This window comes from Aquarana catesbeiana, linkage group LG13 (genome assembly GCF_042186555.1).
Source record: "Aquarana catesbeiana isolate 2022-GZ linkage group LG13, ASM4218655v1, whole genome shotgun sequence".
NCBI classification, from domain to species: Eukaryota; Metazoa; Chordata; class Amphibia; order Anura; family Ranidae; genus Aquarana; species Aquarana catesbeiana.
The window spans coordinates 119427486-119549381 of NC_133336.1; the positions used below are offsets into that span (position 1 = coordinate 119427486).

General features: G+C 42.4%; 1 protein-coding gene across 2 annotated transcripts; it reads left to right on the plus strand.

Moving 5' to 3' along the window:
- Positions 1-2567: 2567 nt before the first annotated feature.
- On the plus strand, positions 2568-116012 carry ARHGAP5 (Rho GTPase activating protein 5). Of its 2 annotated transcripts, none has more exons than XR_012237193.1 (7): positions 2568-2845; positions 40726-44610; positions 64238-64382; positions 97273-97350; positions 100474-100605; positions 105642-105794; positions 114607-116012. XR_012237193.1 is itself a non-coding variant. In XM_073610624.1 (7 exons), the coding sequence occupies exons 2-7, from the start codon at positions 40900-40902 to the stop codon at positions 114938-114940; spliced, it is 4506 nt and encodes a 1501-aa protein (XP_073466725.1). In that variant the 5' UTR covers positions 2569-2845; positions 40726-40899; the 3' UTR covers positions 114941-116012. The 2 variants fall into 2 exon arrangements, 1 of the variants encoding a protein (XP_073466725.1); XM_073610624.1 differs by having other exon boundaries at positions 2569-2845; positions 105689-105794.
- The last annotated feature ends 5884 nt before the right edge of the window (positions 116013-121896 follow it).

A 121896-nucleotide genomic window follows, 5' to 3' on the forward strand; every position in this document is an offset into this window, starting at 1 on the left:
TAGAAATAGCGCCTGAAAACCGCCTCCTATGCCGCCAAAATGTGAAAGCCCGAGCGCTTTCACACTGGAGTGGTGCACTTGCGGGACGTTAGAAAAAGTCCTGCAAGCAGCATCTTTGGGGTGGTTTGGGAGCGCTGTGTACAGCGCTCCCAAAACCCCCTTGCCCATTGCAATGAATAGGCAGCGATTCTGAAGGGCCTGAAAAGCGCTTCGGAAGCGCAGCAACCTGGGTGTTTTTAACCCCTTCTTCGGCCACTAGCGGGGGTTAAAAGCACCCCGCTAGCGGCCAAAAAGCTTCACTTAAACAGCGGTAAAGCGCTGCTAGAATGAGCAGCTCTTTACTGCTAACGCACGGGCGGCCCCAGTGTGAAAGGGGTCTCAGAGCTGGCAAAGGGCTTTCTGATAAGGCCCCATTCATGTGGACGACTACCTCTGTGTGCCGTGCAGGGCCGTGTTTGCTGACATGGGATTGGATGGGTTTTGTGTGCATCCCCGAGCCCCATAGATGTCTATTGGGAAACGGGGCTGCACAGACACAGTCGCTGTTTCGCAATGAGACATCTGTGCAGGTGTATCTCTCCTAACCCACCCTGGGTGCATCCAGGGCTGTGTGCCTGCACCCGCACAGGTGTCACATTGGGACACAGTGGCTGTGTCCGTGCAGCTGCATGTCTCAATAGACACCTATGGGGCTGGCGGTGTTCTGTCAATTACTGCAGATCGTCAGGCAATGGTTCTGACAATCTGCGCATGCACAGTAGTGACGTCATGCCAGCTGGACGTCAATACTGCACATACGCAGATTGTCTGAGGCATCATCCGATGATCAGCAGAGCGCAGGGGCAGAATCTGATGTGACAGTTTCAGAGGTGACCGCAGAGGTTTTCTCCCCCCTCTTCCTATACATACAGGTGTATTCCTCCTCCATGCAGCCTGTATAGAGTATTACACTATACCCCTTGCACAGAGTGTCCATACTCCATACCCATCTCCCTCCTCATCCTGGTCCTCTCCCGAGTCCCATCCAGGATGTTACTGATGGTCTCTGGGTTGAAGGAGGCGGTGGCCCTCTCTCTGTGTAGGTCTGGGTTCATCTTTCCGCAGTCACCTCTGCAACTTTCACATCAAATTCTGCCTCCACGCTTTGCAGATCATCAGATAATGCCTCAGACGATCTGCACATGCGCAGTGTTGACATCATGCCAGTTGATCGGCAGAGGCATTATCCGATGATCTGCAGTAATGGACAGAACATCAGCATGAGGGTGCATGCAACACCTGTGCATCCCTGTGCTGGTAGAACATGGCCCTGTACAACACTCAGAGCTAATTGGCCATGTGATTTGGTCCCAAAAGTGATCAGGTGGCTCTAGAGCATCACTTTTATGGGGCTCACAGTGCGCCCCAGCCTTTCCCCCCTGGCACTGGTGGCAGTCGTGCCCTGGACCACAGGAAATGACTTCCCCAGTGAGTGCAGGAGGATGTTCCTCAATCCCTCTTGCGACTAGTGACCCCAGGAGCAGTGTGTATTAAATCACTTCTGGGGTCACAGCCGACATTTCTCGAGGATGCAGCTATTCAAACATGATCTGTGCTGGAATAGCTGCATTGGAGGGCAGGGGAGACTTTGGGGAAATGATAAACCCCCATTGCCTCAATAAAGAGGACCTGCCCCCTGCCCATGCTATCACATAGGGGCCTGTTAGCCCCTTGTGATAGCAATAAAGTTAATAAAATAATAAAATATAAAGTGTATGTACCATCACTTGTGCCAGGTATCATGCGGGGTATCTTCGTGATCGTTGGAAGGAGAACAATAATTCTAGGGCCATAGTTCACACTTAACTCTAAACTAGTAACCTGTAAAGGCGTTTAGTGTCTCCTATGGACAATTTTGGGTGCTGTTTTTTGCGATTTCATGGACATGCGCAATTTGAAATATTTGCATGTTTGGTATCTATTTATTCAATGTAAGCCCGTCTTTTATATTTTACTAAAAAATTGGGTGTTGTGTTACTTAAATTTATTTTAGTGTATTTTTCTCCTGAAATATATGTTTGATTAGCTGTGCAAATAAAACACCACCATGTTTTTGTGCAGGAGGTGTGCTGGCAGGAAGTATCCACCTCTGAGGGGTTTAGTGAATACAGATGTGTGCGGACAGGTAGGTGTTACTTTTTGGGTGTATTCTACTTTATATGGACGGCTGTGAATTTTGGAATAATGAAGCACAACAGCTTGCTGCTCTGTGAACTACTACGATGGAGTACAGGAGGCTCATTCTACTTCCCACTTTCTTTATTTGGAGACTAAAGAAAAGTCAGCCAGAGGCTGCGGTCACAAGCGTTTTGCGCTAATGACCAAAAGACTACACATCCCAGAATGCCTCGGGAGCTGAGCCAGCAGAGTGGGCGGACGATCCGAAAAAAACGTGTTCGGGGCGGGGCTCCACAGATGATTCAGGAGGGGTGAGGTCGGGAGAGGGCTGCAGAGAGAGGCGTGTCAAGGGTACGGCCTTGGGTGTGGTCTAGCAAGGAAGGGCGGGAATACACTTGCGATGGCAATGACGTCTACTGACTGGAGGATTCTCTGGGAATGCGCGTGCACGGGTCCGCGCGAACGGGGTTTGCTTCGGGCTTGGAAGGTCGGTGTCGCGAGCGAATGCGCGCTCCCTCTGCCGCCGCCATTACTGAATTGAGGAAAAGCTGTGGAGAGAGAGCGGCGGCGGGAGAAGGGACGAGGAGCGGAGGAGAGGGCACCGGATCCCGGGACCGACACTGACAGGGAGCGGCGGAGGCTGCTGGAGATGTGGGCCGTGTGAGGGCGGGATGTGTCCCCGAGACAGGTGAGGAGAAAGCGGGGCCCCGAGGGGAGGAGACAGGCCGAGGATGGCAGGACCTATCGGGGGGAGGAGGAGGAGGAGAGGGGCGCAGTGCCGGACTCCTCCGACCTTCATCCCAGGAGGCCCCCCTATAGGAACACCTCCTCTCCCAACTTCATCCAGACCCTTCTCACCCCATCCATCCCCGCATAGTCCTATGTCATCTGATCCCTCCACTCCCAACTTCATCCTTCTCCAGACCCTTCTCACCCCATCCATCCCTGCAGAGTCCAGAATGGGGGGGGATGTGACCTCATCCAGATCTCTGATCTCCATATACCGGTTATGTCACACTCCTCCCAGACATGATCACCACATGAGGAACACTGGCAACAGGAACTTCACAATAATATGTAATGTCTGTCCCTGGATCCCCCCCCCTCCCCCCAATCATTTCTCTCTGGATCTGTCTGGAGGATTCACATATTTTTTTTTGATTAGATGGTGATGGAGATCTGGGGGGTGTAGAGTGACCCATCGCCACCTCTGATATCCAGGAGAAAAGATATATACACTGCGTGGGGGAGCCGTGTGGGACTGCTTGACTGGCCACATATAGTCCTAGGCACGGATCAGACGCGCGGACCGGTCTCCCGAGCGCGCCCCCCCCCCAGGCGCGGACCGGTCCTCCGAGCGCGCCCCCCCGGGCGCGGACCGGTCTCCCGAGCGCACCCCTCCAGGCGCGGACCGGTCTCCCGAGCGCGCCCCCCCAGGCGCGGACCGGTCTCCCGAGCGCTCCCCCCCAGGCGCGGACCGGTCTCCCGAGCGCGCCCCCCCAGGCGCGGACCGGTCTCCCGAGCGCGCCCCCCCAGGCGCGGACCAGTCCCGATCGCCCCGGTCTATTAGTGTCACAGATCCGTGCATCAGAGTATTAGCGCACCCAAAGGTTAGGTAGGTACCAGATTTGGTACTGATATACTGCGGTAGGTTACAACCTCCACTCTTTCTAACCTACCAGTACATTGTCAGGATCACTTACTGCTGTTTAGTTGCTGTAGAATTGGTGCAGCGAGGACAGAAATAACGCACACCTTGGAGGGCACCAGTTTTAGGGATGAGACTAAACGAAAGGCTTGTTAATCCCCTTTGCTGCCAGATGGCTCAGCAACTCATTGTGCTGCAATTCATTGCGGGGTTGTCTGACAGTAAAGGAATTAAACAGAATTTAACCTTTGTTGGATAGTAACCTTTTCCTGGCTGTATTTTACAAATGTATACAGAGAGAGTGCAGTTTATGTAGAATGTTACATTTGCATTTTGTTTCAGCCGGAACAAACTGAAACATTCTACGTGACTTTCTGCTTTTCAGGTTTTTGTTTTGTGTTTTTTTTAGACAGTGATGAATCTTATAGGGAAGTCCGTTCATCTGTTAACATTGTTCCTGTATATGTTGTTGGTTTTTATGTTTGTTTTATGTGTTCATTTATCACATAGTTAAAGTAGACCGACAGTTTACTAAAACTTGGTGAAGTTCACCTTTGTCACTGGGCTTAGGTGTTGTCAGTGGCATCAGAGACACTTCTCAGACCACTGACATGTACATTTCACTTCCTTGTGACCTGCATTGGACCAGCCCATAGCGGGGTTTGCCTTCCTGTAGACTTGTATGGGAATGTAAAACTCATTTTGATGTGTACAAAAGTCTATTGGCACAAGCCCTAAAGTGTGGCTAATGTCAATCTAAAATGAAGTAGCCAGTCTAATATTCTAGGGGCCATACTGAGGGCCATCCTTTACTACTGATCCTGTCACTGGTAGCAGATTGCTAGTCACAGTGCACTGGTCTGTGTGTGTCTGTGATCCTAAAGCTGGCAGGTTACTATCAGTGGCAGGATCACTGCATGTTAACACATTGCTACACCTGCAATCTTACCCAAAACTGGGAGCCAGCTTTAAAAAAAAAACAGAGAAAGCCAGCACTACAAAACCTGCACCAGACTTCTCTTAGACCCCTTTCACACTGGGGCATTTTTCAGGCACTTTAGCGTTAAAAAAAGCGCCTGAAAGAAGCCTCATCTGCAATCCCAATGTGAAAGTTCAAGCCCTTTCACACTGCCAGCTCCCCAAAAAACACAGGTGAAGCGCCGCTTAAGACCCCTTTCACACTGGGGTGTTTTTCGGGCGCTGGCTGTGTGAAAGAGCTCGGGCCATCGGCACACCCAGCCCGGTGGCAAAAACACGAAAGCGCTGCAAAGAAGCTGCTTGCAGGACTTTTTTTGACGCCCTGCCAGCGCAGCGCCCCAGTGTGAAAGCATTCAGGCTTTCACATTGGGATTGCAGATGAGGCTTCTTTCAGACGCTTTTTTTTAACACTAAAGCCCCTGAAAAACGCCCCAGTGTGAAATGGGTCTTATGTGGACTGATAAAGCTAGTCGCCATGGCAACCTGACGCCTGTGCTTAGTCGAGAACCTTGCTGTATATAAATGGATCATTATACAAAACCTGGATTAAATTATACATTCTAGATCAACCTTATTCAACCAGGGTGCCTTTAGTTTTTTTTTTTTTTCAGGGGCGCTTTGGCAAAATACCTGCAAACTACCCAAAAATTGTATACAAACCAGCAGGTGGATGAAACCTGCCCTCTAGTTGCACAAAGCCATAGGTTTTCATTTTGCATCAATACAACCTTCCAGCCGCCAGCGTCCTAACAACCAATGACATCATCTGTTAAGGAGGGCCCCGGACACCTGCAGAGCATCCTTGTTTGCCCCTCCCCATCAGTACTGGGGTCACATTAGGTGAATGAGGGAGAAGAGAAACCTAGGAATACTAGTCATTACCAGTGTGCAAAAGTGTATTTGCTTTGGAAGAATAAATCGCCTCTAACGTTGGGTATCCTACATGTGCGGATGTTGCTGCTTCATGTAAAACTAAGGCTCCATGCACACTGGAGCTCATAAACGGCCATTTTATTTTTATTTTTATTTTTTTAACAGCCCATAAACTCCACTCTATGTTATCCTATGTGTCCATGCACACATGGACATTTTTGAACTTTTATCAGCAGTGGATTTTATGGGCTGTTTTCTGAACGCCATAAAAACTCGTTCAGGAGTCGTTTTTCTGACCGCCAATAAACGCTCAAAAATGTGGCTCACCGGCATTTTCTAACGTTTTTTTGATCCATTGAAAAAAACAATGCTATTGCAAAAAACGTTGAAAGACTCGCTGCAAAGTTACTGGCAATTTTCTAATGTTATTTTAACGTCCACTGTGCATGGAGCCTAATGCCCCGTACACATGATCCAATTATTGGACGAATGATCGTCTGTTTTTTTGCTAATCTCACATTGAATCTGATGAGTTTGCTAAAGTCATGAAAATTCCCGTATGACAGAATAAAAATTCGGAAGTGATGTCATGTGTTGTAATACATTTGTATTGCATTTTCGAACGACAGCTGTACTGCTCAAACGAAAATCGTATGATCTGGCATCGTATGAAAAAAATTTCCATGCATGTCCGATAGAATAATATCGGATGAACTGTCCTGATCGGCTCTCGAAAGCCCTGTACTAACGATCCGATTATCGTACGATCGATTCGAATGTGGCATTTTTCGTACAATTTTTTGGATCGTGTGCACGAGGCCTAACTTTAGTTTTTTTACATATTTGAATGGGGTGCCTTAACTAAAAAAAAGTTGAGAAACACTGTTGCAGATTCTGTGTATATTGTGTTTGTCCTCTGGGGTTACGTAGTACAGATCTGTCAGTGCTCTTCATTCAGTCTCTGCTACATTACCCCTGGGTTTGTGGCTCACACTCTACCCAGATCACCAGACTAGTATGGAGTGTACTGCCTTACTGTCCTCACTCACCACCTCCACTGCAGGCTGGATAAGCTCTGAGAACATCCTCCTTCTCTGCTGGGCCTACTGTTCTGCCTCCCTGCCAGCCTGACACAGACTGGAGCAGTACCAACATCTCACACTGACCAACAGCCAACCATACACACACACAACGCCCCCTGCCAGAGAGATCTGTACACTGAACTCTGACATACACACAGCACCCTCTACAGGACAGACCAACACACTGGATTCTGACATAAATGGTCGCTCAAGAGGTTTTTTTTTTTTTTTTTTTTTCAGGCCCCAATAGCGATCTGTCAACTGGGCATTGTCCAGCCCTGGCTTAATGTTTTAGCAGTAATTAAAATTTACAAAGTTTTATCCCAGTGACAGACATTAAAAAGTATTTCTTAAGTATGAACTGCAAAATTACGTTTGATCAACTGGTAACTGGCTAAGGCCTTATTCAGGCTAATTTATTAAACCACTAAAGACTGCATAGAATGAATGCAAGAGCCACATACCAAACAAATACCAATTTGACAGCCTATTATAGAGGGTGATTAAAGTGCATCTGCTATCAGATATAGTTTTACATACAGGTACATATTACGTAACACTTATAGGATTATTATTATTTTTTTTTTTTTTTTATAGCACACAATTCTTCCCTTAACAATACCTTTATCTGCTTTTCTGTCCTGGTCAGAGACATCTTCGTTAAAACTCAACTCCAGGAATTCAACCACTTTGTAAAATGTGTAGGTATAGTATACGTTTAGTCTAAGGGGGTGCATGCCGCTTCCTGGACGTATCTCTTATTTACATCAGACAGTATTATGGAGCTCCGGGCTCTGAGAGGAGAGATGCTTGACTTGTTTTCTGAATGGGGGGGGGGGGGGAACCAGAGGGTCTGGCATCAGACCTATGACAATGTAGCAATTACTATCCTTCTGCTGCATCAGATGTAGATTAGATTTAAGTTCACACAATGTGAGATTGCAGGTGTGGGCACCCGGCTGTAACCAATTGCGGCTTCACAGCTGGATGTGTACTGCGCAATGCGTGAGTTGTGCTATGCTCTTAGTGGTCAGGCAGTCTTCTGGGACCTGTGACATGTCCCAGAAGATTGCAGAGGGGGATTGGAGGAGTTGGCGAGGCGATGAGAGCAGGAAGTGGGAGCTGGATACCTGTCAAAACTAGGTACCTGCTCCCCCCCCCAATAAAAAAAAAAAAAAAATTACATGCCAGATGGGGCATGTAAGGGGGCAAATAGTGCTTAAAGCGGAAGTTCCACTTTTGGGTGGAACTCCACTTTAACGCATTGAGTTCAGCTTTAAGGTATCTTCAAGAGTCAGTATCTAGTTCCTGGACTGAAATGCTGTGTTAGAGATGGCAGTCATGTAATTCCTGATGCCTGTGCAGTTCTTGGCTTTTGTTTACAAATGTCTGGCACAGATCAGCCCCTGCTGCAGCATGGCTAGGCATGAGCTGGGTTTTGGCTGAACTCGATTCAGCATTACCCATGGGAAGCTGTCAAACGATCACATCCTTACTAGTCCATTTCGGTGTGGCGGCTTTCCCCACCCCATGTATACAAAGCTGTACATGGAAATGCTCGTAACGTCACTGATATGACCACAGGTCAATGATGTCATGGTCAGATCATTGAACAAATTGACCAGTGGTCATATCGACACTGCTCTCTCCACTTTGTCCAATCAGAACACTTTGCATTCCTTAAGAAATGCAAAGTGTATCTAAATGGCGCTGTTCCAAGCAAACAACCTCTTGTATTCACTAAGCAGCAGGGACGCCTCTCGACATTGGACCTGGAAGCCTGTGGCAATTGTAGTAGCGGTGCCTAAGGCTGGATTCACACCTATGCATTTTTAGTGCTTTTTACATTTTGCAGATCTGCACTACAGAACATGTTCCATAGGAAACCATGTTAAATGGACTGTATCTGCAAAATGCAAAAAGCCCCAAAAATGCATAGGTGTGAATCCAGCCTTATACAGTGATTTCTTGCTTCCACTGGATCTTACAGGTATGACATGTGCTGGACTAATGTTACTATGTGAAAATATGCATACCTACACTTAGCTATGGGAGCGCTTTCACACTGCTGTGGTTTGGTGCCCCCCTGTGTTTCTCATGTGGGTTAACTGTGGTTTCCCATAAACTTCTATTAGATTGGGTGTTTTTGTTGCGTTTTCTGAAAGCACACTGACAGTCCTGCATGCTCCATCTTTGGTGTTTTATCACATTACACAAAACAATCCTTCCAGAACTGACGTTCAGTTCTTGCAAGAATATTCAGATCTCTGCTTTTGCCAAACATTTGTTCTGTAACTGCACCTCTCTCCTTGCATCTGCTTTACTTTAGCTATAGTGAACGATGGTTAGTCTGCAAATGGGTGATTGAAACTGAATTCCTTTTACTAAAAAAAAACTTGGAAGGAAGTGGTGATGTACTGTACAGGCAAGTCAGCAACTTGTGCTGAATGAGTCGTACTGAATGTAAGCGCTCTGTTTTAAATCATCCATATTTAACTCTAAGTATATAGGTTTTTATATACTTTTGTCACTCCCACTCAAGCAGTTTGGTCATTGTATTTACCCAGTGAATTGATTTTTCAGTAGAAGTGAAAGTAAAGGGAATGTAGGGGAATTCCAAGGCAACACGTGACTTGTATTATACGGATAAACCAAGGCATTTCTTTTTCTTGAAGACGGGTGGATTTGATTTACATCGTCGATTTTAAATCATAATTTTTAAAGAGCAACTGTTATCTTTGTCCCACAGCGGCTCCTCCTCTGACCCACTGTTGATGCACCAACAGTCCTATTCACTTTAACCTCCCTGGCGGTATGATTATTTCGGATTTTAGGTGCTGAAAGCGGTACCATTATTTTGCATGGAAATTTGGCGTTTTATATTGTAGGTCTGTAAATCTTAACAATAACACACTTAAATCTGTCCAAACCAGGGTCTAGTAGATATCCCGGGTATGATAAAGTTTGAAACACAAAAACATAAATTATAATATAATAAATAAAAATAAATAATTAAAAAAAAATTTAAAAAATAGTAATAAAATAAATTTCCCCACAATTCACTATCGCTCAATTCTGCAAGTGTTCTAATTTACTATCGCTGTTTTCTAGCTGGTCTAAAGCCACTTTTGACGTAAAGGGACACTTTTTGGTTGCTATGGACAATCTCCAGTTTCCAGGCAGAAAGAACAGTGTATATCATGTAAAACTGCATGCAGGGCATGGGCCAGAGCACTGGGGACAAAAGGGATGTGAAATCATTTCATACAGTACTGTAATCTGTAAGATTACAGTACTGTATGTGTTATGATTTTGACAGTTTTTTGAATTTGCCGCCAGGCTCCGCCCCCGTGCGTCGCGCCGCTCGCAGGGAACGGAGCCTGGCACGGAGAGGCTTCGGAGGAGGACGGAGCCCTCGGACACTGCGGGTGACATCGCAGGATCCCGGGGACAAGGTAAGTAACGCCGCCCCAGGATCCTGCAATGCGATCCCGAGTGTGGCTCGGGGTTACCGCTAATGGTACTGAATTTTAACCCCGAGCCACACTCGGGAATACCGCCAGGGAGGTTAATGGACGGCTGGTGATGAGGCAAGTGACACAACAAGGTGAGGGACGTGGCAGCAGCAGGTGAGTGGATTCCCGCTAACAGGCGCTGCTATGATGGATCTGAAATGACAGGTGCTCTTTAAATGTAAGGACTTACTTTTGCTGGTAGTTGGGTAACCTTTATTTTGTTTGCAAATATTAAAGATTCATTTTAGAACAATTAAACTTTCCGGTTAGTAAAACAGCGATAACAGAAAGGATTGTCATACAGATTGTAGTGTACATAGATTTGAAAAACAACGGGATAAAGGGATATTCCTGAACTTTGTTTTATCTCATGGTTCCTGTGAAATTGTGTGAATGCATTAATGGAGTGCAGAGCTTGGATTCATTTAACCAAAATATAAATATTGCAGAATATACAGCCTCATGCTACATAACGAAGCTCCATTTCATGCTGAATAAACTAAATTATTAATGTATCTTAAATAGAAAACTATCTTTAGATCGATTTATATCCACCCTGCCTGGAGATGCCTTTTACCTGCCTATCAGTTGATATACTGTAACCAAACTTTTAAGTGGTTCTGAAGCCTAAACATTTTGTACCTTTAATGTATAAGAAAATTACTAATGCGCAAACCACACAAAACAAATGCTAAATAAATATAAATAAATAGATGAGTAGCTGCCAACAAGAAACAGTGTTCACACACTAAACAGAAATGAAAACTAAAGAAATGTGGCGCTTACTAAAGCCTCAAAATAGGCAAACCTAAATGAGTAACAATGACTAAATAAATAAATAGTCCTTAAAAATATTAAATGGATCTGTGCAAAGATAGTGCAAAAATTATGGGCAAGCTGGTATAAAATTAATAACAATAATTGCAGTGAATGTATAATGATATCCAAATACAGTGCAAAGTGACGACAAACATGTGCAAAGTGAAATCCTATGCGAATAAAGTCTTAAATAAATATGTGACACCACAGTCTTTATGAGTGTAATAAATCCAAAAAACGGTGCTGGATCCCAATAATCAGGACAGTCCATCCAATATAAAGTGCATCCGAAATATAAAGTGCATGTGCCACACTCTAGAAAAGGTACTCCATCCGATGTGAGTGATACTGTTTCCCCCAGCCTCTCACCTCCATATAGAAGTAACTCAAGCTTGAATATTCCACACTGGCTGATCAATTTCCTGGCAGGATCGATTCCCCAGACGGTCAGGAACAGTCAGGCTCTCAAATTGGCAACAATAGCATGGAAAGACAAAGGCAAGAGGAGGACTCCATTGTGTAGTAATTTTAAGAAATAGTTTTTAATAATAAAGTAGCAACTCGCAGGTAAAAAACGAATGAACAGCATATACAGAGGAGACTTCCGGTCTCAGCCGCGACCTGAAGTGATGTCACCACGGCTCCTTACCCTCACGTGTATCGTCGCTGACCACGTGACTTTGTCAAAGGGTTACCTTAATACCTTCCCTGGTATACTTGCCTGAGCCCTCAATCATTCCAGCACTGTGCCCATCTTTAGTGACATTTCCTGCTCTCATGCGCTTTGCTGAGCTAGCGAGAGCCATTGGCTCCACTTCCTGCTGCTGCTGCCAGTCAAACCCTATTGCCGGCCCAAGCTGTGCTGTCTGTGTTTATGGATGCGGGCAACACTACCAGAATTGAGCTCACAGGTGTGCTGCCATAGGAAGCATCTTCCTATGGTGGCACACTGAGAAGAGGAGGAGCCAGGAGCTCTAGTGGGGGTCCCGAGAAGTGAAGGTTTGGGGCCACTCTGTGCAATTTCATCGCACAGTGCAGGTAAGGATATAACGTTATTTACAGTATAACTAAAAGCAAAACTTTTTTTTATTTTTGCATAGAGTGGACAGTGATTAGAACCCCCCTCAGTTTTTATTGCTGTCTGTGCCCCTATTAAAGAGATCCCCCCTCTATTTGTCCTGTTTTACAATTATCAGTGAAAGTATGTGAAATCCCACACTTTGGGTTGTTCCTTAAAATTAATAGAGGGGAAATCTTTCAATGGAGACACTAGTTCTGGGGACCCCAAGGGATTCCCTTAAATTGGAGGGATTTCCTCTAATTTCCTGTTTGGCTATGGGACAGGAAGCGAAGGGAAATCTCCAAAATGGATCACTTGGGGGGGGTTGGGGATGGGACCTGACAGGGGTTATAACCCTCACCTACTCTGTCCAAAATGAAGAAAAATTTTTGCCTATAGCCTTACTTTATAATCACTTGAATCAAATCTATTTTGCAGGATTTCATCGTGGCCTGGCTGAATAAGGTTTTCTAGATTAATACAGAACATATAAAACCACATTCTGGCCCTTTTCAACGGTGTAGTATAAAGAGAACTTATTGTTTGTGCGTCTCCTCCTTTCTGAACCTGTCCCTTCCAGTGTAAATATTTAGTAGTTTGTTGTGATTCTGTATTTTGCAATCAGAAATACTGATTTTGCTGAATAAAACAACAAAACATTTTTCTTGCATGAAATAAATAAATTTAAAATAAGTAGACCTTTTGGTAAGCCTACCGCAGAGTACGTCTAAGGGATTTTTGTGATACTTTCTGTTCCTGTCCTTGTTTCCGTTTGGCAGCCAGGCTGTTCTTTGCAGCTGTGGCCTGATGGGAATGACAGATTGTAGTCTCCATATACAGTGATCATATCTTTTTAGGTTGCTGTTGCTGGCATTATTTTAGTCCAAGACCTAAACCTTATGTCTGCAGTCCAGTGCTGACCCTACTACTCAGCTGCTATGTGATCAGCAGTTTTAGGCGCCTTTCACACAGACGGCTATTCTGCCGCAGTTAAAAGCATGTTTTTTTCCTGTGAAATTCAAGACTCCAGGCACTGCGATCAGCTGCGTTTGTACTGCATCTGTACAGTGCGATTAGCTGCGGTTTGCCATTTCCATAGCAACCCGACAGGGTAGCAACCCGACAGGGTACCAACTCGTATTGAACGGGGATCCGCCTTGGATCCCCGCCAATGCCCGGCACTGTTTGGTATGAATCTTGAGGGGAACGCCACGCCAAATTTTAAATAAAAAAACGGCATGGGTTCCCCCTCCAAGAGCATACCAGGCCCTTCGGTCTGGTATGGATTTTAAGGGGAACCTCCTAAGCCGAAAAAAACGGCGTGGGGTCCTCCCCCAAAATCTATACCAGACCCTTATCCGAGCACGCAGCCCGGTCGGTCAGGAAAGGAGGTGGGGACGGGTGAACCGCCCCCCCCTCCTGAACCGTACCAGGCGGCATGCCCTCAACATGGGGGGGGAGGTGCTTTGGGGCAAGGGGGGTGCCCTGCGGCCCCCCCACCCCAAAGCACGTCGTCCCCATGTTGATGAGGACAAGGACCTCTTCTTGACAACCCTGGCCGTTGGTTGTCGGGGTCTGCGGGCGGGGGGCTTATCGGAATCCGGGAGCCCCCTTTAATAAGGGGGCCCCCACCCTATGTGAATGAGTATGGGGTACATGGTACCCCTACCCATTCACCTAGGAAAAAAGTGTCAATTAAAAAAACACAGTAGACAGGTTTTTAAAGTGATTTATTAAGCAGCTCCGGGGGGTCTTCTTCTGACTTCGGGGGTCTTCTCCCTCTCTCCGGTGTCGTCTCCGTGCTCTCTGGTTCTTCTCCGGTGCCTTCTTCCTTCTGCCAGCAGAGGAGCCCGGTCTCCCGAGAGGTCTTTCCTCTTCTCTTCCTGAGATGTTGACACGACGCTCCCTCACGCTATAATGCCGTGAGTGAGGTACGCTACCAATTATATAGGCATGGGGCGTGGCCACCGGGTGATGTCACCCGGTGACCCCGCCCCTTATATCGTCACAGTCCCATCATGCCCCGGACTGTGATGACATAAGGGGTCAGAGAGCCCCTTAAGATTCGAACCAAACAGTCCTGGGCATTGGCAGGGATCCAAGTCGGATACCAGTGCTTGTCGCTAATCGAGAAAGGAAAAAAACATTTTTCTTTTTCCGATGAGCAGCTCGGCGCTGTTATCCATAGCTGACACAGTGCACTGCGATTACCTGTGCTTATGTGCAGATAGCTGCGCTAAATCGCTCCTGGACGCAGTCAATTCTATTTTTTCTATCCGCACGGAACCGCATGTCACTAAATCGCAGCTAAACGCAGTGTGTGAATGGGGCCATAGGAAAGCATTGTGTGCTTTTAGCTGCGGTAGAAAATGAGAAAATCCGCAGCTAAAAGCACCAGTCTATCCGTCTGTGTGAAAGGGGCCTTAAAATGTGTTTTCAGAAGAAGATATTGGGGGTTATTTACGAAAGGCAAATCCACTTTGCACTACAAGTGCACTTGGAAATGCAGTCGCTGTAGATCCGAGGGGGACATGCAAGGAAAATGAAAAACAGCATTTTAGCTTGCACATGATTGGATAGTAATATCAGCAGAGCTTCCCCTCATTTCAGATCTACCCCTCAGATTTACAGTGACTGCACTTCCAAGTGCAATTTCAAGTGCACTTTGCACTTGTAGTTTGCACTTGTAGTGCAAAGTGGATTTGCCTTTTGTAAATAACCCCCATTGTGTCTTAACTATAATTCTAACCACTCACAGTCGTTGGAACACCAATGCTCAAATGATGTAGTTTTTGCATGTAGTTGCTTTATAACTACTCAAGTTAACACGTTTTCTTGGTTTTGTTTCATGCTGTATGATCAAATGTCTGATCAGGTTAATTGGTGACTACTCATACAAAATAACAGTGTATGTATGACTACATAACATACTTACCTCCACTGTGCAGCTTGTTTTGCACAGAGTGGCCCTGAAGCCTCGTCTTCTGGGATCCCCGGCGGCTCTGGTGGCGCCTCCCCTCATCTGATAACCCCCTAGGAGAAGCGCTTCCCCGAGGGGGGTTACCTTGCGGGCTCACTTCCGAGTCCAGCATTTGGCGTCCATAGAGGCCGAATGCAGGACTCGCCCCCGATGCTAGCATCATTGGATTTGATTGACAGCAGCGGGAGCCAATGGCTGTGCTGCTATCAATCTATTCAATCAAGAGCCGAGAACCCCGGGCAGAGAGACAGCGCGTGCCTGCCAGGTCAAGTTCCAGGATTCAGGTAAGTAAAACGGGGGAGCTGGTCACTGACAGGTGTTTTTTATGCATTATAAAAACACGAACCTTTACAACCCTTTTAAAGCGTTTAACCCCCAAGAAAAAAATATAAAACCTGCTCCTTTAAAGCATGTTATACAGCCCAGCCGGTCACGTGATCGCTGGGAATCGTTTAGACATAAGGTATATACTGCTTTATTCTATAAATTGCACATAGGGGCACATGCCATTAGGAGACAGCGCTGATATTAACAGGTTAGAGTGGCTTAACAACCACTTTAACATATTCAGATTTTCTGCCTGGTTGTATTCAGTTTTTTTTTTTTTTTTTTTTTTTTTGCTATTCAGATATCAAGTGCAGTACATAAGTATGAAGTGACACAACTTGTGGTGTGTCAGAGCATTTCATGTATGGCAAAGCAACATGTTAACCTAAGGCCCCTTTCACATGGGTGCCTCCGTTTTTGTGGGTTCCGGTTTCTCTTCTATAGGGAAATCTGGTGGAAATGGACCACCTGTTTAGGTTTATTTTAATTCTGAAAACATGTTAGAGTAGCTCCAGGCTCCCCCCCGCCTCCCTAAAAACAAAAAAAAACAAATACTGTAGCTGCTGACTTTTAATATTAGGGCACTTACCTGCCCAGGAATCCTGCGGTGCTCTCGCCCCGTGCCTATTTTATAATCAGGTGCTGGCGCCACCATCTTAACTAAGGGAAACTGGCAGTGAAGCCTTGCGGATTCATAGCCGGTTTCCTACTGTGTATGCATGAAGTGCGCTGTGCTTTGTGAATGGGCCATCTGCTGGGGAAGGAGGGGGGCTGTACTTGTCCAAAGCAGGTACCCGCCCCTATGGCAATATGATATATATTTTTTTCTTTTTTTTTTTTTTTTTTTTTTGCGTTCAGCCAGCGGGTTGAATGAAAAAAATTGGGCCTATTCCCCCATCCACACGCTCTGTGGATGGGAGAATTGCTGCAGCTGAATTGTATTCTGACAGGGAGAATAGGGAGATTAATACTATAGCCAGCGGCACTGATCTTTCGGGAACAGCCCAACAGGCTGGTTGTACACAAGTTGATCAATAGACTGACTTGTGTGCAACCAGCCTGCCCATACATGCTCACAATTGAATTCCGATCCGTGTATGGTTGGCTTTAAAAACTTCCTGTGAATTTTTCTTTTCATACTTTAGCAGATCTTTTGCTGTTGACCAGTCTGCACAATAACACTGATTACGTGATCAAGTTAAGTGCTTCCTTTATAGCTGGAGGGCGTATGAGAAGTGGATGTGCATACCAAGTGCTGAATAGCAAAACTGACAAAGGCAAAGACTGTAGCTTTGGGTTGGTAAAGGGCTGACTGAGGTAACATATTTTATTTATTTTTTTTGTATAGAAACCTAGTAAGTTACAGAAAAACAAACCACATTAAAGCGTAAATGTATGTGTGGTAAATGCATATGTAGTGTAGTTTAGTTAAATAATTGTACGCAAGAGATTAGACATCATGAAACATTTTTGTTTTTGTGGAAAGTATTCAGCTTTTTGTAGTAATTTTTTTTATCAAATGATCAAAATCCAAACTTAAAGCGGTTTAAACCAAAAATTGTAATATATTGCAGCATCAATCAGTGGTGGCTGCATTTAGTTTTTTTTTCTTTGGCTTTTTTATTCCCTCTGTTTTTACCTGGTGATCTGGCCAGTAGCACATCTGTATTATACAGACACCACTCTGGATGTCGGAGCACAGGGGGGCAACTTTGAACAACAGCATTGTCATTCAGAGGGAAGGGGAGTGTTAGAAGTACCTGCAGATTTAAATACACTAAAGAATTGAAGCCAAACTCAAGCTAACACTTTATAAACATGTTTTTCCTTTTTGGATTAAAGTTTTACACAAACAAATAAAAGCTGATCGTTCTAATCACCCCGCTGACAGTGGTAAGAGGTTTGTCTTATGCCTGTAAACTGATACATTCTGCTGGAGAGCACGCACTTTTGAAAAATCGCAGATTTGCATGCTGGATCACCAGATATAATCAAAGACAGAAAATTTAAAAAGGGAAACTAATAAGGCCATCACATCTAGGAATTGGAAAACTTCAATATAATGTTTTATTTTCGGGTTTAATGTGACTTTAAAGTGGATGTAAGCCCTCACATATACCCAGTGAAGTGAACAGCCTCAGGTGATACACAGAGATGAAACAAATCTCCCTACATAAGTTTTACTTATATATCTGCTGTCTTCATCATTATTTACTGTTTAGAAAGTGAACGTTGTGTTACAGATTCTCTCTTCCTGTTCAGCACAGCAGTGAAGTCTGGGCACACAGCCAAGACAGCTGATTGGAGGAAAGACACACAACCCCTCTCCACATAGGCATAGACTTTCAGGCCCGGTTCACACTGATGCGAGTTCATGACTAATGTGATGCGTCAAAAACACTTTAAATTCGCATGTCATCCCTAAAGTCATTGTTTTCAATGACTGTCGTTCACATACATGCGTTGCGATTCCTCTACGAAAGCGAGGCGATTAAAAAAAGGGTCTTGTGCGAGTTTACTGCGTTTGCGAATTTAGTCTCCATAGACATCGATGTAAATCGTTTTTGAATCGCATTGAGGGTTCACATATGTGTGAATTCCACCACACTACTCTCCACAAAAACCAGGAAGTACACAGGAAGTTAACACCCTTTTTTTTTTTTTTTTTTTTTTTTTTTTTTTTTTACATTATGATTTCATTGGCTAGAATATCAATCGCAGCTACTGTATGTCCAACTCCTGAAATTCCAACACCATATTGGGTAAGGATTTCTTTCTTTTTATGTGGTGTTTCCATAATTTTGCCCAACCCCTGTAAGGTGAGCATAGACTGAGAGGGGTTTGGTCAGATAAGAGGCTCTCAACATAGGTTGTAAGGGATACTGTTAAAGAGTACGTGATTGAGGGAATTGGGCCCTAATGGCATGCCTAAAGTTGACAATGTCAGTGGAAAAGGTTATCTTCCTTTTTTTAATGAGTCAAAGATACAGAGAGCACCCATCTGAAAGATATGATTGAGAGTCTGAATGCCTGCTCTCTGCCAAACAGCTGGTCAGGAATAGTAAGTGAAGGGAGCACAGGGTTGTCCCAGAGAGGGGTATTGGGGGTCCATGTCTCAGGAGTACTTGACCATTTAACTATTGTCAGCTAAGCTTTGTTTTCATTGGCAGAGTTTTATAGCCAGGGGTGATAGTGGCCCTCTAAAGACGAATGATTGAAGAAATTGGGGGTAGTCGACTATCGTTGCCCCAAATCTATAGAGTCATCTGGGGTAGCTTTGGAATGACCGCCATTCAGTTTGGTGAAAGCAAAACCGTTAATTTATTTGAATGGCGGATAAACAAAAAGACAGCTTACAATAAACAGTCCAAATCCTGGTATCACAAACAGCAGGCTCGTCGCTAATCTTCGGTCCCTTACAGGGGTTGGGCTCCTCCATAGTAAGGATGTCTGACAAGACCACGCGGGGGTTAGCAGCCCTGTGTCTCAGCTTGTCTGAGAGCTTACACTTGCCACACAGCTTGTGAGTCTCTATTCACTCACTTCCCTGACACAGGAGCTGATTTCCCTCTGCTGCCTTTCAAGCTTCCCTCACCTGGGCCTTAACCCCTTCGGCTTCAAAATCCTGGTAGTCAGGGTTTGGAGGCTCTTCCCGCCCAAGTTTCTTGGAACCTTCGAAATCCCGGGTCCCTAATACAAATCTAGCAATCCAGAGAGTCCTGGAAATCAGTGTTCTTCAACCAAACTTAACCCGGGACACCTCACCATGCATGGGGGAGAATCCTTGAATACCTCAATGCCTCTACAACTCTCCGCCTTAAAGGAGCCACAACCCAAATATCAGGGAAATGTACCTGCCATCCAGGGCACATTCCCGGTGTCCTATACAACCCTGCATAATCCCCAAAGGTCTGCAGAAAGCATGCAAAAGAGGACAGAGCATCACATCGGTCTACAATGATAACTTGTCCTCCAGTGCCCCCTCCCCCCTTTTAGATTGTAAGCAGTGCCCTCTGATTCTTCTTTTATTGAATTTTAACACTACTGTCTGCCCTCATGTTATAAAGTGCTGCGCAAACTGTTGGCGCTATATAAATCCTGTATAATATTTATAGCAACTATATGTGTCTCAACCCAGAGAACGAAGTGTCGTTTCTATCTGCATTTGTAACTTCTGACAAGTTTCCTGGCACCACAAGGTGAAAATGTGACCGGGGAGAGAGCTCTTACACACAGCCTATGATTGACAGCCTCAGCTCTGTTCCTGTGTGCTGTGCCTTTCCCTCCAATTAGCTCTCCTCACTGAGTGTAACTTCAGCTCCTGCTGCTCCTGTAAATTTTGTACTTGGAACAACTGTAGAGGATTTATTTCATCTATCACATGAGGCCAGTCACTTCACTGGGTATATGATAGAGTTTATAACCACTTTTAAAATACCTCTTTGTGAAAACACTGATTCCCTCTGCTCACATCCCATTGTTTTGTGCTGGCATTGCTTACAAGTAAACATATTATTTAAACTCACTTGGGGGGGGGGGGCGCGTTTACTTTCTGCCAAATTGCTCCAATTTTTATCTGGACATTGATTGACTGTACCTGGCATTCCTGCTAGCCAAGACTGTGTAGTTGATGCCTGTATTTCTGGAATGGCCCGGGATTTTGGCCTGTGAAAATACAGGCCAGTGTATTTTCTTCTCATACATACAATAAAAATACAGGACATCTTTTATTTATTTTTAAAAGATCTCTATATCTCAGCAGATTTTTTTTTTCAATGTGCTTTGGTTTACATGAGGTGAAGGGGCACGTTTGGAAACTGCACAGGTGTAAACGAAAGCTAAAGATTTCAATAAAGGCTATTAGAATTCACCAACACTATCAAAGTATTTAAGCCAACTTGATCGCTCCCTTTTTTAAATTGGTTAAATATATTCCTTGTTTGTTAAAATAAAAGGTACTTAAGGCTTACATTTTTTTTCTGTTGGCCACATGCAGTAAGGAAAGGTCTGATCTTTGTCAGCATGCTGCAAGAGAGGACTGCTGCTATCTGTGAGAAGGAAGTAGTCTCTCCACTGCTAGAACTCTTCAGTCTGTACTTTTTAGGGATTGATTTATAAAAAATAAAAATCACAATTGTGGCGAACTTGTCCATTGTAATGAGTCAGGTTTTCAGCTTGTCTCTCTTTGAAAATAAAATTCGGACTTTCATCACTATGGACAGCTTCTTCAAAAAATGCAGAAGTTGCTCTTCTCTGCTTATTACTATGTCTTAGGCCGGCCATCCACTGATCAAATTTCAGCCGATTCAGCAGGAACCGGCCGAGATTCGAACCATTAATAGGCAGGCTGAATGTACCAAGTTGATCGGTCAACTTGGGTACAACCAGCCTGCCGTATGCATACATTTAACGCTAGCAGCTGCTAGTGATGATCGCTGTCTTCTCCCATCAAGGGCAACAAACCCTACCATGGAACCATTGTATACTCTATATGAAATCTGCTACTTGTACCTATATGTTAAGTTCGTATTTTTGTTACATTATTTCCTACTCCTGAAATTTTTGATATTGTAATCTGAAAATGTTTTAATAAAAAAGAGATTATACAGAATTGAACAAGCCATTGGCTCCTGTTTCTCTATCTGAGCTAATCAGGTGCGAGAGACTCTACTCTCATGCACATTACTGGGTCAAGATCAGGCTCTGGTATTTATTTAGGGGGGCTGTGGGGAAAGCTGCATGCAGAAGGTTTTTTACCTTACAACTAAGCGGAAGTGACATCACCATAAGACCTGCTCTGTGTTTCCTCATTTAGAGTGCCCCTAAAGAAAAGTCTGCCTTTAGAATCACTCTAAATCCATTTTGTTCTCCTGCCTAGGACTACATGTCCCACGAGGCATTCCTTCTCACACATTCACAAGTTCTCAGGCACTTACATGCATGGACCTTGTACTGAGCTGTACGAGTGCTACACTGTATTTCCTAAAATGTAAACAAATAATGCATTCTGCAGGTCAATAATTTACTAATGAAAATAATTGACAGGTATTATTATTGTCGATTAGTTGTTTCAGCCCTAGACCAGAGAACTAGAGATGCTGGAGGTCTGTGTTTAAAGTGGAAGTAAACCCATCCATAAAACTGTTTCGTTTTTGGTACCTGCCAGAAATGTAACACTCCCATTGGTTGTGCTCTCAACCAAACTGTCACCATGGCAAACTCACCATGACAACTGACACCATGGCTGGTGTCATAACTGATCACATGTGTAGCATTGTGGAAGTTGTAAACAGAGGCAAAGATAGTGGCCTTTCTTGGCTGAAAACGTTAGGAGGGTTTACTTACACTTTTTAAAGTCAGTATTTCAGGACCTCAGCATCACACCTGTGCAATAACTTGATTTGCTAATGAGATGATTGGCCCTTCAGTCCTCAGACTGTTGACACCTAATACTGCTCCTAATATCTACAAACCAGACAAAGGCCCTTCATCTTGCAAGGGAGAGATAAGAGTAAACTTCTGACTGCCCTGAAGTAGAGAACTAACTTTATTTAACCACTTAAATACAGGGTACTTTCAGCCCTTTCCTGCCCAGGCCAATTTTTAGCTTTCAATGCTGTCGCTCTTTGAATGAAAATTACGTAGTCATGCAACAATGTACCCAAATTACATTTTTATCTTTTTTTTTTTTTTATAGACAGACAGGGCTTTCTTTTGCTAAACAGAGACTGAAAATTTTGAAAAAAAAAAAAAAAGTTCTTCTTAGCCTGTTATAAAATTTTGTAAATAAATAATTTTTCTCCTCACTGATAGTGCAGCATGATGGGCACTGATGATTAGTGCCCTGGGTATCAGTGTAAATGTCCCCTGTAACTGGAAAGCCGGTTATCGGCTTTCCTTTTCCTCAGACACTGCTGATCACAGGGTAAAAAGCTTACGTCATCGTCTGTGCCCTAATCAGTGATGTGCCGAAGGACATAGTTTACCACCGATTGGCACACACGTGAAGGACGTCATATGTCCAGTCAGGATTGTAAAGCCACTGCCTGGCCATCATTCTGCTATAGGCTGGGAAAGAAGGTGTTAAAAGATTAAAGGATTTTCCTAGATTGTCAGACAGACATGATCAGAGATCATAGTTACTGAGTGATGATCTTCTTTAGCTTGAAATCACCAAGGAAGACCCAGGGATTTGCCTAAATACAGCAAGGTATGAGGGGGAGCATGAAGTATCCTTTTCCACCTTTCTTTTCTACTTGAATTTTATCAAAGACCGGAATCTATCTCACTCAACACTGATCTGAGGAATGACATGATGGGAACCTAATACCGTCTATATCACTAGGTGTACACTATATGATTTGACTATGGATACCTAGTTCCATTTACATAGGAACTAACGACTATCTTGGAAAATGAGGAGGATCGTTCTGTGGCATTATATGGGTGATAATGATTATGTGTAGGACGACCATTCAATGTGTTTCTATTTTGATGTTTTTGACTATTAACAGTGAGTGTTCTTGCTGAAACTGTTCCTGAAGAAACTGGTTATGTGAAATGCAAACTGCGTCCATATTAGATCAACTCGCTGTGCTCTACCATAAGGGAGCCACCAAGAACTTTTATTCAAGGAGTACTGTGTTTGTTTTTTGTTTTTTTTTATTATCTATACATGTGCAATTGTTGTTGTTATATAGTATATTTGTTGATACTTTTTACAAAAATTGGGTACTGCCATAGTCCTTATTTAGTTTGTTAGGGTCCATATTTTGTATATCATTGATTAGGATGAGGTACCAGACCTAAATGGTCTACTCCAAATGAGGGTCTCTTATTGAGGCCTTTCTCCCAATTTCCTATTTTCATATCAAACACTTAGCTACAGCTAAGGATGATCAAGTATTCTCGATGATCAACTTGTACATTCCTATCTTCCAACTCCAAGAAGACTAAATACTTAGACTCTAGATCTTTACTAGAAACACCCAATGGCAACAGCAAAGAAAGGTGTAAGGACACAAACTTCCACTCTCTCATTCATGATAAACAACATCCTCGTGAAATTCAAGAAAGCCCTTTAACCATTTCCATACTGGGTCTATTCTGGCACTCCTCGCCTACATGTAAAAATCCAAATTTTTTTTGCTAGAAAATTACTCAGAACCCCCCAAATAATATATATATGTTTTTTTTTTAGCAGAGACTCTAGGGAATAAAATGGCGTTCGTTGCAACTTTTTACATTAGGTGGTATTTGTACAAGAATTTTTCAAACGTTTCAAAAAAAATAAAATTGTTTCTTGAATTTAAAAAAAAAACAGTGTAAGATGTTATGTCGAGTAAGTAGATACCTAGCTTGTCACGCTTTAAAATTGCGCACACTTGTGGAATGGTGCCAAACATTGGTACTTAAAAATCTCCATAGGCAACACTTTTTTTTTTTTTTTTTTTTTTTTTTTTTACAGGTAACCAGTTTAGTATATATATATTTTTTTCATCACTATTACAAGGAATGTAAACATCCCTTGTAATAGGAATAGTGCGCGACAGGTCCTCGAGTCTCAGCCTTTCCAGCCGCGTCCCTGCCAATGTTTACTACCGCGCCCGGGCCTCCGAGGGTCAAAGAGATGATCTCTATGATCAACTTCCGGCGGCGACTATTCCATTCTCCAGTTCCCAGATCGCACGGGCGAGCCCGGAGAAGCACCGGAGGGCGGCCGTCTGTAAGAATGATCAAGCAGCTGAACTGCTGCTATGATTTTTCCCTCTTTCGTCTTTCAGGATAGCACACTTGAGACCTCGGCTCCTCCCCTCTTAGGAAACACCGCCTCCACTAGACTTTTAAGTCTCCCCTTCCCTTTAGCCCGTCAGTTTTGGTGTTTCCTCCAGAAGGGAGACATCGCTAGGAACCTGGGCCATATCAGCTGGCGAGGCTGAGGCCGGTATGATCGTTGGAAAGGAGAGACAGAGGTCTCTCATTCACAGCAGTTTGGATGGGGAGTCTGGTTACCTGCTGTGGCATTGCGCTCCCTGTCCTTCCTTGGGGAATGCGAAGGCCTGGGAGTTCGTTTTTTCCGGTGCCTGGGGAAGGCGATACGAAGGTGTCCAGATTCCCCTCATCTTGAGAGTCAGCATGGAGCAACGCTGAGTCGGATGACGGGCGACGTCATTTCTGACAGGAAGGGCACTTCCGTTCGGACCACGGCTTCCAGTTCCGGCCGCAGGATGGATAAACGAACGGCGCAAGGGCTGGTGCAGGCTCCATTAAAGCTGAAGTGTCAGACAGAGGAGCATTTTGAGGCAGACCACTCCCCTGGCCAGAGGGATGTCAGAGACGGATGGTTCCCGTTCTGTGCCGGGTGACGCCAGCACCAGCCACACTAAGGTAAGTGGAACCCTGGGGTGGTGTTCCCTTACCTTATTCCCACTTAGCTCCACGGGATAAACCCCCCTCTTAGTGGTCAGAGGGGAGGAGAGGCACGTCTGGGACCCTGGTGGTGGTTGGTCCTGGGGGGGTGCACTCCTGGTGTTGGTCACTTGGTTGTTTGTTTTTAAAGACTGTTGCTGATGCAGACGCTTGTTTTGTCATTCCAGGACAAACCTGCGGAAAAGACCAAGCCCTTACATGTGTCCAGAAGAAAGTGCCCATCATGTAGAAGTACTTTGGGAGTGTCTTGGGGGAAGGTTTTGTGCAAGAAATGCATTGAAGACTTAGTTAAGGAACACTCTATGGAACAGAGCTCTGACCTGGCAGCTTCTGTTAAGGAGCTTTCCAGCACGTTTCAATCTTTCAAAACATTGTTTGAAAATTTTCAGCCTATACAGCCCCCAGCAGGTCCTCTGCCAGCACAGCAGGATGTCGCACCTGGTCCTTCAGGTCCCTCAGTCAGTGAGGAGTTACCGTGGGTTTCCAGAGAGGCTTTAGAGGATGAATCGGATGGTGCATCCTCACATTCCTCAGGCAAATCGGATGGAGAGAAGGTGGATGGCGAGTCCCCCAGAACCTCCCGATATAAACTCTCCTTGGAGGAGGTGGAGGAGCTCTTGGGAGCAGTCCACACCACCCTAGGTATCCAGGAGGAGAGAAAATCTCTGTCTCTACATGACCGAATGTACGTGGGTCTTGGAAAGCAGAAGAAAAGGGTCTTTCCGGTGCATGAGGTCCTAGTAGATACCATTAAAAGGGAATGGCAGGACCCAGAAAGGAAACCTTTCTTTTCCAGAGCATTAAAACGCAGATTCCCTTTTTCAGAGGATGAAGCTGCTGTATGAAACAAGTCACCTAGACTGGATGCAGCCTTCTCTCAGGTATCCAGAAAAACAGACTTGGCGTTTGAAGATATGGGGGTGCTAACAGATCCCATTGACAAACGGATGGATTCTCTACTTAGAAAATCCTGGGATTCCTCTTTAGGCAACCTTAAGCCGGCCATGGCCGTCACAGTGGTGGCACGTAACATGGAGCACTGGCTAACACATATAAAAGCTCATATTGAAGCTGGAACCGCTAAGGAGACGATTCTCTCCTCCTTCCCAATGCTCTTGAAGGGAATCGCATACATTGCCGACGCCTCGGCGGAGTCGGTCCGCATGTCTGTTAGATCTTCTGCCTTGGCCAACTCAGCCAGGAGAGCCCTTTGGTTAAAGACCTGGCAGGGGGACAACGCTTCAAAAATAAAACTTTGCGGGGTCCCTTTCACTGGGGACTTGCTGTTCGGTCCGGATCTGGAGGTGGTTCTTGATCGAACGGCCGATAAAAAGAAGGCCTTCCCCTTGAAGAAAAAGTTGGGGGAACAGCTCGTTCGCAAAGGAGGTTTAATTTTTCTAGAGCAGAGTCTCAGAAAAAAGTCTGGACCAACAAAGGCAGAGGGCGCGGGGGAGCGATTTTTCGCCCTCCTGAACAGCCCCGAAAGCCCCAATGATGGGCTAACCCCAGTGGGAGGAAGACTGGGGGCCTTCCTCCCACAGTGGGAGTCAGTTACCTCCAATCAGTTTATTCTGGGGATCGTAAGGAGGGGTTACAGATTAGAATTCTCAAGTCCCCCCCCCCCCCCACACAGGCTGCTGGTTACGGACTTGCCAAAGTGTGCGGAGAAGGCAGCGGCATTAATAGCCTCACTGGAGGATCTAGAGCGGCAGGATGTGATATCACGTGTCCCATCCGGAGAAATGGGCAGGGGTTGCTACTCCCACATCTTTGGGGTTCGGAAGCCTTCAGGGAAATTCAGGCTCATCCTGAACTTAAAGCCTCTGAACCTATCAATATCCTACAAGAAGTTTCGGATGGATTCAATTTTTTTCTGTAAAAACACTACTCCCTCCGAATTGCTACATGGCGTCCATAGATCTAAGGGACGCCTATCTGCACATTACGATTGCAAAGGACAGTCAGAAGTTCCTCAGGCTGGCGGTAAGGTCCGGGGAGGAGGTAGTGCATCTTCAGTTCCAGGCCCTCCCCTTTGGGCTCTCCTCTTCACCTCGGATATTCACCAAAGTTTTGGCGGAAGTTCTGGCGTTTATGTGCCTTCGGGGAATTTCGGTAGTCGCATACCTGGACGACCTGCTCCTTTTTGCTCCCTCCCCAGAGCAGCTGGTCCAGGATCTGCAAGTAGCGAGAGGTATACTGGAACATCTGGGTTGGGTCCAGCCTGGTTCCATCCCAGAGGATTACATTCCTAGGTTACATCCTGGACTCAATCCAACGGAGAGTTTTTCTTCCCGAAGAGAAAATTGCCAAAATAGACAGAGCCTTGGCAGTTCTGCAGGGCTATCACCAAATTACTATAAGAAGGGCCATGTCAGCCTTGGGATTGCTGACAGCTGCCCTCCCAGCAGTAAGGTGGGCAGGAGTGCACTTCCGCCCTTTACAGTGGTTCATTCTGAAAGTTTGGGACCACACTCAGAAGTCCTTGGACTCGGCAGTCTTCATTCCTGTACGAGTGAAGAGATCCCTGTGGTGGTGGAGAAAGGCAGCAAACCTATCACCGGGTCTGGAGTGGGTTCTGCCTGTGTCCAAAGTTGTGACAACGGATGCAAGTGGCACCGGTTGGGGCGCACACCTGGGGACGAGTCTGGCACAAGGTTCCTGGGGGGTCGAGGACGCAGTACAGTCCTCGAACTGGAGAGAACTAAGGGCCATTTTTCTGGCTCTCAGAGCCTTCCAACAGGATCTCCGGGGACATCATGTACAGATCCGTTCAGACAATTCCTCAGCGGTTGCTTATGTAAACCGACAGGGGGGCACCAGGAGCAGTTCCCTTTGGGGTCTGACTGAGATAATTTTCAGTTGGGCCGAGGTCACGGTACTCTCACTATCGGCGGTTCACCTGAAAGGGGAGTTAAACCAGAGAGCAGACTTCCTCAGCTGGAGGAAGTTGAAGGAAGGCGATTGGGTCCTCAATCAGGTAATTTACAAGATGATTATCGAAAAATGGGGGATCCCATGTGTGGACCTTTTCGCTTCAGGGGAAAACACGAAGGCCCCCCTCTTTTTCTCCCTGAACTGCTGGGACGGGGCGATAGGGGTGGATGCTCTGTCTCAGAGCTGGCATTTTGCCAAATGCTATGCCCCCCCCCCCCCCCCCCCCCCTCCGGTTCTGTTGCCTGCGGTCTTGAGAAAATTCCAGTTAGAGGACACGACCCTGATCCTGATAGCTCCACACTGGCCCAGGAGGCCATGGTTCTCGGTCCTAAGGAAACTGGCGGTGGAACCACCCTGGATTCTACCAGTCAGGGAGGATCTGCTCTATCAAGGCCCAGTCTGCTGCCCTCAGGTGGAGAGGTGGAATCTGGCTGCCTGGCTACTGAAGAGGACTTGCTGAGAAGTAAGGGGTTTTCCGAAGGACTGATAACTTCTGAATTCTAGAAAAGAGGAGACGCGCAGAATCTATTTGAAGGTCTGGAAGAAATTCAGTTCTTGGTGCACAGGGAGCTCCTTTAAGGTTCGCAGTCCAGTAGCAGTGCTAGAGTTCCTACAGAGTGGGGCAGATAAGGGATTGGCACTTAGTACCCTTAAGAGTCAGGTGTCGGCTTTAAGTGTATTCCTTGAGCAACAGCTAGCAGTGAATCCCTGGATATCCAGGTTCTTTAGAGCTTTAAGAAGGCAGAGACCAGTCAGGTCTCGCCCTTTTCCGGTATGGGACTTATACTTAGTACTACAGGCCCTTACAGAGGGTCCTTTTGAACCCATTGAGTCTTGTAAGGTGAAGTTTTTAACCCTCAAGACGGTTTACTTAGTAGCCATCACTACTGCAAGGAGGGTTAGTGAGCTACAAGCCCTCTCTAGGAGGGCACCTTTCTTTCAAGTTTTTCCGGATAGGATTATTTTTAAGACTGATCCGGCCTTTTTTCCAAAGGTGGTTTCGGAATTTCATAGAAGCCAGGAAATTTGTTTACCCACCTTTTGTTAAAATTCTGTGACGGAAGAGGAGCAAGTCTTCCACAAGTTAGATGTCAGAAGATGTGCATTAAGGTACCTGGAGGTTACGGAGCAGTTTAAGAAATCTGACTCCTTTTTTGTTTCTTTTTCAGGGGCAAGGATGGGTTCCAAAGCCTCTAGACACACTATAGCCAGATGGCTAAGATTGGCTATTGGTCAGGCCTATATAGCAAAGGGGGTGGAAGTCCCGGAAGGTATTAGGGCTCATTCCACTAGGGCTATGGCAACGTCACAAGCAGAGTGGGCTGGTGCTACACCCGATCAGATCTGCAGAGCAGCAACGTGGTCAAGTTTTAAGGCTTTCGTTAAGCACTACAGACTGGACCTATTGTCTGCCCAGGACCAGGCTTTTGGGCGAAAGGTTCTGCAGGCAGTAGTCCCACCCTAGGGTAAGTGCTCGCTTATCCTCTCAAGTGTTCTGTCCTGAAAGACGAAAGAGGGAAAATCGAAGTTACTTACCGGTAACGTTTTTTCCAGGAGTCTTTCAGGACAGCACCGGTACCCACCCAGATATTGTCTTGCCACTAGGACGTGAGAGCATCAGGAATATAAATGTTATGATGTATTCTTATGTCTCCCTAGACTGGCCGGAGGTTCTCGTGCAAAAACTGACGGGCTAAAGGGAAGGGGCGACTTAAAGTCTGGTGGAGGCGGTGTTTCTTAAGAGGGGAGGAGCCGAGGTCTCAAGTGTGCTGTCCTGAAAGACTCCTGGAAAAAACGTTACCGGTAAGTAACTTCAATTTTTTTTTTTTTTATTTTACGGTGCACAGAACCGCTGGCCGAAAAAGATGACATCTAAATAATGGCTGTAGCTTCAGGCATCTTTCAGATATCCCCACTCCAAGTCCAGGACATCACATGACATCCTTGGGCTGGAAGTGGTTAAAGAAAGCAAATACTTTCTAAGGAACCGTGCCATTTGCTTCAGATGTTGCAGAACCGGTAACGCTTTGCTAGAGACTGCTAAGCTGTATTGAAATGGTTGTAAACCCTCACCCTTCACCCCCAGGGAGCAGAGAGAAATGACACTCAGAGCTTCAGAGAGAGATGTGCGAGAGGATGTGCTTTTTTTCATGTTTCATGTCTTAGGTTTACAACCACTTTAAGTGCTCAGAATGTGATATTAGTCCCATATCGGCCTTAAAAGTGGATGTAAACCCTCACATATACCCAGTGAAGTGAACATCCCCAGATGATGCACAGAGATGAAACAAATCTCCCTACATAAGTTTTACTTGCATAACTGCTGTTTTCAGATTGCCGTATTCTATAGAAAGTGCACATCGTGTTAGAGATTTTTTTCATCCTGTTCTGCACTGGGTGTTGATTCTTGGCATACACTGTGTGGAGGAAAGGCACCCCCCCCCCCCCCCCCCCATAGGCAGAGGAAGGAAGGAATGTGCTGTGAATAGACCAGCTCTCAGCTAATCTAATTAAAGCACCCACCCTGATCTAAATTTCAGGCTGGTTTTATCTTGGTTGTTGAACTTGTCAGAAGTTCTCATGCTGGTAACAGAAGAACAGAGCAGCAGAAAGACATGCGACTTAGGGCTTTAGAGAGAGAGATAAGAAAACACTGAAGGTATGTATGATATATTGGGTGGTATCAGCCAGTTCAGTAGAAACCGGTCGACATTTGGCCTGTGTGTGCGGTGGCCGAACATCTGGCTGCTCAGCGATGTGTACTGGGGCTCATTTAAACAGGAGATCTACCGAACATCTTGCATCGGCGTTAGATCATAATGGGGAGATCCATGAACTGTCACCTTCAATGATTGTCCGTGCCAAAGTGTGTTTGGTCAAGGTGTTTCTTTAACCTCCCGGGGGTCTGATTTATGTCGGTATTTTTGAATGTCAATGCGGTACATTGTTTTGCATGGAAACTTGATTTGTATTGTAGGCCTGTAATTCTTAGGAATAACTCGCTTAAATCTGTCCAAACAAGAGTCTAGTAGACATCCCGGGTATGATAAAGTTTGAAACACAAAATCATAAATTATAATATAATAATACAATAATACAATAATACATTTAATTCAATAATGTAATCAAACAAAAAAACCACTGAAATTTGTCCAAACGAATCACTATCGCTCAATTCTGCAAGTGAGTCTAATTTACTCTCGCTGTTTTCTAGCTGGTCTAAAACCGCTTTTGACCTCAAGGGACGCTTTTTGGATGCCATGGACGTTCTCAAGTTTCCAGGCAGAAAAAACAGTAAAAGTGCAGGCAGGGCCCTGGAAAAAACTAAGGTGAAATGGTTTGATACAGTAATGTAATCCTAACAGATTACAATGTATTGTGTGTATGTCATGTTTTGTTTACTTTTTTGAATTTCTCTCCTCTCCTCTCTGCTCCTCCATGCTCATTTGAGCGCTGAGCTGTGGAGTGGCGGGGAGCTGCCGTCTCAGGCTGCTGAGATGGCCATCAGTCCAGGCACCTGGCGGATCCAGGCTTCATTGTTGTGATGACACGGTGCCTAGACTGATTCCAGTGACGTCAGCAGAGAGCGGACTTCAGACCGCACTCTGCTGTTATCGGGTCACAGGAGTGCAAAATGAATTGCAGTCCTGTAAACCCATAGGAGAAGCCCAGCTAAATGAACTCAGGCTGGACTTCTCCTTTTTAAAGAATAATTAAAAAAAAAAAAAACAGTAAAGTTAGCTTTTTTTTTTTTTTTTTTTGTATAATGTAAAAGATGATGCTGCAAGAATCGTGAGAGAATCGTGATCTTTATTCTAAACAAAAAAATTGTAATTCTCATTTTAGCCAGAATTGTGCAGCTCTATTGTGAACACTTATTTTCATTCCTCAACTCATGGTATGGGAACTTAAAGCAAATACCAACTGTGATTACAAAACTTACGTGAGAGAATCCTCTTGCAATAGAGTCAAACACACAAACTACTACTGACAGCAGCAAGACTGAACCTTCAACAGCAGACAAGGAATATGCAGATACCAAGATCCTGCACAACTACTTGTGTTTCACACAAAGGATCAGCTGCAACCTCAGGCCAGTCCTGTCCTCTCTAAAATATACACCTAACAAGTAAAAAATGTAATGTCCACTTAGAAAATTGTGATGAGACCTCCAGAGACATTTATTCTACAGTCCTGCAACTATTTCTTGACCTAAACTGCAGTTTAGCGCAGATTCATCCATCAAACGTCGCATCAAGAACCCTGCGAAACGGTAAAAAGTTTAATAGAAAAACCCATTGGAGTCTTTTGCTCCGATCATGTTCTGCAATTTATTAAGCTGGAATCTAAGTCTCCTAAGGGATGGACTTCATCATTTCCCATAAACCACTAAAGAGAGTGAGCGAAATTCAGAATATCTGCCGTGCCACTTTTCTGGCATTAATCCCACTTGTTAATGTATTGTGCCAAATTCATGCTACATAAGCGTCAGTTTTTGCTTCTGACAGTGACTGCTGTATCAAAATCAGGTAGTTCTAAAATGTGGCACTTTTACCTTGTGCTGCAATGAATGCGCCAAATTCAAAATAAAATACCGATCGTTTATATCTGACAAAAGTGAACAGCTGGTCTTTGTTGTATTTGGTATGTTCCTCTGCCTCCCCTCTTGTTTTGATGCCAACTAGTACAGTTTTTGGTTAGACATTCCCTGCCTCTTTCTGTTGGTCAGTTGGAAGATACACTTTCCAAGCCGAGACCATGCTTATGAAAGTCATTCTTAGAGTTCATTCACACTAGCTTTGATCTATGAATAGTGATCCCTGTGCAGATTGCTCCTCAAAGGGAATTTAATAGGTGGTGAGAGGGTGGTGTTTTGCTCTTCTCCACCTGCTTTAACCCCTTAAACCCACCATTAACAAAGCACAACTGTGCCTGCGGAAAGCAACAGGGGGTATAATTCTTGCTGCAAAGCATCGTGACCATGGCATGTGTTAGAGCTGCACGATTCTGGCTAAAATGAAAATCACAATTTCTTTGCTTAGAAGATAGGTCACGATTCTTGCGGCGTAACATCATCTTTCACATTAAAACAAAACAAAAAAAATTTGGGCTAACTTTACTGTTTCGTTTTTTTTTTCTTTATTCATTGAAGTGTATTTTTTCACAAAAAATTGCATTTGAAAGACTGCTGAGCAAATAGAGTGTGACATAGAATATTGCAGCAATTGACATTTTATTCCCTAGGGTCTCTGCTAAAATATATATTTTGGGGGTTTCAAGTAATTTTCTAGCAAAAAATATTGATTTTTAACTTAAACAAGTGTCACAAAAAGATTTAGACTTTAAGTGGTTAAACTTCCTGCATTTACATGTTGTTAAAAACTTGGCAGACTGCCTGGATTTTTTTTTCACACAGAAGTTTATCCCTTTGATCTAAGAAGGAAGAGTTAGTTACAATGTTTCATGTTAAAAACTTGGCAGATATTTGGCAGCTGGGTGAGCAGACAAGTCTCTCCACTTGTTATATGAAAGAATCTCTGCAGTAGAGATTGTGGGGGGGGTTGAATCGAGATCACAATTTTTTAACCATTAATTGTGCAGCTCTAGCATGTGTACACCCCCGGCTGCTGCCTCTGCAGCTGAAGGAGCTATCAGTTGGGGTTTAGTAAAAGTACAACTCCAACTGCTGGTTTTTACTGGTGCTCGATCACTAGTGCAATTTGAGCTCTTACACTTCAAAAGACATGGAAAAACATCCTGTGTACTGCACTTGTCTGAAATAAAATTTGCTCTGAAATCAACTTCTGTAGTGCTATTTCTGCCAAGTCACTAATTCACCATACTGCCTGCATGCACTGGGTGGTATGCAATTGCATATCAGCTTTTAAAACCATACAAGCAGAGCAGGATGCGGAACCTGCATAAGCAATGAATAAACTGAATTCATTTTTGTTTACATTAAACCAGGGCTGTCAAAACTTTTTTCAGAGGGCCAGATTTGATGAAGTGAACATGCGTGAGGGCCGACCATGACTAAGGATGAGCTCGGGTGTGTTATTTGGATATACCGTATTTATCACTTTAAGAGGAAAGTTTCAGGGAAAAACTTAAATTTTAAATAAAGAACTGTGAAGCAAAATTGGGGTCAGTGCCCATCAATGCAGCCTCACCATTGCCTGAGTGCAGCCTCGGAGGGGACAGAGAGGGGGCGGGACGAGCACCGACAGATTACATACAGGAGAATCTCCTGTTTACTTGGCGGCCTCTTTAACTACTTAAAGACCAGCCTCATTTTGGAATTAAGGTGTTTACATGTTTAAAACCTTTTTTTTTGCTAGAAAATTACGTAGAACCCCCAAACATTATATATTGTTTTTTTTCTAACACCCTAGAGAATAAAATGGCGGTCCTTGCAATACTTTTTTTCACACCGTATTTGCGCAGCGGTCTTACGAGCGCACTTTTTTTGGGAAAAAAAATCACTTTTTTGAATAAAAAAATAAGACAACAGTAAAGTTGGCCCAATTCTTTTTTTATATTGTGAAAGATAATGTTACGCCGAGTAAATTGATACCCAACATGTCACGCTTCAAGATTGCGCCCCCCCCGTGGAATGGCGTCAAACTTTTACCCTCAAAAATCTCCATAGGTGACGTTTAAAAAATTCTACAGGTTGCGTGTTTTGCGTTACAGAGGAGGTCTAGGGCTAGAATGATTGCTATCGCTCTAACGATCGTGGCGATACCTCACGTGTGTTTTGACCACCGTTTTCTTATGCGGGCGCTACTTTTTTTTTTTTTTTCTTTTTCTTATTTTATTTGATTTTATTTTTACACTTTTTTTTTTTTTTTTTCTTTTTTTTTTCTTATTTAAATATTTGGGTCAATTTTAGTCCTATTAAAGGAATGTAAACATTCCTTGTGATATAAAAAAAAGTATGACAGGTCCTCTTAAATATGAGATCTGGCGTCAAAAAGTCCTCAGATCTCATAGTTGGACTTTAAATGCAATAAAAAAAAAAATAAATGTCATTTGAAAAAATGACATTGAAAAAATGTGGCTTTAAGACGTATGGGCGGAAGCGACATCTTCCCCTCACTCGTCTCCATGCACAGCTAGGGAACGCCCCTCCTGCCCCGATCCGGTGCCCTCCGCCGCTTACCTGAACCGTCGGCGGCGGCGGAGGGCACCGGATCGAGGTGGGAGGGGGGCCTCTCCCACCACCGATAAAAGTGATCTTGCGGCGAATCCGCCGCAGAGACCACTTTTATCTTGTAGCCGGCCGAAAACGGGGATACTGGTGTTATTGCAGCTAGCTGTAGCCATAACAACTATATGCGTCCTCAAAAAAGGGATGTACATCGGCATGCGGTGGTCGGCAAGTGGTTAATACAAAGTCCCGCCTCCTATAATAGAACAGTCATCCAATGCCAGCCCAGGAGACGGAACTTCCTATTACAGACACCGCCGAGTAAACAGGAGATTCTCCTGTATGTAATCTGACAGCACTCGTTCCGCCCCCTCCCTGTCCCCTCTGAGGCAGCGCTGATAAATACAGTATATATCCAAATTACCAGAGGGGCCGTATTAAACCAGAACATGGGCCGGACTTTGGACATAACTGCATTAAACTGATATCTTCTCTGTTCACACTACTGGAACAAGATTTTTTCTGAGATTTTCAGTGCGATTTATGCAGTGCAACTCTGATGCAACTTAGCTGCACTTTTTGCATATTCTCTGGGGCCATGTTGATTTGTAAGTCGCACTGTGCTGAGTCGCATTGATGCGAACGGACACCCTTGAATATAATGTGTTTTTCCTTGTTCTGCAATTTTGTGCGACTCAAAAATCACACCTGTGTGAACCAGCACTTAAAGCGGTAGTAAACCTTAGAACCTTAGAACGAGGCATTGGTATCTCACCTGGTCCACGCCGAGGTTGCTGACATGTTGCCTCGGCGTGTCTTCCGAGTATCGCGGCTCCAGCGCTGTGAGTGGCTGGAGCTGCGATGTCGTCACTCCCGCGCATGCGCGCTGGAGATTTCTTTCCGGCAAGGTCCGGCTTCTGCCGGGCTTTCAGCCGAGAATCCTCTGTGCGCATGCGCCGCTGCAGTCAGCGGCTCATTGCAGGGGGAATATCTCCTAAACCTGTATTTTTTTACCTACAGGTAAGCCTTATTATAGGCTTATCTGTAGGTAAAAGTTAACATTTTGACTATACAACCGCTTTAATGTATAGTAAAAGAAAAATCCATTTCTCCTTTCAGAAAAACTCTGGTTTTGCAGTATAATGGCCTGTGAATTTTCATTTCTGTCTGTTACTGATTTTCTCATCCTTGGCTCCTTTCACATAGTGCAGGGTCTGCTCTGATCAGCAGCGGATCCGTGGGGTGTGAACTGACCCTAAAAGCAAGGACAACCCCTGTGTAAAGCATTATTAAAACCTCATCTTTAAAATACAGTTCAGCTTTGGTTATCAGTGTCACGATTATGCCACGTAAGACTGGCTGTGATACTTTCATAGCCTGCACTACCTTTGGTCACCACTAGAGGGAGACTCCACTCCAATCCAGCTAGCTGACCACAAACAGGCAGTGTGGAATCTTACATACAATCTGGTGCACTCTAAGGGTTTTGGAGCAGTCTAGCAATTAGCACACACTTCTAGGGTTCCTAAAGCGATCCTGCAAGCCTGATCCCCGGTGTTAATAACACTTTCCCACTGTCCTCCACCAGACACACTATAAATGATAGCCTGCCGCCACCCAACAGTTTGTCCGCAGACTATTCTGCTGGGCCACCACTCACACAGATCTCCGTCTGGCAGATCTGTTAGCGTACTGCATGCAATCTGCCAACACGCAGTGCAATTGCATACCAATTGGCATGTAACTTAGACCGAGTACTTAGGCACTAACATACAACAACCTCTCCAGAGATATGAGTCCTAGCTTAGTACACAGAAGTCACTTATTAATTTTATCATTTAATATCCCGAAAATGGGCAGTGCATGAAAGATATACAAAGAAAAAGGATTTACCAAAAAAGATACAAAAAAATACAGAAAGGGATATAAATTGACAATTTGCTATGAAAATAAGGTATACAAACAGAAATAAACTTTACCGAAGTCTATCCTTTTGTAGAAGCATACTGGAACATGTGGGAACTCCCCAGTTTTGAACTGGCTTCGTGAAAGAACGATGCCCATATCTCAGGCTACCCAATTTATTGAAATATGGATGTGGGCTGGTCTTTAGCCCTTGGCCAATCAACCCTGGGGGTTGTTCTTTTCTCAGCCCACAGAATGTTTTGTGTTCTCATATTGGCCTAGAACGGCGCTGATTGCTGGGTCATGGATAGGATTTCTGATACCAGCGCATCAGTCCGATCGCAACAGTACCAATCACTGCCTGCCTGCTGCAATCAGGCGCCATATAACGATTTTGTGTGGTTCTCTTGCATTCCACACATGCTGAAAATACAGAGTTAAATGTACCCATCACCTGTACGATCAAAAGGAATTATTTTCATCTCTCTGGCGCTAATATTTTAGCTTTTATGAGCGATAACATAGGTTCCTTAGATCTGTTATTAATCAAAAGTTTGAAGAATGGCCAGGGCCTTGCGAATGCCCCCTGCGGATCAGTGTAGCTAAGATGACTAGCAGTTTTCTTTGAGGCCTCAGGAAGGTGGCAATCTATGTTTACTTAACCCCCGTTGGCAGCCGAAAAAGGGTTAAAACCGACTGCAAAGCGCCACTGCAGCGGTACCTTGGCGGCGCTGCCCATTGATTTCGATGGGCTGGGGTGCTTTAGGAGCGGTGTGTATACCGCTCCTACAGCGCTGTAAAGATGCTGCTTGCAGGACTTTTTTTTTACCGTCCTGCAAGCGCACCGCTCCAGTGTGAAAGTACTCATGCTCCCACACTGGGGTGAGAGGAGAGGCTCTATGCAGGCGCTATTTTTAGCGCTATAGCGCCTGTAAAGGGCCTCAGTGCGAAAGCAGCCTAAAACACAGCCTTCCAGAGGCGCACTGTCACCGCTGACAGGGCTTCTATCATCACCCCACGTGCGCCTGGGAGCCCTCATTTACAGCACCAGCACATGCGCCAGTGACGTCACTGGCTGCATGCCCTCTGAATATCTTCTAAACGGTGCAAGTTTAGGAGATATTCACTGTACCTACAGGTAAGCCGCCTTATTGGCTTTCCTGTAGGTACAAGTAAAATAACTAGGTTTACTACCACTTTTAATTGCATGTGTTACTCAGAGAACATTAGATGCTGCAAATTAGATTATAGAAGGACTGTGTCTGCTTTAACTAAACTTTAATTAATAAAGCCGGCCATAGACGGTTCGAATCTCGGCTGGTTCAGCAGGGACCGGACAAGATTCAAATTCATGTATGGGCAGGCTGAATATACCCAAGTTGATTGATCAATATACTAGGGCTGAAACAACTAATCGATTAATTGACAACTAATCGATTATGAAATTAATCGATTACTATTTTCATTATCGATTAATCGACCAGTAACATAATGTGGTTAAAAAAAACTGAAATGAGCCCTTTATAGTACAAAAAAGAGCAAATAATCGCTACTGTAACTATTTCTTTCACAGTTCTATAGTAAAAAAAAAATGAACCCCTTACAGTAGTGATTATTTGCTTTTTTTTGTACTATAAAGGGCTAATATTCGTTTTTTTAACCCCATTATGTTACTAAACGTCTTACACCTGGTTCACATCTATGTGTTTTTTGGTGCTTTTTGCAGAAACGGACTACAGTTTACATTTACATGGTTTCCTATGGGACACGTTCACATCTATGCTTTTTCAGCCGCTGCGTATTTGGAAGGCGTCAGTTACTTTTTTTAACGCAAAACTGTGCTTTTTTGGTTCAACATACTTCAATGGAGAAGCTGCAGAAAAGCATGAAATGCGTTTTTGCAGCAATTTGTGTTTTTTAATCTGCCCAACAACAAATTGGCCAAAAAAATGCAAAAAACGCAAATCGCAGCAAAATCACGTGCGCAAAAATCAAAACGCACAGCAAAGAGCACTGCAGAAACAGATCAAAAGCAAACTGCATAGGTGTGCACCGAGCTTTATGCTGGCCACACCGATCAATTTTCAGATGAGAATAATCAGACGAAAAATCTTTGTACATTCGATGAATGAAAGAATGTTTGAAATTTTCACTTGGTTTTTAAAATAATTGTAATTTCTGAACGAAAACCACATACACTGTCTGATAATTCCTTTCACCAAGAAGTTTTTTATTATTTCCAAATTTTCCCATTACTGTGGTTGAAAATGAATGTCGATTTGACCCCACTAACGATTAGATAATCGAACGAACGTTCTTATCTCTCCTCTAATAGTATATACAGTATATCTCCTCTTATAGTATATACGATATATCTCTTCTGTCTGTTATTCTCAACCATATAGTTGGCTATTTTTATTTACCACTGCAAAGAGATATTTAAGAATAAACTGCCTTTTTTTAAAACTTTACATATTAACTAAATTATACACCACGCTTTTTTTTTTTTTTTTTTTTTTAAGGTTATTAACCGATTAATCGAAACAATAATCGGCCAACTAATCGATTATGAAAACAATCGTTAGTTGCAGCCCTGCAATATACCCAAGTTGATTTAGCAATCAACTTGGGTATAACCAGCCTGTCAGATTTTACATGTAATTATTGCTAGCGGCTCCACAGGACGGATTCCCCCTTCAACACTGACTGTGTTGATGGGGGGACTCTAACGATTTTCTTTCTTGCAAAGAAAATCACTCCATCTATGGCCAGCTTAACCCCTTCACTTAGACCGTACGCAAATATGCATTCTCGGCTTGAGGGAGTTATACCGGATCACCCCGGTACCCTTTTTTTTTTTTTTTTAATATATAGATAGAGAGAGAGCGAGACAGCGGTTTGCTTTTTAGTGATAACTGTTATCCCAGTGAGCGGGAGGTGAAGTCATCCCCCTGCGGCTTCCAGGGGTAAAGCTGTCCACATAGACTGTCCTCCCCAGCACCATCAACGTCATCCCATCCACACTGCGCTCCACGAGCGTTTCAAGCCTCGCTTTCAGATTGTTCTACTGCAGGTAGATCTGCCCGGTCACGATTGCAGACTGACATCGGTGAGAGCCGGTGGTGTGGAGGATGGTCTATGTGGACAGCTTTACCCCGGATGCCTGCATACTTAGATGTGCCTCGTTTAGTCATAAATGCTAAAATCATAATTCATATAATCATGAATGCTAAATGTTGTACCTTCATAAGTGTAACCATATTGCTACACTTAGAGGCGCCTCTCTTCTCTTTTCTACTCTATAGCTCCTGCTGGATTTTTCTTCTAATCCCCTTGTGGAGGCTGCCATTTGTGGATGGACATTTTATGGTTACACAACTTGGTCACGTTGCTATTATCTCTTTATATGGGCTAGAACTGAAAGACCTATAAATAAATGGTTGTGGAACGAATCATCTGAGTTTCCATTATTTCTTATAGGGAAATTCGCTTTGATATACAAGTGCTTTGAATTACAAGCATGTTTACAGAACGAATTATGCTCACACTCCAAGGTTTTACTGTAGTCTACAATGACTTAAAGTTTGTCATGCCTTCAGCTTATTCTGTTTTTTATCATTAATCCTTTATTTGTTCCCCTTGTGCCTTCCGGCAAAAAAAAAAAAATGAACAGGAAAGCTTTGCAGCAATATTTGTCCTATAAGAAAATAAACTTTGTATCATGCTACTATTATTTATAACATTTAAACGCACCCAGTCTCGGACATGTACTGTACTTTGTTTTAAAATATTATTGTCCAATTTATGAACAATTGCATTTTTTTTAATAAGCCAAAATATGACCCATTTATTTGCTTTGCTTTTCCAGATGTGCCATTTGCGGTCATGTTTGAGGATACTTGGGTTCGATGGAGAACATGAAAAATGCAGCAAAACCTTACTTCTGTCTTTGACCAATATATAAAGGCCTAATTTGAAAGTTGAGAATGAGACGTATGCCTACCTGTCTAAATGTACTCAGAAGGATGAGAGGGGAGTGATAATGGCAAAGAATAAGGAGCCGCGTCCACCATCATATACTATTAGTGTGATAGGATTGTCTGGAACTGAGAAGGATAAAGGCAACTGCGGAGTTGGGAAGTCGTGCTTATGTAACAGATATGTCCACCCAAAGGCAGATGAATATTATCATGAACACACCTCTGTTCTTAGCACAATTGATTTTGGAGGACGTGTTGTCAACAATGACCACTTTTTGTATTGGGGTGACGTAACACAGATAGGTGAAGATGGGGTTGATTGCAAACATCACATTATTGAACAGACAGAGTTCATAGATGATCAGACTTTCCTTCCGCATCGAAGTACAAACCTTCAGCCCTACATAAAGAGGGCAGCAGCTTCAAAGATTCAGTCGGCTGAGAAACTAATGTATATTTGCACAGACCAGCTTGGCCTGGAGCAGGACTTTGAGCAAAAGCAAATGCCAGAAGGAAAGCTAACTATAGATGGCTTTGTTCTATGCATTGACGTTAGCCAAGGATGCAATCGAAAATTTGATGATCAGTTAAAGTTTATTAATAACCTCTATGCTCAAGTAGTAAAAGCAAAAAAGCCTATTATCATTGCAGCAACAAAATGCGATGAGTGTGTCGACCACTATCTGAGAGAAGTTCAGGGCTTTGCCTCCAACAAGAAAAACCTAATTGTTGTAGAAACCTCCGCCAGAAACAATATTAATGTTGAGACATGTTTCACAGCACTAATTCAAATGCTGGACAAAACTCGCGGTAAACCCAAGATAATCCCTTATCTGGAGGCATTTAAAACACACAGATTGAATGTTGCTTCTGCTACTGATAAATTTGAAAAGCTTATTGTACAAACGGTTCGTGATTACCATGCAACTTGGAAAACTGTTAGTAATAAATTAAAAAACCACTCAGATTATGAAAATTACATTAATTTAGAGGGAACAATGAAAGCTAAAAATACATTCTCCAAGCACATAGAACAGCTAAAACAGGAACACATTCGAAAAAGAAAGGAGGAATACTTAAAAACACTACCAAGAACACTCAATACATTGCTGCCAAAACTTGAGGAGATAGAAGATTTAAACTGGGCAGAAGCTCTCCGACTTCTAGAGAAGAGGCCTGACTTCAGCCTTTGGTTTGTAATGCTGGAAAAGACTCCCTGGGACCAGTCAGATCATATTGACAATGTAAATGACAGAAGAGTTCCATTTGATCTTCTCTGTACACTAGAGGTTGAAAAGGTCTATCAAAGCCATGTGCAGAACTTGGTTTCTGAGAAGAAGAGGGTAGAAATGAAAGAGAAGTTCAAAAAAACACTTGAAAAGATACCGTTTATTTCCCCTGGTCAGCCGTGGGAAGAGGTTATGTGTTTTGTTTTAGACGATGAAGCTTACAAGTTCATCAGTGAAGCAGACCGTATAGCGGTATATCGCAAGCACCAGCGGGAAATTATTGAAAAAGCCAAAGAAGAATTTCAAGAGATGCTTTTTGAGCACTCTGAGTTGTTTTATGACCTAGATCTTAATGCTACACCAAGCACTGATAAAATGTCTGAAATTAATGCAGTCCTTGGGGAAGAACCTAGATATAAAGCTTTGCAAAAGCTTGCAACTGACAGAGAATCTCTTCTTCTTAAACACATAGGATTTGTTTACCACCCTACAAAGGAAACTTGTCTTAGTGTCCAAAGCTGCATGGACATTAAAGTGGAACAAATACTCGCCAACAGTCTCTTACAATCAAATCTTGGCCGTCTGAACATGTATCAAGATGGTACCAACCTTGATAAAGTGAACCTACTAATTCTTGGGAAAGACAGCCTGCCTCAAGAGATGGCCAATGAAATAAGGACCCAGTCAACAGATGATGAGTTTGCACTAGATGGAAAAATTTATGAATTAGATTTGAGAGCCGTGGATGCTAACTCCCCCTATCTATTTAGCCAGTTATGGTCCTCTGGATTTAAGCCACATGGCTGTTTTTGTGTGTTTAGCTCTATTGAGTCACTTAATTTTATAGGTGACTGTATTGGCAAAATTAGATGTGAGGCCCAGGCAAGAAGAGATAAAGATATTGCAAACCTCCCGTTCACATTAATTTTAGCCAACCAGAGAGAGACTGTCAGCAAAAACTTGCCAATCTTGAGACATCAAGGACAGCAGCTGGCAAATAAACTCCAGTGCCATTTTGTGGATATACCTGCTGGCACATTCCCACGTAAATTTAATGAGGCTCAAATAAAACAAGCTCTTAGGGGAGTATTAGAATCTATTAAGCACAATTCAGATATTGCAAGCCCTGTTCCGGCTATTAAAGAACTTTCAGAAGCAGACTTGAGAATTGTAATGTGTGCCATGTGTGGGGATCCGTTTAGTGTGGATCTTATTCTTTCACCTTTTTTAGAGTCCCGCACTTGCAGTGCTGCCCAGCCTGGACAAAATAATTCTCTGATGCTTGATAAAATCATTGGTGAAAAACGGAGGAGGATACAGATAACCATTTTGTCATACCATTCTTCTATTGGTATTCGAAAAGATGAACTTGTCCATGGGTACATTCTAATTTATTCAGCAAAACGAAAAGCGTCTATGGGAATGCTCCGTGCTTTTCTTTCAGAAATTCAGGACACTATTCCTGTTCAGCTAGTAGCAGTAACAGACAGCCAAGCAGACTTCTTTGAGAATGAAGCCATTAAAGAATTGATGACTGAAGGAGAGCACATTGCCACTGAAATTTCTGCAAAGTTCACAGCTTTATATTCACTGTCTCAGTATCATCGGCAGACAGAGGTTTTTACACCATTCTTCAGTGATGTTTTGGAAAAGAAAACATCCATTGAAAATTCTTATTTGGCAGAAAGCAGCAGAGAGCAAAGTCAGCCTTGTGAAGATGTGTTTCTTCATTCACCCCGTGGAAATTCGCCAGCATACAGTTGCTACCCAGATTCTGAGGATGACTCAGAAGCCCCCCCTCCTTACAGTCCCATTGGGGATGATGTGCAACTGCTGCCAAAGTGTAATTTGGATAATGAAGGGAATGAGTATCCCACACATAGCACTCCGTTAAATTGCCACGATCATGATCGCAGCCATAAAGTGCCTCCCCCAATAAGACCTAAGCCAGCTGGACCCAAGTCAAAGGTAAATAGGCTAGACCCAAATCTTGTGAGAACTATTGAAGCTGGCATTAGTAAAAACCCAAAGAAGCAAACTTCTCGCTTCCCTTTGGTGCACCCAGAAGATGCTGATTCATCTGAGAATTACGCAGAGCCAGTAGACACAATAATCAAATCCAAAGATTTTATTAATGACATCTACGCAGTACCTGATGACAGTCAAAACCACCTTCTAAAAATGCCCCATTTATTCCCTAATGCAAAAGGAGATGAAGAAAATGGTATCTCTGACCGACCTTTGCGGGGCCAGGGAGAGAGGAGGCCATCAAAATATAAATACAGATCAAAGACGCTATTCAGCAAGACAAAATCATATACCTATCGACGAAGCCATTCAGATGCCAGTGATGAGGAAGCTCTTACTATCAGTGGAAAGGATAGAAAGCGGAAACCAAAGCACAGGCCAAGTGAAGAAGACCCGCTTCTTTCTCCAGTAGACACTTGGAAGGGGGGTATTGATAATCCAGCTATCACTTCTGATCAGGAGCAGGAAGAAAGAAAAACAAAGAAAAAGCCACCTAAAGTGAAAGAGGACAAGAAGGTGGGTGTTTTCCAGTTTTGTTCAGCTTATTGTAGTACTATGCACATACCTTGTTCTTTAATCTGTTTATAGTGCTTTATTCTATGTACAGGTTGCAGGAAAGAAAATTGCTTGATATATTTTTTTTTTTTTTTTCCCCTCATCAACGCACTTGGTGTTGATGGGGGAATCTCCCACCGAGCTATTGTGTTCTACCTGTGGGGGGAGGGGGGCACTGGAAGCAGTCCCTGCTGGGAGAACACAATGGTTGATTTCAATAATTGCATTTAAATATTCAGCATTGCTGAACCGGCTGAGATTCAAACCATCTATGGCCGGCTTTAGTCTAGTTCTTCATCCTAAGAAGATTGCTCTACATGCTTTTGAGTGTAGCATGTGCCTGTGACTTAGTTTAGGAAGACCAGCTCTTTATCATTTTGACTGGTTCTCGCATAGGTTCTCATGCTTTCATTGTAAATATATCGAGACGTTTTAGATTATTTTTCAGGCATAATCACAGAATTAGGTACCTCTGTTCCCTGTCACTGCTCTAATAAGGCACTGTGAACTTCTTGAATATTCTGGCACCAGGTTTCTGCCTACAAGGTTTGCAAAGAAGCTACCTGGTCTTTGGGTCTAGCCCTTACTAAATTATACAGGATGGATGTGGCTGTGTCCTCTGATGCTAGCTTTGGGCATGAAGGGCTTTGCTTCTTGATTTGCAGTGTCCATACCCCTTAAAAGTGGGAACTATACCGACATATTAAAGTGGAACTTCACTCTCCAATCAACATTGATTCTTTTTATTCCTCATGTTGCTTGCATTAGTAAATAGATATGAAATTATATCATATTTACTTCTGTTTAATTTTGTTTTTTAACATTTCTTTAGTTACTTCCTGATTTCTTGCCTAGGCAAATTATGTCATACATCCCAGGAGGGGAGGAGAGGATGAGCGTTTTTCTCAGCTAGGCACACTCTTGCATACATGTTTGAGTTAAAAGAGAAGTAAAGGATTTTTTTTTTTTTTTTTTTCTGATTCCTACTTACCTAGGTGGATGCAGCATCAGTCCCCTGGCACCTATACACTGAGGGATGAGCGATCGAACACCGCTGATTGCTCGTTTTTCATAGCTCCGTGAGCAGCTCTCTGTTCTGCCCCCTCCTCAGTCACTGAAGAGCTGAGGTGTGGAGGGGGCAGAGTGGCCGGCTCAGACTCTCAGCGGCTTGTTGAGAAGCTGAGCTGAATGTCAGTCCAGGCACCTGGCGGATCCGGACTTTATTGTCACGATGTCGTGGTGCCTGAACTGACATTGGTGATATCAGCAGAGAGGGGACTTCAGCCTGCTCTCTGCTGGAAAGGGGGCACAGGAGTACAAAACGAATTGCACTCCTGTGATCCATAGAAGTACAGCCAAACGAGCTTTGGCTATACTTCTCCTTTTAAAGTGGTTGTAAACTCTGTTTACACCACTTTTACCTACAGGTAAGCCTATAACAAGGCTTGCCTGTAGCTAACTTGCACGGTTTAGGAGATATTTAGTATATACGCTGCTGCCAACGTCATCGGTGCATGCGCACTGAAGGAAAGGGCCGCTGGTGCCGTTTCTTCAGTACTCGTGCCGTGACTGGCTGCTCCGCGCATGTGCGGGAGTGACATCATCACGGCTCCAGCCAATCACAGCGCCGGAGCCGTGTACCCGGAAGTAACTCCGGTGGAAGATGTCGGCCGTGTGCTCGGAGTGCCGACGCCGATTCAGGGCATCATTCTGAGTTAAGTATTTCATAATCGGCTAGTATTCGGATGCATGCTAGCTGATTTATGCTTTTGTCTTGCAGGGTTTGTCTTTTTTTTTTTTCTCCAAGGTTTACAACCTGTTTAAGGGCCGATAGATTCCAGGAAGTAAATGCTACATCACTTGTCCTTACTCCAGATGGCCACAGCCAGAAATGCCAGAGGGTCGTTTTTCAAAGTGATTTCTCAACAAAATAAAGCATAGAGACATGGATGGATAGGGGAGTTTGCTTTAAATCTTAAGAAGATTAAGAGTTATTTAAAATTATTTAAAGAATAAAGGTCCCTCTTATCCAATAAACCACTGGTGAAAAGTACTCCACAAAGTACATGTCAAAATGGTATGACATCAGATTTCCTGACCAACACAGTTTTCTTTGCTCTTGCATGCCTTCCTAGGAGGCAGAATAATCGGTTAATACTGGTATAATGTTTGGCAGTGCTAGAACAGTGTTTTCTCTTCTGTACTTATACAAAGTGAAGCTGGTTCCTATTGTACTTGAGACAAGCTTTACCGAGCATGCCACTTCTATTTCTTCATGTTAACAAGCACAGCGTATGTCAGTGCTCCATACAAATCTTATTTACGTTAACCAAGCAGTATCTATGTCTAGTTGTAAAGCTTTTAATTTGCAGTGCATTAACACGCACTCTCATGCTTGGTTTGAACAATACCAACAAAGACTGACTCCACAGTCCCCTACCACATATCCATAGGTATGTGTATATTTCCAAGACGCCTTAAAATGTAAGCAGTGTACTTCTGTTGAACAGTGTTGTATGTAATTTTTTGTCTTTTTTTTCAACCAGAATATATATATATTTTCGTAAAAGTGGATTCCTAAGCTTTACTTGATCCTTTTTTGGTTTTGCTAAAGAAGAAAGTCTGTATGAGATGTATTTAATTGTTTTTAAATGTAATTTGTCAAGTGTTCAGATAAAAATTGATATCTTGCCAGCATAACCTTTAACGAGATACTAGTCCAGTATTGGAATGGTAAAATTTAAAAACATTTTGTTAAAGGAAAGGCTTTTTTGGTGAATTTACTGCATCCTATGCTGCACTTTGTAAAAAAAAACTCCCACTGGGGAAACGTATTCCTGATGTCTTTGCTAAAATTATAGTGGTCCTAAAGGCTCAGTTATTTTTTTTTTTTTCCCATAAAATAATAAACATGTTATACTTGCCTGCTCTGTGCAGTAGTTTTGTACAGAGTGCCCCCGAACCTCCATTTCTGGGGTCCCCCGCTGGCAATCTTGGTTCCTCCTTTTGTGTATGCTCCTATAGCAAGCACTTGCTAGGGGTGCAGCTGTGTAGGCTTCACCCAAGTCGGGCTTTGTGGGTCCATTGATATACAAAGTGCAACCCGGGGTCCCATTCCCCACCATTATATTGACCGCAGCAGGAGCCAATGACTCCTGCTGCTACTGCTGTGACAGTGAGGGAAGAGAGAGCAGTGATGCTGCTCTCGGGCACAGCGATGGATCGAAAGGGGAGACGGGTAAGTAATTTGAGTGGGGGATGCTGATACTGGTAAGTTTATAAAAGAAAAAATTTGCGCTAGGTGTGTAAACAATTTCTAAGTGAATAAAACAACCTGTGAAGGAATATCCTGCAGCTAAGCACTATAACCTTGATAAAGGGCACTACTAGATAAATATAGAAAGAAGTGCAGCGCTGGATATATGCAAAACCCAAAAAATGGTGCTAATAAATAATTCTTATATGTGAACCATAAACATTAAAAATAAATCATGCACAAATATATAACAATATATAAAAGAAGTGCTTCATCATAGGGATACGTTTGTGGTTAATACCACCATATCCACATATCTTAGTAAAATTCAAAATACAGAAACAAAAGTGTCCATAACAAAATTGAAGACTGAAGTGACTTTGTTGTGGAAATAAATTTGTGACTGTCACCGTGATGTACACCCGTCACCTTGTATAGATTAAAGGCTTACCAGACAGCCTCTGATCAGAGGCATAATAGCGTCAACTCGTGGTGTTGTCTTCACAGCGAATGGATCTCTTCCAAGATGGTAAATGTGTGTCAGCAAACGGTCTCCATAAGCCTCCAGACAGCAACCCAATCAGGAAAAAATCACTCCCAGATATCCAAGGGGAAAGAAAGAAACTCCAGTAGTGTAGAGCGTTTTAACTTTCCTTTATTAAAAATCGCCACATCGGCATCCATAAAACAGTTTTTTTTAAGTTCTCTAAGGAGTGATGGCGATATTTTGGCGTTTTTTAATAAAGGAAAGTTAAAACGCTCTACACTACTGGAGTTTCTTTCTTTCCCCTTGGATATCTGGGAGTGATTTTTTCCTGATTGGGTTGCTGTCTGGAGGCTTATGGAGACCGTTTGCTGACACACATTTACCATCTTGGAAGAGATCCATTCGCTGTGAAGACAACACCACGAGTTGACGCTATTATGCCTCTGATCAGAGGCTGTCTGGTAAGCCTTTAATCTATACAAGGTGACGGGTGTACATCACGGTGACAGTCACAAATTTATTTCCACAACAAAGTCACTTCAGTCTTCAATTTTTTATGGACACTTTTGTTTCTGTATTTTGAATTTTACTAAGATATGTGGATATGGTGGTATTAACCACACACGTATCCCTATGGTGAAGCACTTCTTTTATATATTGTTATATATTTGTGCATGATTTATTTTTAATGTTTATGGTTCACATATAAGAATTATTTATTTATTAGCACAATTTTTTGGGTTTTGCATATATCCAGCGCTGCACTTCTTTATGTATTGATACTGGTAAGTGGTTTTTTTTTTTTTTTTTTTTTTTTTTTTTTTTTTTTGGGATCGTAAAGGTCCAGGGTTTAAAAAACAAAACAAAAAAACATGTCATACTTACCGCCGCTGTGCAGTTAGTTTTGCACAGAGTGGCCCCGATCCTCCTCCTACTGGGGTCCCTTAACAGCGCTTCTTGCTCCTCCTCTTCTCAATTTCCCTGTCGGAAAAGCGCTCTCCTTAGGGACACCCGTGCGGGCGTGCTCCCATGTCCTGCTTCTGCGTCTATTGACACAGAAAGCAGGACTTGTCCCCACCCCCGACGCCCGTGTCATTGGATTTGATTGACAGCAGCGGGAGCCAATGGCTGCTAATCTATCCGATAAGGACACGAGACACCGGCTGGAGCTGGTGTGCCCATTCCCGTCGTGGGGCTGTTGAATGACCGAAGGTTTTTCACCTTAATGCATAGAATGTATTAAGGTGAAAAACCTTGAGGGTTTACAACCCCTTTAACCTTAATGCATAGAATGCATTAAAGTAAAAAAAAAAATCCTTTAGAACCACTTCAATATATTAATCTACTTTATGAAATGGGGATTCAACTTTAAAAGTGTACAGTTGTACTTCTACTTGCCCTGCCTCCAGTCCCCCTGCTAGTGTTAAACTCCCCTGTACCGAAACTAGGAAGGTATTGCCAAATAAACTAGACAGCCTTTTGTCAAAATCCTATGAGCCCAGCCCATGCATGCCCTGTGTTTGTATTCATTTCTATGAAGTGGTTGTCCTCCGTAGAGCATAAATTTGCTATAAGATTCAATGGGGAATGCACAGTGTATGTGCCAGCCTGGCTCAGAAGATATTGAGACGGGGCTGTTTTCGGAGAGGCATGTAAATCTTAAGTGTATCTGTACACAAAAATCTGGATCACATATAGAACTTTTACATGAGTGAAAATGTGTATGTAAATATTTTCATAGTTATATGCAGCACATGACCTGTTTATATTTCCTGAGCAGAACAGTCCAGTGTTACCTTGTCTAATATTTTATGCATACTTTATATCAATGATATCCTCAACAGGTAGACCATGTTGGTTTACATTCCCTCTCACGTTTACCTCCCAATAATGGGAAGCGTGCAATTGGTTAGTTTGATTTCAGTTTGTAATTTATGCTGGTGGATTTCTGAAACTGTCATCAAAGCATTTAATATTCTGATGCACTACATATTTGATATTTAGGTGGTGCTACTAAAGCATACCATATCAACATTGCCAAGCACTTCACTGCTGGACTATGACTGCAGAGATGATGACCAGCTTTTGTAGATTATATTTCTGTTGCAGTATTAGTCTAAAATTTGGAAATTGAGTGTTTAGGATCTGTGTATAAATATGAAGTTGAAACCTTTGGAAAGTTTTTAAAACTGACCCTGAAGCAACCTAACATTTGTCAGTCCCTATTCTGTATACACAAGTGTATTCAGCTGAATTACTCCTTTTTTTTTTTTCATGGTACAGATATTTTTAAGGTGGCATGATCATATTTGTCTGTAATTGATTTGCATCCACTAGAAGACAGAGTGTTTTACGTTCTAAATTGGTTAAAAACAGTACATTTCATTTGGCTGTCTAGGATACCTGGTTGAAAGGTCGGATTTTCTATTAGAGGTGTAATTACAGATGGACAGGTGCTTCATGTAAGTACGCCCTGAGTGTGGTGATGGTCATTAGGGTTGTGCTGATAAGTTGGCGACTTTTGATAATGGGCGCACTATTTCTGTATCCAGGGAAGAGCTGCAAGAGGTTCTAAGTGTATACACTTTTTAATAGATGCATGTTTGCAGCAGATCCTCCAAAATTTGGCCTGCTTGGTTGTATTTGACGGCTGGAAAGCCTAGACCAACACTGTCCTTCAGTAAGCGTTTATAAGAGATCAGTTTAGATTTGTATGCCCATAAAAGGTTTATCAATTTGAATCTCAGTGAACCAAACAAGTGGATCAGAAGCGTTGCAGCAAATAACCTCTTCAGCTCTGGAAGGTTTACCCCCCTTCATGACCAGGCCATTTTTAGCGATATGGCACTACGTTGTTTTAGCTGACAATTGCACAGTCGTGCCACGCTGTACCCAAATAAAATTGGTGTCCTTTTTTTTTCCCCACAAATAGAGCTTTTTTTGGTGGTATTTGATAACCTCCTGTGGTTTTTATTTTTTTGCGCTATAAACAAAGACCGACAATTTTGAAAAAAAAAAATGTTTTACTTTCTGCTTTAAAAACCATCAAATAAAAAAATGTTAATCAAATTTCTTCATCAATATAGGACAATATGTATTCTGCTGCATGTTTTTGGTAAAAATCCCTATAAGCGTATATTGGTTTGCGCAAAAATTATAGCATCTACAAACTATGGGATATATTTATGGAGTTCTTCTTTTTTTTTTTTTTGTGACTGCGACATTGCAGTGGACAAATGTTGACACTAAGTGACACTTTCTAGGGACCAGTACAGTGATCAGTGCTAAAAAAAAGTGCACTGTCCCTGTACTAATGACACTTGCTGGGAAGGGGTTAACATCTGGGGCGATTAAAGGGTTAAATGACTTGGCAAAAACCTAGGATCTCCATCTTTCCCTCTGACAGGACGGCAATCTGCCTTGTTTACATAGGCAGACCGCCATTCTGCCTCTCTCTGTAACGATCGCCGAGTGCTGGCGATCATCGGGTCTACCGGACCCACTGATTGGCTCCCGCTGTGTTCAGTCACAGCAGAAGCGGGTCACCAGCGGCTCGCGCGCCCCAGACCTGGTAATCAAAATCGGGTACAGGTACTTGATTTTGTGCTGAAGGGCAGCCCTGCTGCAGTAAATGTACGTAGAGCAGTCTGGAAGCAGATAAAGTATGTGGGGAAGATTGTTCTTTTTTTAAGATGCTGTTCCTCCCAAGCCAGGGTTTACTCTCAGCTACTGCTTACTTTCAGAAATCGGATTACCTCTTTGTGCTTCCTGAGGGATCTCGCAAGGGTTTTCCTGCATCTTGTTCCATCATTGCTGGGTGGATTTGACAGATTATCAGAGGTTTGTAGTCTGATGGACTTCACTGTTGAGGCTCATTTTACCAGATCTGTTAGTGCTCTATAGGCTTATTGGCATCTGGCATCAGGCTTCCGTTTTTTAAGATTTACAAGACTACTCTTGGGCTTCATTTAACATGTTTCTTAAAGTATAACTAAACCCCTACTATCTGTTAGAGCCAAGGAAGCTGCCATCCTATCCTCTGATCTGCAGTTGCCATGGTGCTGCACATGTGATCAGTCATGACACCAGCCCTGAATGTAACTTTTTTAAGAAAATCGATGCATTTAGTTCCCCTTTAAGTTCTACCAGGTGGATATTCCTGCCTCTTCTAATGCTAAGTTCAGGCATAATGGACCTCAGGCTGCTTTGAGTTTTTGAACCTTTTCTAAAGCATTTTAGGGGGTGGGGGGAGGGGGTGTCAGCAGGAAGCAAAGAAACTTTAGTACACTAATCTACCTAGTGATGAGCTGTGCAGTAGGGAGTATCAACACACGTCTTGGCCATTGGAGAATAGGCAGGCTATGCTCCTAGACCAGCCTGCAAACTGACCCCCCCCCCCTCAAAGATGGATGTGCTTACATGCTTAGCATCGCCTGTTTGAAATACGAAAGCAGAGGGACTGTCGGGTTAACCAGTTATTTCACACAAAGGAAGCAATGCAAAAAGAATGGTATACTTCTTAAAACAAGTATGTGTTACAACATGTGGTAACATACACTTTTAATATTTGGTTATGTGGGTCTGTTGGCAGTTTTTTAATGCCCACCTCAGTTGTACTGCTTTTAGTGCATTTAAGTTGTAGGGATTAATGAAACCTGTGTCCTGTGCTGTACAACCAGGAAGATAGGATTTTTGGCTTACTAGTAGAAAAACATTTCCTGCAATACAGTGCAGGACATAGGACCCTCCTCTGTGTTCTTATGATATCTCTATTGCATGTTATGAAATTGCGGCTTGCTGGCAGTGGTTAAATGGATAATGTCCCAGCAGATTTTTTTTCTAATCACCCGAAGGCAGTTATATATAGCCCAGTTATAAGGATTTAAGAAGCCTGTACTGTACTCCCATTTTACTGGTAAGTCAAGGATCCTGTTTTAATACATTGCAATATGCCTGTCCTTAAATGTGGCGGCTGCATTTGTTGAATATTATACAAGCCATTATATCTATGCAGGCATATAGTCATCATCCAACCAAAGTAGCCCTCTGAGGTCTAAGGTCCCTTGTTGAGGAGGAAGCGCCAAAACTTCACCTACATGGGTAATCCAGACTAGGAAATCATCAGTAATATGCACTCCATAAAAAACTAAATGGAAAACCCAAATACCCCCCCACCCTGCACATAGACCCCAACTTCCATGCGCATCACTCCCAGAACTATACCAATTGTGGGGGACAGCTACACACAGGCTTGCTCAAAGCAATGAGCTGACCATCCTGTAAACACACCCTTACCAATAAAGTATTAATAAAGACTAATTTAAAAGAAAATTTAAAGACTAGTAAGGGATATGAACCACCACTTATAAGCATTTATAGCATAGGAGCTTCCATGTACTGTATATAATCATGCCCATTATTAGATGGGTTAAAAAAAAAGAACTAAAGTCTCCCATGCTTCACTGTAGGCAGAGGGTGACGCCCATCCCCCCTGCTGTAGTCCACAACTCTCATCTGACACACATGCTGGAATGTCTGACGATTTGAACAGCAAAGAGTCAAGTTTACGTCACCTTCCAGGGAAAGCACACAGTTCATCTCCAGACAGGCAGGTGCAGCTCAGAGAAGCATAATTTCTGATGAAAAACGTCATCGTGATGGAAAGAAACTGGAACAGATAAATTCAACAGGGGTTGGAGGTATCAGTTCTCCTGACGGGCAGCTGCAGACCCATTGCGCCCCCCTGGAATCCAGCCACCTTGACGCCTCTAGGGGGGTAAAAAAAAAAGGGATTTGCCACCATCCATAAATCGTAGCTTTGCAAGGTACAGCATACCGTAAGCCATACTGAGATCTGAGTCGTTTTTTAACATGCGTAAAACTTGTCCTTTGTTCATGGAAAAGTCTAGGTAAACTGATAAACCGTTTCTATTATATTGCAAACCATGTGCGGCTCTGCCCACTCTTAGCATGTGTTCTTTATCCTGTAAGTGCAGGATGTGGCCTTTAAGGGGTCCTGGTGGGGCTCCCATTGGGATACGATGGGTGCGTTCTATATCAAACAGGAGAGAGTAATTTGCCCCTTCCAGATTCTGAGCCACCACCCAAAAAAAAATAAAAAATCCTCAGGCTGTCTGCCCTCAACCCCTTTAGGAAAGTCTACCAGATGGATATCTACTCAGCTGCTGCAGCCCTTTCTTTTGTTTGTTGCATGTCTTGCTTACAAAAAGATAAGTCCACCTGTAGATTATCCATGTGTTTGATAAAGGCAGACTGACACTGTTGTATAGCGTTCATGATCTGAGTCAGCGATTCCTTATCCTGATCAAGCTTTCCCTGCTCAGCGTCTCCTTCCTCCAGTCTGTTTAAGGACTGACTTCCCCTCTGTTATTGCCGATCTCTGCAGGGCTGTGGGCATATGAGTGGGGTAACAGGCTCACCTTTAGTGTCCCAGCTGCACTCTGTCTCCCTTTGTGCCTGAAGGCTGGCTTGCTCCTCTGCCATCTTGTGCAGGGTCCCAAGCAAACTTTGCAATGCGTTCTACAGAGGCTTTGCCCGCTTTGCCTGTTTGATTTTCACCATAATGGTAGCTGCCTGGGGTGTTCCAAGGGTGAGAGAAGCTGTGAAGGTGTCAGGATTTTTTGTTTTGCTGAGTGTGATGGGTCGGCCCCACAGACCAACCAGCCAAGAGATGGGAGAGGACAGATCATAAGCAAACACAAACTGACATACATTATTGGCACGTTGAATTATCCTGGATCGGGGTCTACCTAGCCACTCTGGAAGACAATTGACACTTTGTGCAGGCATGGAAGGACCAGCTATTGCTTCATTGTGGCACTTTGCAAAGTTTTATCCCACTACAAGAACACTCTCAGGGATGCCTTGATATAGCGATGCACCTGAGATGAAAACAATATTTCACTCTGGAAGAGAATGCTTTTTTCAATAGTATAATCACAATAAAACAAATTTAAATTTTGAGCTAGAGCTTTGTGTTTGCAACCTGGACCTTTCTTCGAGTAAGCTTTTATATCTGACAACAGCTATTCAGTGAATGTGCTTGTCTAAAACAATAGCATTCTGATTGAAATTGTTTCTGACGTTGTATTTTCCTGTAGTTTTAGAAAATCTGATTTGACCTAAATTTCCTATTCAAATTAAGGATGTAATTTTTTTGAATAGAAGCTCAAGTGTTTAGCATTAAAGGCACGTAGGAAGTGTGTATTAGTATGTACACATATGTTAACAATGTAATGGCTGTATCCACTTATCGCATTAAATAACTGCTTCTGCAAAAGAGGCATTTTAGGTTTGGAATAAAAAAAAATCAAGTGGCTTAGTTTACTTCACATCAGCAGTGTACGTTTATTGACTTTTTTTTTTTTTTTTGCAACTCCATATGCTGAATTTTCTAGTCATCTGAGATTGAAGTCCCACTCATTAACACATCAGGGGTGCTCAATATATTGTATATATATTTTTGTGATTGTTATATAAACACTAAGCAAATAGATGATACATTTCTTGTTAAACGAAATATTGCAGCCCTATGTGAAAGATTGTATTTACTTTTTGCTGAAGTAAAATACAAGTTACTGCATGCTTTTGATCTCTTCCTATTTTTTATGTAGTATCCTAACCAAATATGCATACTTTTTTTTTTTTTTTGTTGTTGTTGTAAATCTATGGCACTAATAGCACTAAAATTCCATTCTGGACTATAAATCTACATGAACTGGTTTTACTTGGCATTGGTGCAGAAGAGGCAATTGCTTTATTCTGACCTCTCTCTCGCTTGCACCGAAATGGCATATTAAAGCAGAACTCGGATGAAAGATAATCCCAGAATCTCAATTTGTTCCATAGGTATACTCTGCCTGCATTTCCTATTTATAGTTTAACACCTTTCTACCTGAATTATAAAGGTACTTGCCTTTTTAATGAAAACGTTCCCCCTTAAGCGGCAAAAGCAGCGTGCGCATGTTGCAGCGCGGCACAGGGAAGATGGGACTGGGGGATCATTTTTGCTGTGCCATGGTGCAATATGCATGCACTGCCTTTGCAGCTTAAGGGGGAACAGTTGGGAGGGTGATAAAAACGTGACCCAACTGCAATCAACCAACTGTCGAGACTGCTCCTCCACAATAAATGTAAGCCCTGGTAAGGGGAAAGTCAGTAAATTCCCCCCCCCCCCAAAAAAAAAACACCTTGGCTATCAACTCTCGATGGATCATCTTACTGTGATGACTATAATTTCATATCTCGCTCAATCTCTGGCTTGGTACCACGTTTTTATCAGGGCAGCATTGCAACTACTTAGTTGCAGCATGGTGATGTGGGTTTTTAGGGGTTAAAAAAGGGAGTGGGGAAGCAACATTCTCAAATGTTCTCTAAAGAGTCATCCAATGCGGAGGCTAGTGTAAAAATGCCCTGGTTGACCACATTGCTGGTCCAGTCTGTCTCAGTGCTATAAAGAGAAGTTAAAGTACTTGTATAGTTGTATTAAAAGTTACAGTAGTTAATGGTTTATTTATTACATAACTGGATTAATACTGTCCAAGCCTTTTTTTGATTGTGTGGACATACTAAAGTGAACATTTTTAACATGAAAGCAAACTTAAAACCCCAAAGCATTATTAATTTCTGAAAGCAGAGGCCACAAAGAATAAAATAAGGGTAGTTCCAAGTTTTTGTCACCTCTGTTGGCATTTGCACCAGTCTGCATCAGAGACCCCTGAGTCCAATCTGTCATTTCAAAAGGGTAAGATTTTCTCTGCCCCTCTTTCGCTCCCTACCCTTCAATCTAACCACATTAGCTCAAAATGAACAGATTACTGGTCAGATTTTGTCAACTTCAGTCACAGGGGAAAAGTTCTGAAGTTTTTATTAAAACCTGTTCACGGTCCCCAAACCAGATGGCGGCATCTAATCCACATTGGATGTAAAATGTCTAAACAGATTAAGGGCCAGTTCACACCACATGCAGTCTAGGGCATTTTTTTCTGCATCAAAAATGCTTGGAAAAAAGGCTATATGGTTTCCAATGGCATAGTTCGCACCAGTGCGGTCAGTTCCAGTGCTTTTCAGTTCCAGAAAAGTAGAACATGCTGCAAATTTCCTTCACTTAACTGTACTGGAACATGGAAAAGGCACTGGAACACATGAAAAACGCATCCTCCTCTTCCCTACACATCAGCCCCTCCTGTGTTTTTGCTGTGGGAGACCAACACTTCCTATTTTGTAGTACTACTGTTCGGGCTCTCCCCATGCTCTTTCTGCAGATCCCAGGGCTTTCATTTCACAGGGTACTCTGACGATCTTCTGCTGAAGGATTCTTCAGCCACAACATTGTCTGCCAACATCCAAGACTATTCAGTTCCTTCAAACCTTCGGGTGGTTAAACTTGCCAATGTTTGCCCTCTAGCCTTTAAACTGTCTGGATTACATGGGTTTAATCTTACGCATAACCCAAGCCAGATTTTTCTTTTCTCTAGAAAAATGTTCAGTTTCACTCAAGACCGCTTCAGTGCAACATCGAACATTATGGAACTTTTAGATACACTTTGACATTCTTTGCGTCTGTCCAGCCAGACAAATCTCTCTAGCATGGTAAGTCTTTTCTTCCCATGCTGTGGAAGGTGGTGACAATGAATGCCAGCCTTACAGGCTGGAGGATAGTTTACAACTCCTTAGTTCAGAGGACCTTGTCCTCAGAGGAGTTGAGACTCCCCATCAAGATTCTGGAATTGAGAGCCATCAAAATTCCATTAACACCACAACACTGGACATCCTCTTCTGCAAGGTCACCCAGTCAGTGCAGTTGTACAATACTATAGAAGTGGCCTACAAAAACCATTGGGAACACCAGAAGTGGAGCGGCCATAAGAGCAACAAACATGATACTCTCCTGGGTGTAAAAATCACATTCACGCTATCTCTGCCATCCACATTCCTGGCATAAACAATTGCTGGGCAGACTTTCTAAGCTACCCTTTTCTATACCTGGGGGAATGGTCTCTGCACCCTGAGATCTTCCAGAATCCCTTTCACTGTAAAAATTTTATTTTGCCTGGTCCAATGACAGGAAGCTGATCCCCAAGGAAATACTCATACTTTAGCCCTTATGCATCTTAACAAGCGTCTGACCCGGAGTACCCTTAAGGGACAGGTTTCTGCCATATCCATTCTTTTCAGAAACATCTCACTTTGCAATTCTAATCAAAACTTTTCTTCATGAAGTTGCTCACATAAATACTCCAGTTTGGCCTCTGTGTCCTCTTGGGATCCCAACCTGGTGCTCTCTTTACTTCAGAGCCCCCCCTCCCCTTTGAGACGTTTAGAGAGATCGAAGACGTCACATATAGGGTTGCTTTCCTGGTGGCTATTACGTCTGTTAGGCGCGTTTTCTGAGCTGTCATCCCAATCTTTTAAAGTGCCTTTTCTTGTTGTACATAGGAGCAAAGTGGTCCTGAGACCAAGATCTTCGTTTCTACCCAGGGAGGTCTGTTTCTTCCACTGACTTGTCCCTTGATCAGAGATTTTCAGAATCTTTTGATATTATGTACTGTAGATGACTATATATTTCAAGTTGTTGCTTCTTTATGTTGAAGAACATTATTCTTAAATTGTTCGACAATTTTTAGACGCCGGAGATTGGTGAACCTGTGGCCATCTTTACTTCTGAGACACTCCGGCTCTCTAGGATGCTCTTGTTTTTATACCCAGTCATGTTACTAACCTGTTGCCAATTAACCAGTTTTACCTCTTGGGCTTTAGTTAACATAACTTACCTTTTTAATGAAGTATGCCCCACGAATTGAAGGGCTCATAGTTAATAGAATGTTAGGTGGAAACCTAATACAATTCTGAGCTTATACTAAATATGCTTGAAAATGCTCCCTTCCCCCTCCTAACACCCATACTAGCTAACCTGTGTAAAAAAAAAAAAGAGATGTCTATACGTGACTATTTTTAGGCTGCTTCGGTCCAGTCATGGGATCAGCTCCCCTGTGTCAGGCAGTGGCAGCTGCAGGGGAGAGGAGGGAGTGCCGACAACAGACCATAATAAGCATATGGGTGATGTCATTGCTCAGGAATTACCAGTCATTGTTAAGCTCTGTCCTCTTCCCTTTTAGCTGGTGCTGGCTGACACGGAAGATCATGTGACCAGACTGGAGCTGACTGAGATTAGGTACATACATACTTTTTAGGGCTGCAACTGAGGATTATTTTGATAATCGATTAGCTGATTTATTTTGATTAATTGGATAATAACCTTTGGGTGTGGTGTATAATTTAGTTTAATATGTAAAGTTTAAAAAAAATAAGCAATTTATCCTTAAATCTCTATATGCAGTGGTAAATCTAAATAACCAACTATATAGTTAGGGAGCAAAATCTCTAGTCCACGCTGAGAATAACAGAATATATCTATCTATATATCTATCTATCTATCTCGCTGTTAGATTTGCAATCTACCGCATGTTAGGTAAATTTAGTAAATTGTGCGTTAGGAAGGTTAAAGTTTGCCTCTGTTCCAGCTTGGCTGACGACGTGTGTGTGTTTCCGTGCTGACCGGTGTGTGTCGCTGTTGCCACTGGTCAGGGTTGGAAAGGCAACGTGTTGAAGCGTATGGATGCTCCTCTGTCCCGGAGGCACGCTCGGAGGAGGTGGTCCTCCGAGTTGCATTCTGGGCGACGGTATTTATGGGACAGACGCCATATTTTGGAGTTCGTTTTGCAGCCACCTGCTGGCCCTCCTGGCCGAAAGGTATGCGTTAAGGAGCTACCTCTTGGTCCTCCGATCGGGAGGCCCACGATACAGCAGCGCAGGGGTGGGTCCAGAGGCTTGTCTGGAGCCTACCACCACGGCCGAGGAATGGTCCTGAGCTGTCGGTCCTGTGTGACGAAGCTGGACAACCGAGGAGATCCCAGGGGAGGACACGTCTTGGAGAGATCACGCAGCGTGCTGGTCTATAGAGGGGCCTGGTGACTCGGTTGGAGGACGTATCCAAAAGTAACTATGCAGCATAGTGTTGCCGGCTCGGGTTAAAGGTTTAAGCACTGTGACTGACTTTCACTACAGAGAAATCTATACATTCTGTGGCAGAGGATCGTACGGATTTTGTTCCCAACCAAGTTTGTGGCAGAGACTTTGATTCGTGCTGCGTGCTGGCTGCTAGACCGGTGAGAGAGGCCTATCCAGACGAGCAAGGAGTGTGTCCCACGAGGGGAGCGCATTTCAGATAGTATTTGAATTCTACCAGGACATTTTGTCAAGAGAACCCTACCAGAGAATATTTGAGTTTCTTTTGCAAGTTTCCTTTCTACCTCTTTCCTGCTACTTCCTAAGTCGTTTGTTTTAATAAAGCATTGAAAACGTACTCCAGTGTTGGTGCGTGTGTTGTCCAGGAGTAAACTCAATGGAACCCTAGACCCGGTGCCAGTGAAACAGAGAGAGGCAGAGTGAAGGTAACAGACCCGCTTAAACCAGCAACTCCACCGTGAGTTAGTGCTACATATACTATTAGAGGTTGGATCTGATAAATATCATCAGACTCGGATCAAATTTTTTATTTAACTACTTCCCGTCCGGCATATAGCAGAATGACGGCCAGGCGGTGGTTCCGTTATACTGACTGGACGTCATATGATGTCTTTCAGGATAACAGCCGGCGAGCCGATCGGTGATGCGGCGTGTCAATCTGACACACCGCAACACCTATTTCGGTAAAGAGCCTCTGACGGAGGCTTTTTGCCATGTGATCAGGCATGTCCAATCACGGCTGATCACAGTGTAAACAGGCAAAGCCGTGTATCGTGCCAGTCAGTGCCCATCACTAATGCCTTTCAGTGCCTCCTTATCAGTGATGCCCATCAGTGTCCATCAGTTCCGCCTATCAATGCTCATCAGTGCTGCATTCCAGTGCCACCTAGCAGTGCTGCATATTAGTGCCCATCAGTGAAGGAGAAAACGTACTTATTTTAAAAATTTTATAACGGAAACAAACATTATTTTTTATTTTTTTTTTTTTTTAATATTTTCGGTCTTTAATTATTTTTTTTTTTTTTTTTATTTGCTGTGCAAAAAATTAACTACGCAGTGATCAAATACCACCAAAAGAAAGCTCTATTTGTGGGAACAAAATGATAAAAAAAATTTGGGTACAGTGTGGCATGACCGCGCAATTGTCATTCAAAGTGCAGCAGCGCTGAAAGCTGAAAATTGGCCTAAGCAGGAAGGGGGGAAAGTGTCTGGCATTGAAGTGGTTAAAGAACTTCGGTTTTGCCGTTTTTTTTCCTTCCAGACTGAACTGTAATATATTATGTATGACAGACTCCCTTGTCATAGGCAGTTGGCTTGATGAAGGCTGTAGAGTCCAATACAATGCCAAAAAATTTTTTTGTAAATAGGTCCATTCAAAAAAGCTTTGTTCGTGTTTTAAACCCATGCACAAACTATCCAGGCTCATGTGAGTGTATCTGCTGAAGAATCTTAACTCTGTATACTCTATTTATTTGCGCAATGATGTCTTTTGATTTATTGCATGTCACCGCCTGCATCTAAGAGCGGCTATCAAACACTGTTTCAGAACATCAAACCGTTCTATAAACAAAGCTTTTTTGATTTTTCTTAATGAATATTCTCGTCTGAAAATCGATACGTGTATGGCCAGCATAAGGCTCGGTTCACACCTATGCAGTCTGCTTTTGATCCGTTTCTGCAGTGCTTTTTTTTTCTGTGCGTTTTGTGCTTTTGTACATGCGATTTTGCCCACGTGTGCCATAGGAAACCATGTTAAATGAACTCTAGTGCGTTTCTGCAAAAAGCATCAAAAAAGCACATAGGTGTGAACCAGGACTAAGACGTTTAGTAGCAGCAGCACGCTTGTTTTTGTATCACCTGTCATAATGGGGTTAAAAAAGAACTAAAATTAGCCCTTTCTAGTACAAAAAGAGCAGATAATTGCGCATATATATATATATATATATATATATATATATATATATATATATATATATATATATATTATATAATTTTTTTTTTTCATGGCTGAGATCATTTTAATTAATGCACAAAACTGGTACAAGTTTACTTTAAATTGAATTGTAATTTGTTAAATTACCTCCAGTCTATCGTCCTCCACCTTCTTTGGGTTCAGATGCTGATCTTTCCCTGTACAGAATCTTTTAAAGTGTTTGTTTTATATAAAAAAAAAAAAAAAAAACATGTTAAACTCACTTTCTCTGTGTAGTGGTTTTGGGCAGCGCAGCCCTGATTCTCCTGGGGTCCCCCACCAATGCATCTGCCTCCTCCTGCCTTCCGATTGTCCTAATAGCAAGCTGCAAAGTATAGTATAGAGTGCCTCTATAGCAAGATAAAAAAAAAAAAACTTCTGCCTTTAGAACCACTCACTTCCTGCCCAGGACTACATGTCCCATAGGACATTGCTCCTCACACATTTTCACTTACAGCTCAGTACACCATACATACGTGTCAGTATGTGTGCTGCACTGTTTCCTGATATGTAAACAAATAATGCATTCTGTATGCAGGCCAACTAATCAAATATGAAAGTAGTTGACAATTATTTTCATATTCGATTAGTTGTCGATTAATCGATTTGTTACTGTCCTAATACTTTTATTTTGTAAACAGGTTAGTTAGTATAGGTGTTAGAAAGGGGGAGGGAGTGTTTCTAAGCGTAGTTAGTAAAATCCTGGAATTCTACTTTAAAGGGTAAGTTCACCTTTTACAGAAAACTCTGTATGGTGAACTTACACAGGTCACCCTCCTCGACCGTCCCGTCCCCCCCACCACCACTAACCTGGACCACGGCAATCACCGGTTCTAAGCCCCGGTATATACACGCCAAGAGTCTGGGCCTTAGAAATCCCCTGAGCTGAATGTTCAAAACGTCCCTCGTCAGGAGAGACGTTTTGGAGCATTCTAGTTGGTCAGTGCCGTCACATGGGTGGCCATGACAAATCAGCAGCCGCATAGCCCGTCCTGTCAGCTATGGGGAAGACGTGTGGCTGCAGAGAGAATTTCTAAGCCCTGGGTTCCTGGTGCAGATATACCGGGGCTTAGAACCAGAGATTGCTGCGATCCAGGTCAGCGGGACTGCGGGGGGGGGACGGTGTAGGTTCACCTTACAGATTTTTCTGTAAAGGTGAACTTACACTTTAACAGAGAACCCTCTAGCATAGAGCACAAAGGATGATTTTCAGGTTGATAAAGCTGATGGGTCACTTTTTCTTTCAATATTTTATTAAGATTTTCAAATATATGAAACAAAAATTTACAATATACAAAAGAGATATGTATATAAAAAAAATCTACATATGTTTTCAGGGTACAATGTACACCTTACTTTAATCACATACAGTATCTTCCCCATCTAGGGTATAAAAAGAGTGCTCTATATCGGCTTTTAATACAATTCAGATATTATAGTTAGAATTTAAAAATGTAAAGTCTAATATTCAATTTATATAGTGTGGAGCACATCTACGTGTAAATTATTCACATTACTGTATATCTATATAGAATAGGAGGAAAGAACAAATGACAGAAGAAAAAAAGAGAAGAAGAGGGGGGAAAAAAAGGGTCACTTTTTGTGGTGTCCGCATTTCGATAAAAACCACCTGCTTTCTTGCTGAAAGGCAGAACTAGGCATCTGCGTATGTCAGTTTCGTACAGGATATCCAGGAATAGAAGTGTGAAATAGATTTTCACTTCAGTTTGGATACAAACACCAAATATTGATATCCATTATGAATAGGTTCAAAATGTTATGTTTTTATATATTTTTAATATTTTAATTTTATTTTGTGTGATAGAAAAAGAAGACCAAGCCCTTTAACCCACCAACACGGCGGAACTGGGAAAGTAATTATTTTGGCAAGCCCCTTCATGAGCTGGTGACCCCAGAGAAGCCTATTCCAGTCTTTGTGAAGAAATGTGTGGACTACATTGAGGACTCAGGTATGAAGTTGTCTGTGTATAAAGCGCTAGCAAGTGTAGTGTTAGTGTTTACCAGCTGAACTTTGTAAATCTCCTGTTATAGAATCTGGTAAATGTTTTTAACTTTTTGACTGATGGTGCTTATATGAATTCGTGGTAGTTGTCGGGATTCTCTAAAAGTCCTTTTAATGGCTAGGTACCTTGATTTAACGTTTAGGCAAACCCTCCTGTACTGGTAAGCTTGCCAATACAAGCTGAAACTAGATCAAACTACAGCCCAACTCTGAACTCTGCTTGCAGATTGTCCCTCATTGTCACTTATTTAAGTTTGCATTATTACCTTTGGGAAGCCAGATATGTGACACTGTAGGTCCCTTTGCCTTTTCTCTGAGCTTGGCCATCCTCCCTCATGAAGAGAGTTGTGCACCAGTACACCAAGTGCACAGTGGTGACACAGTATGTACTGGATTTTTCCAGGTTAAGTGATGCTGGGCACCATCCAGCCCCAAAAACTTGAGAACATTTTGTGGCAAAAAAGTACGATATGCAGCAAGAGCTGCTTTGTTTTTGTTTTTTTCCCTATATACCAGTGCGGAGGCCTGCATGGTTTAGGTGCAGAAAAACCATAGGCTTTCATATATAGTGTTTTGAGCTCTTTGATCAACCATGACCTTATCTTAATAGCAAGTCCATGTGATTGCCACCTGAGGCCTCTGCAACTGGGGCCTAATAGGTCATGTATGTTTACAATTAGTGAATGAATTTTGGGTTTGATTTGTTATAAGGACCTGTTCACACTAGTGCAATTTCTTCAGCGTCTGCCGTTTTTTTTAATTGTTTATCCTGCAGTCCACGACAATGGAAATCACATTATTCTCTATGGTGCTGCTCATATCAGTGCAGTGCGATTTTTGAAAAGGTGCAGGTGCTTCTTCTTATAGGTCTTCCTATTGAATTTAGTAGTAACACATTGAAATCTGATATAAAAATGCATCTACGCAGTTTTAGTACATTTTTGCAGTTTTTTTTGTTGGAAGCATGAAAACGCATGTAGAGATGCACTGAAAAACACATTATGCAGCAGCACTATTGTGAACCTAGGCGCAAGCTATAGCATTTTCGAGTGGGAAGAATTTACAAAAAGTAGCACGACTGTTTAAAGTGTTGTTACCCATAGCAACCAGTCAAATCCATTTTGGCAAATCCATGTTTGTAATTACTATGGAGGAAGTTGTATTGGTTTCCTTTTTGCCAGCAAGCATCTTTACATTTACATTACATGTGTGCAAAAAAGTATGGCAATAAATGGCTATAGCCGTAGAATGCTGCATTATGTATGCAAATATTTTGCTTCAGATACTAATCCATTAACTGTAAATATAGGGGTTGATTTACTAAAACTGGAGAGTGCAAAATCTGGTGCAGTTGTGCCTGGTAGCCAATCAGCTTCTAATTTCAGCTTGTTAAATTAAAGGAGAAGTAGGGCCAAAGTGCAAAACGAAGTGCACTCCTATAAACTGTTTTAAGCCAACGCTCAGCTGGTCCAAGCTCTGGGTCAATCCTAACTTTGTCCGGATCCACCCAGATGCCAGTTGGGTCAGCCTCTCAGCGAGCCATTGGGAAACTGAGCCAGCTGCTCCTGCCCCCCCCCCCTCCCCAGCCTAGTGCTCCAGTGAACACTGGAGGGGCAGAGCTGGTGACTGAGAGTCACTGGTTCTCGGCTCACTGAAGACTGAGAGCGATCTTTGCTTGCTCATTTCTCATGTCTAGAGGCGGCAGGGGACAGATGCAGCTTTGGATTGATGCTGCATCCACCTAGGTGAGCTGTCAGTTTGTGATTAGCCTATTTTGCACTGCAGCAAAATGACCTAAACAATTTTTTCTAATACGGCAGACTATTCTTGTTTCTAATAATTTTTATTCTAAAGGGATTTTTTTTCCCCTAGTTATATATGTAAAATAGATCAGCTTGATATAAATATCAGTGTGTGCCAATGTTTATAAGCCTTGTAGCGATGTAATTGTGTGTTTTTTTTTTTTTTTTTTTTTTTTTCGTGGGGGAAGCCATATTTGAATTTTGGCACACAAGCTTTTTTTTGCATTGCAGTGCTACATAGTGGTTCTGCTTTACTGCTTCCTATTACAATGCATGTCTGAGTCGACCACCCATGTGACTAGAGCGGCAGGATTAATCGTTAAAAAACCGTGCTCTCAATTCAATCCCCCTTTACAATTTGAATCCAGCATTACCGTGATTCATTCATGTAAATGCAGAGACGTTCTCTGCTCACTCACTACTGTCAAACATTTTCAAGCTTTTTTTTTTTTTTTTTTTTTTATCAACATTGTCTGTAAACAAAGTATCTTTTGGTTCTTTTAGATCAAAGGAATGAGCTTGGTCTGCAAATGAGGTTGTTGCTTACAAGTTAAAATCAGTATTTTTTTACTAGAAAATTACTTAGAACCTCCAAACCTTATATATAATTTTTTTTAGCAGAGACCTTAGAGAACAAAATGGCATTGTTGCAATATTTTATGTTGCACTGTATTTGCGCAGCGGTCTTTCAAACACAATTTTTTAGGAAAAAATACACTTGAAACATACACTTTAAAGAAATTCCTAAGCAAAAAAAAAGTGTCTCATTTTAGACAAAATCGTGCAGCTCTACATGTAAAAGATATTTTTTTTTTCTCAGTAGTTAATAATCAGGGATGAAGAGTGATTGTGTTAACCTGTTTTTACTGGCTGATCCCCAAATCTGTACCCATTTATGGAAGAGCAAGCATGTAAAATGTGAAAGTCGCATTACAGTTTACTTCAGGGTAGTAAAACACCGCAATAGCGAATCAAAATGTGCACACTAAATGTACATTCCTTTGAGCATTCCAGCTTTATTAATTATATTGATATAAGTCGTTGCTAGTTAAGATCATTTTGTGTGACAATGTTTTGGGTACAATGGAGAGTCACACAAATGGCCATCAGTTTATAGGTTTGTTTGCAACAGCCTCTTATGAAAGAGATTAGTTGAAGTAGCTTTCCACCCACTTTTTCTACACACCACCTGAATCTACCCACCTACTAGTTTTACTAAATGGAGACCATCTATCGTCAGCACTCTGGAGGTGGTGATCTAGCCGTGGCATTGCGTTGGCGACTCCGGCAGAGGAGGTGTTGATTCTGATTCGATTTGCGTTCTCTGTCTGCTTTAAAGGCTTTGTCCTTTGCTTGTGTACCTTTTACACTATTTTCAACTGAGAGGAATGTGTTAAGGAGCTGTTGGTTCTGTGTTAAGTATCTGGTAGGCAACACAAGCTGTGCGCTTCAAGCCCAGCCACACGCTGCTCCAAACAAGCAAGAAAGGAAGCAGATGCTGTTACAATTGCCCAACCTAAATAAACAGAAGGTTCAGCTATAACAAATATTCTTTTCATTTTTCTGCCTAAGGCTACTGTGGAAAATATGGTTTGGTATTGTATGGAATACCTTTTAATTGCAATGATCTTTTGTTATTACTTAGAGTGCATTAAGCTGCATATACATTTCTCCTTTTTGTATGCCTGTGCACTTTCTTCCCCTTTTTTTTTTTTTTTTTTTCTTTTTTTTTTTTGTTAAAATATGGGTTTACAAAAGTTAACCAACAATTCTGCATACATGTTCAAAAATAATACAGACAAAACATGCTAAATTATAAATGGTTTGTAAGTACATAGTAGCTATATAATTGTGTATGGTTGCATGATGGAAAAGGTAATGTTCACCTAATTTTCAGAAAGTTATAATTCATAAAACCCAGCTAGTTTGTGTGTATTGTAGAATACCCCCTGCTTTCCCAGACTTAGTTTAAAATAGGTGTAGGTTTGTAACAAACATTAATATACCATTAAGTACCCATTTATCCTCTTTCATTTCACATTGGTTTTCTTCAATGTACATTTCCTTTAAAAAAAAAACAAGTATATTTGTGTAGTGTTTTACAAATTGGTGAAAAGTGCCTGTGGCCTTTATTAACCACTTCAGCCTCGGCAGGTTTTACCCACTTACTGACCAGGCCATTTTTTGCGATACAGCACTGCGTCTCTTCAACTGACAATTGCACGGTCGTGCAACGCTGTACCCAAATAGAATTTACCTTTTTTTCCCACAAATAGAGCTTTCTTTCTGTGGTATTTGACCACCTTTTTTATTTTTTATGCTATAAACAGAAAAAGACCAAAAATGTTGGGGAAAAAAAAGCAATATTTTTTTTTTTTTTTACTTTATGCTATAATAAATATCCCCAAAAATCATATTAAAAAAACGAATTTCTTCCTCAGTTTAGGCCGATATGTGTTCTACATATTTTTGGTAAAAAAAATCGCAAAAAGCGATTGGTTGGTTTGTGCAAATGTTATAGCGTCTATAAAATAGGGGATAGTTTTTTGGCATTTTTATTACTTTTTCTTTTCTTTTTTTACTAGTAATGGTGATCTGCGATTTTTATCGGGACTGTGACATTGCGGCGGACACGTTTGACACTATTTTGGGACCAATGACATTTATACAGCGATCAGTGCTAGAAATAGCCACTGATTACTGTATAAATGACTCTGGCAGGGAAGGGATTAACACTAGGAGGCGATCAAGGGGTTAAATGTGTGTCCTAGGGAGTGTTTCTAACTGAGGGAGGGGGGGGGGGGGGGACTGTCTGGGGAAGAAGACCGACCGTGGTTCCTAAGCAGTAGGAACAACAGATCAGTCTCCTCACCCCTGACAGAACAGAGATCTGTCTGTTTACACAGACAGATTTCTGTTCTGCCCTTCTCAGGAGCAATCACAGGTAGCCGGCAGCCACCTGCCACGTGCATTGGTTCCTACGTCACACGCGCTCCCTATACTCTTTAAAACGCCCGCCGTACAGCTACGGCGATTTGAGCAGGAGTGCCACTCTGGGGAAAAAACGTTTTTTCGTGCTTCATTTGTTCAAGTGGAGAGGACAACAGAGATAATTACTTTACCCACCGGTCCCTGCAGCGCCAAACAAAGCTTGCTGTATGATAATGTATTATACAATATACATATTTATTTCAGACTTCCCAGAAACAAATGGTAGCTTGTCATACTCTCCACTTGCCATGCTTGATCAAATGCTCATAAAAGAGGGGAACACAGAAGTTCATTGTGCAACATTCTTAGATTGTAAGCTCTAAGGAGCAGGGCCCTCTGATTCCTACTGTATCAAATTGTATTGTATTTGTACTGTCTACCCTCAAGTTGTAAAGCGCTACGTAAACTGTTGGCGCTATATAAATACTGTATAATAATAATAATTCTTTATTAATCCCTGGTTCACACTAGTGCGACTTCTGATGCCACTTGAGTCGCACAGAGTCACATGGGAAATCACATTTTTTTTCAATGGTGCCCACCCTAATCAATGTAACTCAGGACAGCACAGTGGAATTTTGGAAGAGGTACTGCATTCCAGTGTGATTTCAGCCCCATAGGCTTCTATGTTGACTCACAGAAGTTGCATCATCATTCAGATAGAAGTGATTCCTATTTTGATGAGATCCGTGATTTTTTTTTTTTTTTTTTTTTTTTTTTTTAATTTTACTTTTAAAGAATCTTTTTGTTGCTCATTTTTTCAGTTCGTTTATAGTGCTGCAAAACACCTGTCTGCTAACTGATAGGGGTTTCATGAACATTTGTGATGCATATCACATCTGCACATCTTCGATTGTGCAGCAACCTGCACCAAACATGGTGCGCTTTGCCACACATTTAAGAAACAAGCTACAAACTTGCATCGCACCTGCATCACCATAATGGCATACTAATGGCAATTTGAGGTGTCATTAACAATTGGGATGCATTTACATCTCAATCGTGGCTAGCGTGCCGTTATGGCTATGCAAGTCCGATGCATGTTTGCAGCTCGTTTCTTAAATGTGTCTGTCTTGACCCTACCTTATCACTTGGTACTGCAGTACCTTACGATTTTGGTGCGGCATGTTTTTTAAGAGTAGTTTATGCACTACTTTTTGAGAGGTCCGGTGCAATTTGAAGCCTATTCAAATGAATAGTCTGCAAAATCAGACCATGTGGAAGCGCGCATGAATCACACAGAAACACAGACCATGTCCTGTTTGATTCAGGTATGAAGTCTCTGCAAGTCTTAAGCTAGTAGGTGTAGGCTAAAATAGAAGTACAATGTGGAAAGGAATAAATGATTTAAAGGATAAATTCACCTTTTGGCAAAAAAAAATTAATGCACTCTTTTTTTTTTTTTTTGCAGGTAAAAAAATGTACATTTATTTTTTATCTCAGGAGCCTGTAAAGCATTGCACCAGTGATTAGCATATCGCTGGTGCCATGCAGGTCTCCTGCTGATTTGTCAGTCTATCTACTTGCTCGTACCTTGTACGGGCAAGCCAATTACACTCTGACAGACAATGAACTACGGCATCGCTCACCGTGCTGTAGTAGTTCATTGAGAAGTACAAGCCGACAGCCAATAAAGCTGTTGGGATTTGTAGTTTTCCCATTCATAAAACACTGTGAATGAATGATGCAACCGAGTGGGCAAAGCACTGCCGGACACATTTTTTAAAAATTGCGACAGACGGGAGATTTTTCCCCGCTAGCTATCAATATGGGGGAGTGGCAGCCGATCCTTTTTATAACCTGTTTCACCTTGAATATGGTGAACTTATCCTTTAACTGCTGAAAGTTCACACACCTTCTCACAACTGTGTAAATTTATTCCCGACCTATTCTTTTTCCATTGAGTCACTTCTGCTGTAGCTGACCCTATCTTTTTTTTTTTTTTTTTTTGTTTTTTTTTTTGTTTTTTTTGTTTTTTTTGTGGCTCTTCTTGAAACTCAGGATATACATGAAGTTGACCGTGTTTAGTTTTGTGTTAAAATGGCTACAACACTAGTGAACCCTTCAGTGTTTCTCTATAGTCCTGGTTCATACTGTGTAATTGATGAGTTAAAGGGAAAACTGCTGATTGTTTATGGCAGGGAGTAATTATCCACAGAGCTCTTACTGTTTTACAGCATGCTAACATTGAATATCTCTTTGCTTTGTATGTCTGTTAGCTTATTAGTGCCTATTAGTGGGTTTGTATATTGTAAATTACTATGTATAACTCCTTGTAGATGTTTCAGAAAGTAAACAAATAGAGAATAGTAGTGTTAAAGAGCTGTGGGAAAAGCAGGATAGTATGCAAAGTAAAAAGCATATATTCTTGATAAAATATTTCCCAAATCATCCTTAGAACAGCACATGAGCGCACAGCTCCACCTTTAAGTCACAGGAGACATGGCAGGGTCAGCTCTTATAAAGCAGTACCTTCCACAGCTCCTCAGTTTTTGGTGTTTCCTACAATATAGGAGCAGAACTGCATGGAAGTGCATGGAAGTTGTGATGGAGTCGCATTTACTTAGGTGCTGTGCTGGGATGGTGTGACGGCTCATCCTTCCCCTCTAGAGATCTTTAAGCACCATGCACTTCTGCAGGGAGCAGGGCAGCCTCCGCAAACCTTGGGCACTATCTGTCCTATGTGGTTTTGAGTCATTCTACCCTCTCAGTATGCTTATGTTTGCAGTGTGTTCATGGCATATTCAAGTTTCTTCCAGTCTCTAGAGCCTGATTCTGAAAATTTGCATCCAAGAGGTGGTGGGACTCTGGGTAGGCATTTAAGAGTTGAAGGGCTGGCCACTAAAATGCAGAGGGGAGAGGGCAGGTCCTAAACTTGTGCTTCTGGTTCTCTCCCAGCATGAGGGTGTTTGAGAGCTAGAACTGGAGTATCTTTTTATGTGATAACACTGAAGAAATTACACTTTACTTACAATGTAAAGTAGTGAGTGTACAGCTTGTATAACAGTGTAAATTTGCTGTCCCCTCAAAATAACTCAACACACAGCCATTAATGTCTAAACCGCTGGCAACAAAAGTGAGTACACCCCTAAGTGAAAATGTCCAAATTGTGCCCAATTAGCTATTTTCCCTCCCTGGTGTCATGTGACTCGTTAGTGTTATAAGGTCCAGATGTGAATGGGGAGCAGATGTGTTAAATTTATCACTGTCACTCTCTTACTGGTCACTGGAAGTTCAACATGGCACTTCATGGCAAATAACTCTCTGCGTATCTGAAAAGAGTTGTTGTTATACATAAAGATGGCCTAGGCTATAAGAAGATCGCCAAGACCCTGAAACTAAGCTGCAGCACAGTGGCCAAGACCATACAGCGGTTTAACAGAACAGGTTCTACTCAGTACAGGGCTCGCCATGGTCGCCCAAAGAAGTTGAGTGCACATGTTCAGCGTCATATCCAGAGGTTCTCTATGGGAAATAGACGTATGAGTGCTGCCAGTGTTGCTGCAGGGGTTGGGGGGGGGGGGGGGGGGGGGGGGGTCAGCCTGTCAGTGCTCACACCATATGCCGCACACTGCATCAAATTGGTCTGCATGGCTGTCATCCCAGAAGGAAGCCTCTTTTAAAGATGATGCACAAGAAAGCCCGGAAACAGTTTGCTGGAGACAAGCAGACTATGGACATGGATTACTGGAACCATGTCCTGTGGTCCGATTAGACCAAGATAAACTTTTTTGGTACAGATGGTGTCAAGCGTGTGGCGGCACCCAACTGAGGAGTACAAAAGACAAGAGTGTCTTGCCTACAGTCAAGCATGGTGGTAGGAAAGTCCATGGTCTGGGGCTGCATGAGTGCTGCCGGCACTGGGGAGCTACAGTTCATTGAGGGGACCATGAATGCCAACATGTACTGTGACATACTGAAGCAGAGCATGATCCCCTCCCTTCGGAGACTGGACCGCAGGGAATTATTCCAACATTACAACCCCAAACACACCTCCAAGACGACCACTGCCTTGTTAAAGAAGCTGAGGATAATGGTGATTGACTGGCCAAGCATGTCTCCAGACCTAAACCCTATTGAGCATCTGTGGGGCATCCTCAAATGGAAGGTGGAGGAGCGCAAGGTCTCCAACATCCACAAGCTCCGTGATGTCGTCATGGAGTAGTGGCAGAGAACTCAAGTGGCAACCTATGAAGCTCTGGTGAATGCCATGCCCAAAAGGGTTAAGGCAGTGCTGGAAAATAATGGTGGCCACACAAAATATTGAGACTGTGGGCCCAATTTGGACATTTTCACTTAGGGGTGTACTCACTTTTGTTGCCAGTGGTTTAGACATTAATGGCTGTGTGTTGAGTTATTTTGAGGGGACAGCAAATGTACACTGTTATTCAAGCTGTACACTCACTACTTTACATTGTAGCAAAGTGTCATTTCTTCACTGTTGTCACATGAAAAGATATAATAAAATATTTACAAAAATGTGAGGGATGTACTCACTTTTGTGAGATGCTGTATATGCTTAATTTCTCCCCTTGGTTTGAGGTCCTGTCTGGGCACTTGAAAGCTTGGTTGATTGTTTTTTTTTTATGCACCTTTTCTCTGTAGTGTATTGCAATGTGTTTTCTGGTATATGAAGGGCTCCCTTACACTTCAAATTTAACATGTTAAAGCGTCTACCATGATGATTTAATTATTTAAAAGCGTAGCAAGGCTAACGCTGAATTAAAGCTAATTGTAGCACTGCAGTTGCAGCTAAGGAGCGCTCTGAAAGACTTATATGCTGCCTTTGGAGAAGCATTAAAGCAACATGAAAGAGACAGAGGGTATAATTTTTGAAGCAAAGTAAATGCAACAGTGTGAACAGGACTGTAGGATCACCATTTTTATTTAGTGACTGGTGCTTTAATTGGCATTGAGGCTGCATTCACACCTGAGCGTAGCTTCTTTGAGCATTTTTCGTGCGTCTGTATGCACGATTTGCACGCGTTTTTTTTGAGCTTTGGTGGTTTTTTTTTATTAGCCAATAGAGAAAACTATCATCTGTTGTATGTTGCATCATTTGTTGCTTGGTATTTCAGCTTTTTTTTTTTTTGCTTTTATTTTTTTAACCACTTCAGCCCCGGAAGAATTGGCTGCTCAATGGCCAGGCCATTTTTTGCGATACGGCACTGCGTCGCTTTAACTGACAATTGCGCGGTCGTGCGACGCTGTACCCAAACAAAATTGACGTCCTTTTCTCCCACAAAAAGAGCTTTCCTTTGGTATTTCATCATCTCTGCTATTTTTATTTTTTGCACTATAAACAAAAAGAGCGTCAATTTTGAAAAAAAAAAACCCTTTTGTACACTTTGCTGTAATAAACAGCTCCAATTTAAAAAAAAAAAAAATTTTTTCCTCAGTATAGGCCGATATGTATTCTTCTACATATTTTTGGTAATAAAAATTGCAAATAGCGTATATTGATTGGTTTGCGCTAAAGTTATAGCATCTACAAAATAGGGGATAGATTTATGGCATTTTTAGTATTTTTTTTTTTTTTTTTTCTTTCTACTAGTAATGGCAGCAATCTGTGATTTTTATCGAGGCACTGACATTATGGCGGACGCTTTTGACACATTTATGGGTCGATTGACAAATATACAGCGATCAGTGCTATAAAAATGCACTGATTACTGTATAAATGTCACTGGCAGGGAAGGGGTTAACACTAGGGGGCGATCAAGGGGTTAACTGTGTTCCCTATGTGTGTGTTCTAACTGTGGGGGATGGGACTGACTATAGGAGATGGGAGATCGTGGTTCCCAGCTCGTAGGAACTCACAATCTCTCTCTCCTCACAGAACTGAGATGTGTGTGTTTACACACACATCCCTGTTCTGCCTCTCATGCCCGCGATCGCTCGGCGGTCATGAGCATCAGCACCCCTGCTGTGCAGTGGGCGTGCACGCACCTGCTATCCCGCTTAAAGGGACCGACATATAGCTACGACTGTTTGCTTGATCGTGCCGACCTGCCGCAGTATATTGACGGCAGCTGGTCGGCAAGTGGTTAATTTATTATTATTCATTTATTTTTTCATTTAAGGTAAGGGGTTAGAGCTAAGGTTAGGTTAGGATGTCGCGTACCTTGGTTGGAGGCGGGGTTGACGAGAGGGCTTGCCTTGCAGCTCTGGTCCGAGCACCCCTGAATGTGGTGACAGAGGCACAAGGCTCAAATCAGCACGGGTGCCAGTAGCTTGATAGCTGGTGACTGCCATAGTCGGGTACGTAGTTAAGGTGAGCCGGGGTCATCCACAGTACGACAACAGGGTGGTCAGGAGGTGCCTACGTGTCAATGCACACTGGCTATTAGCCTTAGCTCATCTGTCGTGCACGAGCAGTAGCTGCAGAATTGACATTCGCTGAACTAGCTTCCTGACATTGGGTTTTTTTTTTTTTTTGGTTGGGGTGTTACTACTACTACTACTACTACTACTACTACTACTACTACTACTAGAATAAATACACAAATAAAAATAATCATAAATAATAAATACAAAGTAATGGTAAATAATTAACCCCTAACCTTAATAACCCTTAAAAAAATAAAATAAATACCTAAACACCCCCTAAACAGGTAGTTTAACCGCTTGCCGACCAGCCGCTGTCGTCATACTGCAGCAGGTCAGCACGATCTCGTGAGCCGTTGTAGCTATACGTCGGCTCCTTTAAGCGGGATAGCAGGAGCGCCCACTGCTCTGCAGGGGTGCCGATGCTCGTGGCCGATGACCGCCGGCCACGAGCGATCACAGGCACGAGAGGCAGAACAGGGGACGTGTGTGTGTGTAAACAAACACATCCCTGTTCTGTTCTGTGAGGAGAGACAGATCGTGAGTTCCTAATAGCTAGGAATCACAATCTGTCATATCCTCTAGGTCAGTCCCCTCCCCCTACAGTTAGAAACACACTCGGGGAACACAGTTAACCCCTTGATCGCCCCCTAGTGCTAACCCCTTCCCTGCCAATGACATTTATAAGTAATCAGTGCATTTTTATAGCACTGATCGCTGTAAATGCCAATGGTCCCAAAAATGTGTCAAGTGTCCAATGTGTCCGCCATAATGTCGCAGTCCTGATAAAAATTGCAGATCGCCACCATTACTAGTTAAAAAAAGAATGCTATAAATCTATCCCCTATTTTGTAGACGCTATAACTTTTGCGAAAACCAATCAATATACGCTTATTGTGATTTTTTTTATTACCAAAAATATGTAGAATACATATCGGCCTAAACTGAGAAAAAATTTGCTTTTTTTTTTTTTTTTTTTTTTTTTAAAAAGGGGATATTTATTATAGCAAAAAGTACAAAATATTGTATTTTTTCCTTTTTTTTTTTTTTTTTTTTTTTTTTTTTTTTTTAAATTGTCGCTCTTTTTTTGTTTATAGCGCAAAAATTAAATTAAAGACCGCAGAGATGATCAAATACCTGATGATCAAAAGAAAGATCTATTTGTGGGAAAAAAAAGGACGTCAATTTTGTTTGGGTGCAGCGCCGCACAACCGCGTAATTGTCAGTTAAAGCGACGCAGAGCCGAATCGTAAAAAATGGCCTGGTCATTCAGCAGCCAAATCTTCCGGGGCTGAAGTGGTTAATATTTATAATTTAATATTTGTAGGTTTGGGGTAATTTATCATTTATGTATTACAAATTATTAAATTGATTTATGATGATTTTTAGTTATTTGTGAATTTAGTTTACGTTTATTCATATATTGCTATTTTATGTTTTCCAATTTTTAATTTGAGCAGAAAATCGCACACAAGTGCACGACAAAATGAGCAGATGCGCACAAAAAAAACACGCGAATGGCGAGTTTCTATTAATTTCTATTGGGATAAAAACATGCCCAAAATGCTCAAATATGCTTGAATCGAGCAGCAAAAAAAGCTCCAGAACTTTTTTGAGCTTCAGGCGACTGGGTGGAGATGTGTACCATCTCCATAGAGAATAATTTAATTAATCCTGCGTTTTGGAGCTTCAAGCTACAAAACGATGAGGTCTGAATGAGGCCTTAGAGTGCTTTTAAAAAGAGTGTCAAATGCCATGTTTTGAAGCAAGTGTAAACAATCCATTAGGGTGTCTCTCTTTTTGGTTCGATTTTGAGTTTAAAGGATTAGTTTATCTTTAAAAGAGAAGTATGGGTTTGGGGGTTATTGCAGTTTTATACTTGCCTAGGTGGATGCAGCATCGGGCCGATGCTGCATCTGTCCCCCGGCATCTCTGCACTGAGAACTGAGCCATTGAACATCACCGATGGCTCGGTTCTCTCGGCTGCCCGAGCAGAGAGCTACTGCCTGTCAATCAGCAGCTCTCCTGCTCTGCTCCTTCACGTTCACTGGAGCGCTGAGCAGTGGAGGGGCGGGGAGACCGGCTATCAGTCCAGGCACCTGGCAGATCCAGACTGGACTGATATTGGTGACTTCAGTCCGCTCTCTGCTGAAAACTGGTCACAGGAGTACAAAATGATTTGCACTCCTGTGACCCATAGGAGAAGCCCAGCCAAAAGAGCTCAGGCTGGACTTCTCCTTTAGGCCTCATTCTCACGAGGCGGACTCCGCTTCCACGGAGTCCGCCTCGGTCCGGCGGCTCAGCGGGAGATCTCTCCGTTGATCTCCGCTGAGCCGGCGGATGACAGGTCCCTCTCTGCTCACTGAGCGGGGAGGGGCTTGTCCAGCGCCGCTGCTGCCTATGGGGAGATCGAACAAATACAGACAGCATGTCCGTTTTCATCAGATCTCACCCGATCAGCCAGCGACTGATCTGAACGTAGGGCCATCCGTCTGCTTTTAGTGGATCGGACCGGGTCGGATGTCAGCGGACATGTCTCCGCTGACATCCGTCGCTCCATAGGCTAACATGGAGCGCCCGTTCAGGTACGCCGTCAAAACTGACAGGCGGACCTGAACGGTCCGACCGTGTGAAAGGGGCCTTAGTGCTAGTTCACACCAGATGCAATTCCGTGTGCTTTTTCTCTACACTAAGTACTAGTTCACAGTAGATGCAGTTCCGTGCACTTTTTTCTGCACTAAAAATCCATTCGGTGTTTTCCATGTATTTCAAGGACTCTAGTTCACACCAGTGCAAACAGTTTCCGGTGCAGAAAAAAAAGTAGTGCGTGCTGCATTTTTTTCTGCACAGAACTGTACTGGAACCTAGCAAATTGTATCAAAAACGCACACGCTGCACTTGAACTGCGTGTGGTGTGAACTGTAAGCAAAAACTGATCCGGAATGTATGAGTTAGGCCTGGGAGATTTTCCAAAAAAAAAACTCGATTCACATTACGAATCGCGTTTTTTTTTTTTTTTTTTGACACCGCGCCGGTCCTGAGGTGCTGCTGGCAGTAGTTTTTAGGCGAGGCCGCGGCTTCGGCCTAGTCCGTGGCGTCTGGCCTCACGGAATAGGTCGAAGCCGCAGCCTCGCCTAAAAACTCCTGCCCACAGCTCCTCAGGACCGGCGCGGTGAAAAAAAAAAATCGATTTGCTTAAATTTTGAATCGTTTTGACCTCTCAACTCGATTCAAGATTTACATTAATTTTTTCCCCAGCCCTAGTATGAGTGCATTTTTGTGGTGTGAACTGGCCCTAAAAATGCATGTGCAGTGTTTTCCAATAGCTCTAGTTTACACCAGTGCAGTCAGTTCCGGTGCGGAAAATAATTGGAACTGACTGCATTGGTGTGAACTAGAGCTATTGGAATACATGGAAAACACTGTGCATGCATTTTTAATGCTGATAAAAAGCGCACGGAACTGCTTCTGGTGTTGAACTGGCTCTTAAAGGGTTTGTAAACCCTTTGGTGTTTCAAAAAAAACAAAAAAAAAACATATCGTACTTGCCTTCACTGTGCAGTTCATTTTGCACAGAGTGGCCCCGATCCTCGTCTTCTGGGGTCCCCCAACGGTGCTCGTGGCTCCTCTGCACATCAGGAAACCCCCTAGAAGAAGCGCTCTCCCTGCGGGTAACCGTGCGGGCACGCTCCCTAGTCCAGCATTTATGTGAGTGCAACGGTGGGTGGGCTGGTCAGTGACAGAAGTTTTTTCACCTTAATGCATATGATGCATTAAGGTGAAAAAACACGAGGGTTTACAAACCCTTTAATTGCAGTCCTCTGTTTTGTAACCGAAAAGCTGCTTATTATATTGCCCTCCCTGTTCCGTTGGTCAGATTTACATATTGGAAATACACAAAACACATTGTGCACAAATCATTGCAGAGGCAAACTGGTCCTGATATACCGTACTTTTGAGCATTTCAGCTTAATCTATTGTTCATGCAGTCAACCTTTTACATGGCTATAAATAAAATCTCCTCTGTTTGATAACCTATTAATAGCTCCTCCTAGCTTCTGGCATTGACCTTTATTTTCCCCTTTTTTTTTTTTTTTTTATTTATCTTTCTTTCCTAATGCACTTTGTGTGTGCTATGGTGAGTTGTAATGTAGTGCAGCATGTTGTGCAGCTTTTAAATATAGCATTTTCCATTTCCACACGTGGCACACAGCATTTGTGTGAACTGGGTTTGTTGGAAACCATAGATTTTAACTTGTCATAGCCTTGGGCTTACATTGACCTTCACAGCCCAAAGAACATAGTATGAATGGGTCCTGACTTGACCCCATTCTGGTTCCTGAACTTTCCTGTTCAATCTATAATGTAAAGAGTAGTTTTACTTAACCCAGAGGGAAATTTGGCTTATGGAATGGATGGGGACAAGCATTTACAGGATTTGAGATTTATCATTTCAGCTGCTTATATCTAGTTTCAGTATGTTCTTTTCAGTCTAGTTTCAGTGGAGAACCTTTTTAGTGGTTGGCTCAGACTTTTAGACCCTGCTATAAACAAAATGGCTAATCCTACAAATGGCTAATCTACAAAAGACTAGAAGAAAATGTGGCACAAAAGTGAAGCAGATGCCAGCCAGCCTTGACCTTCCAAAAAGAAGCAATGATTCTGGCTGCTGTAGGTAGCTACTTGCTCAAATCAACACAACAGACAGAGCAAGGATAATACAATAAAAAAGATTATGGTCTAGCAGATGTGGCTGGACTTTGGCTCCAGATGCCACTGAAGTGCACTAGATATCTTCTAAATACCAGTGGTTATGCCAAGTCAGTTTGTATGTGTGTATAATGGAATAGTGAAGCTGTAGAATACCATAGTAGTCATCGGTGATAAGCCAGAACAAATGGTGTAATATCTAAATATGCTATTTCAGCTTCTCAACGTGACAATGTAAAGAGACCGGCTGCAATTCTAATTGGCTTTTATTTACATGTCCCATTATCTCTGCATTCACATAAGCTGTTTTTATGCTTTAGGCAATTAATAGGTGATGAGTTGCTGAGCATGGCTGTGAATGCTTTACTCTACTGTATATTATAGTCTAGATGTCAGACAGAACAGGTTGCTAGGAGCATTGGTAAAGGCAAGTGAAGGAGGTGATGCCGCCCTCCCATCTGTAAAGCAGCAATAGTCAAAATTAATAATTTGTGCTATGTAATATTTTAAAATACTGTAATAACATGTTTAACCAGTAGTTGGCTGGCTGCAGTGCACTGTATCTGTGTGAGTGATAAAATGAAGGAGCATTGCTCTGTTCTTTTATCCATCGTGTCATTTGGATCCCCAGGGTCCAATTAGCTCAGTACATTTGTCCAATAAAATGTTTCCCATTCCTTATGCATGTGCCATGGTTACCTCTGGCTGCCAGCAAAGCCCCTCATTAAATTCTTACCTGCTTTTAAGGTTTTGTTATTGTCTTCTTTGCATTTGTTATTAGATAGTTTATTATAATGATCTCTGGCAAGGGAAATAACTTCTGTGTTGCTGGGAGGCAGATAAGCTCAAACAACGGTTAAGGCTTTTTCCCGCTGATCAGAATTACATGGCTCCTCTAAAGCCCCATTTACACCTGAGCGTAACGTTTTCAGGCAGAAAGTCGCTTAATTTTTGCTGCATTTTTAATGCATTTTTGCCAAGATTTTGATGTGTTTTTGTACAGGTCAAAAGGTCACCAATGTAAAAAGCAGAAAATGCCCACATTTGCCTAAAAAAAAAAGTTCCAGAACTTGTTTGAGCTTCAGGCGTTTTGGAGTGGAGATGTGAACAATCTCCATAGAGAATAATTGATTTTTTTCCCCTCCAGCGTTTTGTAGCTTGAGGCTTCAAGCTACAAAACGCTCAGGTGTGAATGAGATGTGTTTTAAGGAGCATGAAGTTGTGGATTTTTTTTTTTCCCCCTGGTTGATATTAATGTGGTTATTAATGACTAGTAGAAATGGAAAACGTACAAAAAAAAAAAACAAAAAACTCTGCGTAACACAGTTTGCATGCGCTTTGGTAAACCTGTGTGTCAGGCTTTTATCTAAATTTGTATGATGTCTTTTGTGACTTGACCACACTTGCTGTGGGACAGGCCCAAGTTACCGGTTATTTTTTTGACTCATCAGTTGACTGCATTCTTATAGGAAAGCATGTCTAATCCCAAAACCAAAAATTTCATATATGGCAGATTTTCATTATTTAGATGTGGTGCAAGCATTCTTCTTTTTTTTTTGTGCTTTTTTCCTTTATTTTCACCTTCCACTGTGTCTATGGGAGAGCAATGTTTTCACCCTTAAGCGGCTGTCCTGATTTGAATGACAGACAACTTTTCCCTCCTTTCATCTCCATTACATAGATGGGTTTTGCATTGTATTTCACAGAAGATAGCTGGGAAGGCTAATAAGATTGTTTGATATATTTTAGTTCAGCGCGCAGGAAGACTTTGGATTTCTGTCAGGATCAACAAGTATTTTTTCTGTACTGGCAGAGAATGTACTAAGAACTGGTTAGTTGCACTATATTAAAGCGATAGTTAAAAAAAGTTTGTCAACTTCTCAAAACTGCGCTTTCTGCTAGACAATATTAAATGGGATAAAATCCTGGGAACAAAAAGCACGGAAAATAAATGGGAGTGCTTTAAGAGCATACTAAATAAAGGTATTGGTCAGTGCATTCCAATGGGAAATAAATTTAAAATAGCTTAAAAAAAATCTTGGGTGGCTCAACTCAACGTAAAAATGCATATAAAGAAAAAGCCTTAAAAAGAAATACAAGGCTGAGGGGTCATTGTCAGCATTCCAACTTTACCAAGCATGCAATAAGAAATGTAAGGGTGCCACGTTACAACACGAAAGGCACAGAGCGGAGCAGAGGGAAAAAAATTCCCAAGAAATACTTTACGTATATAAATAGTAAGAATTGGAGGCCAGAACATATTGGCTCCATAAAGGATGATGAAGGGTTACAAAAGACAGATGGCAAAGGTTTTGAATATAGTCTTCTCAGTCTTCACAAAAGAAACGGGGGGATACAGTAACCAAGACAGTAATCAATGTGTTTCATTTTCATAGCAAGTCACCAGAAGCACCCTCATGGTTAACCGAGGAGAGAATTAGAAATGGACTTGAAAAACTTAACATTATCTTTCGCAATATAAAAAAAAATTGGGCTAACTTTACTGTTGTCTTATTTTTTAATTCAAAAAAGTGTATTTTTACCAAAAAAAAGTGTGCTTGTAAGACCGCTGCGCCAATATGGTGTGAAAGAAAGTATTGCAACAACGGCCATTTTATTCTCTAGGGTGTTAGAAAAAAATGTATAATGTTTGGGGGTTCTAAGTAATTTTCTAGCAAAAAAAACTGTGTTTAACTTGTAAACAACACATCTCAGAAAGAGGCTCGGTCCTTGATTGGTTAAGGAACTCGGGTGATAGTCAGACCATTGTTCCTAATTTTTGTGGACCTTTTACTGACTGGAATGGTACCAGCTGATTGGAGAAAAGCCAACTTAGCACCAATATTTAAAAAAGGGCCGAGATATAGCCCTGTGAGCTACAGGCCAGTTAGCCTAACCTCAATAGTCTGCAAGATATTGGAATGGATAAGGGACTATATACTAGATTTCAGTAATGAAAAAGGTATTTACACTAATCGGCATGGATTCATGAAGAATCGTTCTTGCCAAGACCAATCTAGTAACCTTCTATGAAGTGAGCTTCCATATGGATAAAGGAAGGCCCGTACATGTCAGAGCGATAAGAATGTGGAATTCTCTTCCACAGGCAGTGGTATCAGCACGGAGGATCGACAGTTTCAAAAAACTATTAGATGGGCACTTCAAAGACCACAACATACAGGGATATACAATGTAGAACTAACATAAACGCGCTCTCACACACACACAGGTTGAACTGGATGGACTTTGTCTTTTTTTTTCAACCTCACCAACTATATAACAAAGCACATTATGTTGCACGCCCTGTCACCACTGCAGGCGCTTCTGTCCTCAATCGATCTTTCTTCCGGGTCGGCGGACTTCGGCTATATAAATGGCCAAATCGGTGATGACGTCACACATGCACAGGAGTCGCTGTTTTATGGCACGGGTATGCCATTCCTTCAGAGCACATGCACCGGTGATGCCACTGGCTGGATCTAAAGTAAATATCTCCTAAACGGTGCACATTTAGGAGCTGTTTACTGTATGTATAGGTAAGCCTTATTACAGCCTTACCTATAGGTAAAAATCATACATGGGAGGTTACTCCCACTTTAAAGTGTGTAAAAATCCTATGTACTTCAGTTATTTGCTCCCATTCTGCTCTGTAAAATATACCATTAAAAGCTGTGTACATCATCCCAGTATTTTCAGGCATCCACGAGGCACATCTGCAGTATCGAGTCCCTCTGCCAGCAGCCTGTTAATCTTTGACTTGCATAAATACATAAAATAAACACACTACCAAGTGTTGCTTTCTTTTAAGGCCGTATGCTTTCAGAGTGTGTGCCCAGAACACAGGAATTCTGTTTAGTTTAATGAAAAACTGGTCATGAAAATGTTTGATAATCATTAGTGTTCAGATAAAATGCATTAAAGGGTAACTCCACTTTCATGGAAAAAGTATGTCAAACAAAAAATATAGCATAGACAATTGCTATCTGCAGGGTTCAGAAGTGCACTATATACAAAGTACAGGGTTGAAGAGTGCGCTATGTACAGAGTGCAGGATTGCCGTACGTGCAGGGGTGAGGGGTTTGCTTTGTACAAAGTGCAGGATTAAGGGGTGTGCAGGGTTCAAGGGTGTGCTGCGTACATGCAAGTATTTACAAGTGACAGTAGTGAGCTGCCAGCATGGCCAGTGGCCGAACTCTGGCTGACACTGGCAAGCAGCAGCGCAGGCTCAAGGGGCAGCTGCTTTGGGCCCCTCAACAATGACTGGAACCAGGGCATCTGCCCCTTTTGCATCGCGTTAAAGACTACCCTGACCAGGCTACATTTTTTTTTTTTTTTTTTTTTAATTTTTTTTTAGGTTTTATATTTGGTTATGACAGCAATGACAAAATTGGTAGTGTATTTAAAGAAACGAGTGATTCATTTCAGATTGCTGTTATTTGAAAGAGAACAGGAGAAATATGGCCATTAGGGGAGATTTTTCCCTTCACTTCTGGTGACAACAGGAAGTCAGAGGAAATCCCTGCTAATTGCTTGTTTTACAAGAATTGGTGTCCCTATTGGAAGGTTCCCCCTCTATTTCTGTCCTGGTGAGGATTAATAAAAACTTGACAGGTGTTCTAAACCCTCTCCACACCTTAAAAATTGCCTTCAGTTATACTTTACCACTGAAAGAGGTGCTTAAAAAATGTTAGCTGGAGTTTGGCTTTGAAGCCGTTTTAAGCCCAAAAGCAAACATTATCTTGCTTCTTACCAATTCTTATATGCGATGGCTGTATTCATTTTTTTTTTTTTCTTTTTAGGCTTGCTTTCTTCTATTTTCATCTGGTGATCCAGCCAGCAAATCTGTTGTTTTTCCAAAGCACAAGCTCTCCAGCAGAATGTATCAGTTTACATGAATAAGAAAAACCACTGAACACTAGCAGGGGTGATTAAAATCATCAGCTTTTATTTATGCAAAACCTTTATCCCAAAAAGAAATAAAAACAAATATTTGCTATAACTGCTTATAAAATGTGAGCTGGAATTTGGCTTCAATCAATTTGTTAGGTTAACCAAATCTGCTAATACATTTTGACACTAAACTCCCCTCCCATGAGTTACAATGCTGCCGTCTGTTGTGCCTCATGTGCTCATTCCTCCAGAGTTGTGTCTCAGTAATAGAGGAGGTGTTGCTGGCCAGATCACAAGGTGAAAACGGGGAGAAAAGCCAAAGGGATTAAAACTGATGCAGCCACCACATCTAATACGTTTTATAAGCTGCAATAGAATACAGTTTTGGATTTCATGCCAATTTGAAGTCCACAAGAGTGTAGGCCCAGCCAATCCGTGTGACCTGTACATGGATTGGAAGTAAAAAGTGTTTTGGTGCGGCAGCTGACGGAATTCTAAAAGGTGTCTCTGACACACTTTATGCATTCCCCTGCTTTGTTCCCCTCCCTTTACCCAAAATGATAAAGTGGAAAACTGAGCAATAACAAATGTACACAAACCGTGCAGTCTATCCACTTCAGCTCCGGAAGATTTTACCCCCTTCGTGACCAGGCCATTTTTTGCTATTCAGCACTGTGCTATTTTAACCAGCAATTGCGCAGTCATGTAACGCTGTACCCAAGCCAAATTTATCATTTATTTTTCACACAATTGGCTTTCTTTTAGTGGTATTTGATGATTTTTTATTTTTTGTGACATAAACAAAAAAAGACCGAAAATTTTGAAAAACAAAAGCAAATTTTTTTTCTTTCTGCTGTTGAACATTGCCAATAAAATTAAAAAAAAATCAAATTTCTTTATAATTTGTGGCTAAAATTTATTTTGCTACATCTTTTTGATAAAAAAAATCCCAATAAGCGTTTGGTTTGCGTGAAAGTTATTGTGCTTACAAACTGGAGTATATATACTGGAAATTTTTTTATACTACTAATTGAAGGGATATTTAGCTTAACCACATCCATTTTATAACTTAGTTTCCATTTTGTTTTTCCCATTTCACACTAATGGCGGTGATCAGCAACTTATAATGGGACTGCGATATTGCGGCAGACAATTTGACATTAACTGATGCTGGGAGGAACTGACTAACTGCCACTAATGTCACCAGTGCCATTATTGGTGATCAGTGTAAAAAATATACACTGTCACTGTACTAATGACACTGGCTGGGAAGGGGTTAACATCTAGGGAGATCAAAGGGTTAAATAGGTGCCTAACTGTACAGTGTGCTGCTTTTTACTAATAATCTCTCAAGTCCTCATCCCTGCTGAACCGGATGAGATTTGAAGCGTCTGTGGGCAGTTTGAGCCTCGGTTTGCTCTGTTTCTGCAGTGCTTTTTGCATGCGCATTTTCTTGTGGTTTTTTTTTTTTTTCTATGCGGTTTTTGCATTTTTTTTTTTATGCTTTTTGTTTTTTTGGCCTCTTTGCTGTTGGGCAGATTTTAAAAACGCAAATCACAGCAAAAAAGTACTACTTTTCTGCAGCTTCTCAATTGAAGTATATTGAACCAAAAATGCATTGTCCCTGACCCTTTCCAAAAACACAGCAGCTGAAAAAAGCGTAGATGTGAACATGTCCTAAAGGCAACCATGTTAAATGGACACTAGTGCGTTTCTGCAAAAAGCATTAAACGCATAGGTGTGAACCGGGCCTAAGACTTGTGATGCAGTGATCAAAGTGTTTATATTCCAGAATGGCTAAAATAAACGGTATTGGAGGCTTGGAGACATAGTAAGGAATCTCCTTTGGCATTTGGCTCCTGTATTTGTATATAATGTGTTTGACTTGTGAATTGTGTCCTGGGATCATTTGTTTGCTTCAGGATTACAAATGTACCATGAGTACTTTCTGAAAATTGACCTCCTTTAGGCCCCTTTCACACATGCGGAACCGTTTTCATGGACGCTGCTTGCACGGTAGGGATCGATCCGTTGATTCCCGCTGAGCCGGCGGATGACAGGTCCATCTACGCTCACTGTGTAGATACGGACCTGCCAGATCTCCGCTCTCCTCTATGGGGATTTCAGATGAAAAGGACTGCCTGTCCATTTTCATCCAATCCACCAGACAGATGGAAAATAGGGTTTCTATCCATCTGGATTTAGCAGAGCGGATCGGATGTCATCGGACATGTCACCGCTGACATCCGTCGCTCCTTAGAGGTACATGGAGCATCCATTTAGGTCCGCCTGAAAAAACTGACAGGCAGATATGAATGGTCCGCATGTGTGAAAGGGGCCTTAGTGTGTAACAAGAAAAAAACAAAAAGAAATCCAGTGCTGCCAGGCAGGATCTGTGTTTCCTAGTAATGGATCTGTATTGCAGCAGGAAAGCACAGGCTCTGACTGGATTCTTCTAAAAATTCTAAAATCTGTATTCAACCAGACAGCCTACCAGGTTTAATATTAACAGTGGAATTTGATGCATTTTTTTTTTTAAGCTGAACTCCTTTTGTGAAAATCTAAAGTATTATTACTTGTGGAATATGTTATAGCCATATTCACTGAAGTCTTTGTAATGGGTATAGCATACAGCTGCTCAAAAACACTTGGCATAAAAGACTGTTGAACTAAAGCTGACACTTTGGCAGGTGTTTGTGATGGCCGTGTTGGCGACATGATGATTTGTTTGCTGGATTACCCTAAACTAGCCCAAATCTTGTTTTTTGGAGCTTTGAAATCTGTGTTCACTTAGCTGGCCATCTGCAATAAAAAGGAAGTGCTGGAAATGGTCCCCAGTGGATCAGCACTGCTTCATCTAGAAGAAGTAAAATTCTCCCTGTGACATCTGCTCTGAGACAGGAAATAACTATGATGATTTAGATCAACCAAGAGCTGACTGCAGTTGCAGAAAAATGGCTACTTGTTTCCTTACCAAATACTTTATTTCTGATTTTAAGATGTGCACCATTAGGGCTTGTTTTTGTCCTGTACAATAACCTGCGTTTTTTCTGTACCAGAAGAGGCCTCCGCAAGGTCACATAGAAAACAATTGTTTGCTATCTGCCCTGTTCACACCAGATTGGAATGGAGAAGTACACAAAAAATGCAGCATGTCTGCATTTTTTTTGCACTGCATTGGAGCTTATCCGAAGTCTCAGTCCATCTCTGCACTGCAGCTCTACTGTGGTTCTTAGAAATGATTGGAAATGTTACTTTCTGACAATTCCGTAAATATAAAAATGGAAAAAAGGAAAACAAAAGTAAACTGTTCCATTTCTTGTAAAAATGTAAGGTACTGCCTGTACAGAATGTAAGCAGCTCACACTAAAACAGAATGTTTTGGTGTACAGGATGGTGTGAACAAGTTCCTAAAGGCACCTTTAAACGTTTGGCAAATAATGGCAAGCTATATAGGATAATTGTAGGAATTTTCTTATTTGCATACCTGCATATCCCAAAACCACCCCCTCCTCCCCCAAATTAAATTTTTCCTCATGGTGGCCATTTTCAAAAGGGGCACATTTCTGATTCATTTTGGTTTGCCTTCTGAACACGTGACAGTGCACATCATTTGGGGGTGAAGCCACTGGTGGTATAGCCTTCCCAAGATGCATCTGTGAGGCCCCAGCTACAGATCCAGTGCCTTACTCAACCAGAAAGTAGAAAAAACAAAATATGTTTAAATATAAGATTTCATATTGGCATGTACAACCTGGATAAGCACTAGTTTTGAAGGCCCTACCTGGATCCCAATGGACTGGACATTGCTAGGCCTGCTTCAGATGTGACTTTTGGTCACTGGGCTCAACATTGTGGCATTTTCCAGACCCGAGTGTTATTTATTAGCTGTGGAATGCTGTCCAACTCCAAAGGTACAGCCCTAAGTATGACCTTTTCCTTGAGGGGTGAATAGGCCAATTACTGGAAACTGTGTTACTAGAACCACTGTGTCATTAAATATTTCTGGTTTCTGTTGGTTTACTATGAAAAGTGCCAACCCCAAGGGACAGAGTGCAGGCAGCATATACTGGGTAAAGTGTTGTTTTTGCGCACATCTGCTCCTGACTGCAGGTGGCATGTGGATCTATCCTTGGTTCATCTCTGCTGCCTGCCTACAGTGACCTGGTGACCTTTTGGCCACCTGACCCTTTCCAGCTACTAACAGCTAAGTTTGTTATTTAAGGCCTAGTGTTAAGTGTTCCCTAGATTTACTGTGTAGCCCCCACCCCCCCCCCCACCCCCCATAGGGCGTCGCACGATAGAATTTTTTTTTGGCTAACTAGCAACTGTCTTGACTCTCTGCTCATTACTTAACTGATCTAACCAAGGTAATAGGCTCCATTCACACCTAGGTGATTTGAATCGCTGCGATTCTGCCCACAATTTCAAATCGCGTGTCATGTTTGCAATGCCATTACTTCTTAATGTCACTCCAATCTAGGCAAATTCGCAAAGCTTGAAGCTCAAAAAGGAGCTTCTTTTGGGCGTCAGCGTTGTGATTTGCCGTGATTTCAGCTCAATTTATCGCAGCAATTTGGGTACCATTGAAGACGTAATGGCATCGCAAACCCCTCTTGCATTTTGCCGCAATTTGGTATCACGGCATTTCCGTCCACAATTCAAATCACCTAGGTGTGAATAGAGCCTTGGCTTCCTGTATAAAGCTGGGTCTCTAAGTCCTTAAGAGGCAATGCCAGAAATCCCGAACTTGGAGACATTCTCAGTCGTTATGACACACACCTTCTTAAAACTTGAGGATTAGCCTGAAGCTTCCACCAGTGCTCTCCCCAGTCTGGCTTCCTTTAGAATGGCTAAGACCACAAAGACCTTTCTAGTATGCTGGCTGTTAGCTGCCATCCTTTATGGAGAACCCTAGCAGAACCCTGACAAAATGTTAATGCTTGCCAAATGACTAGCAGCCTTGTTACCAGTTTGCCGCTTTTATTCGTAAGGCTGTGTTTATTGTTGCAATCTCCTCTACGAGGCAATTGTCTGAGTTATCCTGTAAAGGACCCTTTCTAGTCTTGCAGTACGCAGGGACAGGTGGTGTTGAGGCTTAGAGCTTTCTTCCTTTCTAAGGTAGTTTTGGCCTTTCAGCTAAACCACAACATTATTCTTCCATCCCGCTGTCCAGCTTTGGTTCATCAGAAGGGGATATCCCTCCATTTTCTTGATGACGTTTGTGCTGTATGTGTCTACCTTGCAGCCACTGCTTCCAAGGCAAAGACTAAGACTCCTTTCACTCTGGGGCGCTTTTCAGATGTTTTAGCGCCAAAAATAGTGCCTGTAAAGTGCCTGAAAAATGCCTCTCAAGCCACCCCAGTGTGAAAGACCAAGCAGCATCTTTGGTATGCCCATTGAAATGAATGGGCAGCGCTTGCGAAGCACCGCTACATGGACACTATTAACCCTTTCCTCGTCCGCTGGGGGGGGTAAAAGCACCCTGTTAGCGGCCAAAAAGCACCGCTATAACAGCAGTAAAGCTCCCCTAAAATTGCCAGCGCTTTACCGCTAACGCTGGCACTGCCCAGTGTAGAAGGGGTTTAACTGTAATTCTTGACACTTATTGTTATGGGGAGCCTGCTTCCCATTGAACCATTTCTTGGTGGCTCAGAAAGATCATCATTCAAATGTACAGGTAAAAGCCAGTAAATTAGAATATTTTGAAAAACTTGATTTATTTCAGTAATTGCATTCAAAAGGTGTAACTTGTACATTATATTTATTCATTGCACACAGACTGATGCATTCAAATGTTTATTTCATTTAATTTTGATGATTTGAAGTGGCAACAAATGAAAATCCAAAATTCCGTGTGTCACAAAATTAGAATATTACTTAAGGCTAATACAAAAAAGGGATTTTTTAGAAATGTTGGCCAACTGAAAAGTATGAAAATGAAAAATATGAGCATGTACAATACTCAATACTTGGTTGGAGCTCCTTTTGCCTCAATTACTGCATTAATGCGGCGTGGCATGGAGTCGATGAGTTTCTGGCACTGCTCAGGTGTTATGAGAGCCCAGGTTGCTCTGATAGTGGCCTTCAACTCTTCTGCGTTGTTGGGTCTGGCATTCTGCATCTTCCTTTTCACAATACCCCACAGATTTTCTATGGGGCTAAGGTCAGGGGAGTTGGCTGGCCAATTTAGAACAGAAATACCATGGTCCGTAAACCAGGCACGGGTAGATTTTGCGCTGTGTGCAGGCGCCAAGTCCTGTTGGAACCTGAAATCTCCATCTCCATAGAGCAGGTCAGCAGCAGGAAGCATGAAGTGCTCTAAAACTTGCTGGTAGACGGCTGCGTTGACCCTGGATCTCAGGAAACAGAGTGGACCGACACCAGCAGATGACATGGCACCCCAAACCATCACTGATGGTGGAAACTTTACACTAGACTTCAGGCAACGTGGATCCTGTGCCTCTCCTGTCTTCCTCCAGACTCTGGGACCTCAATTTCCAAAGGAAATGCAAAATTTGCTTTCGTCAGAAAACATGACTTTGGACCACTCAGCAGCAGTCCAGCTCTTTTTTTCCTTAGCCCAGGTGAGACGGTTTTCGCGCTGTTTCTTGGTCAACAGTGGCTTGACACGAGGTATGCGGCAGTTGAAACCCATGTCTTTCAAGCGTCTCTTGGTGGTGGATCTTGAAGCACTGACTCCAGCAGCTGTCCACTCCTTGTGAATCTCCCCCACATTTTTGAATGGGTTTTTTTTCACAATCTTGACTAGGGCGCGGTGATCCCTATCGCTTGTACACTTTTTCTGACCACAGTTTTTCCTTCCCTTTGCCTCTCTATTAATGTGTTTGGACACAGAGCTCTGAGAACAGCCAGCCTCTTCAGCAATAACCTTTTGTGTCTTTCCCTCCTTGTGCAATGTGTCGATGGTCGCCTTTTGGACAGCTGTCAAATCTGAAGTCTTCCCCATGTTTGTGTAGGCTTCAGAACTGGACTGAGAGACCATTTAAAGCCCTTTGCAGGTGTTTTGAGTTAATCAGCTGATTAGTTTGTGGCACCAGGTGTCTTCAAAATTTAACCCTTACACAATATTCTAATTTTGTGACACACGGAATTTTGGATTTTCATTTGTTGCCACTTCAAATCATCAAAATTAAATGAAATAAACATTTGAATGCATCAGTCTGTGTGCAATGAATAAATATAATGTACAAGTTACACCTTTTGAATGCAATTACTGAAATAAATCAAGTTTTTCAAAATATTCTAATTTACTGGCTTTTACATGTATGATCTTAAAGGGTAAGTTCACCTTTTCAAAAAAATCTGTAAGGTGAACTTACACAAGACCCCCTCCTCACCCCCCCAGTTCCGCTGACCTGGAGCGCGGCGATCACCCGCTAAGAGGTTGCGACCTCGCCGGTCTGGGGCTTAGAAATCCCCCGCAGCTTAATCTCCAAATCCGGAGGTACATTTAGGAGCATTCTAATTGGTCAGCACCGTCACATGGGTGGTGCCGACCAATCAAAACCCATGTAACCCGTCCTGTCACTGCAGGCAAAGAGGAGAGAAAGCCACAGGGATTTCAAATCCCCAGGCCGGTACAGTGGCGATACGATGTGTCAGTGCAGTGGATTGCTGGACTCCAGGTTAGCGGGACTGGGTGAAATGGGAAGGGGGTCCAGTGTAAGTTCACCTTATGCTGCGTACACACGATCGGACTTTACGGCATACTTGGTCCGGCGTACCGGATTTCGTCGGACAATTCGATCATGTGTGGGCTCCAGCGGACTTTGTTTTCTCAAAAGTTTGACGGACTTAGATTTGAAACATGTTTCAAATCTGTCCGACGGACTCGAGTCCGGTCGAAAAGTCTGCTCGTCTGTATGCTAGTCCGACGGACAAAAACCGACGCTAGGGCAGCTATTGGCTACTAGCTATGAACTTCCTTGTTTTAGTCCGGTCATACGTCATCACGTACGAATCCGTCGGACTTTGGTTGATTGTGTGTAGGAAAGTCCGTCGTAAAGTCCGTCAACGTATGTCGGACAAAGTCTGCCGTAAAGTCCGCTCGTGTGAACGCGGCATTATAGATTTTCTGTAAAGGTGAACTTACACTTTAAGGTTCTGGTTCAACCTCTTCCTGTCAAGACTTTTTTTACTAGATCTGTGAGTGCTGCTTGGGCTTTTTGGCTTCACATTGCAGTTTCTCAAATTTGTAAGGCTGTCATCTGGTCTTGTGGTCACATGTTCTCTGACTTTTACCAGGTGTATGTTCAGGCCTTATCTAATGGCATCTTTTGGCATTGAGTTCGGCATTTTGTTCTTTGAGGTGTAGGTAATCCCGTTTGGCTTTGTGAGTATGTTAATGTTTTGTTGCCATTGCCCACTTCCTCAGTTGGACTGCTTTTGAATATCCCGGCAGACCGTCTGAATTTTGTGCCATTTAGTGAATGAGAGAGATAATGGGATTTTTCATTTCTTGGAGTTTGATAGATGCAGGTCCCACCCCTCTGTGATCCTGCTCTGTTACATTGGGTTGGCCTGAAATATTTGTTAATGTCCAAATCCTTCTGTGGACAGCAGTATAAAATTCAATCTCTGAATTCATGTGCTACTTTAATATACTCCATGAAATTAATTTTATGGTATGTACAGAAAATCACGTTTTGTTCCGTAAGGTAAATATGAATTGTTGAATATAAATATCTATGTTGTATATGCACACTACTATACTACTTTGATCTCCTTCTATTCTGGCCTGTTTACCATACAGTTCAGCAAGCCAAGAATGGAGATGTGTATGTATTTTCTTTCTATATAGAGGCTGTCCAGATGTGAGCAGCTAGTGTGTTTTTGTTTTTTTTTTTGGTTTGTTTTTTCTGCATTTGCAGTGCAAAAAGTATGCACTGTAAATGCAGCATTTTAAAATCACTGCATATTAAATATTTTCATGTCCATGCTCCATACCCACAAATTACTTATATGCCTGATGCAGAATAATACTAGCTATATGGTACAAAAGAAAAAGCATTTAGACCCATTGTTCTCAATGCCCTACGCTCAAAGAAGTACATCAATTATTGAGGTTTTTAGGTGCCCAGAGATGCCAGTGGTTATTGAACAATCCAATTGGTAGTGTGAGCTAATACAATTGGAAAATCTTCCCTGATTGCTGAGATGCCAATGACAAACTTGTTTGCATATAAATTCCTCCTTATCCATTGCCTTAAACAGGAACACTTCTCACATCAAAACAGTATTGCAATTAGCTTGATGGCAATCTAAAAAAGCTATGTATTATGATTTCCATTTGCATCCAGGTCTAACCTATTTTGTTTGCTTTGTTGGCTTGCTTTGAACATACAGTTTTCAAAATTGTTTTTTTTTGTCCCTCCCAGTAATGAAGACATTTTCAAAATATAACTGCCTGAAATATTTCAGACTTTTTTTTATAGTACATGTAAAAATTCTCAGTGAACTGTGCAGAGTTTCAGATTGTTGGGAGTGTATGTTGTAATTTACAGCTACTTGTTGTAGTTTTGTAATTAGATAGTTAATACAAATGTAGCACTGATAAGTACTTAGAAATGTTAAGGGCTCACATGTTGCGCATTGAGTTAAAGCAGAGTTCCACCCAAAAGGGGAAGTTGCGCTTTAAAGCGCGGTTCCCATTAAAAAAATAAATAAAAGTCAGCAGCTACAAATACTGCAGCTGCTGACTTTTAATAGGACATTTACCTGTCCCAGGGTCCAGCGATACGGGGGATCGAAGCCCCGCTCGTCCCCCCTTCCGCTCGGCGGCGCCGGCATTTTAATTGTGGGCGCCCAGCTGTGGCTTTACAGCCGGGCACCCACTGCGCATACGCGAGCCGCGCCATCACTGGCCCCGCAATCATCTGGGACCGGTCACGTGTCCCAGATGATTGACAAGAGGGAGGATGAAGAGGCGATCTCCCTTATTGCGCCAAGGGAAATGACGCCAGGAGTCCAGGCACCAAAGGAGGCAGACTACGAGGGACCCCCCAGCAGCAGGCATTTAGAGGTGAGTAAAAAATAAATTTTTCTCCGAGTTTTTTTTTTTTTTTTTTTTTTTTTTAGCACTTTACTAATTTTTTTTTTTTTTTGGGGGGGGGGGGGTGGAACTCCACTTTAAGGCCTCCTCCTCAGCTCCTGTGAAACTGAGCCTTTGGGGAGGGGGGTAGTGGGTACCCGCTTTTGACCGGTACCCGCTCTGCTCCCACTTCATTCCAGTCACCTTCCTGAAGTCCTCTGGGACACATAACAGGTCCCAGAACACTTCAGTCACAGAGCGTAGGGCTGCGGACACCCGGCTGTGAAGCCACAAGCTGTCAGACGGGTGCCCATAGTGAAGATGCCGGCGCCATCAAAGGAAACGGGGTGAAGACGGCTGTGGTGAGTGCACCACTGGATTGTGGGACAAGTGAGTGGATGTGAAGTCAGCAGCTACACTTTTTGTGGCTGCTGACTTTTGATAAACACAAAAATGAGTGGAACTCAGCTTTAAGGCAGCAATATGAGCACAAACATAGTAAATAAGCATAACAATCACATATTGTAGACAAGATATTCATAAAAACAATCCTAGCAACTTGGAGATGGCATATTGAGGTATCGAACAATTGTCCATAATAAAGAAATTGCTTGAAAACAACATGGTGGGGTAGCTTGGGAGTGGATAAAATAAAACCATCTAAAAAGAAATTGGTGCATCAAAATTGGCCCGACGCACGTTTCCTGGTTTCCTACCACATCAGGGGCGAGTCCACCAATGTCTGTAAAAAAGCATAAATAAACAATATGGTCCAAAGTTACATCCAAACACAAGGGGAGACTATATATGTAAAGGAGGGGAGAAATGAACTCATCCCACTAAGTACTTATATGTCAAGTCTAGACCATGTGAACATGAAAACTGGTGGCTGCTAGAAAGGTTCATGTTCACCTGTAATGTGCATCGTGGTAATGCGCTTGTTACTGCATTGGAAAAGTGTAAGTGGGCTCTAAAATATATTGCCCTTGGTTACTATGCAAATTTAGAGCAATCAGCTTGAGAAACGTTTTCACTTTGCTAGTTTTCAAGCTTATTTCTGATGTTGTTAGAGCCAAGGTGGCACCCTAAGTAACTGGTTTCAGGGAAAAGTTTACAAGTTGGAACTTCAGCCCCTGTAATGCTCACCATTCTCCCTCTCAACACATCTTTAAAGCTGACCTTCACCCCAAAATCAAATTACTTGCACATAGCTCTAACCCCCTCCCTCTCCCACAATCGAATACATTTTTATTTTTTTTAGGTGTTTTGCACAAATTGCTTTCTCGCTTTGGTGAGAATGACTTTGCCCTCCTTGTGCCTCACAGCATGTGTGCCACCAGATTCCATGTGTGTGCGTGCACAGATGTGCCAGCCTTTGGGTCCTGGCAAAGGCCTGCAGCACATCTGTGCACATGCTGCGATTTCTCCATGCCTGTGCAGACAACCTGTGGTGCGGGACCTCCATGACTGTGGCATCTTTATGCAATAACTTGGGGTGAAGATCTGCTTTAAAGATACATGGTCGGGGTTCAGCAACTCTACAGCTAGCTCTGTATAAAATTTGTATGTTCTGCCCTTATTTGAAAGGAACACCATTTGTTCTCTTGGGATTTTGCCCAGATTTGTCCTAGTGTCTGTATGTCTGTGGCAGAAACACCTGATTGTAAGTTCTTTAGGCAGCAGAAATCTAGCTTAGAGGCCAACACCTCATTTTGTATATTTCATTTCCACAAAAAGGCTACAGGCAGCCTTAGTAAATGTTAATGTTTTCATCCTGCTAGTTGGTTTGAAAAGGGCACATGCTGTACATTTTGGTGCTCATTAAACTGGTCCACCTGCCTAGCAATGTCATGTGCATCCTGCTAACATACAACTGTATCAGTTCGTCTGATCCAAGTTTCTATTTATACTCATTTTACTTTTTCCATTTGTAGTATTAATGCAGATGTCAATTTTTAATAATACTCATACTATTGCTACCTTGTTTTTCTTCTTGGAATTGGTTTGCGGTTCTTTTCCATTAGAAATGCCAGAAATGTAACTTTTCTCCCATTTAATTTCAGGACTTGGTACCGAAGGTCTGTATCGTGTGAGTGGCTACAAGACGGACCAAGATAATATTCAGAAACAATTTGATCAGGGTGAGCAATCTGTGCATGTAGAAAGCCATTGGCATTTTAAAGCAAGCTTGTTTTCTTTGTGTGCTTTAGATAAATGTAATATATTAAAGAGGTTGTCCACTTCTGGAATAGCCGCACCCCGCAGACATCTCATTCAAGATCAGTCACGTTTTTCATCATTAATTTTTACTGCGTATAATTGTGTTTATAAAAATGAAAAATACCATTCATTTTTGGACAAGCTGTATATTCCGGTCACATGGAAGCCAAAATTGGGCATCTGGCAAACACCGCTAATAATTGGTGCCAGACTTGTAAATTTGTATTGGCTCTAATAAACCTGGATCCTAAGCAAGGCTTTTGTTTGATACTCTATAAATATAAACGCCGCTGGCAGCATTCATCATGCACTGAATACAGCTATAAATTAATTTCTCAAACTTCTGCCCAGCTGATCTGCACTGCTTTGTCAAAGTTACAACACTGGGTTGTTTTTTTTTTTTTTTTTGCTTCATTCTTAAGCACCCTGCACTTCTCTATTTGAGCCTATAACCCATTAAGTTCTGCCAATTCTATATGTACATCATAGTAGGGCTAATAATCGATTAGTTGGCCAATTATTGTTTTGATCGATTAATCGGACAAAATACTCAAAATTTTGGTGTATAATTTCGTTAATATATAAACTTAACCACCTCCCGCCCACACTATAGCTGAATGACGGCTACAACGTGGGCCTTAATTGCCGGGAAGGCCATCAATAGACACCCTCCCGAGCATGCGCTGTGAGCGTGTCCCTGCGAGGTGCGCGCAGCGTGCTCTGTGATCACCGAGTCTGAGTAATAGAAAAAAAAAATCATGCTGCTACTAAAGCCTGTAGTAGCATCATGATTTTTTTTTTTTTTATCACCGGTCATGAGGATAAAAAAAAAAAAATTAGCCTTTTATAGTACAAAAACAGCAGATATGAATTACTATAAGGCGTCAATTTATACTGTGAAACGGTGAAAGTAACAGGGCCCTAAAGTAATTGTAAGCATCAGATTTTTTTTTTTTAAACAACAAACTTGTCATACTTACCTGCTCTGTGTAATGGTTTTGCACAAAGCAGCCCTGATTCTCCTCTTCTAGGGTCTCCTACCAGCACCTCCTGCTCTGAGTGCCTCATAGCAAGCTACAAAGTATGGTATAGCGTGCCCCTATAGCAAGGGAAAAAAAAAAAACTTCAGCCTTTAGAATCACTCGCTTCCTTCTCTTGCCAGGACTATATGTCCCACAAGGCATTGCTCCTCACGCATTCACAAATTCTCAGGCACTTACTGACATGTACGGACGGTGTACTAAGCTGTATGTGTGCTGCACTGTATTTCCTGATCTGTAAATAATGCATTCTGTATGCAGGCCAACCAATCGATTCTGAAAATAGTTGACAACTATTTTCATAGATTATAATCGATTTATGTCGATTGAGTTGTTTTAGCCCTAATTACTTTCTAATTGACTTTCTAGCATTTTAAAAACTTTTATATACATACCAGTAATGCAGCGTAACTGCTTATTATGCATGAAATAGTGCTCAGGGTCACCCTACTTTAAAAAATAAATAATGGTTCTTTGTCCATAACTGATCTGTTTTTGGTAGGTGCTATAGACTTAAACCTCCTAATAGTTTATTGCATCCCTCATGGACTGCAGGACTAAGATCTTTGCATACCTACTGCAGCCATCATACAGCTGTCCAGCTCACCCAAAGAGCTGGACAACCATGAGACCTATTACTGTTGGAGTTTCTAAAGGCGTAAGAAGTCGGGGGTGATTAGCCCACAAAGCTGTACCTGTAATTGACCTATAACGTTAGCGGGAACTGATTTGTATTTGAATGTGTAGTGTTTTCTGTATCTTTTTTTCTTAATTTTTTGTAATGAGGTAACTATGACATTTTGTATGTAAATATTTCAGCAGGTAAATGAAGAGTTTCAGCTTTCTTGGCACTCCTTTCAACAGCTAGAAACCAGATTATATATTGTTAAAACAATTGTTTCCCCCATTTAGCTTTTATATTTTAGCATGCAGTTTAGTTTGGACAGAGTTCATATGTAACAGCATGTTGACAGATACTGTCCTCTAACTTGTACTCTCCTGAATCCAAAGTACTGAGTGTGATTCCTCTCTGACCTCTGATCCCTCTGCTATCAGCATTAGTCACTGAAAAGACGGCTCTTTCACACGGGGCGGATCAGTGATGATCCGCCCCGTGAACACCCGCTTGCTCAGTGGGGATCGCTCCGCTGATCCCCTCTGAGCAGGAAGATGACAGGTCCGTCGCTGCACATTGTGCAGCGACGGACCTGTCAGATCGCCCCTCTCCCCTATGGGGGATCGGATGATGACGGACCGTAGAGTCCGTCGTCATCCGATCCGAAAACGGATGGAAAAGTAGGGTTTTCCTCTGTTACACTTTTTTGGATTGGAGCGGGTCGGATGTCAGCGGACGTGTCAGATCCTGCTTTCTACTGCTGAAAGTTGCTGAATAAAATGGCTGTAAAGAGAGGGCTGCACATAAACAGGTACAACTTTAGTAGCAGGTTTCATCCCTGTGTATCTCCTTAGGCTAATCACTTCGCTGGGTATATATAAAGGTTTACAACCACTTTATATGGTTCATTGATAATCAGAACCCTCTAATTTGGAGAATGGGGATGTGTAGTGATCTACATTCTGGGGAAGACAGCTGGTTGGCTAATGGCTCTCAATTTTTGCCTAAATTCTTTTCAGATAAAAATTAAAGTAATTCTGACCTTATAGCTGAAGAGTAAGCACCATTTAGGTCTTGATGAGCATCCATGTGTTGCTGCAGTATGCCTATTGTATAAAAGTGTTGACTTTTATAAAGGGTGGCACTGGAGTATGACCCTCATTAGGCAGTGCAGGGCTACTCTACTTTAAAAAAAAAAAAAAAAGTGAAAGGTAATTGGTATGTGCAAGTCCTTCATTTGATCCACTGCTTTGAATTCTTTCTACTGATTAGATTTTAATATTGCTTTTCTGTAGTATATGTATGCATTCTGACTAGGAGATTAAGTTATTACTATGTTGTAATGACACTCATTTTCAGTTTAATGAAAGATAATCTCTGTTTTGCAGATAATAATTTGAATTTGGCTTCAATGGAGGTAAATGTGAATGCAGTAGCTGGTGCTCTAAAGGCATTCTTTGCAGACCTGCCAGCACCTTTAATATCATATGTTCATCACCCAGACCTTCTGGAAGCTTCAAGTAGGTGGCATTTGTTTGCATTAAGTGATCATTGACAGTTGTTAATGATTTGTTCTTTAAGCATCTATTTATTCTTCTTGTATTTTTTTTTTTTTCTTTTTGTGTAACTTGCCTAAATATGCTTTAGTAAGTAAATTAATGGTCAGGTTGCTTTATGTGTCATATAGTCTTATTGAAAAACAGAAGTCCAGAAAAAAAGTGCATTATGCTAGGTCCTTTCAGTTGCGTATATTTATTACTCTTTTCTAACCAGTGTGGGCACAGTACCTGGAGGGGTCCCAATGCAGAGGGAGCAGCAGAGGCTTCTGTGGACTCTGGGAACGATTTTTCAGCGTTCGGCCATTTTCCCTTAGTCTGGCTTGGTCTTTGGCCGGCGGCCATGTTGTAGTCCCTGACGTCACGGCGGTTATTTTCCCTTAGCCCTGCACGATGCTGGAGAGAAGGAGATGTGTAGAGACGGGCCAAGCGGGTCACATGATCTACAGAGCTTCCGGGCCCCTCTTCCTCCTGGAATACATACTTAAGAGAGATGCATGGCATGCTGAGTGATCTGAACCTGTGTTCTCCAGTCTGGTAGTGGGTGAGTCCCTGGGGGTCCCATCTGTTTACTAGCAAGTTCCCTGGGTAAAAGGGGGGGTCCATAGCAGTGCCAAAACTCATTTTGGCTACAGGGTCTCCCTTATTTCATGGAGCCTCAGGGTCGCATCTCCCTAACTGATCCCCTCTTGGTGGCTCCTGGTCCCTCCGAACCCCAGCTTCCTGTTAATGTGCTGACGGCAGTCCCTAGTATCCTGGGTGGAGGTGGTGTGCGGGCAAAGGAAGTTTCTCCCTGCCTTCTCCTGTTCAGTCGGTCTTATCTGAGTCTGATGCTGCCGTAAACGTGGCCCGTCTAGTGGGACTTGGTACCACACTCCCTGATCCGTCTGATAGTGACAATGACTCCTCCACGGTCGCAGCAGCGAAGTAAAAAATGCTGGTGGACGCACTTGTTACTGCGTGAGACTTTAAAAATGGAGGATGTGGCTGTCCCTTTTGGTACATACAAGGCAGCTCGTGCAGCAAAGGTGTTTCCTTATCTGCCATATTTTGACTTGTACAAGTTTGTCTATAAGGAGTGGGGGCAACCAAAGCAACCTTTTGTGGGGGGGATGGTCTAAGCGTTCCTTCCTGCCACATTCTAAGAAAGGGAAGGGGCCTCATAAACGTAAGCCTTCCTTCTCAGCCCATAAGAAATTTATTTGGGCTCCTGGGACTGCAGACAAGGGAAACAGATCTCTCCAGTCTTTCCCGGGAGGTTCCAAGCAATCTTGGTCTGGTAAGTCTAAGCCCTTCAGCATGAAGGTCTGCCCTCACCCATAATTGGGGTGGGGGGACATCTTTGCTGGTTTCCAGCTTCATGGACCTCCTTCGTGAGCATCAAGGGGATCCACAAATTGTATCCTCTTGGGGGTACCAAAGAATGGGGGCAAAGTTTGTCCACTTCAGGGGGCCATGAGTCGTCTTGTGCGAACATAGTTCCTGTAAAGGTTCGGGTGATGTCCGAGCTACCCAAAGTCCCCTCTATCCCCGTCTAGGAAATTGAATTACCTGGGTCGGACTATGGATTTAATACTGACCAGGGTAGTCCTTTTTTTCTACTCCAACTTCGGCTCCTTCAGCAGGTTCAGTTCAACCGGAAGTTACCAAGACTCGTGGCAATGTCACAGGTTCCTCTGGTTCATGCCGCAGTTATCCTAGCTTCGCTGTTTGGCCAACATCTTCCTCTTCTTCCGTGCTGCCAGGAAGGACCAAGGGCGAAAGTCTTCAGGTCATTCTGGTGGCTGTAAATGTCCCTTGGGAGCTACCTCTGAGAGGATCAGTTGTCCCAAGGGTGGGGCTTCCATCCTGCTTTACAGTTGCTGGTTTTTATAGCTTGGCTGTTGAAAGCCGGGTACTGAGGGATAGGGGTTTGTCTGGATCAGTGATCGCTACTATGTTCAAGGCGAGGAAGTCAACTTCTAAAAAGATATACCGTCGTACGTGGAAAGCGTACATTTCTTGGTGCGAGTCGATTGACGCTCATCCTCGCTCCTTTTCTATAACTTGGATCTTGGTCTTCCTTCAACGGTGCTTTGAGCAGAGGTTGGCCTTGAGTACCATCAAGGGCCAGGTGTCTGCCTTGGCGTAATTCTTTTAGCGACCCCTAGCCACGCACTCTTTAGTTTGTTCCTTTATTCGAGGAGTCCGGCATGTGGCTCTGCTTGTACGGTCTCTTTTGCCACCATGGGATTTAAACTTGGTACTCTCGGCTTTCCAGAAACCTCCATTCAAGAATATTTGGAAGATTCCCTTACCTACATTGTCCCAGAACGTGGCATTCTTGGTGGCTATTACATCTGCCCATAGGGTGTTGGAGTTGGCAGCATTATCCTGTCGTGTTCCCTATTTAGTGGTCCACAGAGATAAGGTAGTTCTACGTGCCTGTCCATCGTTCCTACCTAAAGTGGTCTCGTACTTCCATTTAAATGAGGGCATTGTGTTGCCTGCCTTTTTATATAGTTACATAGTTAGTAAGGTTGTATAAAGACACCAGTCCATCCAGTTCAACCTGAGTGAGTGTGGGTGTGTGTCTACAATCATCCCTATTTTTAGTTAAGGTACCCATAAAGCGCCGCCAATTCACGCAGCACTCCGCACATACATCGTACACCCACATCGGTCCCTACCCTCAAGGAGCCCACAATCCAAGGTCCTCAACTCAGATTCATATACTAGGGCCAATTTTGAACAGAAGCCAATTAACCTACCAGCATGTCTTTGGAGTGTAGGAGGAAACCGGAGTACCCGGAGGAAACCCACGCAGGCACAGGGAGAACATGCAAACTCCAGGCAGGTAGTGTCGTGGTTGGGCTTCTTGTTCTACCATCTCTCTTTTGTCCCAAGCCGGCTCATCCCAAGGAATTTGCTTTGCATACCTCGACACTTTGGATGTGGTTTGTGCGATTCGGGTGTATCTGGCAGCCACGGAGCCCTTTCGGGGGTCACTCGCTTTTTGGGGTTACACAAGGACCAAGGAAAGGGCTGACCGCTTCTTCGGCTACCATCTCCGGATGGATCAGCCAGACTGTGACTTGGGCCTTTTCTATTAAAGGTTTGGTTCCACCTTTCCCTGTCACAGAGCATTCTACTCGGGCGCTTAGTTCTTTTTGGGCCTTCGGTCATCAAGCATTAATATCACAGGTTTGTAAGGCAGCCACTTGGACGTCAGTGCATACCTTCACTAAATTTTAGAGAGTAGATATTTTTGGCATCGGCGGATATGTCTTTTGGCCGCAAGGTTTTGTAGGCTGCTGTTTAAAGAGGGGGGGTTCCCTCTTGAGGGGTGTTTTTTTCTTTAAATTTTTATTTCAGATGGGGCTCCTGTGACCCGGTTAAGGTGACTGTGTCCTGGTTAGGGCTCTTGTGTTTAGCCTTGGGTTATTTTTCCCACCCCTCATTTTTCTCTGGCACTGCTTTTGGACTTCCTAATGGTCAAGATTAAGGAGGCACTGTGTCCATTGATGAACTAAGGAGAAAATGCGATTTTTGTACTCCCCATAGAATCCATTCCTCAGAGTTTGTCGACGGACACAGCACCCACACCTCTATGGAGTTTTTAATGCTTCTATTACCGCTTGCTACTAAACTGAATACCTAGAGCTGGGAGGGGGTTATATACTGACTGAGGATGGCCCATGGGGCGTAGCCAAGTTTTATGTTCTGTCTAGTCCTAATCCTGCAGAGGCAATATTACCCAATGGTCAAGATTTAAGGAGGCGTTGTGTCCGTCGAACTCGGAGAAATGGATTTTACAGTGAGTACAAAAATACAATTTTCTCTCTCTTTGATTAAGACCTTTGTACAGGGAGTCTCATGTTGCGCCCTTGTATGTTCTCTGATGACTTTGTGAGATCTATTTTGGGTTTTTGCTACACTTTAGAAACCATTTAGAGATCTTCCTTTTTACTACCACCTTTGTTGTATTCTTTACAGCCATAAACTCTGCTAGCTGAATGCCTAAACTCATTGCTTTATCCTGCAAGGTGGTGTTGAGTCCCAGGACTTTTTTTTTTTTTCCCCCTGAGTTAGTTTCTACCATTTACGTCATCAAGGACATTTTCCATCCTTCTGCCGGTTCCAGTTTATACAAGGAAATTTCCCTTCATTGTGTGGATGTTTGAGCTGTGAAAATCTCTCAGCTACTGCTTCTTTCAGAGGGACCAATTCTTAATCCTGGATAGCCCCCTGGAAGGGTGCTTTTACTTGTTCTACCATCTCTAGGTGACTGATAGACCATCATCCAAACTTATGGGCTTAAGGATCACGTTCTACCCTTTTTCTGTTAATGCGCATTCCTGCAGGCAGCAGTATAACCCAGGACTCTTAAGAATTCATATGTTCATCAGTGGACTCAAAGAAAATGGTTTTTGGTGAACACAATTTTTTTCCCTTCACTACTTGAAGTTATGACAGTACAGGTACTGTGGTATTGTGCTGCAGTGCTGGTACTGGGCAGCAAATCTTGTGATCTTTTTTTGTGACTTTCGCTTCATCGCAAGACCCACTACAGAGTGAGGACTTCCAAGTCTTATATCATATGCCATATGTTGCAGAGCAACAGAGAAGTTGGGATTGCTTAGTAGGATTAGTGCTGAAATTTCTTTTACATTTGCTTCAATGAAGTCCAGTGCATTTTTGCTAAAAAAAAAAGATTTAAAAAAAAAATTGCCATTTCACCAAAATTCGTTAGAGTTAATTGGAGAGTGAATTTCACTGCTCATATCTACTACTGATAAGGTCTGAGTATGCACCTAGACTTTGAAAACACTGACTGCTTCCTGGTAGGACATAAAAGCTGACTTCCAGGTTCCATAAGGGTGCAGGTTGGATGGTAGAGTATCTTTTGAAATGTGTAACGAATATCTAGCCTGTTCTGATGTTGCTTATGGAGTATTTTTTTTTATCTCAAAAGTAATATTTCTTGTTCAAAGAGAAATTGTTTTTTTTTTTTTTTTCAGTAGTAGACTGCATTTCTTACTACAGTTTATATACATTGTTCCTTCAGAAATCCCAGACAAGATGGAGAGACTTCATGTCTTAAAGGATATTTTACGGGCTTTCCCTCCTGTCAACTTTGAGGTCTTAAAATATATTATATCTCATCTGAACAGGTGAGTGTATGACTTTCAGATTTATACAATATTAGATGAATGATTCAATTTAGATTCCAGGTGAACCTCAGCTTTGCAATTTTACCTCCTGCCCAACTAAAGCCTACAACAGCCAGAGGGGGCCACAGCAACAATACTTTGCATCTCTGTAGTGGCAAATTTAACGAGGCATGTTGAGTTGACAGGTGGGCACTGGCTGTCATTCTGGTCAGTGGGGGTTGCACCGAATTCGGGAGCCAAACGCTTGACTCGTAGTTGGGGCACATTAGTCCAAACGAAAATTGTCTTTAACCACTTGAGCCCCGGACCATTATGCTGCCTAAGGACCAGAGGTCTTTTTCCAATTTGGCACTGCGTCGCTTTAACTGCTAATTGCGCGGTCATGCAATGCTGTACCCAAACGAAATTTGCGTCCTTCCCACAAATAGAGCTTTCTTTTGATGGTATTTGATCACCTCTGCAGTTTTTATTTTTTGCGCTATAAACGGAAAAAGACCGAAAATTTTGAAAAAAAATGATATTTTCTACTTTTTGTTATAAAAAAAAATCCAATAAACTAAATTTTAGTCATACATTTAGGCCAAAATGTATTCGGCCACATGTCTTTGGTAAAAAAAAATGTCAATAAGCATATATTTATTGGTTTGCGCAAAAGTTATAGCGTCTACAAACTAGGGTACATTTTCTGTAATTTACACAGCTTTTAGTTTATGACTGCCTATGTCATTTCTTGAGGTGCTAAAATGGCAGGGCAGTACAACCCCCCCCCCAAATGACCCCATTTTGGAAAGTAGACACCCCAAGGAAATTGCTGAGAGGCATTTTGAACCCATTGAATATTTATTTTTTTTGTCCCAAGTGATTGAATAATGACAAAAAAAAAAAAAAAAAAAATATTTACAAAAAGTTGTCACTAAATGATATATTGCTCACACAGGCTGCTTCTCCGGAGTATGGGGATACCACATGTGTGGGACTTTTTGGGAGCTTAGCCGCGTACGGGGCCCCGAAAACCAAGCACCGCCTTCAGGATTTCTAAGGGTGTAAATTTTTGATTTCACTCTTCACTGCCTATCACAGTTTCGGAGGCCATGGAATGCCCAGGTGGCACAAAACCCCCCCAAATGACCCCATTTTGGAAAGTAGACACCCCAAGCCATTTGCTGAGAGGCATGGTGAGTATTTTGCAGCTCTCATTTGTTTTTGAAAATGAAGAAAGACAAGAAAAAACTTTTTTTTTTTTCTTTTTTCAATTTTCAAAACTTTGTGACAAAAAGTGAGGTCTGCAAAATACTCACTATACCTCTCAGCAAATAGCTTTGGGTGTCTACTTTCCAAAATGGGGTCATTTGGGGGGGTTTTGTGCCACCTGGGCTTTCCATGGCCTCCGAAACTGTGATAGGCAGTGAAGAGTGAAATCAAAAATTCACGCCCTTAGAAAGCCTGAAGGCGGTGCTTGGTTTTCGGGGTCCCGTACGCGGCTAGGCTCCCAAAAAAGTCTCACACATGTGGTATCCCCGTACTCGGGAGAAGCAGCAGAATGTATTTTGGGGTGTAATTTCACATATTCCCATGGCATGTTTGAGCAATAATATCATTTAGTGACAACTTTGTGCAAAAAAAATAAAAAATTTGTCTCTTTCCCGCAACTTGTGTCGCAATATAAAATATTCCATGGACTCGACATGCCTCTCAGCAAATAGCTTGGGGTGTCTACTTTCCAAAATGGGGTCATTTGGGGGGGTTTTGAACTGTCCTGGCATTTTATGCACAACATTTAGAAGCTTATGTCACACATCACCAACTCTTCTAACCACTTGAAGACAAAGCCCTTTCTGACACTCATTGTTTACATGAAAAAGTTATTTTTTTTTGCAAAAAAATTACTTTGAACCCCCAATCATTTTTTTTTTTCACACAGTATTTGTGCAGCGATTTTTCAAACGCATTTTATGGGGAAAAAACACACTTTTTTAAATTTTAATGCTCTAAAACACACTATATTGCCCAAATGTTTGATGAAATAAAAAAGATGATCTTAGGCCGAGTACATGGATACCAAACATGACATGCTTTAAAATTGCACACAAACGTGCAGTGGCAACAAAATAAATACATTTTTAAAAGCCTTTACAGGTTACCACTTTAGATTTACAGAGGAGGTCTACTGCAAAAATTACTGCCCTCGATCTGGCCTTCGCGGCGATACCTCACATGCATGGTGCAATTGCTGTTTACGTTTGACGACAGACCGCCGCTTGCGTTCGCCTTAGCGCGAGAGCAGGGGGCGACAGGGGTGCTTTTTTTTTTTTTTCTTTATTTTTTTTTTTGCTTTTTTATCTTATTTTTAAACTGTTCCTTTCATTTTTTTTTTTTTTTTTTTTTTAATCATTTTTATTGTTATCTCGGGGAATGTAAATATCCCCTATGATAGCAATAGGTAGTGACAGGTACTCTTTTTTGAAAAAATTGAGGTCTATTAGACCCTAGATCTCTCCTCTGCCCTCAAAGCATCTGATGACACCAAGATCGGTGTGATAAAATGCTTCCCCAATTTCCCAATGGCGCTATTTACATCCGGCGAAATCTAAGTCATAAAATGCTCGTAGCTTCCGGTTTCTTAGGCCATAGAGATGTTTGGAGCCACTCCAGTCTCTGATCAGCTCTATGGTCAGCTGGCTGAATCACCGGCTGCATTCTCAGGTTCCCTGTTGAGACAGGAGAGCCAGAGAAAAACACGGAAGACGGTGGGGGGGGGGCTTTCCCTCCCACGGCTTGTAAAAGCAGTCTAGAGGCTAATTAGCCACTAGGATTGCTTTTACATGAAAGCCGACCGCTGGCTGAAAAGAATGATACCAAGATGATACCTAAACCTGCAGGCATCATTCTGGTATAACCATTCAAAGTCGTGAATGGCGTACCTGAAGACAAAAAAATGGTTAACAATAAAGCACAGTAAACGGTAAAGTATAAAAAATTGCATACCTGAAAAGCAAACATGATAAAACATAATAACAATAAAACATTGCAGAATAGAATACAGTAAAAAAGAGCAGAACAAGAGAGAGAATAGAGAGAGAGAGAGAACAATAAAACGACAACTATTTTTTTTTATTTTATATATTTTTTTTTTTTTTTTTTTTTTTTTTACACTTTTTTTGTAACTAACTTTTATAACTGTAACCGGTTCCAGGTTCGGGTCTCTCAAAATGCGATGGCATCTTGGGAGACCCTGTGAAAGTGTGCCTAGTCTGTGCAATGCTGTACCCTACGCTAATACTCAACTAATGAATGGTAGCGTTCAAAACATTCACCAATGCAAAGACCAGGATTGTCAGAACAGGAGGGACAATAATAGAGGGTGTCACGCCTATATTCGCGCTTGCTGCAGACACGACATCTTTTTTGGGGGTTCGTTGGGTAGGGGTACTCGGGAGGACATAAAGAAAATGCCTCTCATGCAGCCAACTGCATTTGGTTGGGGATGAGAATGGGGGAAGTATGGGCGCTGCAGAAGCGGTGGGTTCCCAATTAGGATTGGCGAATGCAGCAGGAAGGGCACTATGGGCACGACGGGCCTGTGTTTGTCTTGGAGGCAGCGGGACACTACTTGTGCTTGCCACCTCACCAGCTTGAACTGCACTTATGGGACTCGCCACGTCACCAAGTGTTACTGCAGTGCTGGTTTGACTACGACCGGGGTGTACTAGGCCGCTGGCGCTTGCCAGTTCAATAAAAAGCTACCAAAAAAACTGTTAGCGATCGCAGGGATCAGGCCTGACTCTGCGAACGCTGCAGTTATGTGTTTAGTGTTTTGTAAGTGACAGTGATCGATCGATACTGCACTTGGGTGGGCTGGGCCGGGCGGAGGGGCAAAATGCAGGTGCTAGCAGGTATCTGGGCTGATCCCGCTAACACTGCGTTTTTGGGAACCCTAAACTGCTGGGGACGCCAGTATAGATCTGATCGGATCAGATATTGATCCGATCAGATACTATACCACTAAGGGAGCTGTACGGTGTGTGCGTGGGTGTTAGCGCTACTGGCGCTAACCTGACGCTGCCTGGGGCTGGTGCTTGCCAGTTCACCAAAATGCTACCGAAAAAACTGTTAGCGATCGCAGGGATCAGGCCTGACTGTGCGAACGCTGCAGTTATGCGTTTAGTGTTTTGTAAGTGACAGTGATCGATCGATACTGCACTTGGGTGGGCTGGGCGGAGGGGCAAAACGCAGGTGCTAGCAGGTATCTGGGCTGATCCCGCTAACACTGCGTTTTTGGGAACCCTAAACTGCTGGAGACGCTAGTATAGATCTGATCGGATCAGATATTGATCCGTACAGATACTATACCACTAAGGGAGGTGTATGCTGCGTGCGTGGGTGTTAGCGGTACTGGCGCTAATCTGACGCTGCCTGGGGCGACGCATATCACCGCCGGGCGATCAGGGGGCTAAACCTTTATTCGGTAATAAACGGCGGGTGCCCTGACACTATAAAAAATAAACAAACTAACCAGCGTCACCCGTAACAGTTATACGGTGATCAGTGGTGAAAGGGTTAACTAGGGGGCAATCAAGGGGTTAAAACATTTATTCGGTAGTATATGGGGGTCCCTGTCGCTATAAAACACTGACGGCGAACCTAAATATTTAGGTCCCTAACTAGCGTCACCAGCGACACTAATACAGCGATCAGAAAAATGATCGCTTAGCGACACTGGTGACAGGGGGTGATCAAGGGGTTAAAACTTTATTAGGGGGGGTTAGGGGGGTATCCTAGACCTACAGGGGGGTAATACTAACTGTCCCAACACTGTAACTGTCACAAACTGACACCAATGCAGTAATCAGAAAAAAACAAAAAAACTGCTGGTGTCAGTTTGTGACGGGGGGGGGGGGGGTGATTGGGGGGCGATCGGGGGGGGGGGGATCGGGGTGTTTAGTGTGCCTGGCATGTTCTACTGTGTGTGTGTGTGTGTTGTGCACTCACATACCTGTCTTCTCTCCTCGGGCCGGAACGGAAATTACAGAGCCGAGGAGAGATGACATAATTTCCTTTGCTGCTGTTTAGCATACAGCAGCAAAGGAATGATGTGATTGGCCGGCGGCGATCGCGAGGGGGGGGCCACGAACGGATGGCCTCCCCCTCACCTCTGATCGCTGCTGGACAAAAGACGACCGCCTCGGGCACCAGGGGGGGGTACGATCGGACCCCCCACCCGCGGAAGGCAAATCACGTATATGTACGTGATTTTGCCTGTCCGTGCCAGCTTGCCGACGTAAATCGGCGTGAGGCGGTCGTCAAGTGGTTAAGCAAAAAAATAATAATCAGGTATTGAGGTGACAGGGTCGCCTTTTAAACTCCTGATAGTGGCTGTTTAACTGCACTGTAAAAAGTGATCCACCGTGTGTGAAATTAGCCTTTTTGCGGCGTCTATGTTGGAAGAGATTCACAATCAATTTTTGCCTCACTGGTAGTTGCCACTGGAAAGAGGTGAGGCAAATTCTCCCAGTGACAGAAATCAAACATATGATCCTGTTTTTGGGAAGATTTTCTCTGGAATCCAATCATCTTGACTGAAAATGAGGATGTATACATCCCAACTTCCTATTTTAAAAAATGTTTTGGACTTTCCGTATCTAAAATGTAAGGTGATATGCTTGGCAGTCTGTATGCATTACCACAGCTAGGAAGCAGCGTTTGGTGTACTTTCCAACATTTCCAGCCGTGAATTACCAACTTTCCAGTGGTGACCTATCAGGTGAAACATGGGAAAGTTACCCCCCTCAATCTCTATTCAATAATGACAACAGTTACCAAGGACTACATGCAGTCCCCGGGTTACGAACACAATAGGGGACTATAGGTTTGTTCTGTGGAATTTGTGTCGGAACACTGCAGTTTTAAGTGTAACTTCAGTATGTGCAGGGATGTTCTGAGGCGCTTCTGGGCACGCAGTTATGTTATCTGGGGCTCTTCTGGCCATGCAGTACATGTAGTACTGAAGTGTGGGATGTGTCCGGCGCTGAAAGATAGCTGCTCAGAGGTATCCAGGACCAGCATGGAGCACAAGCGACCGGCATTGAGGCCGTTCGTAACTCGGGTGTTTGTAACTCGGGTGTTCGTAACTCAGGGTCTGCCTGTATTCTGGTTTCTACTGGCTGAATTTTTGCATGAATAAAAGGGCACATTGCTTTAAATGTTAGTGTGGTTTAAGTAAGGGGTGTTGCTTTGTATTTCCTAAAGGAGAAGTCTGGGGTATGTAAAAAAAAAAAAAAAATAATAAACATACATAGTCACCTTCATGCTGAAGCTGTCCGCCCAGTTTTTAGGATTGAAGCTGGTGGGTATCACGTGACCACTAATTGCTCAGTTTTCTGTTGGCTCTGAGCAGAGACTATCAGTCACCGCTGTCTGCTCCGCCCCTTCAGGGCTCTCTGGAGCACCTGGTTGGTGAGGGGTACAACAAAACAAACGCACCAGCGCTCAATGGGTTGAAGAGTAAACACAGTCTTGCAGCAGACAGTTGAACATGATTAGTCCTAGTTTATTCAGTAATGCATATACGTTTACTGTACAAAATAGGGTCCGTTGGCATGGACCATAGGGTAAGTACCTGGATTGAAAACTGGCTACAAGGGCGTGTTCAGAGGGTGGTGATAAATGGGGAGTACTCAGAATGGTCAGGGGTGGGTAGTGGGGTTCCCCAGGGTTCTGTGCTGGGACCAATCCTATTTAATTTGTTTATAAACGATCTGGAGGATGGGATAAACAGTTCAATCTCTGTATTTGCAGACGATACTAAGCTAAGTAGAGCAATAACTTCTCCGCAGGATGTGGAAACCTTGCAAAAAGACCTGAACAAATTAATGGGGTGGGCGACTACATGGCAAATGAGGTTCAATGTAGAAAAATGTAAAATAATGCATTTGGGTGGCAAAAATATGAATGCAATCTATACACTGGAGGTAGAACCTCTGGGGGAATCTAGGATGGAAAAGGACCTGGGGGTCCTAGTAGATGATGGGCTCAGCAATGGCATGCAATGCCAAGCTGCTGCTAATAAGGCAAACAGAATATTGGCATGTATTAAAAGGGGGATCAACTCCAGAGATAATTCTCCCGCTCTACAAGACTCTGGTCCGGCCGCACCTGGAGTATGCTGTCCAGTTCTGGGCACCAGTCCTCAGGAAGGATGTACTGGAAATGGAGCGAGTACAAAGAAGGGCAACAAAGCTAATAAAGGGTCTGGAGGATCTTAGTTATGAGGAAAGGTTGCAAGCACTGAACTTATTCTCTCTGGAGAAGAGACGCTTGAGAGGGGATATGATTTCAATTTACAAATACTGTACTGGTGACCCCACAATAGGGATAAAACTTTTTCGCAGAAGAGAGTTTAATACGACTCGTGGCCACTCGTTACAATTAGAAGAAAAGAGGTTTAACCTTAAACTACGTAGAGGGTTCTTTACTGTAAGAGCGGTAAGGATGTGGAATTCCCTTCCACAGGCGGTGTTCTCAGCGGGGAGCATTGATAGCTTCAAGAAACTATTAGATAATCACCTGAATGACCGCAACATACAGGGATATACAATGTAATACTGACACATAATCACACACATAGGTTGGACTTGATGGACTTGTGTCTTTTTTCAACCTCACCTACTATGTAACTACTATGTAAAAGAACAATCCTGTTGTCAGACAGGAAGGGATATGAGGTAGGTAAAAAAAGAAATCGACAGCTTACAGTTGCAGCTGTAAGCTGTTGATTTCTTTTTTACCTACCTCATATCCCTTCCTGTCTGACAACAGGATTGTTCTTTTATATGCATTACTGAATAAACTAGGACTAATCATGTTCAACTGTCTGTTAGACTGTTTTTACTCTCCAACCCATTGAGCGCTGGTCCGTTTGTTTTGTTTTACACTGTTTATCCATACCCTCCAGCGATGGCTGCCGTCCAGCTGCACTGGGTTTAGATCCCATGTCATTAACCATGCCCTTTCCTCCCCATCCACAGATGGCTATGTTTTAGCACTGGTCTTGTTGTATATGGTTGGTGAGGGGGTGGGAGAGGCTAACTCCGTCGCTCAGCCACACAATGAAAGGCTGACCCAGTTGCCAATCTGGCATCTTAAAGGATCCCAACAATATGGTCGGGATTCTTCCAAAAACAACAATGGATAGCGGCGCAGGTCACAGTATAGAGAAAAGCAATGCAAGATCATAAAACATTCCTTTGAGCAAATACAGCTCTGTGTGAAAATGTGCAGTCTATATGTATCTACATTCCTTGTTACATTTATTGACAGGCTCATACAGTATCTCACAAAAGTCCGCAGGGGATTAACTTAGAAAATCTGTCCCACTTTTAGGCAAATGATTTGGATGTAAGTAGGGTTTGAAACAGAATTGGTGGAACTTAGTATAATTATGAATGCATTCAAGGGCAACCTACACACCTTTGTGGTTTTTCATGTGGCGCCCATTAGAAGCTTTTATTTGCTTTACCATTCGTCCCTATGGAAGCTTATCTTTGCTGGAAACTACACAAAAAATGCAGGAAGCAGAATTTTTTTCAGCGCACATACAGAAACCTAGAGATGTGAGTCTAACTTGAAGACATTGGCTTGGTTTTTGGAGTAGGATACATTTATTGGTAATAAACACTAAAATGTTACAACACAGTTGTGAAACTTGCAGGACATGTGATTTTTACTTTTCAGAAAGCTATTGTGACCTATACTGCATTTATATATTTCTATTTAATGAATAATGTTGATCATCGCAGTTTCTTTGTTTCTACAGGGTCAGTCAACACAATAAAACCAACCTTATGACCGCTGACAACCTTTCCATCTGCTTCTGGCCTACCCTTATGCGTCCAGATTTTGAAAACAAAGAGTTCTTCTCAACTACTAAGAACCACCAATCTGTCATAGAAACATTTATTCAGCAGTGCCAGTTTTTATTTTATGATGGTGATGTGGTTGATTCTCCGAGTGTTACCAGTTCTCCGTCAGCACAGCATGGCAGTCCAGGACAACTAGCAACACCTCTAGTCCCTCTGCAGTTACCTCCTCCACTTCAGCCTCAGCTACTACAACCCACACTGCAGGCTGACCCTTTGGGCATCATATAAATGGGCACGACTGTACTTTATTACTTTATTTAATAACCCCGGGTCCTTACTGACTGACCATAACACAGGAGAAAAACGAAGACTGCTCACCTGTAGTAATATCTTAATGACACAGATCCGATTATTTTTAGTTCTTGTTATTTTTGTTTGTATTTTTTTAAACACTTCGGACCGTCTAGATAAAGATCGATCTGTGGCAGGCCTTGTTTGTGAAATTTTGCTGCTGCATGGAACTACAAATACTATACACTTCTCTAAGTGTCAGGAAGATACTTCTCAGAAGAGTGGATAACACACAGATTAAAGAAAATGGTTCTTTTCTATAGAAAAATCTAATTAAATTTACAGAAATAAATCATTTATCAAGCATTAGTGCTTTCCCAGCCCGTCTAAAGGCTGAGATTTATTTTGGTGTCAAAGCATCTGTGGTGTGCAGACGTGGGTATGTGTGGGTGCGTGTGGGAAGCCTGGCAGTGGGGTGGGTTATGGATTACTTGTTGGCGGTGCTTGGTTCAGAGCTTATCTTGTAAATGATACAAAGTAATAATTGTATGTACATATATAAATGTTTACATATTTCAGGAATAAACATCCATCCATTGAATCAATGTTTTGTTCTGCATGAAGAAATGGGTAAACAGAAACTAGTCTCTGATATCTACTATCATCTTCCACCTTAATTACTGAACAGCCGCTTTCACTATAAAAGGAGTTGAATCTTCAAATTTACCTATTGATCTTAATTGTTTTGGGTAATCCTGAAATACACTGAAATGGTTCTTCATTTGAAAAAAATGATCAGATATTTATAAATATGTTGTAGGATGTGGTAACGCCTAAGCATTCCTTCTTAACCATAACTTCATACAGCTGTGTCTGTATGTAACTGAAATATGCACTTTGACTTTTGCACATCGGCCGTGTATTGACTTTACACTATGAGCAGAGGTGGCCTGAAAAAAAATCCATATTTTGCCATAAGACATTAAAGTGTATGTATACCCTAATGGTTAACCTTTAGTTTCTCAGTTTTGGTCTGTTAAATTTACTATTAAAAGCATTTTGTTATGTCTGTTCGTTGCAAAAAAATACCCATTGATTCTGCCTGAAATCCAGTAAGGTCCTGTGCACTCTGCAGTGTTATCGCAGTTAAAGTTATCAGTCCTGCTCTGTCCACCTCTATAAACTACTGAAAACCTTCCACCATATTTTGGAGATGATGAAAGGGGAAAGGTGTTCTGTAGTCCAAACACACTTTTTTTTTTTTTTTTTTTTTTATCCCAGGGTGACAATGCTGCTCATCCAGTACAGTGAATGAACTTTGTCACCTTAGCATAAAAAGTTTGTTACTGGCAGTATTGCTAAGTGAAAATAAAGGAAAAAACTATTACAGATGCTACATTAAAGTATTGGAAATATATATGTATGATTTTTTGTTTTTGGGTTTAGACACATTTCACGGTCTGTGCAATTCTCTAAAGGAAAGTAATTGCAGCAACATTTTTTTAGATTTTTTATTTATTTTTTCTAAAGGTAGCAGGGTACTTTTTATAGAACAATATAAGCATATTAAATTGCAAATAAGATTAAGAACAAAAAAAAGGAGAAAACACTTTCCCCAGACTGGCCCTCACATCTGGCCAGTTTATTACGCTGGAACTTCTATTTTTGCCAGAACACTTGAAATTTATGGTACTGATTTACTTTCCATTTCTTATAAGAAATAGTAGAATGAACCTTGAGGCTGTAAATCTGTTGAATTCCAAAGTCCAAGGCTTAATCCCGAAATTTCTGCATGGTATAGCTAAACTTGTTTAATGTAAATATCCTATACATCAAAGAAATTAAATGCTATGTTATCCAAAAAGCCAACCTCCATAACCTGTAAAAAGTTCACATCTTATGCCATTAACTATATATAGATATATATATATATAGATATATATCTATATATATAGATATATAGATATATATCTATCTATATCTATATCTATATCTATATATATCTATATATCTGACAAATAAGTTTAATCCACACGAACCTCCATTAATCCGTTTGGACAATGAAGAGTTCTTGGTGCATAATCCTACTGAGTATCTCTTAACCATTTCTAAATAATTGCTTCTATTCATATGGTCTACAGATTAAACAAAACTGTACCTTTTGGCCCTTTCACTCAGTTTTTCAGACAGATCGATACTGAAACACAAATATGTCTATGGGTGGGCAGATGTAAATGGATGATCATCCGTTTACATCCATGTCCATTCAGGTCTGTTTTTTTTAAATGGAACAAAGCTGCATCCTTTTTAGACAGATCTGAATGGATGTTAAAGGATGCAATCTGTTTACATCCATTCTGTTAAAGTCTGTTTTTTTTAGGCAAGAAACATTTTATGTTTATACTTTTGTCACCTATGATTAGTTTCTGCAACAACTAAAAAAAAAAAAACTGTTGCAAAAAATGGATGTAGGCTGATGTAAACTGAATTGAACTGAAGACCGATGTAAAAACTGATATAAACTTGATCAAAAAAGTGACTGCATGGATGACACCCCTGTGAAAGGCCCTTTAGGCTTGGTTCCCACTAGTGCAATGTGAGTTTGAAGCGATTTGACTTGGGTGTACTACTATAACTACTACTTTTGTGGGATCAGGTATTTGCCTGGGAAGTGAGCTGATGGTTAAATAATGAAAGCTCTTCCAAAATCACATCAGAATCACATGTTTATCCGATTTCTGTGCCTTTCTATTGAGGTCCATAGGGTCAAAATACACCACAGAATTGCATAAAAGTACTGCAGGACTAAATATACAGGTGCCGCTTAACGCTCCACCAGGTCCTCTTATTTAGCAGCTCCTTGGAGTACATAAAAAGACAGCGCTTGTCCCAGCTCTAGACATCTAATGAAAAAGGGAAAAGTCCTGGAAGTTGCACATCTCTGCAAAACCCCGTAAGAAGGTATAATGACAGCCTCAGCCTTGGGCAGAGATGTGCAACTTCCAGGACTTTTCCCTTTTCCATTAAAGTAGTGCAGGAACCATTTCCAAAATCGCTTCATATTGAGTCATGTTGATGTGAACGGCCACATTAAAAACAATGTGATCTCCATTGCCATATGAGGCCAAGTTTATACTCTCCAGTTGTACAATACATGCCCTGAAGTGCTATATTATTGTAAGGCAATCTTATTTAGCTGTTTGTGCGGCCTCTGGGGGTAATGGCAGTTAACAGATTTGCACTACTTTATACTACACTAGCGGCTAAAGTTGTGGACACATGTTTTATTTTACAAAGTTCTGAAACGTGTTTTATTCCAAATGTAATGCTGAATACTGTTATATTAATATTACTACTATATTAAATATATTCATATTTATTCAAACAGGACTGGTACATGCTTTTTTACAAAAACGTATATCTTGGATAATCTTTAGGAGCAATACAAGCTTTTCACAGTTCTGGTAAAATGCACTACATTTTTTAGTTCTTCTAGTGTAATATCCCATCACTTGTATACATTATAGAGTATATACAATTATCGATTCTGAGTTCTTATTTGTTTCTTGGTCTTTCTTTCAACACCACTCTTTAGTTTTGCACAAAGATTTTTAATGGGGCCTAGGACCAGACTGTATTCTGGCCACTCAATAACTAGAATATGATGGAATGAAAGCCAGTCCTTTATACCAGCCTTTCTCAGGGTACCATCTGTGTTTATTGGGGATGCCCACAAACTACAGGACTGCAGATGACAGCCTAACACATATGCAGCGTAACAGAAGTGGACTTTCTTTTCTTGCGCTACATACAGTATTGTGCAAAAGTTTTAGGCGAATATGAAGAAATGCTGTAAAATAAGAATGCTTTCAAAAATGTTTTAATTCTTTTTATCAATTTGCAAAGTGAGCAAATGGAAGACAAAAAAAATATAAATCTAACAGATCATTATTTGGTGTGTCTACCCTTTGTCTTCAAGCCAACATGAATTCTTACAGTTGCTCAAAGTCAGGAATTTTGTAGGATTAGAGTCAGGTGTATGATTAACCAGTTATACCAAGCACGTGCTAATCATGATTTTCATATATAGGTTAAAACGGTCATTAAAAAACTGCTGTTTAGGAGGGTTAAAACTGGTTGAGGAACAGCCAAACTCTGCTACTAAGGTGAGGTTGTGGAAGAAGCTTCTTGTCACAGGTCATACACCATGGTAAGACTGAAGACACATCTGGGTTACTTCCCTTCAACATCAAAAGATGTCAGCAGTGCCATCAACCCAGAACTGGCAGAAATCAGTGGGACCCAGGTACATGCATTTACTGTCTGGGGAAATCTGGCCAGAAGTGGACTTCATGGAAGAATTGCGGCCAAAAGCCATATCTCTTATGCGGAAACCAGGCTAAGTGACTCAACTATGCATGAAAACAAAGGAACTGGGGTGCAGAAAAATGGCAGCAGGTGCTCTGGACTAATGAGTCAAAATTTTATATTTGGCTGTAGCAGGAAGCAGTTTGTTCACCGAAGGGTTTGAAAGCAGTACAATGAGTGTCTACAGGCAACAGTGAAGCATGGTGGAGGTTCCTTACAAGTTTTGGCCTGCATTTCTGCAAATGGAGTTAGACATTTGGTCAGGAACAATGGTATCCTCAATGCTGAGAAATACAGGCAGATACTTGTCCATCATGCCATACCACCAGGGAGGTATTTGTTTGGCCCCAAGTTTATTCTGCAGCAGGTTAATGACCCCAAACATGCAGCCAATGTCATTAAGAACTATCTTCAGCATAAAGCAGAACAAGGAGTCCTGGAAGTGATGGTTTGGCCCACACAGAGCCCCGATCTCAACATTGAGTCTGCCTGTGATTACATGAAGAGATAGAAGGATTTAGTTAGGTTTTACAAGCTGTTTGGAAAAACCTACCTGTTGAGTTCCTTCAACAACTGTGCAAGTGTACCTAGAACAATGGCAGAATTGATGCTGTTTTGATTGCAAATTTCTCTTCTGTTCATTTACTTTCCATTTTGTTAATTGATAAAAATAAACTATTAACGCATCTATTTTTGAAAGCATTATTCATTTACAGCATTTTATCACACCCGCTTAAAACTTTTGCACAATAATGTGGCATGTGTTTGTGCAGGGAGCAAATGCAGTCACGCACCCCCCAGGACAAGTGACTGAGCTGTCACTGCCAGTAGCGATTGGAAGATCTGGTTCCTGATCACATGACCATTGTGATGACCAATTGCTAGAGGAGAAGTATGTTAAAAAAAAGAAAAAAAAAAGTTGGAAAAGATAAAATAGATCAGGGCTTGATCGAGGTTAGGGTTTGTTTCAGTATGTTTTTAGGTACAAAAAAAAGGGTTAGGTTTTAGTGTGTTTCGGTAGGGACCTTAATGTGTACTATTGTTTCTTGGCCCAACTACAGGTAGAAACAACAAATACACAGCCATGGTATTGTCTTGCATATCAGGTGGCTGATCATGGCAATGGCATAAAATATACAGCTATATACAGTTTAAAAAAGTTAGTGGGTTTTTTTCTTTTACCTTTTTATTGGGCCACTTTTTCTATATTAAAAAAAAAAACAAATAATCAGGAAAAATCCATGAATTACTATCCCCAAATGTATCCTGGAGAATAAGGCATTGTTCACATAGGGTGCCTCAAAAATGTTGATACTTTTAAAAGTCGTTGTGACTAAAAAAAAAAAGGTTAAAAAATGCTGCTTTATACATCCCTGAGCTGTTATCCTGCACACTTCACAGGAATTTCCTATCCATAACACTTTGCCATACTGCCAGGGTTGTAAAGGACTGGTTTTTATTGCATCGTTTTAAAGTTTTCTGACTGTCCAGGAAACAGCCCAGACCTAAACCTTACTGAAAATCTCTGGTTAGGACTAAAGTACAGTGTTGGGGGGGGTTGGAGGACCAAGACAAGAAACATCTCATAGACTATATAATAAAGGGCTGATATGAAAAAAATAATGTAGTGCATTGTATGCCGGAAAGGTACAAACCGTGACTGCTTCTAAAGGCTATAAAACCAGATAATGACCTTTTTGTACATACGTATAATTCTTGTTTTAATAATTTGGTACTAAATCTGTATTCTGCATTGAATTTGAAATAGAATGATCTAAAATATGACAAGATTCAGTACGTTTTAGAGTGAATATATTGCTCCAAATTTGACAAATCCTATGTTTTTTTTAAAATGTACATTTTTTTTAAGTGATGAGACATTTCTCCAATAGGACACGGATCGCTAAATCACACTGCCCAAAAAAAAAAAAAAATGTATTGGCTATAGATGTACAGTAAGGTACAAGCTGAACGTTTTACAAAAAGCTTCCAGAACCCCCCCCCCCCCCCCTGTCTAAACCTCTTAATACACTCAGCTATCCCACCCTTCTGCCCCCTAGTGGGTGCATACTTCCTTTCTCCAACGACTAGCTTCCAATACTAGCTGCAGCCAGATAATAGTCTAGTGCTGGGATGCCTGCACACTAACGTCCCTTTGACTTGAACTGGATGAAGTTTCTGCTGTATGAACACATCTCATTCAAGTCTATGGGACATTTGTGCACAGGCAACCCCGCACTAGCTTTTAACTGGCCAGGCTGTAAGCATAGATTAGTAGTAACCTTTTTTTGATCTGCTTAAAGTAGAAGTCCAGTCAAAAGTCATGTATACCCCACCTTTTTAATGAAATACCCCCTAAAATGCAGCCCACCTGTGCCCATCAATAAATGTTTGCTTGCTTCCATTAAGTTGGTACACAGACACAGGTCTCCGCTGCTGCTGTGCCTCTGACACTATGTGCGAATGAAGCGGCTGCTGATGCTGAGACTCCGTTGCTTGCTGCGAGAGAAGAGAGTAGGAACACCAGTGGCCGGGCGCCCTAGGCAGCTGCCTATTTTGCCTAGTGGAAGCACTGGCCCTGCACG

Excerpts from the sequence above, each read along its gene's own strand:
- ARHGAP5 (XM_073610624.1), top strand. The coding sequence starts at position 40,900 with ATGGCAAAGAATAAGGAGCCGCGTCCACCATCATATACTATTAGTGTG. Across the intron at positions 100,606-105,688 it reads AGACCTTCTGGAAGCTTCAA|AAATCCCAGACAAGATGGAG; the intron begins GTAGGTGGCATT and ends TTGTTCCTTCAG. Across the intron at positions 105,795-114,606 it reads ATTATATCTCATCTGAACAG|GGTCAGTCAACACAATAAAA; the intron begins GTGAGTGTATGA and ends TTGTTTCTACAG.